Here is a 125,650-nt window from a genome sequence, read left to right as displayed (position 1 = left end):
TAACCCAGATTTTCTTTTTTATATAGATATACTGTTCAAAGGATTTTTTAAAACAGGAATTCAGCCACATTTAAATTTACTATTTAGAGAAGGCGAAAGCAGTGACTGTAGGTTGAAGTATCAAACTGGGACACCTCATGTTCTAGTCTGTTAGGGAATTATGTCAACAGAGTAACACGATGTGAATAATGAACCCATGCTTTTCAGGGCTGACATAATTCCTCAGCCTAAGGAATTTCAAGAACTGTGATTTGTAGAAATCCTACTCTTCTAGAAAAGATAACCCACAGAATTCTTCATCTTCACCACAAATAAAGGTTAAATAGTATACAGCTTTCTTTAGAAAAATAATGTGAGAAGTGAAGAAGTATAGACTTTCAGGCTTTAATCTTCCCTTTAAAGTCAACACACTGTTATTCACCATAGTGTGTCTCTTTTCCATGCTATAAATGGCAATAAACAAGAGACTGAGTACTGAAGTATATTTGGGGGCTCTGCAAGGGGAGCACGAGGATATTTTGACTTCCGAGATAATGAAATGTGTTGGGTATTTTTTAGCAAGTCACTTGATGCACTTCTGAAAATACACTGAATTCTCCTAAAAATATTAAGCTGCCTCTAGAGAAGAAAAGCCTCCAGTGCTGCTAGGAAAGGTATTTTTCTTGTTGTGCTATAGCTGGTTTGCATGATTCAGTATATTGTGCCCTTTCCTGTCAGTCAGTAGTAAATGAATACCCCAGCAGGTCTGAGATGACTTTTAGTGCTGTTCTTGTTTGGAGCAGATCTAAAGCTGATGTTTTGACCAGTTCTTAGTATTAAAGGTCCGACGGCACTTTACAGGAGGGTTAGGGTGTAAGTTTTAGTGTCCTGGCCAAATTCCAACATGGGTAATTAAATTCTGTCCATCTAAACTTCCCCCTGTGGCTTTAGTTGGCTCAGGTATTCTTAATTTCCTGTCTTAAAATGTTCCGTAGTGTTGCAGCAGTGCTGTTAAATAGTTGCCAGGTTTCACCTCGGCAATGTGTGAGATGATTCATGCCTTACAGATTTGCAGATAGCTGCACGTCAGCACAGCCTATGAGAGCTGGAAGAAAGGCAGAGTAGAAATGACAACATGTCAGAATGACTGTTTCCTTCATTCATTTTCTAATTTTGCGACATTTCAGGAAAAAAAAATTAAAATCTCTCCATTTGTTAATGAAATAAATTCCTCTCCCCCTCAACCCTTCCATTTCTTGCATGCCCAGGAGAGAAGAGAGCAGCTGAGCAGATGTGTGCGGGGCTAAATGAAAACCCAGATCTCTCACTATGCCAGAACGTGAAGAAAACTGAGGTCTACGTTTGAACTGCTCTCCTTCCTCACCTCCACAACAGGCAGGAGCACGTTGTTCACTTTACATACTCCAAAGCTTTGAGAAATGTCACTTCCGAATCTAAACTTTAGGCTCTGAAATCATTCTTATGGCAGTTTCTTTTCTTAAAATGTAGCAACAAAGCACCAAAGCAGTGCTGAAAGTGAGATGAGCCCAAGTGAATGTGTACTTTAAGTTGCTCCCTGTTTCGTCCTTTCACTGGCGGTTTAAAAGCTAAACAAAGTCTAAATTAAACACACACACCATAAAAATAAAATACAGCCTCCACACAGTCCTTGTTAGTATGGTATATGCAAGTCTCTGTTATCTGACACTCCATCGTTATCTGCCCTGTTTCCTCCCTCAGCTTGCTTCAGCATTGCAAAACTGTGGAACCCAGCCTGGATGTGGGGGGAGAGCTTAAAGTATGCAGCCTTTCACCAAAAAGAAGTCAGGAGGAGAAGCTGTCTTAGGTAAAGAGAGAGAGGCTTTTCTGTTAGCTGATTCAGCCCACCCAAAAATCCAAGGAGCCCCTCAGAGATGCCTATCTGAATCCATTCATCAGGTAAGAAGAAGTGGAAAAGGAGGCTATTAATTTAAGCACCTCGGTTTGTTGCCCAAGGTGGGAGGAATATCCCTGCCATTTTAACAGAAGCAGCACGTAATGTGTCTGCCTTGTGGTACATTTATCATGAGATGGCAAAATCAGGATAGTAATAAATCGGTGAGATTTCATTCTCATACAAATTTCGGAAAACTCTCAATGGCTGTAAAAGTCACTGGGAGCCCAGCAAAAGCCCATTACTGTCTTCTGCAGTGTCCAGTACAAGAACAATCTCTTTTGCAAGAGTAGGGGAAGAAGCTGAAATGTGTAACAGCTCGATACTCCTGGTTTTACGGCTTTCTCCTGCAAGCCTTGCCTCAGAAATGGATACCAGCGTAGCTCACAGTGAGAGCTTTGTCTGACTTGCGTGCTCAGGAGCTTGGTGAGTTACTGGCTGGATTAGAAGTGCTTCGCTGCCCAGTCTGCAATTCTGTGTTAGTGAGGGGTAATGGGCAGACTTAAACTTTTTTAAGTAAGGAAAAAAGCTCTTTTCTGAAAGAGAAAGCAAATATGTGCCAGGTTTTGTTAACGACAAACGCAGAGCAGTAAAAAGGGGGGAACCATTAATGCTGCTTTGGGAAAACAGTGTCTTGAAGAGGCACATCTTTAACTGATCAGGAAGCTCTGGAGGGTCGGTCTAATCTTTTTGGTCTAAGCAACAAAATCTACGTGTCTCATTTCCTGGCAGAAAGCCAGTTTTTCTGTTCTCAAGATTTCCTGAAATGAGATCGATTAGGGCCTGATCCTGGAAACCTGGAAGGGGTAGAGTTCCCAGGAACCACTCTGCAGTATGCTGGGGGGGAGGAGGGAAAGAAAAAAAAAAGAGTGTTTTTCTGCCACCCGGAATGAAAGCAAAGTCAAGCACTTTCTTAATTAGGACAATCATTGGCTGTATAATGATAAAAAGTGATGCAAAACGTGGTGTAGGAAGTGAAGCTCTGTTTGAAAGTCAAGAGTTTTCACTTTGCCCTCCACAAATGCAGGCAGGGATCTTTTTCTTGAACTGCTGTGATCCTGCTGCCCTTCAACATACAAAATTCCCACTTCAATCAATGGGAGATGTGCATACTTAAGAGCTACCAGGTCAGGCTCATAAATGTCTGTCATTGATTGTACGAGACATCGGCACTCTTATGGCTGATTAAAGGAACATACGTGTCAACAGCAGAGGAGACCTTTGCACAAATAGGATAACGACACCATGTCAATATTTTCCTAATGTGTGAATAAGTGCTGTGAGGGACAGGGCACACAATATTCATGAAACTGAAGTGTGGGAGATGATTGAGAAAGCTTGCTGAACTCTTATCTAAACACAAAAGGGAAATATTAAATATTAAATCAAATTATTAATATTAGAATATAATATGTTAACATGACACTTCACCTTCTCTAAAGCAGCCTGTTACCACTTGCCCTTGATACATAATCATGCACTAAACAAATGATTTTCTGTTACTGCTTTCCAATATGGACTAAAAGGGGTGGAAAAACCTTCTTTTTGTCAGAGAGAGAGAAATTTCAGGACAAGATTGCACGATGTGGTTTGTGGAGGCAGGAGTAGCAGGGGTACAAATGGAGGGCTTGGCCTTGGCAGCGTGTAGGGATAGAGGTATGAAATGGTGTTGAGCCACCCTATAGCTCTCCAGTCCTCAGGGTCTCTAGCTCCAGGACAAGCCCTGTGCAAGCAGCAAAGCACTGCTATTTTTCTTCCATCTTATGACTTGTTAAATATGGCTCAGAGCAGCTAATCATGTAAGGATAATTCTGAATTTTTAAGATCACAAATTGATGTAAGTCTGATTGACTTAGTAGACTTATTTACTCACTTTAAGCTTAAACAGAAACTTCATCATTTAGGTGTATGGATGCTTCTGAAGAGGCTTGTCTGGTGTCTGGGACCACCTGGGGATCCTCGAGACATTTTATCCTTGTCCCTCCAGTACCAAAGTCAGTATTAAGAGTTTATAGGAGCAATTCAGAGGGGACAGAAGAAGAGAGACTCTGGTCAAACATGTACACAGGTAAGGGCTTGCCTTCTCAGGAGAAGCTTCTCCTTGCCAGTTGTCTTGACTTAAGGCTGCTTTGTAGCAGCTCACAGGGCAGGAGAACTTAGAATCATAGAATGGTTTGGGTTGGAAGGGACCTTAAAGATCATCTAGTTCCAACCCCCCTGCCACAGGCCCCCTTCAGGTACCGGAAGGCTGCTATAAGGTCTCCCCGGAGCCTTCTCTTCTCCAGGCTGAACAGCCCCAACTCTCTCAGCCTGTCTTCATAGGAGAGGTGCTCCAGACCTCTCATCATCTTCGTGGCCCTCCTCTGGACTTGCTCCAACAGCTCCATGTCCTTCTTATGTTGGGGGCCCCAGAGCTGAACTCAGTACTGCAGGTGGGGTCTCACAAGAGCAGAAGAGAAGGGCAGAATCACCTCCCTCGACCTGCTGGCCACACTGCTTTTGATTCAGCCCAGGATATGGTTGGCCTTCTGGGCTGCAAGCACGCTCTGCCAGCTCATGTTGACCTTCTCGTCAAGCACCACCCCCCAAGTCCTTCTCCTCAGGGCTGCTCTCAATCCATTCTCTGCCCAGCCTGTATTTGTGCTTGGGATTGGATCTTGCCTGTTTTCTCACTAACAAAAATGTTACATGTTAATTAACTTTTTTCTTTGTATTGCCATTTTATTGAGGGGTAGGTTTCCATTTTTCTCCAGTCTCATACAGGGACAGTGGCCCTTGCTTACATCATTGCTCCCCTTTGCTTGAGATGTATACATGATGCAAGAATATGAATTCGTCACCAACTCAGTGTTGCCATTTGTCTTCCCTCCCCACCAGCCCTGTGTCCTCACAGTCTTTTTTCTGACACCTCTTGTGTAAGCCAGTGTCACAGTATATAGGTGGTCTAAACACATCAGTGGGTAGCAGTGCCAGTTACCTGAGTTACCTGCTGTCTTGGTTAAGACCATGGCAGATGCTAGTCCATTTTCTGTCCACAAGAAGTCATTAGGGAGTTTTTTTATAAACAATGTATTAGCAACCAGAAAATTAATGTAGACAAAGTGGACAAAGCTAGTATTTAAGCCAGACTCCCAGGGGAAATAGAAGGGAAGACTTACGGTTGGACCCACTCTGAGCAGAGCCTGGATCAGAGGACCTTCAGAGGTCCCATCCAACCTGCCAGAGTCTGTGAGTGTGGAAGGAGGGATGGAGTGAAAACGCATAAACGTGCTTTTGCAATGGACAGGCCCAGCTTGGATCTTGGCTAGTCAGAAGGAAAAGGATGGAGAAGCTTCATGATTCAAAAAAGGACCCCAGACCTCACTGATGTCTTAAACTCAGGGCCAGGAAGCTCTGGGGGACTTGGAAGTCCCCAGCAATCATGCAGGGGGAGTTCAGTCATTCCCATGCCAAATTAGTGATGATTTCTGACAATTTCTGGGTCCTACTAGAAAACTGATCACGTGTCAGCAGTTCCTATAACAATGGGACTTTCACATCTGTGTTTTTACAGTAGAATTTGTAATTCTGTAAAGTACTTCAGTGCTTGTGAAACCCATTGCATGAATTAATAAATAATAGCGTGGAAACTGAAAGACATTCTGCTTCAAATCTAAGAGGACTCTAATCCTTTCATGCTATGAGGACCTTTTTCTATATTCCCTTTCTCGGGATGTCAAAGATATATTTTTCCAAAGCAATTTGAACAATTTGACTGGGACCCAAGGGGAAATTCTGGATGCTTTGTGGTGGAGTAATGAGTCAGAAAGTTTTCTTGCCAGGGATTGAGAAATGCCTGACCTCATTTCTGAGAACACTGCATGCAAGGGGAAGATTTTGCCCTTAGTGGAATTCTAAATGTTTAGAGTAGACCTTTGAGCATAAGGCAATGGCATCCCTGTTCAAAAAAAAAAAAAAGAATTTGTGATTATCTTTGTATTTACTTATAGGGAAATACATGTTTTAGGTCAAATTAAAACCTGAGCAGTACATTAAAATCTTTGTTTTGGACCAATTTTAGGTGTCAAAAGAATATAATAGTGAAGACTTTCTGATTATTGTTTATTGAATGCGTAGCTTTGACCTAAGCTATAGCTTTGTATACGTACCTTTGTCTTCTAAATCATAAGTCTGGGAAAGCTGCTGGGGGTCCAGCCGTTTGCACCAAGGCAGGATTAGCCACATCTATTGCATTTCTGACAAATATTTATCTGATTCCTCTTACAGACCTCCAGCATTGCAGATACCCCAGGCAATCTATTCCCAATGTCTAATCTGAGTCGTCCTTGCTCCAAATCTAAACCCAGTGTCTCTCAGCTGCTGTGCTATAGCTGTAATAAACAACAAGCACATCTATATGGAACAAGTTTTACTGAACTGCTGGCAATTAAAATTTGGGGCATTTTGGTTTTGTTTAGTCCCTGGGTCTGTAATCAAAACACATGTTCCATAAGAAGAATTACTACTGGACCTAAGTAAAATTATATATATAATTGCCAATTTTGTATCATTTTCTTCTGCAAAGGATGCCTAATTCTTGAGGCACATGGCAAAGTCCCTGCGGCTGGCAGCTATTCTTTGGGTGGCAGAGCAGATGAAATCCCCAGTGGATGCGTGCAGCTCTCTGCTTTGCTTTTTTGTGTTGCTCTGCTTTGCTTTAAGGTTTACCTCAGCAAGTCCATAAACAATATTATTCACTCAATTCCATTTATTTTCCACAAACCTGTTTGAACCGAGCACAACAGGGTTTGACACCACCGTATCTTGGTACCTGATCATCGGACAAACACACACAAGTGTGTATAAAAAATCTATGGAAAAGCTACCAAAGCTGACGGCTTACAAAAGTTTTCTTTATGGTAATTGTACCAACTTACGATATTCTACAAAGGAAGCTCCTAAATCCACAAAACTTTTTTTTTTTTAAGGCAGTGGGTACCACTGTCTTTAATGAAAATCAGTCTTTTTATCCTGGAGACTGATATAACTTCTGGCCCTGGAGTTTGAACCCTATCTCCCTAGACTGCCAGAGCATTCTCATTTTTCATCCCCACCAAGAACACAGCTACAGCACATTTCCTAATTTCTATCATATGTTAGTGTGTTTCATAAAATGCAATTCCCTTTTTCTAAAATAAAAATAATTAAATAAACCACATTGCAATGAAGAGATGTTCTCCACTTTTTTATCTTACTTGATCAACTCATTTGAGAAGCCAGTAGTTATTTTCACTAGCGCTAGAATTTGTAAGACTTCAGTCAAAAACGTGACTTTTTTATATCTTATTAAATTTCATGTGGGTTATGCAGAAAATAAATTACATGCAACTGTACTACATAAGTACCATTCCTGTATTTTTTTTTCACTGAGCAATTTCTGAAAGCAGCATAAATCATAGGCTAAATTCTGCTGCCCTTCCTCCAACCTCACTGAGCCAAAATCCCATTAAAGTCAACTTTGAGATTTGGCCCCATGACTGGATGAGTATGGGAAAGCCTGTAATTTATAAGGCCATATCCAGTCTATTATACTTCTGGAAAATGTGCAGAAATATATTTTTAAGAGGCTTTTCTCTCCAAGTTCCTAAAAAAGCCTGAGTAATTTCAGGAAGGCAATCTGATAGACAGATTTGTATGAATATTTATATAACTAATAACAGAGCCAATACTTCTAAATATTTTCTGAGAATATTCAGTCAAGTAAAACAGTGAATGTATCTTGGCTGTTTGTCTTCTTTCTATTTACTTTCTTTGAATATTCCCACAGATGAGTTCACAGGCAGGAGTGTTGAAGAATAATGACGCTATTCACAAAGTGAATTTAAACTGGTAGCTCGGAGCAGTTTCATCAGAAATCTCTCCTAATTTGTGAATAGAAATAATGATACATGGCAAGTGATGTTCGGAAAGATCTTACATTTTTAATTTTGAATAGTGAGTATTTAAAATGTAAACAATCTACAGGTGATCTTCAAAAAACCTACCGAAAGAGTAATTTCCACTAATCCAAGAAAATTATAAAGTATCTTCAGAAAATACGCAAACAGAGAAAGGTTAAATCAATTAAGTAGGTTATTTACTACAAAATACTCATTCAGCCATGGAAACTAACCCCGAACAGATGTACACTGCTCTGATGTACACTTGTGGTCTATTTGAAGATGAATTAAAATGTTTCTCTTAATATCAAATAAATACTCTTCAAAATGCTTCTTCAGATCTTCAGTCATTACCATGAACATGTGCGGCGCAGAATCAAACACTGCAAATATATGCATCTGAAAGGTCAGGACCTGAATAGAGATGTCTGTATTTCCACCATAGGAATTAATAAATTCCCACGTATCCTATACACCTGAGCTCAAGTTCATTAAATAGCTTGAATTTTTATGACTGGGATGAAAACAGCCCAATACAAATTTGAGAACTGCCCTAGAAGCTATTTCAATTGTAGCCAGGGTCCCTGCTCCAAAGTCGTGCCAGGCTTTTTTCCAGCAGGACATCTTACATCTGGTTGAGTCCCCACTGGTGGGCTGATGTTAAACAGGTGAGGGTCCTCCATTTACCTCCTCCTTACTGTTTTGAGTAAGTAATGAAAGAAAATCTGGGAAAATGTATGAGTTAGGTCCATTTTTCTCCCTACTTACTGCCCGCCAGCAAGGGGGAAAAGATTAAAGGTTTTCTGTCTGAATGGGCAGTGTGGACACATTTATAGCACATGGAGAAAGGCTGGCATTGATTATGAAAGTCTCTTGGATCCATTAACAATAAAGCACATTATAGATTTTAGAAACCATAGACTGTTCAAGCAATGGACATTTACTACTAACTACTTTATTCATGAAGTTTTACATTCTTATATGTTTAAACTGCTTGCACGTGTATGTGTAAACCATATACTTAAATGTGAACATGGTCTGCAATTGCTTTAATACTCATAACTTGTTAGATGTAGCTGGTTATTATAGTTTATAAGTACTAATATGTTTAATTGATGTTGATATGTTCTGATTAAATTTACTGCTGATTAGTTGATCATCACTTTGAACAACAAGAAATTATAATTCACTGTTTTTATTACACTGATTGGCATTCAGTTTATCAACCATGGCACCAATGGGAATTATCAGAGCTAATTGATTTCTAATGAGGATTTATTAATTACATCGATGTAAGGAAATTCAAGCATTTTTAGTTTGTTTTACTTTCAGACAAGCAAACATAAGACTATGAAAAGGAAACATCCAGATACTACAGTAATCCTTAAATTCAACACAAGTGCATTGACCTTATACTTTAGATTGATCTGCTTGTACAACGGATCTTTACTTCTGAGGGCTTCTCTTCTGATTCTGACTGAAGATTTGAAGAACTGTATCTTTTTCTTTTAAGTTTAACATACTGCTTTTTTCATCAAAAAATAATTCCTAATGGGAGAAATAATTGTTTTGGTTTTATGTTGTACAGCGTCATATCTTCCAGCATAAGAAAAAATGATTTTAAATAATACTGTTATTAGTTTTAAATACATGAGTAAAAAGGAATCAAGAACATAAAATATGAAAGTAAAAAAAAATTAAAGCAATTAAAAACCTCTTCAGAGTCCTTACTTAAAATCTCATATATTTGCCTTTCCCTGTCTGTGGGTGCCAAGATGAAACGTTCAACTAATTTTGCAGTTTTTAATACCAGCTTTCTGGGGTTTGGTTCATGAGTCTATTACACCCCTACTATCTGGTTCTCACATACTGATATCATCAATGCCATTGGCCCTAATTCAACAAAGCACTTACATGTGTGTGTAAATCCCACTGACATCCATAGCGGGTTGCACTTTGTTGAATTGGGGGCTGCTGTCATCACAAAATTAAACACGGAGAAAAACCCCACTATAGTCAAGACTTTCATCTGTAACCTGAAAACTAGCAGCTGTACATGTAGACTTCTGCTTGCATTCGCCACGACACTCTCCCAGATAGCCTGCGGGTCTCTGCCGCACGCTCGAGCTGATCTGAAATATGGGGATGCAGCATCCTTGCACCAATGAACTTTCCTGCCTTTGCTACACACATTCATTCTCCCTCTCTCTTTCCCTCTGTCAGATGAATTTGGTGTTTTGCAAGCCACAGGCTCAATCCTGCTTTAATGTTTTCTGAAAGCTGCTTTTTGCAGGCTCAGGATCATATCTAACTTGTGCTCCAGTATTTTCTTTAATGCTTTTGCTCACTTTTAGGCCTACTAATGAAGGCTGAAGTGTTTCTACTTATTATACTCAGAAGGATCTTTTTGAATGCACTCTAGTTGGAGAATATGTTGAGGGTTTCTTATGAGCACATGCTCCAAGAAGAAAGCACATACACTCCATCTTTAGGGAACTGTTGGCTGTCTTAACACCTCTCCAACATGATTCATGCTAAAGCATTTAGGAATATCAGTCTGTCCATGTGTTGTTCACCCACTTCCCCAGTCTGTGCAGGAGCAGCAGGAGTGGCCTATTGGTATGAATAATTTATGGATGGGGGTAAAGCATTTTTACGTCTTCGTATGTTCACCCATTGAGTGCAATTCAAAACCCACAGGAATGCACAGAATGTGGGGACTTCACTGGGCTCCGAGAGCCTTAAAGGAAAAGAAACTTATCTTCATGTGCCAACGCTGCAAGTAAAAATAACTTAGGAAAACTCTGTTTCTAATGCAGCATTTCAAATGGAGGATCTTAAGACACTTAATATTTCTTAATTATTTTAGTGCCGTAGTGCTGACCATAAGATAGATGCCAAACTGACAGCACAGTTATTACCTGAATGCTAAAGTTCAGCTTTACAGATGGATGTGCTTGCAGCATGCACTCATTAAAGCATACATTTCCAAACATATTTTATTTCAGACTCTCCTCTTTATAGTATTACAAGACTCATTATGAATAAAATTAGTTTATTATACATCGATAAGAAGCTTATAAAGCACAGGGTAATGTTTATTTTTATGAATCCTTACCTCAACTCATAAAGGTTTGTTTATCTTTACAGTAAAATAGGAACCCGACAGTCCTATTTTCAAATGTGTGCAGTTTATTAAAACACTTAAATTCCATATTTAAATATGCTCCTCCTTTTTTATGGTTGAAATTCAAGTAATGGTATTTAGCCATCAGCAGATACTACATAAGTGATGGGAAAAGGTAAAAATACTCTCCCAGTACACTGAAGGGGCCTGTGACACGTTTCCAGATGGATTGTGCTGTTCCACAGTATGGGGAAGGGTAGGTACTTACATGCATAGCTTGGATGATCAGAGGACTGGAGCATCTCTCTTATGAGGAGAGGCTGAGAGAGCTGGGTCTGTTCAGCTTGGAGAAGAGAAGACTGAGAGGGGATCTTATTGACACTTACAAATACCTTAGGGGTGGGTGTCAAGAGGAGGGGACCAGACTCTTCTCAGTGGTGCCCAGTGACAGGACAAGGGGCAATGGGCACAAGCTGAAACATGGGAAATTCCATCTGAATATGAGGAGGAACTTCTTTACTTTGAGGGTGACAGAGCACTGGAACAGGCTGCCCAGGGAGGTTGTGGAGTCTCCTTCTCTGGAGATACTCAAAACCCACCTGGACGCAACCCTGTGCAACACGCTCTGGGTGAACCTGCTTTGGCAGGGGGTTGGACTAGATGATCTCCAGAGGTCCCTTCCAACCCTAAACCATTCTGTGATTCTGTGATTCTATGATATTTTAAAAGTGACTAACCAGAGCTTAAGCATCAAGTAAACAAACTCCAAACTAACCATAAGTTCAAGAGGAAGGTTCATAGTTGACAGTCCTCATCAAACTACTCGAAGACGCACAATTGCTGTGGACCAAGAAGTCATTCAGCAGTGGCATGTTGCTGGTATCGAAAGTGCCGGCATTCTTGCTGGGCCAATGCCTTCAGCAGAGCCGCAGCGTTGCTGGAAAGTCTGAACAGCCCATGGCTAATGTATTTTGGTTGTCACGCTGGGAGACGGCTCAGGCACAAACGGTCTAACTTGCAGACAGGAGGTGTAAGAAGATGGAGCCTGCTCAGTTTAGATGAAATCTTCTGACAATTAGCCACAAAACTCTGTGTCTCAACAGAGCAAGAAGAAAACACAGATGAATTTTCATGAGCTTGGAAAAAGGAATGTCGTTCATTGATACCAAACCAACCCTCTTGGCCAAATTTCAAATTCTACTATAAATATGAGCACAATAGAGACTTCTTTTTTAAGCAGCGTTTTAACTCTAGAAAAAATAATTTCTTTCTGAATCTTAACTCTGGAAAAGCCAGAAATCTGTCTTAACTCTGGGACAGCCATCTGAAATGCTGATTCCCAAGCTCTCCAAAAAGTATCACCCTGGAGCAGAAACATGGCACAGAAAATTTCAGCCTAGCTGCTTTATATTTGTCAAAGCCATAAGATCTCATAACGGGAGTGGCCGAACAAATCACTAAAGATGATGGAGACAGGCCTGAAGAACTCACGGTTGCGAAGCCAAGCACTGAGCAGTCAGAAAACTCTGGAATTAATGTTAGATGATGAACTTTAATTTGCCATACATGGTCTTTAAACACATGATGACATGCTTCTCTTGCTCCCTCCTGTTGAACGACCGCCTTGTCCAGTGCCCAGAATGAACAGGGTTCAATTAATGAGAAGATCTGCTCAGGGAAAATGTGAGTCCAATGTGAGAAACAGAAGTTTTCCCCTTGCATTATCTTTCGAAATGGTGTACTTGTGTTCACTGACACAAAAGTTTTTAAAACATTCTACTTAGCCAGACATCAATGATATCAAACTGGTGAGGTACAGAAATCCTAAAGGCATTCAAGAAGCAGGTATTAAACAGGAAAATCTGAGGAACTATAACAGCAGTGAAATTAGTATTAAAAAAAAAAGCTTTTAAAAATCATCTGAAAAACAGAAGCCTACTTATTAAGAAGTACACATGCACTTTCTGACTTGCAGGTTTGTTGATGGTAGAGAAAGTTTTCTTACTGTTTTAATAGTCACATCAAATATGTTTATAGCTAAAAATAACATTTTGTGAACTCTTTCTACTTAAAAAAGTGAAAAAAACATTTTTCATAAAACAAAACATGCTTGACAATGTCAGCAAGTTTTCAGAAAATATTTTGGTTTTAAAAAGAAAGAAAATTAGTTGAGAGTTTTTCAACAGTTTCTTGAAACCCATTAGCGTCAGCTGCCATTCTTAAAGGAAGCGTACAAGAAAGCTCGTGTATTTAGAGACGTATAGATCAGTAGTTAAATCTGGTACTTTGCAAGGTTAATGACCATACACAGTATGTCAATAGAATGGATGCTACCAGGTTACTTTCTGACTTTATTGAAAGAAATACACTGGAGAATGCATTTGAAGGTAGGTAGCCCTTCCTACTGAAAGTGGAGTATATATTGTGGAAGATTCGCTTTGCATCAAAACAGCTTTATGAACAAAAGCTGTTTCCCTGCAGAGGTATTTCTGATTCTTGGTCTTTTATTGCGAAGGTCTTTGTTCCTCTGTCGTGACACTGAAATGGTTAACAGCAAACTTTTGAAATCAGATTTGAAAAGCTTGATGAAAGAGCCTGATGTTTTGCCTGATTTTTCTTTTCTTTTCCTCTGCGGACAAAGGCCTTGAAAGCTGAAGGCTGAAACACCTATTATCACCAGAAAGAAATGTAAGTAAACAAGGCATTACGATAATGAATTCTACAGTACACGACACGAAGGCAAGAACCGGCTCTGTGCAGCAAACAGCGAAAGATTTGTCTGTATCTTGGCAATTTTTCAAAAATGATAACAATAAGAGGTTTTGTCGCTTCAGACATGTAAATCAAAAGGATATTTCAGCAGTAAAAATGATACTGAGAGTTTCTAACTATTGACCCCAAACCAGCATTCAAAAATAGACATTAAAACTAAGAAGCTATAATCCTACAAGCCATGCACAATCAAACCTAAAGAGCTAAAAAGATTGAATTTTTAAAGTCCATTTGAAATTAGGTTGGCTATAACTACCCTTATCCACAGGAGAAGTATTTCTGATATTCAAAGTTAAGATGCGATAAAAAGGAATAATCCAAAAATTATACAAAGAGTATATTTCAAAACCAGCATTTGAAATGGTCTGAAATTCCCCAATCTCGTTCCTAAATAAAGAGCAAATACAGAGGCCAGGCACACGGATATAACGACGCTGAGAATTTTATTTGTAGGATGTGAAAGTGTGTGTAAGTGAAACGTGAAGATGGTGAAATTTGATATTTAGGCTTTTTATAGTGCATTAACTAACTGTGCAAATGTGCCTAAAAGCAAATAAAACCAACAGCTTGGCCAAACTGGTGCAGCAGAGATCAGGCAGAGCAGAAGGGATCTGTTCAAAACCTCATCTACTGATAAAACTTAAAGCTGCATGTTAGAACTCCCAAAGCGGGAGAGAGTGCCCGTATGTGTGAGCAATACCCTACAAACCCTAAATGAACACAGAAATGAAGGCACAGTAAAGTAACCTGTTAATGGTGAATTGTGTCTTTTGCACATCTGTGAGGGAGTAAAAGGGCCCTTGTTGTGCCAGCGAGGTGTAGCTCTTAATGCCACTGACAGCAGAGTATTGCTGACTTACCTGGGGCATCCTATTGGAACGAGCTGTGTCACTTCAAGAGACGTATCCAAATAGCAGGCGGGATTGGACTGGGCACTTGTTCCTTTCTTTACCTAAGCCCTAACTACACAGTCGTACAAAAAAAAAAAAAAGGCAAACAAAGGAGCAAAAGAGGGTTGTAAACAAGACACATACTCAGGTGAAGTGAAATTCCACCGCAGATGGGGTGCAGGTTGAATTCACATGTTGTGACCAACCTAACTGAGGTCAGCCCCATGCCTGGCAGTCCCCAGTGCTGCGACACTGCGGCCCCTTTTCTCCCACATTAAACTGAACAAGTGTGACAGATTCTCGGCCACTGAACAACCTTACCTTTGGGATTTGCCCCTTGAGAAGTTTGACAGAGCCGGGCTCGCAGAGCGGGAGCACAAGAAGTTCAAGCAGGAAAAGCACCACAAATCTCAGTTCCTGACTTTGTGTTCTTCTGCATCAAACTTCCCCACAAAGACAAACCCAAAAGACTCTTCTTGACAAGCCCGATGCCTGAAAGGGCAGTACAGACAAGACAGAACTGCCTCTGAGGTTGTTTTAGGGTATGCGCTGTACTGGGAAGAGTAGCTAAGATGATTTGACTTGGGTGAAGATGACCTTCAGGGTAGAGAGCAATACACAGTATGAGAAGGGTCAGCAATGCTGTTCTAATGAGGAGAGGAAAGCAGTACCACTCCATGAGGAGGCAAGAAAATACATCTTTCTTGTATAGATTGTCACCAAAGGGTCAGCATCCACGCTGTGATGTGAAGTAGACAACGTTACAGAAAGGATTTGGGGCATGGAAAAAACTTTCCCTCTGGGCAGGATCAGATCAGGCTTTGATCCAGGCTTGGATCAATCCCTGGCTACATGCATCTCTGCGCAGCTTAGACGAGTCCAGTGCAAATAAACCCCAAAGCAGTGACAGTCCAAGCCTGCTCCAGGACCAGAAGTGGTGATGACACATTACAAACACTATAATAAGTCCCACCACAGGTTCAGAAATTTCTGTATGGTGTTGCATGACATAACATGGTATGCTTTTGTACAGCTATGGGTAGTTTTGAGTAGAGCAAAACAGTCCGGACATGTTCTGGATTAGTGTTTACTGTTATTCCCTAAAGAGCAAAAACCATTCAGTAACAGGAGCACCTACAAAGGAAAAAAAAAAAAAGAAAAAAACCCCTCAAACTTCCCTTCACCTCTTTAAGATCTACAGTAATGACATAAATTTATAGGAATCATGATGTTACTAAACTGTGAGACCTTTGTTAAGGCTCCTACAAATGGGCCAGAGTGGAGCTGAAACCTGGACTCTCCAGGGAAATCTCCACTTCCCTAAAGGTCTGCCCCAGCTTCAATGTGTGGAGCTGAGCAACTGAAAAAGCAGCTCTCAGTTTCAGCTAGCACCAAAATTGGAATCAAGATCAAAGATTTGGTTCATGATCTGTCCCTGCTAGCCCAGCTCCACTGTAGGCAACAAAAACTAGTTTCAGTTAAAGCTCTGGCTCAGGGTCTATAAATGAACTAAATAAAGTGTCAGAAACTATGATCTTCTTCAATGATAAACAGTCCACTCTGGGTTTTTTTAGTGATTCCATTTTATAAATCATTTTAATGTGCATGTGAGGTAATACTTTCATGCCAATTTGAGTTGCTTGGTGCTGACTATTCTAACGTATATGTGTACAGAAATGAGGAAGAACTACGAAGCCAAATGAAATGGTATAAATATTTGCACTGTGAAACAAAACTTAATTATTTAATAAAACATGTAATTAGGTATTAATACTTCATAACACATAAACATTTATGTGAAAATCAGCAAATAATAGCTCTCCTATTATTATTATAGAGGCCTAATCATATAGCCCTTTCACAGTCAAAAATTACTGCCATGAATGTGAATACTCTTGTTTAAATAATGTGCAGGGGGAAAAAAGCATAATTTTCCACGTGGACTTGTTTATTCAGAAGTACTCAGTACCCAGTACACTTACTGGAAGCAGTGGCGATCATGCAACTTTCAGCAGTGTAAGTTACTAAATATTCTGCTTTATCAGCATATCTCACGCATGTAGTAAATTTACTGCTGTTGTATTACAAAAGTTCTTGCATTAGCCATTGGGCTGGTATATTTTTTGTCAACATTAAATAGTTCCTCTAGAGTTTGCCACTTTACACATACATAATTAATTCCCAATGGATTTAAGTGATTTTAGTAACACATTGAAGGAGAAGTTGAACCCAATATTTTTATTAAATTACTGCATTTGAATTAAAATATGGGTAGTGAACTACAGCTCCCAGACACATTCCACAATGTTCATGCTTAGTAGGTCACAAAACCATTGAAGTGTTATTGTAAAACTCAGAAAGGCTGGAGGGTGAGGAGGGTGATGGGGAATGGGACAAACCGGAGTGAGAACAACCAGACCAACCTAGACAAATTGCACTAAATTCCATAAGCCATACAGACTTACTATGTGTTATTTATCCAGAGGAGACAAGGTTATGCAGGAATGAAGAATAATAGAGTACGATATGAAGAGGAATTGTGTGATCAATTTATTTGTTTTTTGTGAAAGGGAAGGAAGCTGTAAAAAGTTGTCATTGGACAATTTAGTCCTAATAGGTTTTAGGCTCAGTATTACATGTGCCAGGTTGCTTACCTGTGGAAGCTATTGAGTGGGTTGCAGACAGGAAAGCAAGAAATACCTGTAACTTTTGTGTTCTGGTGGCTACAGTTGTACCCTTAAATTTCCAGCCTGTCAACACACACATGAAACATGGGAGCATTATGCCCAAATTAACAAATTATAATGATTTTTTTTTTTCACTATAAACCTGTTCCTAGAAATGTTTTGTCATTGTGGGAAGCCCATTTGGCTCACAGTGAACACTCCCCTTGCAATAGAGGCTTCATCTGGAGCCTGTTTAGGTACCACCCAGGGCTCTAAGCTTCTTGGCACTGTCAGGATCTATTTCATGCCTAATATTAATACATCTGATGGGTATGCTCCCTGTTGACCACACGTCCAGTGCCTGGTCTAACAGCTAATTCTGTCCACCTCAGATGGTAGTGGTGTTTTTTCTACTTTTGCTCAGCTGCTTTTTTAATTTCTTGTTGGCCAGGGCCTTAAATTACACCTGTCTACTTGATATATCCTACTGGGTTACTGCTCCATGCAGCTGCACCTGAGAGATCAAAGCCTATCAGACTAGGTACTGTATAAACATCAGTTTAAAAAAAAAAAAAAAAAGATTGACGCTGACGTAAAGAATAAGGCAGAAATACAGAAAGAGTATGCCTGAGGAGATTTAGTAATGCTAATAGGCATTTGTACATTTTATAAGACATCTTCATAGAGTGTTTTAGAAAGTGAGTCTCTTTGCCAAAGTTAGGTCAGAAGAGATGACAAGAAAAGAAAAATCAAGATGAAAAAAAGGGATGAACCAGTGCAGACAGGACTGAGCACAGTACAAGATCAGGTTGGTTCAACTCATCCCAGAATACACCCTAATGCACTTAGATCTAGTCTATCCGGGAATACATCCACTTGCCTTATTTGTAACAATGCAGCCTGTATTAATGTTTAGATAATAAGACATTAATGATGAGATAATAAAGATCTACATGCCTTACAGCAGCAATCCCCTGCAGCTGAACATCTGTGATTGTCGAGGTCCTCACCTGCAGGGCAGAAAGGTCCTCACTTTCTCATACCTTAACAGCAAAAGCTTGGACAAGATTTAGCGCCAATTGGCCAGCCATCTATTAATGGTTTTTATGTCCTTTAAGAAGAATTTTGGTGTTAGGCTTCTTTCTCTTACATTTATAAATTATGCTGCTCTTTTCTCTCTTTTATTCAGTATTTTTATTACACAAATTCATTTACAGCAGTCTCTTATTAATATTTTCAGTTAACTTACTCTAAAATCAGTGCTTTGCAATACTTTATCTCTTCAAGCACTGGTTCCTCAAAATCCACCTGTGATTCCCAGCTCAGGTCTTCTGTCCCTTCTGGGAACATATTTTTAGCGTCTGATGCTTCCAGTTCATAATCCTGTGCCTCGGGACTCTGAAATGGCATGGTGTCAAGGTTAGGTGCTGCAACCTTCAGCACTACAGTACTGAAGGTCTCGCCATGTAAACACCGTCTAATCACAGCAAAGGTCCTTGAACAAATCCAATGACCCAGACAAGCTGGGATAGCTGAGCTTCTCCCTAAAGACTGGATGCTGCCAGCTTTCTGGATGTCAGATAACTCAGGGGACCTTCAGTTCTATATCCCAACAGTGCAACAAATACTGTTTTTTTCCCCCTCTTATTGCTTAGGGTTACTCAAAAATTCTCTGCAGACATTTTTACTTATATAATCAATTTATGGGTCAAACTCATCAAAGAACAGGTATCGTATCAATAATTCACTATTGCAGTAAATTACATTTGTTAAAATTAGAAACTTGTTGAATAAAGCCTTGATGATAATTGCTGAAGTTGAGTATTTACGGTAAAGTGACACAGACTTAGTCATTAGAAAAACAAAATTCAGCATTTTCAAAGCACTGGTTTTCACTGACTATTGAAATTCAGTATGCTATCACTGGAATTATTTATTGATCTGTTTAACAGTTTTACAGACCATTGCCGTATACTTGCTAACATTTGAAAAGCAAAACCAAAACAGCTATCTTTTATGTTCAGTCCATCTTGTACTATGACACGTTTCCTGGATGAACTATGAGCAATAAAATGCTACGTGTTTTAGGAAAACTATAAAATCTATGGAGGCATCAGAAATAAAATTTAATAACACAGATGATGCCCAGACATTTCTTTCCCATTGAAACTCCTAAGGCCTGACTTTCAGAGGAATCTAGATGTGCATTTCCCACGGATTTCAGTAAAAGCTATGAATAAATCCTCAAAGTAACTTAGTCACTGAAATATTTTGTTCACAGATGATTGCCATCTAATACCATCTCCATTCCTGATTTAGGGGCTTGTGGCAGCAGAGCGCACTTCTGGAAGACAAGAGAGCTGCTTTACCAGATACAATTGCAGTTCAGAGGAGAGGACAAGCCCCAGGAGCCAAAGCAGCCGACCTGCCTGGATTTGGGCACTTAACTCCGACCAGGCATGCACCTCCAGCAGGATCCTGAGAAACGAGACACATCCTGCAACCATGCTCTGCTCTTGTTCACAGCAAGAACTTTAACCAACATTTTCCATCCTCTTGGTCAGTTTAGGATGGAACTTTCCATCTGTCCCACTGGTGCCGTTCCACTTCTAATAGTTACCACAGGAACGAAAAGAGGCAGAACATATAGAATACTGGTTAATGAAGATGAACAGAAAGAACTTTTTTATCCCTGCTCCAAGGGATATCTTTTATTTATCCATAATAGAATATCTCTAAGAAGAGACATTTGAAAAGGACAGAGTAATCAAATAACTTGGCCATTGGGGATCTGGTAGAGCTGAGTTTAAGCAAGTTTCTCAGATCATACAGAAGAGTATCAGCCTTGTCCTTCATCTCCCTAACAAATGCTCTAACTACTTAAGTCCTCTGGACATATGCACACAGTCTCTCCCCTACTCATTCCCTCTCTCTCCATTTCCCAAATTGTTTCTGTTTCATGCTTCGAGCCCACCCACTGCCTGTCTTCCTGATTTTTTGCACAGATTGAGATGTTGGCTTTGGCTCTGGGCAGCAGTAATAGCAAACCTTCTGTACGTTGCTATATGCTGAAGAATGGAAATATTTTCATGTTAGTGTACCTGGTTCAAGAAGGATTGAGATCAGAATGCATTGAATATAGCTCTACGATACAATTTGCACCCTAAAACTGCTAATATTTGAGTTTAGTCCTAAAAACTGTAGAAATTTCATCAAAACCAATTCTGTTATTTCTAAAAGGATTGCCAGTGTTTCCTCATAATATTTTTGGCAAATCTTAATAGAAACACTAAAAAAAAAAGTTGAAATATGTAGATGCAACTGAAAATGCCTAGAGAAGAAAAATGAAGTTTTACAGTCCAGTACCTAAATGCAGCTAAGACATACTTGGAATGGGCCAATTAAATTGCCATGCTTTGTCTGACTTCATAAAAGTTGTTCTTCAGGACAAAAGCTAGGATAACTGAAAAAGGAAATCTACGTGTTTAGAACTGTAAATTTTGGAACAAAAGAACAGAGATGCATTTGCTTAGTTTTTCATACTTACTCAGCCAGATATTTTATCAAAGGTGTGTTACCATTAGAAAATAACTGTTCATGTACAACATCTAGATTTATATCTCCACTGTAACATTACATGACCAAATTAGAAAAAAAAAGGTTGTATGTAAAAAATGTCCTATTATTACCCATGTTAGCTAATGATGGATAGCACAGTATCAGTATTAGACCTGCTTGGAATTGAAGAACAAGATCTTCGGACGTGTATAAAAGAGAGGTTAAGTATTTCACCTTTAAATCTGGTACTAAAAGCTAAGGAGAAAATCTTGCAGAAGAAAATGAGAGATGAGTCACTGTTATCCATGCAGCTGGGTTTTCAGCATCATCTGCTTTTCCTCAGTCCTGCTGCTCAGTGAGGACTAGGAAAGCAAAAGTGGCAGCACTTACATTCACTCTTGGGGCTTTATGTTGGGACTGTGCTTAGTATTTGTGCTGGGTAAAACAGTCAGCTAGGCTATGGCCAAAGTAGCTTACCCTGAAATCTGAAGCAGGAACAGCCAGGTACACACCGAGCTGTCCTCTAAACCTGAAAACACATGACCATTTGTCCCAGCCCTCAAGGAAGTAAGGATATACGCAGCTATATGATCTTTTACTTGCACACTGGGCAATCTTTTGGTAACCTGACAAGTGTGCAGACTCCTCGCTGGTTTTCTGTCAGTATGCCTAGCTACAAACTGACCAGAATTTAGTCCTCAGTATTTTAAGGCATCGCAGTTAACAGCAAATCTTTTCCAATAACAAGAAAAAATATTCTCACCCTTCAGTCAATAAACATTTTCAAGCGCTGCAAAAGCTAAACAAGAGAGCTCTAAAGGTTTGGGAATACTAAGCCCTGATTGATTAGAGTTAATCATTTATAATGAAGGAAGCAATTGCTTAATTCATGCTTCAGAGTCTTGCAGGGTTTCATGAGGTATTTGAGGGATGCAGGTTTTAAATGAAAATATGACATTTTAAAATGTAAAATTCAACATAGTAGTTGCAGCTAAGAAGTCTGAATTAGCCAAGTAGGCATTCTCACTTTCTGTCATTTCATTAGTAAAGCTATATTCCCTTTGGTGGGTCAGGTTTTGTGTTAGTGTATTTGAATATTGTGGCACATCACAAATATTGTAAGACTGGGCTTAACTGCTAGAATGGGAGAGTGCTGATTTTATGCCATGCCTTGTGATAGATGTGCCTTTGTGTAAAGCAGTAAAAATTGGTGGAGATGGGATACAAGTAGCAGTAAAAAAGGAAAATGTTGAGACTCTTTCTTTTAAAATACATCCTGCAGTTTAGCTATAAAGCTCCTTATTTTTAGAAAACCAGTAGAATTGTTCAGGCTCTGCCCCTGCAGTTTCAATAGCAGTCTAGTGCTTTAAAACCTTGACCTTGAAAAGAAAGCGTTTACATTGTAAATGTACTGGCAGTATGTAGACTATTCTCTGACTGAGTATCCAACTGCGGCAAAAAGTTCAGAAGCAGGTTTGCTTTATTCTGAAAGGCCTAATCCGTGGGGCTTTTTTAGTGGTAAAAGCACTTGGCACTAATTGTGACTTAGTTCTGGCAGTGAACCTGTATAATTCTGAAATTTCACACAGCCAATTAATTCCCATGAATACCAGGATGCACAGACTCTGATAGCTGTTGAGATGCGGCATTTTTTGACACTCAGATTTTCTACGAACATAGGGGACCTCTCAAAGCTGGTTCTTGTGCCTAAAATGCAGTATGGTTTCATAGCTTGGGATTGTACATGAGTTTACAAGGACCAGAGTACTTAAAGGCTAAGCAGAAAACAATCTGTGCAGGTAACACAGGGATGAAGTGTGGCACTAGAGGGATGTGTAGCTGCTCCTGTTCTTGGGGCTGCCTGTTGGAGGAAGTATGATGGAGAAGAGGCAAAGCACAACTGCAGGGACACGTTGCATTGGATCCAATTCACAGCAAATCTTTCGTAAAATGTCTCACCTTAGATAATCTCTTTGAAAAAGTCTCACTTCTCACACCTCACCACAAAGTCAATGAGTTGGTATGGAGGCCCTGGTCACAACCCTACAGTATATGGAGACTTCTCTCTTGCTTCTAAAGCAGAGATTCACGATTTTTGTTATGTATGAGAAATAAACACACCTTCCTCAAACTTACAGTTCTCATCCTTTAAAAACAGGATGAGTGTTTTGAGCATTAATAAACAAATCTGTTAATTTGTGCTAAAATTAAACTGGTCATTTAAAGAAATTTAGCATCTGTTCTTTGCCCTGAATAAACTTAAAACAACAGATTCTTTCAACTCTCCATGTAGTTAAAATTAATTGAAATCTTGTGCACAAGCTGCACTTGATAAAAATAGGCTGTAATTAAGATAAGTTACTAATTATTGTTTTATCTAATTTTTGTAATTATACAGGATCCAAAGAGGGCTGGTCACTAGTCCAGTTAACTCTGAAGTGGAGCTAAATCAGAGATGTAACCAGTCACCATCATCCTCTACAACTGGTCTTCACCAAACAAGTCTGCAAGATATGACAGTGATTAAGTGCCAAGAGGTAGACTGGTCACATCAAGAGTCCCTACTATATTTTTTGGCACAAGTATCACTGGTTCAATCTCACATAAATGACTGAAACGTCTCCTCATGTCATTGTTGCCTTGACTCAGCCACATATTGAAAACACCCTATCAGGGAAACTGAGGCACCAGAAGTAGGAGATCCTTTCAGTCACACTGGCACTAAGACTGTGCTAAAGAAGTGTAAGCAAGGCCATTGGTGTGCAAGCTCTAGAAAATTCATTACCTGATTATACCCTGACACATTAAGTAACTGATGAAAATAATAAGAACAAAAACCCTCCAGTTGTGGGCATGTTCCATTAATTTGCACTAATGCTGATATAAACATGACCTTTTAGACCATGTGAAAATTTGAGATTGGGATACCTTCAGAAAGGCTACTGAGGCAGCAGTTACAGCTATACATCCTTGGCACTGTGTGTTACGCTTCTTAAGTAAGTAATTGCTGCAGCCTCCACATCACAGCTAGACAGTTTAATACAGAGCTGGTTACACACCAGTGTCCATGGCAGCTTGATAGTTATGTCCAGGGACTCCTTTTGACAAGATAAATAATCAGGTCACTGTACACTGCTTGTTACACATTCAATTGAATCCCACCTGCAAGAATTCGTCAAATGGAGCCAACAAGACAATGTCTTTCTAGCATTTGATATCTTGAAGTAAAACAGTGTCCTGGTTCTTCTTCAGCATATCCATCAAACAATCAATGAAGACCTCAAAGAAATGATCGTAGAAGGTCACAGCCTTCCAAATATAATCATCTTTTCAATAGGGAAAGCATAAAATTGCTATACGTTTTTTGAGTTTTATAAATAAACCAGGGTAGTCAGTTTGGGAATTAATTTTAATGAAAAAGGGTGTCTTGAATAAAAGTAGCACTCTGTTCCTCTGATTATGTGATCTTAGTAAAATAGGTGGTTCTTTACACCCTTCAAGTACTTAAAACTATGGAAGTCTGTGTCCTACACTTTAAGACAGTGCAGTAGGATTAACAACCATTCCCCCCCTTATAAAAAGTTCTTCTGCAGAAAATCTCATGAAGAGTGTAGGAAACTTGTCTTTCAAAATGGTTGCTTTCTCCTAAGTGGAAGTGAGGTCCCAATACGATGCTGCATCTATACTCTACTTGAATAAGTGGTCATATGAGCACAATATAACCCACCATATTTGTCCTGGTTTGGCCCAAACCAGGCCAATTAGTCTTAGAGAAACCAAGGTCACTGCTAAATTCCTCACTGCTTACGAGTGAAGAGCCGAAGGGGGGTCGCACCTGCAGGGAGGAGCAGACAGGGCAGGTGGCCCAGAATTGACCAACGAGATATTCCATCCCATACATGTCATTCTCACTTTCCTATTTATCACTAACCCACTGCCTCCTGGAGGTGGGGCCCAGGAGGGAGGGGCCCTCCTGTCTCCCACTGATTGGTACCAGCTTTGCCAATTCTCCAGTTAAAAGCCTGCAGGTGTGATGGCAGGGGGAGCTACTGCCTTTTCCCCTCTGCCTGTGCTAGGGGGAGGTACTGCCTTTTCCCCTCTGCCTGTACTGGGGGGAGCAACTCTGCCTGAGGAGGATTTCCAAGCTCTTGATCTTGGTTTTGTACATATTTGTATATATTTGGTTATTTCTATTATTATTGTTATTATATTCTTTTTCATTATTATAGTTTATTAAAACTGTTTTAACTTTCCAACCCATAAGTCTCTCTCCCTTTTCCCTTTCCCTTTCCCTTGGCGGGGGGGAGAGGGTTAACAGAGAGCATCTGCCACATGGTTAATAGCTGGCCCAGCTTTAAACCGTGACAGATTTATTGGTGCCCAACGTGGGGCTCGAAAGAAGCTCCAACAGGTTGCTCTGATAAGTTGAATCCTGGCTCTGGTGGGAGGAGACCGGGAGAGCTCAGCTGAGAGAATATCAGATTTCTTCCTTTGAGATTTACGAGGGGTTGGAAAGTTAAAACAGATAGTGAAGATGGTGATGTCATTTTTGAATGCTGTGTTATCTCATCTTTTTATGGAGTTTCTTTCACAATTGAGTATTGCAATGATGCCTTACCTGCCGTGGGCACTGTGTTATTGCTTGCTTCTTATGAATGTTTACATGCAGTTTAGCAGTGGGCGCTGGTCGAAATGTATTGTTTTGGTATGGGGTTTGATACTGATTTATGCTGTGATAAACTGGGCAGTTAATATTCCGATCTCTTATCTCTATGACACAATGATGGGCGGCTTTAATCGCGAATCAGTAGCAGCGACTTCATCTGCACGCTCCAGGCGTCCTTTAGCTGATTCTGTTAATGATTACACTTCCAGTTTTACGTCGGGAAATAGTACCTTCTCCTTTTCTGCCAAGCTGATTCCACTAGATTTTGCGAAATTAGGATGGTGCTGTCTAGGTGGCATGTTTTTATTTTTGGTTGTCCTGAATGTGTTTCTGATGTGGGATAAGATTAAATATCGGTGCAGGGACAGTTGTAGGTGTTATGCAGCCACCTCAGATCCTACAGTGTGTACTGCTGCTACAGCCACTCAACCCACTGAAACCTTGGCAGCCTGTACCACAGCTGCTACACCCCCCAAGATGGCCACTGCAGCTACTCTGACTCTCAGCACTCCCACGACAGCCACTGCATCTACTCAGACCCCAGCATCTATTGAATCTGTACCAATTGCTCCTGTAACCAGGAAGAAATACCAAAAGAAATCAGCTCATGAAGTGAAGGATGATGACTCAGAGCCTTCTAAGACAGAGCCATCATATGACCCAGGTGAGGGCCCTTCTCAGGCAGAGGTAGGGCCTGACACAGATGGGGGTTCCCTTGATTGTCCTTTTAAAGCAGACCCATCACAGAAGAAAGGTCCTTCTAAAGCAGAACTATCACAAGAGGACTCGGACATAGAGATAACCTACCACTCCTTATCCCTGAAGGACCTGAGAAATATAAGGAAAGACTTCAGCCATTATGACAGTGAACCTATTATTACCTGGCTGCTCCGATGCTGGGATAATGGGGCAGACAGCATGCAATTAGATGGCAGAGAAGCCAGACAGTTGGGATCCCTGTCCAGAGATGGTGGTATTGATAAGGCGCTCGCAAGAAAGTCAAACACTGTCAGTCTCTGGAGGCGACTCTTGTCAGCTGTAAAGAGCAGGTATCCCTATAAAGATGATGTTATGAGCCACCTAAGCAAATGGACCACTATAGAAAAAGGTATTAACTACCTTAGAGAACTGGCTGTGCAAGAGATCATTTATAGACACCCACGGGACATTGTAGATCCTGTAAATCCTGATGAAGTGGAATGCAACCGATCCATGTTCCGGAAGGTTGTGAAGAATGCTCCACCGACATATACCCATACATTGTCAATATTAGTATGGGGAGAAGATGATATGGCACATTCTACTGTGGGCGAAATGGCTAACTATATGCGACAGTATGAAGATAGTCGCTTCCCCACTGCAGACACGCATCTCGGCTGTGGAAAAACTGACTAAGGAGAACAAGGACTCATTTAAACAACTGTCAGACAAACTGTCCAAGATCGAGAATAAACTTGACTCTCTACCTACACAGGCGCGCGTTGCAGCCGTTAGGAGAAAACGCTCTCCTACAGGACCAGCTCAAAGGAAACGGAACACATCACGAGGTATCCTGTGGTTTGCCCTGCGTGGTTATGGGGAGGACATGAGCAGATGGCATGGACAACCTACCAGTACCCTACAGGCACGAGTATGTGAGTTGCAAGCTAAAAGAAATACCAGAGAGAATTTTTCTAGGAGGATGGCTGCTCCAGTTACCAGTGAGCAGGACCCCAGTCAGGGGAGATGGGCCTCAAATCACTTTTTCCCAAGTGTGAATAGGAGAAATGAAGGTCCAGTCCCTGTGAGCAGCACGAATCCATTTCTTAATTAGGGGGGCCCTGCCTCCAGCCAGGTGGAGGAGAGGGACAACCGAGTTTATTGGACTGTGTGGATTCGATGGCCTGGCACATCAAAACCACAAAGGTATCGAGCCTTGGTAGACACTGGTGCACAGTGCACCCTAATGCCATCGGATCATAAAGGGGCAGAATCTATCAGTATTTCAGGAGTAACAGGAGGATCTCAAGTGTTATCTGTATTGGAGGCCGAAGTGAGCCTAACTAAAAATGAATGGAAAAAGCACCCCATTGTGACTGGCCCAGATGCTCCATGCATCCTTGGCATAGACTACCTCAAGAGAGGGTATTTTAAGGACCCAAAAGGGTATAGATGGGCCTTTGGTATAGCAGCTGTAGAGACTGAGGACATTAAACAGCTGTCTACCTTGCCTGGCCTCTCAGAAGATCCTTCTGTTGTGGGGTTACTGAAGGTTGAAGAACAACAGGTGCCAATTGCTACTGCCACGGTGCACCGACGACAATATCGCACCAATCGAGACTCCCTGATCCCCATTCATAAACTGATTAGACAATTAGAAAATCAAGGAGTGATTAGCAAGACTCGCTCACCCTTTAATAGTCCTATATGGCCAGTGCGAAAGTCTGATGGAGAATGGAGATTAACTGTGGACTATCGTGGCCTAAATGAAGTTACGCCACCGCTGAGTGCTGCTGTGCCAGACATGCTAGAACTTCAATACGAACTGGAGTCAAAGGCAGCCAAGTGGTATGCCACCATGGACATTGCTAATGCATTTTTCTCTATTCCCTTGGCACCAAAGTGCAGGCCGCAGTTTGCTTTTACCTGGAGAGGTATCCAGTATACCTGGAATCGACTGCCCCAGGGGTGGAAACACAGTCCTACTATTTGCCATGGACTGATCCAGACTGCACTAGAAAAGGGTGGAGCTCCAGAACATTTGCAATACATTGATGACATCATTGTGTGGGGTGATACAGCAGCAGAAGTTTTTGACAAAGGAGAGAAAATAATCCAAATTCTTCTGCAAGCTGGTTTTGCCATAAAAAGAGGCAAGGTCAAGGGACCTGCCCGGGAGATCCAGTTTTTAGGGATTAAATGGCAAGATGGGCGTCGCCAGATCCCGATAGAGGTGATCAACAAAATAACAGCTATGTCCCCACCAACTAACAAAAAGGAAACACAAGCCTTCTTAGGCGTTGTGGGTTTCTGGAGAATGCATATTCCAGATTACAGCCAGATTGTACGCCCTCTTTATCAAGTGACCAGAAAGAAGAATGATTTCAGTGGGGCCCTGAACAACGACAGGCTTTTGAACAGATTAAACAAGAGATTGTGCATGCAGTAGCCCTTGGACCAGTCCGTACGGGACAAGATGTTAAAAATGTGCTCTACACCTCAGCTGGGGACAATGGTCCTACCTGGAGCCTCTGGCAGAAAGTACCAGGGGAGACTCGAGGTCGACCCCTAGGATTTTGGAGTCGAGGATACAAGGGCTCCGAGGCCAATTACACCCCAACTGAAAAAGAGATACTGGCAGCATATGAAGGAGTTAGAGCTGCTTCAGAGGTAATTGGTACTGAAGCACAACTTCTCCTGGCACCTCGATTACCAGTACTAGGCTGGATGTTCAAGGGTAAGGTTCCCACTACCCATCATGCAACTGATGCGACGTGGAGTAAATGGATTGCATTAATTACGCAGAGGGCTCGAATAGGAAACCCTAATCGCCCAGGAATCTTAGAAGTGATCATGGACTGGCCAGAAGGCAAAGACTTCGGAATGCCACCAGAAAAGGAGGTGACACGTGCTGAAGAAGCCCCACCATATAATGAATTACCAGAGGATGAGAAGCAGTATGTCCTGTTCACCGATGGATCCTGCCGTCTTGTAGGAAAGAATCGGAAGTGGAAAGCTGCTGTATGGAGTCCCATACGACGAGTCACAGAAGCCACAGAAGGACAAGGTGAATCAAGTCAATTTGCAGAGGTAAAAGCCATCCAGCTGGCTCTAGACATTGCTGAAAGAGAAAAGTGGCCAAGGCTGTATCTTTATACTGACTCATGGATGGTAGCAAATGCCTTGTGGGGGTGGTTAAAGCAGTGGAAGCGAAGCAACTGGCAGCGCAAAGGTAAACCTATTTGGGCTGCTGAACTGTGGCAAGATATTGCTGCTCAGCTAGAGAAACTAGTTGTGAAGGTACGTCACGTAGATGCTCACGTACCTAAAAGTCGGGCAACTGAGGAACATCGAAACAACCAACAAGCGGATCAAGCTGCTAAAGTGTTCCAAATAGTTTGGACTGGGAACATAAAGGTGATCTATTTTTAGCTCGGTGGGCTCATGACACTTCAGGTCATCAAGGGAGAGATGCAACATACAGATGGGCTCGTGACCGAGGGGTGGACTTAACCATGGACTCTATTGCACAGGTTATCCATGATTGTGAAACATGCGCCGCAATTAAGCAAGCCAAACGGTTAAAACCTTTGTGGTATGGGGGGCGGTGGTTGAAATATAAATATGGGGAGGCCTGGCAAATTGACTATATCACACTCCCTCAAACCCGCCAGGGTAAACGCTATGTGCTTACCATGGTGGAGGCGACCACCGGATGGTTGGAAACATACTCTGTGCCCCATGCCACTGCCCGGAACACTATCCTGGGCCTCGAAAAGCAAATCTTGTGGCGACACGGCACACCAGAGAGAATTGAGTTGGACAACGGGACTCATTTCAAAAACAGTCTCATAGACAACTGGGCCAAAGAGCATGGCATCGAATGGGTATATCGCATCCCCTATCATGCACCAGCCTCTGGGAAAATTGAACGGTATAATGGGCTGTTAAAAACTACCCTGAAAGCAATGGGGGGCGGAACCTTTAAAAACTGGGATAAACATCTGGCACAAGCTACCTGGTTAGTTAACACCAGGGGATCTATCAATTGAGCTGGCCCTGCTCAGTCAGACCTTCTACATACAGTAGAAGGAAATAAAGTCCCGGTGGTGCATGAAAGGAATCTATTGGGAAAAACTGTCTGGATTCTTCCTGTAACGGGCAAAGGTAAACCCATTCGTGGGATTGCTTTTGCTCAGGGACCTGGATGTACTTGGTGGGTGATGTTGCAAGATGGTGAAGTCCGATGTGTCCCTGAAGGTGATCTGATTCTGGGTGAGACTACTTAAGTCAGAACTGTATGTCGTTGCTGCATAAGTGTCTTTCAGGTTAAGACAGGGGTGATGAGACCAGAACTAGCTTCATCAAGAGGCGTCCAGTAACCTCCTCGAGTCTGACATCTTTAACCTGCAACCCGTGGGCACGAACCATGACGAAAGAGAGACTGCTAGCCAGAGAGACTGCTGAGAGACTGCTAGCCAGATGGAAACCCACAATCCTGAACCAAATGAACTTAATGAACTTTTTGTATAGAGAAGAATCATAAACTAGTGATATGTATATATATATTTGAAAATGAAAAGGTAGTGGTGATCTGAGTATGACGTGAATGGTATGGAATAAGGGGTGGAATGTCCTGGTTTGGCCCAAACCAGGCCAATTAGTCTTAGAGAAACCAAGGTCACTGCTAAATTCCTCACTGCTTACGAGTGAAGAGCCGAAGGGGGGTCGCACCTGCAGGGAGGAGCAGACAGGGCAGGTGGCCCAGAATTGACCAACGAGATATTCCATCCCATACATGTCATTCTCACTTTCCTATTTATCACTAACCCACTGCCTCCTGGAGGTGGGGCCCAGGAGGGAGGGGCCCTCCTGTCTCCCACTGATTGGTACCAGCTTTGCCAATTCTCCAGTTAAAAGCCTGCAGGTGTGATGGCAGGGGGAGCTACTGCCTTTTCCCCTCTGCCTGTGCTGGGGGGAGGTACTGCCTTTTCCCCTCTGCCTGTACTGGGGGGAGCAACTCTGCCTGAGGAGGATTTCCAAGCTCTTGATCTTGGTTTTGTACATATTTGTATATATTTGGTTATTTCTATTATTATTGTTATTATATTCTTTTTCATTATTATAGTTTATTAAAACTGTTTTAACTTTCCAACCCATAAGTCTCTCTCCCTTTTCCCTTTCCCTTTCCCTTGGCGGGGGGGAGAGGGTTAACAGAGAGCATCTGCCACATGGTTAATAGCTGGCCCAGCTTTAAACCGTGACAATATTCCTTTACCTGGCTCTCTGAGGATATATTTATGGAGACAGGATGATTACAGCTAAGCTCCCAGTGTCCACAGACTGCAAAACGCAGGCTTCCCATCAGTCCCAGCTACCTTTGTAGCATATGGCATGAGATACAGGATGAGTCCCCTTCTAGGAAAGATGCCAAGAAAGCTGGTCTACAGGCTGTTGGCCAGACCATGGCACCAGCCTAGTCATCCTGCAGCTCAACCTGCCAACACCACGAGCGCATACCCAGCCTGCGCCAGGTGATGGAGGTACCCAGAAATCCAGTCTGACCCTGCTCTTCCCTGGCTGCTCTGAGGCTTGTGGCACTGGTGTGAAGAGAGTTTATGATGAAAAAGCAGAGCAGAAGAAGCCTATATCCACAGGGGCATTTTGAGAAGAACAGCGTGTTTCCATTGTTCTTCCCACAGCTGAGATCACAGGCTTCTCTTAATGAAAGTAGCTGCTGGCTATATTCTTAATGGGAACACTAGGATGGCACAAAGAGGAAAAAAAAAAAAAAGATCATTTCTATTTTTAGGGAAACATTTGAATCTGGAACTAGAAGCACAAAAATGCCCCTCACTGAAATAATTTTATTTGATAATGTTGTTATACAGCAGAGCTGAGGTTCCTTGGATGATGTTTCTGAGCATTTCTCATGCTATCTTCTATGTATTTTCTTAAAATTTCACCTTCCTTTGGAATTTTAGATATTATTTGTGTTTGATTTTGGATAATTACATGATTCCTACAAATTTCTTGCTTAGCTTCAGGTTAAGTTGAACTTTGTTTCAACACAGTTGGTCATTTCTTTATTTTGACACAGAATATTTTCTGCATTTAAGCACCTATAGCTAGTGTCACACAAGTCCTAGAAAACAGAGTAAATAGGTCATCTCATCTATTCCTCTGCTTCAAGGTAGAATCAATTATACCCATGTCATCCCTGACAGACATTTGTCCAACTTGTTCTAAACAGCTCTAACGATCAAATTCACACATTCTCCTTATCTATTCCAATGCTTAAATATTTTCTCAAAATTTAAATCATTATGGGATTATTAAAAATGAAACTATGCCACCACATTTTGCAGTGGTTTCCTTTAAATTAATGCAAAATGACATCTTAATGTAAAAATGAACAATCATGTCTAGTGGTTTGTTCAAGATGGGTGCCCTCCCACTCACACAATAAGAGATAAAGAATGATCACTAACCTTCCAGCTCTACAAGCAATTGCAAATCCCTTCTCTTTGTTTCAGTTTCCCCAATTCTAGGAGCAGACATTGCATAATCTGAACTACCCACATGTCTTTCAAGGTACTTCAGAAGGTCTTTACTAGAGAGATGCTAGGTGTTTATGCAGGAGACAATGTGGTGCTATAATTATACTGTAAGCACTTAGATAGCGTGTCATGAACACACATCTTCCAATTTTATGTCCTTGCTGCTTCAAGTTCAGTTCTCTAACTGAGCTATATTTGAGATTTGAGACCTTGGCAGTAATCTGTTGTATCTGGGGTGTACTCCACTATTGCTTGCAGTATATAGCTTGTAAGAGAGGCACAGCCTTACATAGACTGACTTTGCTTTTGCCATCTCCCAGTTGCTCCTGCTTTCCTGTATGGCCATACTCTGGCTGTGAGCTCCTAGAGAAAAACCTGTCTTCTCACCACGCAGTGGTACGCCTTGTAGAGCAACGCCTTGATCCTTTCACGGTGCAGTAATAAATACTAACAAAGCATAACTAAATTAAAAATAATGACAGTATATCATCAAAAGCTGTTCCAGTAATAATAGAAACAAACAGTGGTGGGTATTTCATGTAAATAGGCAATCTCTTAAATTAAACTGCTCTTCAGAAAACATATTGCATTTCTTTAGAGATTCACAAAACAGTGTTTCCATTTAAGAAATCTCTGGTCCATAATATACAGATTTCTGGGGAAATTTCAATGTAGGCACATCAAAGTTTCACTGTTGTTTTTTTTCCACAATAGGGGCAACAGCTGGCACGGCCCCTTGATTCATCCTCCCGCCAGCTGCTTTATTAGCCATTTTAACTGTCACGCCACAGGACAAACAAGCCACCAGAGAGACTGGCTGAAAGGTAGGTTAAGCAGCTGAATGAAACGGGGCTGGAGGAACAGGGGAGCATAAAGCAAGTACCTAAAAAAGTTATTTAAAAAATCTTGCTCTGCTTTTCTTTAAAGTAAAAAACACTGTGGGAATTAGTGGGGCACTCGTTCTTTTACCTGAAGTGCAGAACTCTGATTTTCTGAAAGGCTGGAGAGCAATGAAATCACCTGCACTTGTGGCCTGAGCAAAGACTGCACCTGTCCTAGAAATATTTTTCTCTGCAAGTTTTAACAACCAAAGCTTGTATAGACTTGTTATTATTGTGCAGGCACAAAGTAACTGAAGGAGGAGGAAAAAAGAGATCTTTTCCCTGCGTCCATCACTGCTGGTGCTGGGTCACCCTCTCCAGCCCTCTGCAACAGAGTGGTGGGATTGCAGCGCTTCCCCCACTCCAGCCAGGGCTGCCTGGGGTCCTGCATCAGGTTTCCCTTGGGCACCCCTGGAACTGCTGCAACTCCGCACTGCTAAAATCCCCACAGTCTTTACTTGCAGAGCACAGTCAGAATCACAGAATCACAGAATCACAGAATCACAGAATGGTTAAGGGTTGGAAGGGACCTCTGGAGATCATCTAGTCCAACCCCTGCCAAAGCAGGTTCCCCTAGAGCACATTGCACAGGGTCATGTCCAGGCAGATTTTGAATATCTCCAGAGAAGGAGACTCCACAACCTCCCTGGGCAGCCTGTTCCAGTGCTCCGTCACCCTCAAAGTAAAGAAGTCCAAAGGGACTTCTGCTGCAGCAGAAAAGGGGCCCAATCCTTTGTAGGGGCACATTAATCCCAAGTCTCTTAAGTGGTAGTGAAACCCACTTTATAAAGAGAGGCTTTAGAAAAGTAGACTCAGCTTTCCAAAGGACTAGTCCTGTTAGAGTTCTCCTAAATCTCCGAGGCAGTAAGGCACCTCCTTGTCCCGGCAGAGCAGCTCAAAGGCAGCTTACCCTGCTGCTGCACTCGCACAGACGAGCACGACTCCAACATATGTTCTTTGCTTTTTTGGCTGAAGCTACAGTTGTCTTTCCTTTCCTCTCTTTCTCTCCTCCTGCCCCCACCTCGCTCTGACTCTCACAGGAGCAATAAATGCCAACAGTAAATATTCTCAGCCTTACAAGGATTTCAGTAAATTAAGGTTCACATCAAGCTTTGGGCAACTTCCTGTATTCTAAATGGGATCCAAATGAAGGTTTTCCAAAGTCTATACAGTATAATAATAATAAAAAACATATCTAAATCATTAAAATGAGTGACAGCATTCCCTATACCAGTTCTAGGCTCCATAAATAATGTATAAAACCTATCTGCATTATATTAGCAAAAGATAAAAATTAGAAAAGGGTGAGAGTAAAAATGTTTCATTTTTCGGTAACACAAAGAAGACCCTCCCTGCTCCGAGCTGAGAGCCTCCATCTTCTGGTTGACGGGGATGTGGAGCCGCTTTCTGCTTATCACAATATTACTGTTTTTTAAACTTTCACTCATTTAAGAAAACCATTATGAGAATACAAGCTCTTTGTTGAAAAATAACAGCAAACTCAAAGAGGTAAAGCAAACGAGCGGCACCACCCTCCGCAGCCCCAGCACCTGACTTTGCTCTGCTTCATCTCACGTTTTCTCCCAAACTGTCATTAGAAATGGGACGGTAATTTGTTCTCACCACTTACAGTGGTTATAGCCTAAATAATTAATGTACACTGGCATCCACGATCTGCTCTGTGTCTCCACTCGTGAGCTGAGCGGTGCCCACGGTGCACACCAGGCTCAGCGCTGGGTGCCTCCCCAGCCCTCCCTGCCTCGGCGTGATGCCCGTGGAAGCAGCGACAGGCTCCCACGGAGCCATATGGGCTCTGGGCCAGGTGCTTCACAGAGACATCTGGGCCATACCCTGTTCCTGGTCCTATCCCCTATTTTTTTTTTTTGCCAGTGTGAGGTGGAGCCTTGTAATAGCTCTTCGGTTCGGCTCAGCTTTACCGGGGTCAGAGCTTCCAGCAGGTCCCCTGGGGAGCGGACCCACCATTGGGCACACAGCATGACCCGCTCTGGGGTGGCAGAGGGCTGTGGGAGAGCCAGCGCTGTGCCAGCCGGGGCGAGGGTTGCCGCTCAGCCTCCCTCCCTCTTTCTCTCCCCGCCTAGCCAGCACACGCCTGGCACATCTTGCTGGTAGGAATCCTCTGCAAAAAACATTTGCAATTGCTATTGCATATATGAACATTTGCAAACGTACTTCAGGATGAAAGACTACTATCTGGTTAGCTTTATTGCCTAATTCCTTCCCATTATGCCTCGTTATACACCCTTTGATGCCAGGAGTTCCTGTAGGGCAGCACTATCTCTTCAAGCCACCCTTCAAATATTTGTGAATACATCCCTCATTCTCTTACCAAGAGACGTGAGATAAAGCATTAAAAAACTGAGCTTTTCTAGCGTTTGGCTTCTTCTTTTTTTTTTCTTAACGCACTCTTCAGAATTTGAGGTGCTTTAAATTTAACCATTATTTTTCTAGACACCATTAGCCAGCAAAGAGTGCTTTGTTACAGGCAATGGTGAACAGCGTGGTACAGTTACAAAGCAATATCCTCCTAAATGCTACCGAATGCAGCAATCTGCTGCACTGTCATAGGCTTGCGATTAATAGAAATTTGGACATAACCTTGGCTTTTAAAAGTTGCAGACTTGAGGAATGAGACAACATTGAGAAAGGGAGGACACAGATATTTCATCAAAAAAGGGCAGAATTCCCCCAGAAAGCAGACCGCAACAGGAAACCCACACAGAGCGAGCGCATGCATGAAGCGCGCAGGTTTCCATAGCCACCGTGTCACCGCAGGTACGTACTGGTCAGGAGCCACTTCCCACCACACACTGGTGAGACTGGAGCCTGATGCTTTTGGACTCAAGACTCATGCCTTGATTGTAAGGGGTGGGGGGCTGAGGAGGGGCCTCTCTTTGACCCCCAGGTGTTTCTAAATGGTAGCTCAAGCTGAGTATCCCACCTCTTAGGCATCTGCAAAAGAACAAAATGCAAACCTAGTCCCCTTGCTTTTCCTTCCAAAGCAACTATGTGAAGTAGAGTTTGGCCACACTGGGGACTCATGCCCAAAAGGATCTGCATCAGATCTCGAAACTCCAAATCCCACGTGAAACTCATGGGACAGGAGGAAACCTACTGAGAGAAGAAGGAAAATAGGCTTGAGGACTGTGCCGTTTCTTGCTCAGCTGGGACAGGAGCTCACCTTGATAGAGCTGGAAGGTAGAAGTGTGCTGGTCCTGCTCTTGAGCACAGCAAAGCCCAGACTTTTAGGCAAGGTGGAGAGCTGGAGGTCTGAGATCAGCAACACATTTTGTGATGGAGGAGGAAAGAGCAAGGCATGAAAACCAGACCAAAGAGAGGTGAAAATGAAGGAGCTTACAAAATTAACCCTGTATATATTAGATGGAATATAATGTCGGTGTTCTGTAACATTTATACTCAAAGCAGAAGGAAGTACAAAATACTGTTTGGTGGATTGCTGCAGTTCAATGGCCATCAGCAGTTCATAAATCAAGTACACAGACTGCAAACTGCCTTGCTGCCATGACAAAGACATACTGATTAATGCTTCCGTTATGGATTAGGGAGGCACTGAGGTAATATTATATGTAATTCTAAGATGCTACCTTTTTTTACTTCTCAGCTGAAGGCCAAGCAAAGTTTTAGTCAATATTACTCAGAAATTAAACTGCTAAGAGAGTGCTGTATGTTTTATTTTGTAACATACACATGTGTGTCTTTGCAAGTGGCTTTTTAAATTTTTTTGTAAATTCAATAACTATTATGGAGTAACTTCGTCAGTATTTTCTTACACTTATTTCCCCTACTTTGTGCTATGTAAGTTTTTGTACAGGCTGTATTTTAGCATGTATGTATATATAAATCTCTTTCCTTTGCTGAGGCAGTTCTTCAGTCTCTGCAGTGTGGCATCAATCCAGTATCTACAAATCATCTAGTCTCTTCAGCCTGCAGAAGAAAGGAATTGCTAGAAATTCCCCACATTCTTCAGGGAGAACAAGAAAAAGATAGTCCAAGGACTCTCAGCAGGAAGAATTGCGGTGCCCCTGTCTGCACAGAGTCAGATCTTCCACTGCCGGGAGGACCAGGAGGGGCTGGGACACAGCACGTATTGCACACACGGCTCTCCTGCACCGTCCGTCCCCTCCAGACCATTAGGTTATGTCCTCTCATATTCCTCTCGTACACAAACTCTTGCTAGTAAATTCAGATTAGCTCAGCTCTTGGACAGGGAATACATGGGTGTAGCTGGACGGTTTTTCCACAATAGATATGTTCTGAAAAACTTCAAGGGACTGTAATGTCTGTAAGCACCCTTCCTCTCCAGTGCCACTCTATGCTCCCTGCTACTTTCTGTGCCTGTGTGCAAAGACCCAGAGGATTCATTAATGGGATTTCCTAATCTCATTAATTGACAAAATGTGTGTGGGGGGGAAAAAAGTCACAGACACTGATAAAGCTAATAAGTGACTCTGGACTCCCACATTTGAAATCAGACCTATGTTTTTGGTTTTCTTATACAGCTCATCTGGCAGCACTGGCTATTTTGTTGTTACACACAGAATCACAGAATGGTTAAGGGTTGGAAGGGACCTCTGGAGATCATCTAGTCCAACCCCCTGCCAAAGCAGGTTCACCTAGAGCATGTTGCACAGCGTTGCGTCCAGGCAGATTTTGAATATCTCCAGAGAAGAAGACTCCACAACCTCCCTGGGCAGCCTGTTCCAGTGCTCTGTCACCCTCAAAGTAAAGAAGTTCCTCCTCATATTCAGATAGCATCTGTCTACACCCATGCTTGTGTGATCCAGTGTTTTAGTTGAATGCACTGCCTGATGGATGGCAGTATTCTAACCTAAACGGAAATATATTTGTTGAAATCATTGTTAGGAAAAAATTCTAATGCTAAATTAAAAAATATACTATGCTATGATTTCATTTGCCGTTTAAAAAAAACAAGTGAAATGAAATGAGCTACATTCATAGAAAAAGTCATTTGCTGCTATTTTAGCAAAATGCTAATGAACAGAACTCATACAACACATTTCCTCAATTTCTTGTTATTACACGGCAATTGTTCCATGTTTATCAAAAGACTTAGAGAAACATAATGTTCTTGTCTCAGAAAAGTGTAATGTTAGTGGATGTACTGTTCAGTCAATTTTATTTGGCTTCACAAAAAAGGTAGCTGTTGTATTTTGATTCCATGTTTCCAATATATTGCTGTATGCACCTCTCACTATCTGCTTGCTTCGTTCTGTCAGTAGATACTTTATGAAGGGTGCAAACTGGTGCAAAGGACACATTACCAAATACTCGGAAATTCACCTCATTCTTTTCCTCATTATTCATCAAGTATGCACGGACACTTGTCTTCTAAATCTTTTACTAGGCTTTCATAACTCAGATTTTCTGAAGCACCTAAGGTTCCGTGAGAAAGGCTCATCAAAGTCATTCATATCCTATATTTATTTGCATTGATCAGTCATAAATTAGCCTTTTAAATGTACGGAATTCTTCTTCATGTTCCTCTATTACCCATTTCTCCCTTATACAACTGACTAGTCTTTTTGTTTAACCTTCCAAGGCAAAACCAAGATTGTTCATAATCTTAAAGAGGTTTAAAATTAAAAACAATATTAATGATTCTGGTTTTGTCCCTGGTAAAATATTAAAAGAGATATTTTATTCACATTAATCTCCCTTTGCATGCATTTTCTGGTTCAGTAGGTTTCAGGTGTTTTCTTTTTGATTCTAAACAGAGCTTTTCAGTACAAATATTTCTTTCAGACTATTCAAATCTTTTAGCATGATAAACAGGCATTGCAATTTGACTGAATCACTACATAGGTAAACAGTTCTTTACTCCACAAAAATTACAGAAAGTGTTGTGACAAGTATTTTGATTGATTCTTCATATACAGTCCTAGCTCTTTCAGACACTCAGAAAAAGTAATTACACTAAACACCTTGCAGTTAGGTTATAGTAAAGACTTTTTACTAGGCGTGAGCCTCATTTCAGAGTGTCTGTCATTTGGGAGTAACTCTGTCATCTTACATTAGTTAATCAGATAGGTCTGATTTTAAGTAACTTCAAAGCCTGAGAAGACAAAACATTCAGGTTTTACGCTGACTGTGGATGTGTGAAAATCTGCCTCAAACTTCTCACACGACCTTGAAGTACCTGCTCATGGCCTGCAGCAGTGGATGGAGGTGCTAGATTCAGAAGCATACCTTAAATCCTGCTTTGCAGGTCTTAACATTGTGCTTGGGATCCTTAAGCTCTAATTCCTACCTTAGAGATCGTGGTAATCAATGGTTCTGTCCTGGTTTTGATATGCAGGAAGTGTCAGTATACATTTGCAGTGTGGATGCGGCCAGCTGTTACCCACCGGCTCATTGCCACCGAGCTCGGAGTTCTGGCTGCATGGCATGGCTCTAAATGGACGCTCAGCTTTCCGAGGGTATGGGATTCCCTGTTTACACAGTAACAGCCGCTCCGTTCATCAGACTAGGCATAGCAAACACTAAATAGGGGTAGGAAAGATGTTGAGTGTATTTTTGTTGTTCTTCTCACTAACTATTTTAATAGTGGTTTATTGCAAGGAGAATATACAGTGAATAAAAGTGGTTCCTAAAAAAAGTGATAGATATGAAGCAGCAAGTGCAAAAAAAAATGAATAATAAGATTTCTCAGCTGGCTTTTTCCAGGAGAAGAGGAGCTTCCCCTTGGAAGTTTCTTTTCCTGAATTAAAGATGGTGCTCTGCTGGTTGGGTGCTCTGCTGGCTGGGGTCTCATTGGCCTTTGCCTTTTTTAATTTTCCTTTGGCAAAATGTGCCTTTGACTCTGTGGATATTAATGTGAGGGATGCGGACTATGGGTCTTCTTCCTTCTTCAAGAGCAGGGACTTCTGATGTGGTTTAAAACTGCAAATGTGAAATCTGATGAGTAAATTTTAGCAGATACACATTGCGATTATTGTGACTCAAAGTCAGGTGACGTCTTACATGAAAGAATAAAGACATTCACAAAGCCCCAAGTCTTTACGGTAATGATCAATGAATGATCAATAAATACAGAAAACAGTTCCCCGTGATGTAAAACAATGGCCCAGAAGAGACCGATAGTTTAGTGACATTAAACTGCAGTTTTCCTCATTAGAGCTCTTGGTAAGGTGTGCCCTGTGATTAATGACAGATCATTTATACAGCATTACTAGCAGGCAAATAATTCTAATTACCAATAACATTAAATCATAATCACTATGCAAATAATTTACATAATGTAATGAAATATTTGGTCATTGCAGGGCAAACAATTCACAATGTTAGCTGAGGTTAGTCAGATATTGCAGAGTAAATAACATTAGAAATTAAACAAAGCCAAGCTAATATCAGGCTTTATCCAGTTAATAACCAGTGAGCGTATCCCTAGCAAAACACATCAGACCATGTAAAGATGTTAAGTACTAACTGTGGTGTCTAATACAATACAAATTGGAGATAACACATAAAAGCATCTTATCAAGCAGGATGTTACTGGCTATCTGGAGGTGTGTGAATAGTGGTTGGGGGGATTCATGGTGAAGTTTACTGATTTTTATTGCTTCATAGATGAAATTTTCCTGTCTTTGAAGGGCTAAGGGTTCAGACGCTGGCCACAGGATTCTGCTTACAATGTGAAAGATAAAGCACTGTGGCAGTCGAAACCAGCCCAGATGAGGCCAGTCTCTGTTCACACTCTTGAAAGAGAGCAGTAGAAGTAGCATTACACTAAATCTGGCATTAATCTAAACCTATTAACAGAATTATTTACAACCATGGAATCAGATAATGTCCTCATTCAGCACATGGGGCATGCAATGTGCCAGAAATATGGGGGAAAGGAAGAGAGCTTAATATACAGGAGGTAATAATATATCTTGGAAAAAAGTAAAAGGCAGCCCAGAGAATGCTGGATTACCACAACTGTGAAAACATGGATGCGAGGACTGAGTCACATACTTGACTAAGGAGGTGAAAATATTAGATGTTTGGGAGAGGTAAAAGGACCAGTTGTTTTTCAGCTTTTTGTTTTCCTACTGAGAGGAACGGATAAGAGGCAGACATTGTTGCTGCGAATAATGCCTGAAACCTAACAGATATATTTGTGAGCTTTAATACAGACAATCTTTATTGAAGAGAGATTACATTTTATTTGCTTGTTCTCATTTTCTTTTGTCTTCTGAAATCATAAAGCAGAAGAGGGTATTTGGGTTACAAAGCTGGACACTCAGGCATCGTCGGTAATCTCAGGGGCATTAAAGACTTTTTCATGAGGGACTAGTCTCCTTGTGATGCTGAAGGACATTTGGACATCAGCAGTGAGTTCTAGTTGAAATCTCCATCCATGGTAAATAAATCAGAGACAAACCCTTGATTTGGACTCTATCCTTACTCGGTGTTGTTCTTGTGACTCATTTTTGTTTTCCCAGTGTCTCAGATAACTCCATGTTAGGCCATGGACAAACGTCCTCCTCAAGATCCCAAGTGCTTGTTCAACCATTCTACCCTCAGCTGTTTGCACAGCCAGCAGCTGGAAGCTGTCCCCACAGCTTTGCTCCTGGAAGGGATCTTGGGTGGATTTGCTAAAATGCTTCAGGCAAACTTAGCCCAGCTAGCGCAAACCACTTTCATCAGCTGTTTAAATTAATCCAATTGTGGTTGTCTGAAGCAGATTAGCAAATGCTGACAAGATTCCTCCTGAGGACAGTAATCTCTAGCATGAGAACAGTAATCTCTAGCATAAGCAAGTAGCATACAGCTGGAGGAGAGAGAGTATTTCCAACGGGCATAGCTGTGTGAATGTCCATCCCTGATCTTAGGTGGCTGTGATGAACAGCTGTACAGTAACCAAGTGTATTGAAAGCAGGTCAGCCAAACTGAGGTCAGCCAAAGGGATGGGAAGTGTGGGGCACAGTCTTGGGTTTTGGCATGTTCAAGTACCTACATAACGAGCTTAGTTTTCGTACGTGCTGCCTGGTTTCTGCTCTTATGGAAGTTAATGTTAGTGGCAGATGCTCAGCACCTGTGGGACCACCAATTTATTCAGGCACCTCACTCTTTAGCCAACTTTAATCTTAGCTGTGCAAATTTTTCTCCTGTACATAGACCTTCTCAGGTTTTAATAAATTCTCTTTAAAGGATTCCTAATTTCAGCTCCTTCAGTTCTTCTATTACCAGGAACAACAGAGTATGAAGGAGGCTGGGAGAGAGATTGGCCTGTCCTGTAGCAGGTAACCAAAGCGGTTTTGCTGTAGTTCTCTAGTAAAGCATCAAACTCACCTCATGCATTGTGACTGTGCAGTACAGATGTGTGTTTGCCAGTCAACTGTTTTGCCCGTATATGCACAAAAAGAAATTCTGTAAGTGACACAAGGAATTGCTCAAGCCTTTGTAAATCCAGATATAATAACAAAAGTGAGTAAGGTGGTACTGAATGAACTATTTTGATAATAAGACTGTAGAACATTACAGTGTGATAGAGCTTGAATTGAGAGAAGGGCAATAAATTAGTTTTATCCTCTATGAAATGCTAAAATTCGATACAGTAGTAGATAATACAGAGGTTTAAAACGTAGTTGTGCAGTGATGAATTCTGCCCATGTTTAGTATATCAAGAGTTAGATATAACGTATTGCTGAAGAGTGGGTTTTGAGAGTCACCTTCAACTTCTTAGCCCTAATCAGGCTATGGAAGTAAGCTTTATGGAAAGGCAAACAGAAGCAGAAATGAAAGCTCTTAACAAGCTTTTAACTTGGTAGAGGTATAAAAAGCAGACCAGCCTCTTCTGTTAAATGAGCAAATGGTCAGTATTGCAAGCATTGCAAACTTTCAGAAAACCTGAGAGAAAAGATAATTTTAACAAATAACACTTACTTTGCAAAGTCAAGAGAATGGCAACCAAGAGAAACAAGAGAATGTCGGCCTCTTTTCCCAAATAACAAGCGATAGGACAAGAGGAAATGGCCTCAAGTTGCACCAGGGGAGGTTTAGATTGGATATTAAGAAAAATCTCTTCACCAAAAGAGTTGTCAAACATTGTAACAGGCTGCCCAGGGAAGTGGTAGAGTCACCATCCCTGGAGTTATTTAAAAGATGTGTAGACGTGGTGCTTAGGGACATGGTTTAGTGGTGGACTTGGTAGTGTTAGGCTTACAGTTGGACTCGATGATCTTAAAGTTCTTTTCCAATGTAAATGATTCCATGATTCTATGAAACAGCGGGACAGAAAAGACTGTATGACACAATCAAATAATTCTGATTGATTAAATTCTCAGATCTTTTACCAGAATATTACCAGAGGAGTTAGAAATCCGTGTTCGGTCGGGGGGCTATGATCTAGTGGCAATTACAGAGACTTGGTGGGACACCTCGCATGACTGGAATGTGGTCATGGATGGCTATGTCCTCTTCAGGAAAGACAGGCCACTAAGGAGAGGTGGTGGAGTTGCTCTTTATGTGAGTGAGCAGCTAGAATGTATTGAGTTCTGTCCAGGGGCGGATCAGGAGCGAGTTGAGAGTTTGTGGGTGCGAATTAAGGGGCAGGCTGGCAGGGGTGATACTGTTGTGGGTGTCTATTACAGGCCACCGGATCAGGATGAGGACGGTGATGAGGCCTTCTACAGGCAGCTGAGAGCAGTCTCGCAATTACAGGGCCTGGTTGTCATGGGGGATTTCAACTACCCTGATATTTGCTGGGAGGCCTACTCAGCCAGCCATCCTCAGTCCAGGAGGTTCCTCCAGTGCATTGATGATAACTTCCTGATGCAAATGGTGGATGAGCCAACTAGGAGAGGAGCGCTGCTGGATCTTGTTCTCGCTAACAAGGAGGGTCTGGTTGAAGCAGTGAAGGTTGAGGGCAGCCTTGGTTGTAGTGACCATGAGATGGTAGAGTTCAGGATCTCATGTGGCAGGAATAGAATAGCTAGCAGAATCACAACCCTGGACTTCAGGAGGGCCAACTTTGGCCTTTTCAAGCAATTGCTAGGGGAAATCCCATGGGACAGGGTACTAGAAGGTAAGGGGGCCCAAGATAGTTGGTTAGCATTCAAGGACTGCTTCTTCCGAGCTCAAGATCAGAGCATCCCAGCAGGTAGGAAGTCAAGAAAGGGTACCAGGAAACCTGCATGGTTAAACAGGGAACTGTTGGGCAAACTCAAGTGGAAGAAGAGGGTGTACAGATCATGGAAGGAGGGGCTGGCCACTTGGGAGGAATATAAGTCTGTTGTCAGAGGATGTAGGGAGGCAACTAGGAAAGCTAAGGCCTCCTTGGAATTAAACCTTGCAAGAGAGGTCAAGGACAACAGAAAGGGCTTCTTCAAATACATTGCAGGTAAAGCCAACACTAGAGGCAATGTAGGCCCACTGATGAATGAGGTGGGGGCCCTGGAGACAGAGGATAAAAAGAAGGCGGAGTTACTGAATGCCTTCTTTGCCTCTGTCTATACTGCTGGAGGCTGTCCTGAGGAGCCCCGGACCCCTGAGGCCCCAGAAGAAGTCAGGATAGAGGAGGAATCTGTCTTGGTAGATGAGGGCTGGGTCAGGGACCAATTAAGCAATCTGGATATCCATAAATCCATGGGCCCTGATGGGATGCACCCGCGGGTGCTGAGGGAGCTGGTGGAGGTCATTGCTAGGCCACTCTCCATCATCTTTGCTAAGTCGTGGGCAACGGGAGAGGTGCCTGAGGACTGGAGGAAAGCAAATGTCACTCCAGTCTTCAAAAGGGCAAGAAGGAGGACCCGGGTAACTATAGACCAGTCAGCCTCACCTCCATCCCCAGAAAGGTAATGGAACAACTTGTCCTTGGTGCTGTCTCCAGGCACATCAAGGATAGGGGGATCATTAGGGGCACTCAACATGGCTTCACCAAGGGGAAGTCATGCTTAACCAACTTGATAGCCTTTTATGAGGACATAACCCGGTGGATAGATGATGGTAAAGCTGTGGATGTGGTCTATCTTGATTTCAGTAAAGCATTTAACACGGTCTCCCACAGCATCCTCGCAGCTAAACTGAGGAAGTGTGGTCTGGATGATCGGGTAGCGAGGTGGATTGTGAACTGGCTGAAGGAACGAAGCCAGAGAGTGGTGGTCAATGGGACAGAGTCCAGTTGGAGGCCTGTGTCTAGCAGAGTCCCTCAAGGGTCGGTACTGGGACCAGTACTATTCAATATATTCATTAATGACTTGGATGAGGGATTAGAGTGCACTGTCAGCAAGTTCGCTGATAACACCAAACTGGGAGGAGTGGCTGACACACCGGAAGGCTGCGCAGCCATTCAGAGAGACCTGGACAGGCTGGAGAGTTGGGCGGGGAGAAATTTAATGAAATATAACAAGGGCAAGTGTAGAGTCCTGCATCTGGGCAAGAACAACCCCATGTACCAGTACAAGTTGGGGGCAGAGCTGTTGGAGAGCAGCGTAGGGGAAAGGGACCTGGGGGTCCTAGTGGACAACAGGATGACCATGAGCCAGCAGTGTGCCCTTGTGGCCAAGAAGGCCAATGGCATCCTGGGGTGTATTAGAAGGGGTGTGGTTAGTAGGTCGAGAGAGGTTCTCCTCCCCCTCTGCTCTGCCCTGGTGAGGCCCCATCTGGAATATTGTGTCCAGTTCTGGGCCCCTCAGTTCAAGAAGGACAGGGAACTGCTAGAGAGAGTCCAGCACAGAGCCACGAAGATGATTAAGGGGGTGGAACATCTCCCTTATGAGGAGAGGCTGAGGGAGCTGGGTCTCTTTAGCTTGGAGAAGAGGAGACTGAGGGGTGACCTCATTAATGTTTATAAATATGTAAAGGGCAAGTGTCAAGAGGATGGAGCCAGGCTCTTCTCAGTGACATCCCTTGACAGGACAAGGGGCAACGGGTGCAAGCTGGAACACAGGAGGTTCCACATAAATATGAGGAAAAACTTCTTTACGGTGAGGGTGACTGAACACTGGAACAGGCTGCCCAGAGAGGTTGTGGAGTCTCCTTCTCTGCAGACATTCAAAACCCGCCTGGATGCATTCCTGTGTGATATGGTCTAGGTAATCCTGCTCCGGCAGGGGAATTGGACTAGATGATCTTTCGAGGTCCCTTCCAGTCCCTAACATTCTGTGATTCTGTGATTATCTACCTTAACTGCGAGTATTTAACTAGCTACTAAGTGATATCATCAATGTCTGTGGTCTTTAAAAACCAGAATAAGCTTAACCACTCCACATTGACAATAGATTGTAATACATTAGAGAACCCTCAATTTATTTGCAACCTTATGGCAGATAAAGGGTATAATACTTTGCCAACAGTGCCCTGTTTTGGTTACTGAATTAGTCACAAAGTCCCACAGCCAAAAATCAGCCCTATATGATTTTATTTATTGCTGTAAAGCCAGCAGTTGCACTAAGTCAAACACAGGACAGCTTCCCTACTGCGAGTTCAAGCTCTTATGGAAGCAGCAGAGGTAGAAGCTTCCCAGTTCTTCCAAGGTGTAGCACATCCAGCAGCAGCACAGCCTTGTTTTGCCAAAGGTGCAGGGAACTCCAGGGGCAGATGTAGAGAAGCTGGGATTCTCGAGATGGCTCCAGCTTGCATGTCACCTTTCAGTGTGACTGGACTCTTGAGGTATCCATAAGGTGCAGAACAAAGGAGGCATGCAGAGCTCCCTGGGGAATGGTACGGGGTGAAGGAGAGGTTTTTAGGGCCATGAGGCCTTACTAAATGGCACCCAACCCAGGTTTCTTACCACATGGTTTTGCCTTCTAACTATAAAGTAAGTTTAGAAAAGGATGTAGATGTAGATGGTGTATGGGCCATGTATTTCACCACTAGCTCGCTGCTGTTCAGACAAAGCAGGTTATGCTGGCAGCATTTGTTCAGCAAACCTTGAGAAAGCAGGAGCATCATGGCATATACAGGTTCAAGAGATTAATTTCCGGTCTCTGACACCCCTCTTCAAACTCCACCCTGTTGTTTTCTTTCTGAGCACCTGTAAATGGCACTGTATTCAGTTTTACTTTGCTACATCCAGTGGAATATTCAAAAGATCTGCTAAATGCCACACCTCTCCTACACTAATCTTATATATTCCTGTGCTACAACTCAATAATTTCAAAATACCTGGCTCCTTTTAAGACTTTATTCACCATTTATATCTCCATCTCTGCCACTCACTTGTCACCACTGCCTTCTTCAAGCTGTCTGAAAACACCTTCTAACATAAAAAGAACTGCCACTAGGCAAGCGTACACTATGTGCACAGTATATCAGCTCTCAGATCCATCATGAAATGTATCATTGCATCCATTGAAATTTAGCAAATGTATGCATCATAAAATATGGGTGATGATACATGCACCATCTGTGTGCATAAAATATGCACTTTATTCTGCACACAGAGTGCAACATTAACAAACCCACTGTGTGTGCTAAACAAATAGCTCCACCTAGTTTCTAAATAATGTTATTTCTTAATTCACAATCATCTTGTACTATTTGAACAAAACTCAAGGTGAATGACAAATGAAAACAGAAAATACTTAAAGCATTTCAGTAATATGGGGTTGTCTCAACTGGACTTCTCACCCTTCCCTATGTAAACTTCCAAACTGGAGCTACACACCACAAATTCTTTGGACCATCAGTACCTTCTCCTCACTACAGGTGCACTTCCCTGGGAAAGAGTGAATCTGTCAGGCTTCATCAGTGTTAGAGATAAATTTAGGCACATTTAGGTCCAATGGCCTTTCCTGATAGGAAGCAGATTCCTCTCTGTGTACGTAGCTCTATGTCCTTCAAGCTCTTCCCTTTCCCAGTTCAAGCTACACCTAAATCTCTCAAGTTGCTGTGTTTTTTTTATATTATTTTGTTAAGATACAGCACTTTTCATTTGTTCATGTAATTGTAATTCCTACCTGAGCTTTCAAAATTTGGTGTCTCATTAACTGCAGCAACCACTGGACTGGACTGCAGGCAATCTACTGAACTCTGGCCAGCAAGTGTTCAACAACTTTAACAAGATTCATCCTATTACTGGCCAGGTTTCCTTTGCTCTCCCAGATGGCCATTTCAGAATCTCACTGATTTAGTGGTTGAAATTTTTATTCTGTAAATTCTAGGCTAAATTAATTCTTGGACAATTTATGCCTGGTAATGGGATGATATTTGCATAACAAATTAGTTCTTCCACCCTCAAATCTTTTTGAGTTATTGTTATTCAATATGTCCTCCAGCTTTGAAAGTTCATTTCTACAGTATGGTGCATGGGAAGTGTTAGATGTAAGTATCTCCTCTGCCATCTACCCATTACTGCAAAGCTAGTCTGCCTTCATGTGCAAAACTTCATCCTGAGTCACATCACCAAAACCAGAGGCTTTCCAGGCTGGCTTTGCTTTGTGCAAGTAACACGGGGCATGGTATTGCCTATCCTACTGCATGTTTAGCAGCTAAGAGTCACCTTCTCTACTGGTTCTCATTCACTCATCTTCAATAGGCTCCTCAAAACCAAGCTGTGGGAACAGCAGGACAAAACGCTCTATAACATCTTCTCATTCAACCTTGAATTTCATCCTAAGTGTATTTAAAGGGCTTGGTATTCTCGCTATTATATGCCAGCAGGTCACATTGACAGTCACAAGATGGCAGCATAGAATAAAAGATCACTAAGCGTTGTATTTGCTGCTTGTGTGTATTGAATTTCAGTTTGATTCTATACTATAAATGTTGAGTTTAGCAGTGCCAGAAACATTCACCTTTGGTGATAAATTCATGAAATATTTTCCAGAAGCATAGTCACCTTTTTATTTCACATTTTCCTACATATAATTCCAAGCCTTTCTTTAAAAATCTGATTATCTTTGGATTTTATTCAAAGAGAAATTGAACTTATAAGCAGACAAGTGCAAACGATTTATATCCACGTCAGAATTATAGCACAGAGTGTGGTAATTCAGCTGCTGGCAAGAACTCTTCATTGGCAGATATGTAGATCTGATAGAAGTCCACATTAAAAATAAAAATTACAGTGCAGTGAAAGATGCATTTTTAAAAATCAAGGGATTACTCACAAATACAAGCCTGGACACATCAGTAAGACAGAGTAGTGAACAGAGTTCTGAACTGAAGGTCCCTGAGATCAACAGAGAGCTAAAAAATGCCATAATTAAAAAGGATTTTTAATTAATAATAATAATAATTTTTTTATAAATCCTACCATAGGTGTGTGCAGCCCCTGGCCTACACTGACCTTATCTAAATGTCTCCCATAACTTGTCCTGTCTGCTCATTGACCCCCCAGAACTTGCAGGAGCTGAGCCATAGGCAGGATGATGGACTACCCAGAGCATATTTTTCTCCTACTCCAAATATTCACGCAAGAATGCTTTGACACATCTTGCGGTGACCTCTGAAAGCAGTGGGCAGACTTAGTCTGTCAATATGACTAGCTGCACCCAGGTACTTTGGAGAGCCTTTTGGTTTTGCCTTGTAGTCGTTCTTTGCTAACCTAGCTCTTCAAGTCTCTAGAATACAAAATATATTTAATTACTGATTGTTTCCACAGTTCACAATGCTTTGTATTATTACTAAAGATGTTAATCACTTAATGTCAACATAGATTTCTGGCTTGTTATCATTATTACAAGTATGAAGATTATTAGGCTACATCACCCATGTTTCCAAAATACATGAATGTATGTATACATGTATATATACAGAGAATGTATCCTCAAACTTAATGAAATTTCTTCATCAAAGGAGTGATCAGTCTCTGCACTTTTTTCTCCTTCAAAATGGCATAAATTCAGAATTAGGAAGAAGTGAGTGGCTGGGTGAGAGGCCCAGAAGCAACCTTCCCTTTCTGACTGCTGGTGCAAAGAAAGCCACCATGACCCCATGGTGGTAGAAGCCCATGTGAAGACAGATGCCTTGGTACTGCCTCCAGTTTGATCCGGGTTACGACGGCAGCATAAGGTAGAGACCAGTGTCTGCCGGCGCTAATTTTGTCGAAGCCGCAAATGGGGCAAAAGTAGACTATAGCAGGAGGGCTTGAGGTGCGCCAGGGCTAGTCCTCTACTTGACGTAGCTCATTCATAGGAGTGCAAACACAGAAAGGCAGCACACAGGCACTTTTTGTGTTTAAGTGCAGAATTATTCTCCTATCTCCTCAATTACTGGTAACTGCTCATTGTGGGGTCCTTAAAAGACCCATCATTCTGGAATTCATAACATCTGTTCATGTTTTGGATAAACAGATAAGCATTGCAACAGCTGATGAGACCTCTACTTACTATGAGGCAGTATTCTGTCTCCAGCATCTTACCTTCAATCCCAAGTGATTTCTTAGGAGGAAAGAGCAAGAAATCTTGAAGCATACCGGGCTGGAATAAAAAGTGTTCCTATAGGCAGATTTTTTTAACTCACATCACTCAAATTTTGGTTCATGTCCAAAATAAGGAAGATTAATCCTTACCACAGAACTGAATCTTTACCAATGCAATTCTGAATATTATGTCTTCATTTTCTATTTGAAGCTGTTGTGTAGAATAGCTTTTCTTTACCCCTATATTGACTGAATTTCAGTGGTGGAGACAGTCCCCATGCTTTCTAGCAGGTTTTTTATTTTTATATAGTTATTTCTGGTAGGCATGATTATACAATCCCTAGAGGACAAAGTGAACCCTTACTAGCTTATTTCTAAGTGTTTATCCAACACTGATACGAATGATCTTAGATACTACCATTGTCTTTAATTAGACTAGGAATTAATGGTTCTTGTCAAGTTATTGTAGCTATTTATATGATTCTAAGAAAAATACAAAAATAAAATTTTCATGTGGAGCCTATATATTTTAAATCCAAACTTGTGTTGATAAAAAAGTTAAAAACCTCTATAATTTTCAAGAATAATTGAAAGTCACTGTGCTTTGGACAATTTAAATAATCCTACCTTTACCTATTACATCAGCAACACTCACATCCGTCTTATACTGAGAAAGAAAACCTCCTTGCTTGTAAAAAGCACTCTGTCCTTTCCCTTTACTTGGATGCACTAATAAAATACATATATAATAGTAACTGTTTTGTTACCTCTCACAGCTACATCTTTTTTTCCCTTGTAGCTCACTCATTTTTCATTGTTATCACTTGATATCACAGGAGGTTCCACATAAATATGAGGAAAAACTTCTTTACAGTGAGGGTAACTGAACACTGGAACAGGCTGCCCAGAGAGGTTGTGGAGTCTCCTTCTCTGCAGACATTCAAAACCTGCCTGGACGCGTTCCTGTGTGATATGATCTAGGTAATCCTGCTCCGGCAGGAGGATTGGACTAGATGATCTTTCGAGGTCCCTTCCAATCCCTAACATTCTGTGATTCTGTGATTTGTTATTATTATAATCTCCAGTTTAGACAAGAAAATTCTTGGAACAAAATCTTGTTGTGCTTTATTTGTAGCGGAGATGCTATGAATTTATATAACAGTACATAAACAACTGCAACAATCAAGCAAAGGAAATCCAGATGTAAATCAAAGTTATGGTACTCGCCTTCCTGCTGTATTTCCTGTTTGAGGATTTCAGAGATTAAGAGATATTGCTGAATCAAGCATCACAGTACTGTAAAAATGTGGCATATGTCATAGTATTCTCATTTTATATATCGGAAAAAACTTCTATAGAAATAATGATTCTACTTCTGAAATAACAAAAGAAATATGTAGATTTCCCATGCTTTAATCATAAACTGTTCTATTCCTCTCGTGTTTTAAACGGTCATTTTTAAGTCTTCTACTGCAGAGAAATCCCTTACTTAGCCCCTCTGGCTGAGAAGCAGTCATGCTGTTCATTTGTTCCAAATCGATGAGATGGCTTTTTATTAAAATAGTCTACTTTTTGTTCTGTGCATTTCATTTCTAGTTGGATTCAAATGCCAACAAATTGATCCTTGGCAAACCAAGCATTCCACTATGTAATATCATTTCCTTATTGAACTAATTACTTCACTGTATCAGTTGAAATATTGCTTTTAAAGTAATTGGGGACTTACATATCCATGTTCTTTATGCAAATTAAAATGAATAGCTATACTTAGTAAATGGGAAAACTGCCTAAGTGTTAGAGCTGTTCCCAACCTGGAAATCCATTTCTCACAAGAGAAATTCAGTTGTTAACCCACTCTTGAATTTAAGTCACAATTTTTAAGCCCATGCATCTCAAATGACACTCCTCAACCCAGATCTAAAATTCTAAACACAAGTGGCTCCCTTGCAAAACTGCTTGTCACCTCCAGCTGCCTCTAACCCAATAAGACACAGTGCTCTCACTTTCTCAGTGCTGAATTATCTGCTCAACTACTTCCTTGAAATCCCACAGAAATCAGGCTTTGTTGCACAGAAAGATCTGGCTCAGTATCAGTCTACTCCTTAACTTCCTAAAACAGGCAACTTCTAGCACCACAGTGTTTAAGCAGCCATTGCAAACAAATGGGAGGGTGTTCCTCTCTTCCAGGACACCAGTTATTTTCTAGAGTGAAACACTCAGCTCCTGGCTGTGCCTTCAGGACCCTACGATGCTGATCATGCGGCTGATTCAGCCAGGCGTTACACCCGCTCACTCAAGTTGGACTAGAGGTCTAAAAGACCAACAAAAATGTTCAGGCAAAGTTTTAAAAATTTTGATGCTGAGGATATGAGCCAAACACAGCTAAGGAGACAAGAACAAGATCTGTCATGGAGACACGCTGTAGAAAAAAAGGGCGAATTGGCACCATAAGCAATCTTAACTCACAGCATTAGAAGCCAGGAACATGCTGTCTGTAGGAAAGAGTAAATCAGAAGACATAGTTCTGTGAACATCATTCTCTTTTCTGATAATTCTCAGATATTCCTTTATTAGTCTTCCTTGTCCATATCATGGACTCCAGTTCAAATGTATGCTTGTGCTCTGCAGACACATTAGGATGTATACTTTAACCATCTTACTCAAGTGTGAGATATTTCTATTAAACAAGGTGTGCTTTGTATATTACCATAAAGTATGCTGCTTGCAATTAAGACAATAGTTCTGCACTCATCCAAGGGGCAACACTCAGACATTCAACTGTTCATATTTTAATTGATGATACTCCTGATTTCATTTCAAACAATTTCACTTAAGGAAAGAGGAGAATGATTGTTATGGATTGTGAAATACAGGAGTACTGTGAGGGAACTGACCGTGCCAGCTGGGAATGTACAAAGGAGGGAATGAGTCATCTAACTTCCAGTCATTTGGAAAGGGGTCCTGACTGGGCAGGACTGCAATTATTAAAAGTTATGTATCAAGCATTTATTCCTGGATTGAATGAATAAATGATCTGTTAGTAGATCATAATGATCATAAATGATCTGCTAGCAATGCTGTGCTAAAGGTTCTGTCAGCAATTATATTCTAGGGATTTATAATACAGAACTAAAATAGTGCATCCTGGTCACTAAAATAACTCCAGAGTCAGACTTTGTATCAAGTTATCATAACCAAGCAGCTGACTAATGCCCACAAAAATATCTGTATGCATAGGAGTCATCTTTGTGCAAGCTGGTTGGGTAATTTCTTGACTAGGGTTCTTTTTACTTATAAACATCTCTATAGAATATATAGGTACTTGGTTATGTGAACATACATTTCTACGTGCAGGTGCTCTAAACAAACACATGAACATCAGTGCATACCTGTGCAAGATTTTAGGCCAAACCAAGCCATTAGATTGTAAAGAAGCATATATTTTTAAGGCTGAGTTAGAAGCTAATCTAGTACTCCACTCTAAATCCCAGTAACAGAAATGCTGACAGTACTTTAAACGTAATTGTGTTAAGAGACATCATTTACAGGACTTTTTCTTAGTCAGCTGCCTGTGTTTGAGAATGTGCTTTCGTAAGATTTTCCAAAAAGGAATCTATTTCATATTGTTTCAATTAAATTGCTGGATTCTTTAACCACTTGATGGTTTCTGCAACACCTATGCTCTGATGTTCCAAATGTGACCTCAGTGGCTGACAGATGGAATCTCAGCTTCTACTCTTGATGTCCCTCCATGAGTTCTGTCAACTCTTAATGTGGCTTCGGTGCGTACAACTTGTTGTAAATTACAGGATCTCACAACAATAATAATTTGAAAATGGAAAGGAAAAACATGTTTATTTAATGCTCTGCTAGTTGATTCAAATGTAGGGCAGGTAGGGTTACTTTGCAGGAATATCAAGCATTTTCAGTGTAAGTGCCTTTCTTTATGATCTGCCAGGGCTCAAAGAGCAATCTCAAACACATTCCGGTGCATCTTGTTACTCATCAAGGTAAAGCAATCCTCTGGGAGTTCCAAACAGTAATTGGATTTGTACAGAGCCTGCCAAATTAAAATTGTCTGCTTCAAAATATAAAACTTGAGCAAAAAAAGGATGGGAAATTTTGAGTTCCAGTTGACAATGTATTCTTATCTCATCATGCTACTATGGAGGGTCTTCGGTGCGTGGCATAAGAAATTACACCCTTGATGCTGTAACTGTGCTATCGATAGACACAATTTGATATATTGATAGTCACAGTTTGTGAATACGTTGAAAATCTATGTCTGCACACTAACATATAAAAGATCATGCAGACTACGTTGGCGTTACTGGAATTAAACTCAGAGCTGAATTTGATCCAAATGCTGTTGTCAGGTTTGACAATTGGATTGGAAGAGTTAATAACAAAACAATAACTAAAGCAAAAACTAATCTCAAGGGATGACAGTTATTAAAAAATGTAGCACTGAACCCTTGCCTGAAAGAGACTGGGTGATTTTAGAACATTTCTGATGTTAAAACAATACTTAGCTCCTAAAGTTGATGTTGATTTCAGTATTCTGTTGTCATGTATATGTAAATAAACATTTGCGTGTGTTTATATATATAAAAACAACATCTGTGTTCATGAAGAGCAGTTCTGCATAAGGTTTTTAACCTTCATTATAATGTGCACAATGGATTAGGTGATTTGTATCTATTATAGCGTCGTTTAGATAGCAAATAACAATTAAATTAAACAATAAAACATTTCTTCTTTCAAACTTCAAATAATTCAAAACCAGTCCCAACCTCATGAAAACTGCAAGAGTCCACTGAAGGTCATGAATTTATTTTGACTTACAATGACTGAAGGTTTGGTCTCAGAGCCATTAGTTATACATTTATAAGCAACAAATTTCCTTGTCTATGCATGCTATGGTTCATGTTTCTCATCTGCAACTATAATTACAAAATGAGACATAATTTTCAGAAATAAGAATCTAAACTAGCAGTCCCCGAACCTCTTAACTGATTCAGTTGGTCCTACAGGAGGCTCAACATTTTTGAAGAGCACATTTTTGCTGCCTAAAATCAGGAAAGCACTTACCCTTATGTTTAAATGTGACACATTTGAATTCTCTCCTGAGTAGAGATGCTTTCCAGAAGTGAGAGACTTAAGACCTTATCTAGAGATCTCACAAGCTAATTTTAGGCACAAAGCTTGTATGTATGTATATATCTGCATACGTTATGATAATAGAAATGCTCTTGCTGAACTGAGATTTTCAACTTACTAAAATCAGTAGGACTGTTTACAGCAACTCTGATTGCTAATGATTCTTGTAACAGAGATTTCCATCTCCACTCAGATTTGGCAAGACTGAAAATTCATATTGCAAATGCAGGCACAAAACCCAGTCCACTCCAAATTTGGAATTTCAATTCTGTTCCCTGGATCTGAAAAATATGAAGAAATGGTAGACTGAAACTTATACACTAGGTAACCAATTTTTAGAGGTAACATTTTCTGACACCTAAACAAAACACCAATCACTTTCTGTCTGATACTGGGAATTTCATTCTTAGGTACAGGAAACTCACATTTAGGTGCTGAGACCCTCTTCCCCAGCTGCTCTTCGCTTCCCAGTTCATGACTTTTGGAGCCCTCATAACTGTTTTTCCATCTGCATTTTGTCCACCGATTTCCTCCCACCTATTCCCCTCACTCCTCATGGCTAGCTTAGCTCTGCTGAGGAAGTAGCTGAAGATGGAGTCAAAGGCAGCTGCACTCTGATTTTAGAACACTTAAAACCATCTTGTGTATAGAATTATCTTTAAATCTTACGTAGTATAGCTACAGATATGTTACAAGAAAAATAGAGGAAAAAAGAGATTACAAAACCTTTCTTCCAGCACTGCAGGATGAAGATTGTGATAAAGTAACTTGGAACCAAAGAGATTTAGGAATCTCCCTGCTACTTTACTTCCAAATGTGTGAACCTTATGGAGAAATGCCCCATATATCACTGAGTTCAGTTATGTTGATGTTGAAAAGACCATTTGCTGCTTTTCTTATATAATAGGTGTCAGAGGTTCAGGTATCTGCACTCCAATAGAGGCAGCAGTTTAAGTATTAGTTGCAACATTTTGCTCAAGATATAAATCCTGAACAAATCTTGACACTGAGAAATGGAGATCAGACCATGGGCCGGAAAAGACCGTTGCTGACAGTCACAGAAAAAGTATTGCCTTGATAAAAACATTCAAGATATCTGACAGGGAAAGAGCTATAAAAATATTACACTAGGGAACTCCTAGAAGTCTTAACAAAAATCAAAGAATATTATGAAATTTATTTTTAAGATGATGTGAGCATGTTTTTAAAAACCTCTAATACTGAACTACCTTTCTGTATCTCTGCCTTTCAGTCTTCCTTCAACTATGGTCCCAGGATAAGATGACACATAAAAGTATTTCAAAAGAATTATTCCTTTCAAAAATTTCAAAGATGGCAGGTGTGGAAAATCATGCTGTCACTGGAAAGCACCATTGATTTTAACTGTGCAGCAGCTCCTGTGCTATATAATATAGTATCCAAAGCAAACAAATAATGGAAATGTACCAGTGAGAAGTCAAACCCGAATTTCAGGTACTGTAGTATTGCATAACATGATTTGTACTTGCATTATTCGAGGACATGCTGATGTTGAGTAATGCCCTTAGCCTACCTAAGAGTCAACCTAATCTTTAGTGAGCATACAACTTGGGAAAAAATATGGTAAACTCTAGCACTGTAAACTTTATATTGAGATAAGAAAAAAAAAATTAGTAAGTGAAACACATAGGGTGCCAATTCATGTGCTGCTTAGATGTTGAACGTAACATGGAGGAAAGAATCTTTACATTATTCTTCTCCTGTGGGCGTAAACAGATATTTTTAACTTCAGCTACCAAACAGAACTGACTGAGACAGAATTAGATTATGCTTCCAACCAATACTTTAGTACCTTGCAAATATATGACAGCTGCGATTCTGAAAGATTCAGAACTAAGTTTGTTAGTATCAGTTGTTGCCAAGAGATTCATTGCCTTTAGTGGAAGAATGAATATGCACCCACAGACTAAGTGGATCGATGAACTAAAAGTCACAAATCCAATACAAAATAACTTGTTTATATTACAAAAGGGCCTGAAAATATTTTATTGTGGGAAAAAATCAGCATTATTGCACTTTGAGTTCATCATGATTTTGTTGACTTGCCTCCTCACAGAAGGTGTACTCAGTGATGACATTTTTAAAAATGAAGAATGATTGAAAATCACATTGAAGAGTAAAACTCAATATAATTCTCACAGGACACTCAAGAAATTAAACCATTAAACCATACATGTTTAGTATCTAGTCTTTTTTGAATGATATTGCAAAGTCTAAGAAGTTTGAGCCTCACTGACAAAAAGCTTACAAAGGAAGATAGATATCAGGTGTTTCTATATAGTTATGAGTATTGCAGTTACTCATAACTGTTTCATACCACTATGAGTATTACATTGTTATTTATAATAATTTTAACACCTGCCTCTTCTTTATTGCTAGTTAATGTATTCTCCAGTTTCACTTACCTCTGCTTGGTACAGTACACTGAGTTTCCATACTTCTCTCTAGACTTCTTTTGTATTTCCTAACCTATGTCCATAATTTATTTCTCATGTGACATAAAATTTTGTTGACAGATTTCTCTTCCATGTTTGTATTGCTCTCTAAAAAGATCTCACTTGACCTCTTTTTTCCATACGTCACTGATAGACCATCTACGTTAAGAGGGGATATCTGTGTTGGTGGGGGTAAATGACATAGATGGCAAGGTCTGAAAAGACAACAAAGTTCTGCCAGCAAAAAGCACTACAAAAAAATTACTATCCATTTTTTGAGTCTTCTTCTTGATTACCTTTTGTTGGGTCTTGTGGGGAAAAAAAATCCATTACAAAAAAGGAGGAGTTTTAGACCATGTAAAAATATTCTTTAGAAAAAGACCATCCTCACTAGGAGACAGAGTAGTTGCAGCAATGAGTACTCAGGAACTAAAGCACAACTGAGCTGGACAAACTGTAGAAGTTTTATTACTTGACAGTGCTAGAAGAAACTTTCCTGATACGAAATTAGCAAAAATCCCTCCGTGATGATTTTGTATAAGATACATTATAGGTAGATACTCATCGCTCTAGTATATGTATGGAAAATTTAAGGCACAAAATGAAGCAGCTTCGCAAAGCCCCGAAGATCAGCATTGCTGACATTTCTAATAAAATCCAAGTAACTCTTCACTCCCAGTCTGTATTCACTCTGTGACTACCCTAATGGTTTTTGCTGTTGTATGAATGAAACTGCTGCTTCTCCTTGGAGACAGTCATTATTTTGAAACAATCCTCCTTTTCCCCACCATCTGCTAATTATCTCTTGGGGAAAAAAGTGAAACTCCAGCTGTGAGGACATAGACAGGACTGTGTCTTGTTCTAAGAAAATTGCTTCAGGAAAAAAGATTGGTGAATGGTTATGAAATTGCAAAGTGGATTCTGACCCGCTGCAGAGTCATTCCGTAGCATGTCTCATAGCAGATAAGCTATGGAAAGCAACAAAATACAGCTTCTCGTGCCCAAACAGCAGATGGTCCCAGATAACTTCCAACAGCAGATATCTTAATGAACCACTACTTCCTATATCAACACTGCTAACATTTTTCACTAAACAACTTTTCCCTCTGACTTGCCTAGTTCGAGAATTTAAATATCTAAAGACTGGATTTTGCTGCAGTTGGGTTGACCTTCTGGAAGTGGCCACCGTGCCAAAATATCACACATAATAGTTGAAATACATGTGGAAAAGAATTCATTAAAATTCTGGCCAATTACAGGTTACAAACTGGATGTCAAGTACAGAAAAGACATACAGAAAGACTCTGTGGGTAGAAACTTGAGGGTAGCTGCTCAATATGCTTTTAAAGCGTCAAAAATGTAAACAAATTCTTAGCTGAACTGTATTGCAGTCTTACTATTATCGTGCCTTCAGCTGAACTACTTCAAGTGGAAAACTGGAAGATCTTGTAAACTAAGCAAGGTTATCTTGGGTCAACCCCTGAATAGAAAATATATGTGCTGTCACAACTGGTGCCGGCAATTCATTAAATAACTTCTCGGTGGGCCTGAAGGAAGAAGAACGTAGGTGGTTGTTAGATGAGGCTTGATGCTGCAAATGCCTTCATTTGGGTAAGACTGATAACAAGGTTGTGACAATTTGTTGTCCTTAAATATCATGCAATGCATCTTACGGATGGATACAGCTTTTATACATAGTTGGAAGGAGAGAAGCAGAGTATCTCCCATGGTGTTATGTAACTTTGCATGCACTGCAATGGCACTCCTGCTGAGGGAATTTTTCAGCTCTTTTTGGAGCTCTTTGTTCTGCATCCTATTTTTCCAACTGCTTTTTACAACTGCAGAGAAAAGATGGGGAAGAAAGCCCAAACTGATAATGTATAGTAGCTATCACTGTTAGCTCCCTGTATGATACTCTTATCATACATTATGAGTGCCTGTAAAACGTGCTCCACTGCCTGAAAATATCAAGACACAGATTAATCCTACCGTATTTTAGGCATTTAGAACCACTACTGGCAATGGAAATGGGCACCTCTAGTCTATCCAAAGCCTGAAATGCTCTTTGAGACAACTGTACAATTAACTTAGAGGTAGAGTTATGGAGGAAGACTACTATTGCCTTCCAAAGAAAGAATAAAGCACTCTTTGTTTTCCCAGGACGAGTGGCTAAACATTAAACTGACTGAATCTGGCCTCTGAATGCATGATAAGAACATGAGAACTGAATGTGAAGGAGATCTTGTACTTGAAATTCAGGCCAGGTATTTTGTCCTCATGCCCATGTGCATTCCCTTGGCAAACAAGTGCTTCGCTGTTACCTTGAGCTCCCTGCTTCTTATATTCATGTTTACTCTTGTATTAATTATAACCATTTTGAGACATGAACAATTATTTTTCATTAATATGGCCTCTGACAAGCCTTATCACTGCCGGTATCATGCTGCCAGTAACTAACAGCATTGCCAGCCTCAGCATTTCACAAACGACAAGATTTCAGACCCTGGTTCTCAGGCTGGTGGGGCTTGTCGATCTTTGTGGGCTCCTTGAGCACTGGCGCTGCCCTCCTGTGCCCAGATGGGCATTGGGAGCTCCGTGCAAGCCAGGTGGCTACAACAGCACCTGTCCTTCACACAGATGGGCTCAGCAGCAGTGACTCCTTCCAGAGGCCTCTTGCAGGAAGAGCTGCCCAAACACGGGGAGCGCAAGTCCGTGACCTCAGATGCCCAGTCTAGTCCAACGGGTGTTTGCAGTTCATTGAAAACCTGTTGGCTTTAGAGTTAGTAATTCACCTCTTGCTTTCCATTTTCGAACAAGGTCTTTATTTGCATGGTGCGGGGTAGATTAATCATATTATTTGCAACTGTTTTGAACTACTGTCCCCCAGCCTGTGTGGCAGGTGAAACCGTGGCCATTACACACTTGTTCCTTACGACATGGGCAGAGGGCCCGCCAGATCTCTTCCCTAACACAAGTATCTTTATTGGCGCCCAGCAGTACCTACAAAACCAGAGTAAGCTCCGCGGTGGGGCAGAGGAAGGTGCTGAGGGCCGGCGAGCCTTGACCGCGCGGGTGCCGGCACCTCACCAGTTAACGGCGCGGCGCCGCGACAAGATGGCGCCGCGCCGGCTTTGCCCCCGCCCCCCGCGCGGAGCACTCGCGCGGCGGCCGGGCCGGGCCGCGCCGCGCCGCTGTCGCGCGGTGATGAGTCACCGGCAGGGGCGCGGCGTGGCGCGCGGCTCGGGGGCGGTGGGCGCGGAGCGGGCTGCGAACATGGCCGGCGTTGCCGACGCCGCTGCCTCGGATGCCGCGCCGGGCAGCGGCGGGGAGGGACGGCGCGGCGGCGGCCCGGAGCAGCAGGACAGCGTCCGAGGGGAGCCGAAAACTCTCTGGGGGAGCAGCGAGCCTCGGCCGCCTCCCGCCGGCCCGGGGCAGCCGTCTCCGCAGCAGCGAACGGAGACGCTGGGCTTCTACGAGAGCGACCGGGGCAGGAAGAAGAAGCGGAGCTTCTCGGGTGAGGGGCGGCGGCGGGGCGGGAGGCCTCCTCCCGCAGGCCGGGGCGTGTGGAGGGCAGCGAGAGCCCCCGGGCTGGGTTGCCCTCCCACGGGGGGACCGGGCTGGCCGTGGCGGTGCTGTCCGGGGCCGGCGGCGCCTCCGGGGCGCGTCGCTGGTTCTGGCTCCTCACAGCGCCGCCTGGCCTGGCTCGCCGGAGGGGCCGGGGCCGGGGTGGGTACCTGAGGCGGGGCTGAGGGCGCCGCGGCCGCCCGCCCGTGCAAACTTCGGCGAGCGACTTCAAAAAGTGCGCCGGGACCTCGCGGGCCTGGGGAGCGGCGTTCAGCGCTCCGGTAGCGCGGCCGGGCGGGCGGGGAGCTTCCCCGGCGGCTGCGCTGCCTCTGCTCTCCCCGTCCTTCAGTTTAGTCAGCGAACTCGCCCCTGTCAGTGAACTAAAGCCCCTCGGCGTGGCTGGCTGTGTCCCTGCTTTCCACGCGAGCGTGTTCGGGAAGGGGAACACGGGCAGTGAAGCCCTTGTGCCCTGTCACGCAGCGTGTTAGCTGGTGAGTGTCGGGAGGCTTTTAAACAACACGGGCATCCTCCACCGAAGTGTTACACGCTGAAGTTAAACTCACGTTGTTGGCGTGGTACCTGCCGCGGAGTGAGCGCGGGCAGCGCGTCGCACGGCGGTCTGTGGCAGGAGCGGGGCGGTTCGGCCCTGGGCCCGGCGTGTCCTGAGCCCCGCGGGCCGGGGGGGCTGCGGCCTCCCTGGACTTCGTTGCTGAAGTACGAGAAATGTTTCATCGTCTTAAGGGTTCTTGTTACGTACGCATAGCTGCGCGTATAATAGTCTTTGCCTCTACTGCTCAAAGTAACGGTGCTGTTAAGAGCCTTGAACTTGTATACAGATTGTTAGACGTCTTTCAGACTAAGTGTGGTTTACTGACCGAGGATTTTATAGGGAAAAACAAGGCAAAGTGTCACGGCCTTTGCTATCAGTCTGCAGCTATGTTTACATTTACACTTGAACTGGTTATTTCAGGTACCTACAGAGTAATTTTTGAAAGTAGCCCTGCCCTTTTTTAATAAAAATTGTCGCTCAGTGTGGCAGGGTTGATTTAGTGTTGGTAAGGTTATAAATAACTTTATTAGCACCATATTCTTAATTGAGTGGCTTGCTGAAAATCTGGAAAGTGCTCAAAGTGGTGTGCAAATTTCTAGGCTTTCTGCCTCACTGTTGGCTTGAATGTGATACTGCAGGTCTTATCAAATACAAAAAAGAAAAAATAGGAGTTAGGATTTAACTTAAATAATCTACCAACAATTCAGTGCTTTCCTTCTAAGCTTGACAGGTGCTATGTCCATTTCTGACGTGTGTTATGTCACAGGACATGCAACATCATTGACTGCACTTCTGTGGTATTGATGAAACTGATGTAATTTCCATAGTTGTAAGGAGTTGGCTTGATTGATTGTAGTATTATTAATTGCTTTGTGGTGAAAAAAAGAATGGTCAAGGTATATACTGGTGTGCCTGAAAGACGGCTGAAGAAATAACTTCATAAAAAGTAAGGAAATTGTTAGGGAGGGGGGAGAATTCCTAACTATCTTCCAGCAGTTGATTTTAAATTAAAAAATAGTTTAAAATCATTGGCGCTGTCTCACTCTTCGGGACAAGAAAACATTAGAAGAACAGGATTCTTGACAGAGCAACTAAAAATTCTAACTCATCTAATGGTAGTAATATGTTAAATAGTAGATAGAAGTAGGGTTTTTTCAGGATGGTAAAGCAGGACCAGGACTGTACAGAGAAGTTGTTTAGAGGAGAAGGAAATACTGTAAAAAAAAAAATAAATATTGTGCTGTTTTCGTCTTGATTGATTTGTTTGAGTGTTTACGGAAGAAATGTGTATTTAGGATTGATGGGAGTGAAGTGAGTGCCTGGAATTGTTGCATTTAGGATTGAAGTCGTGATTATATAACAATAGAAACTTATTGAGCCACAGTGCCTTTCACATTTGCACAAATTTTCCTCTCCATTTCTGATTAATGGTTATCCTCTCTGTAGCTAAGCATTGAAGAATAACTTAGGTAAATTCTTATCTTTTTACCGTGAAGGAATTAGTGGCCTTTTATTTTTCAAAGATGCTTGTGCTTTTCTGTCCTGAGGTGAGGAGGTAAATGAGAATACTTTATGTATTGAGAGTATGCTGTCTGAACAGTTTAAACTTAGGCCACAGTCTAAAATTTTGCCACTGCAAAGGAGGGAAATTTGAAGTAGGAATTAGAGTGGTTACTTATTTTTAAAAGACAGTGATGCTTTGATAGCAGAATTAAGCAGCTTTTCGGGTGATTTATTACTCTGTCCTGTCTTGGTGTCTCATCCTGTTCCTTTGCTTACTGTGTTTTTCCTACAGGGTCAGCCACTGATCCATTTCACAGCTGGTACAGAACTAGGGCTGATGCTGGGTGGCAGTAAGTGCTTAGAAAGGAGTGGGCTCAGCGACTGTGTGCTTCAGTGCATCTCCTGTCACTGGAGAGATTGTTTTGCAGTCACAGTCTGAACCTCAGTCATGAGGAGTGATTATTTCTTAATATCCAGGGCATGAAAGTCTAGCCAGGCAGAGGAAACTTAAAATCATTTGGTTTTCAACAATAGGCCTGTGAAACGGTTTGTGTGAGGTAAGAAAGAGTGGGAATAAATAGCTCATCAGTTAAAATCATAGAATATCTCAAGTTGGAAGGGACCCATACAGGACCCGTAAGTTACTCTGTGATGGTTGTCCATATGCCTATATTTACTTCAGAGGAAACTTCACTTGTTTGAGGTGCGTTATCTTTAAGTTAGAGAAGGTTGGTTATCTGAGGTGGAAGAAAATACACCTGGGCAGTTAACAGAATAGCTGATTTGTGTGTTTATACCTAAGGTTATCTCTTCTTACTTTTAACTTTTTAAACAAGAAAGAATTGGGAAAACCAAAAAAGTTACAAGTGATAGTGTTACAAACAAAGGCACCGGAAAACAAGTTTGCAAGAGAGCTGAACAATGATTTAGTGTATGAACTTCTGCCTTATTTCACTGGAATGAACTTTGGTTGAAACTTTACATGTAAATATTAGTTTTTTACTACTTATTAAACTACATGTTGTTTGTATTTGTTTTAAAATAAATACTTTTAAGGCTTACAGTGGCTTTGGCCTACTTACTAGAAGTGGATCAGTAATCTATAAACCAGCAAAATCACTATCCGAACAAGCTCATACAGGGAAAAACTGTTCAATTCACATAGTTTGAAGCAAATCACGATGCAAACGATTTATTAACAATACATAGCTGGCAGTCAGTGAATTATATAGCTGTGATCAGTATCAGCAACATGATAAATTACAATGCTGGACATATACAGAATGTTAATACACCACTGCAAATTTCAAAATGCCCATTTGTAATTGCCACAAGTTCTAATCACACTTAATACATGTGACTACCCTTCCAGCTAGTGATCATCATCATCTTCACTTTTAATATTTAATTAATTTAATATTTAATTAATTATTATTTCTAAATTATAAATAAATGTGATAAAATTCATATTTTATTTCCTTTTGCAAGACTACTCTGCACAAAGTCTTTTTTTAGAAGCCATATGAGTTGATTAAACGTAGGTCAGTCAGCCTTTTGGCTTATTTACCTACAGCCATTAAAATGCAGAAGACCTGTACGTGCTTGATGGCTTTTTGGTCTTGAAAGACTTTGGTCTGATCATCAAATGATCAGCATGCTTGTACTGTTTGTGCACTGAATCACTTGGGATCATGAACGTTTTGATCTTAGGGAAAGTCGTTCTTTAAAATAAGGAACAAGTTGCTAGTGTTACTGAGAGAGAAAATCGCTTTTAAAAAGTCTAAAATAGAGCTTAGTAAATTTAGGAGGACTGTCAGTATATTAAGGATTAGATCCACTCAGCATCTTGCATTCTATGTAGCTGCTTTGAGTAATGTTTTGGAGAAGTGGGATGTCTGATGAAAATGATTGGCTGGGAAAAGTAGCTTGGTTGGTTTGTTGGGAGGCAACAGGGGAATGGGAGAGCATAGGACTAGCTTCTCGTATATCTCCTTCCACACCAAGTTGTTCGACGTTCTGATTACGATCACCAGAAGCCTTCTGGGTTAGATGTAGTGTAAATGAAGCATGTAGCAAGTAACAAAAGCATAGCAGTCTTCTCACTGTTTGGAGGTCATACCTGAAGTGCCTTCTGCTTATGTGTGTTCCTGAATGTAGATCTTTCATTGCTGAGATTCATCAGTGCTGAGCTAACAAGAGGTTACTTCCTTGAACACAATGAAGCAAAATACACAGAGCGGAGAGAGAGAGTATACACGTGCATGCGGATACCAAAAGAACTGGAAAAGGTGAAGTATACATTAAGATTTGTTTTAATTTAGAGATTAAATCTGTTGCATTAAATTATTTAAAGAAATATTTATTTGTCAAAATCTTTTGCTACTAAAAAAGATTTAAACATCTATAATGAATAATTTTCAGTGTTAGTAACAGACATTTGTGTTTAATTTTTTTTGCCTATGTTTGCTTGTTGCTGACAACTCATGTTATTAGCAGAGATGGACATGACTAGCTTTCAAGTTCAGATGATGACAAGTTAATTCAAATATCAAGATGTCACTGAACCTTAAAGGAATAGTCAAGCAAAAGAAAACTTTTTATAGCAAAATGTAATTTTACATTTAAAAAAAAAAATTAAAATATTTTTCCGATCCAAAATGTTTTGTGTGGGAAGATTTCAGTCCTTTAAAAATACACTGATAGATGGGGTTTGGTCTAAGGTTTTTGACTTAATTTTCATAGCCTTCGGTTTTGCATCTTGCCACTGTTTACTGCATCTTCCCTCTCTATCCCAGTGCTATGGCCCTTCCTGAGGCATTCTTGCCACCTCCTTTATGTCAGCTTAGATATAATTCTGGCCCTGCAGTGAGCCAATTCCAGTACTGTAATGTAGAAAAGAGTTTTATTTTGACTTAACTGTTTTGATTTGGGAGGCTGCAGGAATATGCTCAAGGATGATGAGTAAGGCATTGATAATAAGGTTTGGCTAGGCTGCACTGTAACTATAACAGTAAAAGTCATATTACTAAAATTGTCAAAACCTCTAGGGATGAAGTTACGTGGTAGGGCTAAATCAATTTAACTCTAATTTATATTGAAGGAAGAGTCTTGTTTCACTGTTCCTCCCACTTCAGTCTCTTGAGTTACGCATGCTGCCTGTTTTGCATGAGCTCTGGTGCTTGTTGAACTGTTCAAAGAGCTAAATGAGCTCATAATTCGGCAGTGAATACTTCACTTTTCTTGCTCTGTTCTTTGCTAGGATAGTGAGCTGAATTGCTCAGCCAATATTCTTGAGAATCCAGAGCCTACACAAGGGCAGAAGGGGTGCTGTATAGCTTGGGGTAGGGGTAGGAAGATGAAAGAGCAGTGGAGGAGGGAGGGAGAGTAGGATTCCCTTTGTCAGCAGCACTCAGGTTCTCCATTCAGTATCATTAAATTCATCCTTGGACTGTGATGAGAACTGGTTTTACAAAACTAAATTCCCAGGGGGTTACTGCAGAAAATCACAGCATGAATGAGATTGAGATGGACCTCAGGAGATGATGTAGTCCAAGCCTTTGCTTAAAGCTACATCTCCTACAACAGGTTGCTCAGGACCAGATCCAGTTGGGCTTTGAACATCTCCAGGGATTGTGTCTTCACATCCTCACTGTTTGCCCATTCCAGTTTATGGTAGAATATTCCAGTTATGGTGGATTCTCAGCTGAGTAATGCAGCAGTTCTACATTATCTCCAGTGTAATTGTGTAGACTATTACGTGCCGTCTCCACGTCACAGAAATTATGCTGAAGGATCATCACCATAGATTTCCAATAAAACTTTCAGTGTGTAAGAACAAGGGAAGGCCGGCAGTCTCTTATAAATAAGGTTGTTGCTGTATGTGATGAAATTATGAAATAAATTTGTTAGTTCTTTGCATGGGCTTAGTCCAGGTTGGTATACATACTAGCTATATCATATTGAATCATATTCGTTGAAAAAATTGAGCAAGTATGATGATAAGCACCTAGAAAGCAAACTAAGTAGTGTACAGATCATCACCTTTTGCAGGAATCACTTGACTGTGTGATTCAAAAGTCTGCTTAATTGAAATAAAGCATGTGAGACACTAGGAAAGGAAGAGAAGAATTTTCTTAATGGCTTGTATTTTTTACTACCTGATAGTATAATTACAGACTAGGAGTGAAACTCATAATCAGGTAGAGTGAGACTAAACTGGAGTAAATTTATCAAAGCTCATCTCGGGAGATATTCTTTAACATGCACTTATTACGTGTACATAATTTTAGAGTGGGGTGTGATGTTAAAAGGGTAGTATTTTGTTATTGTTGTTGTTCTGAATGCCCCTTTTTTATTTAGATAAGCTAGATAATTTGTAATATAAATGCTCCTTCCAGTCAAGCTTTTTGTGCAGTTTCAGTGGAAGCCCATCATTGTAATAGGTTATTTATACTAAATGAAAAGGTGGTCCCTATTCCTGCCATCTTAAGGGGACACTTGTCAATTGATCTCAAACTTAAACTTTGTGCTCCTTTGCTAAAATATAGCTATGATGGTGGAAAAGCTCTGTAAGCTTTTGTACTAGCACCTCAGTATCTGGAATGTAGCAGCAGAAATAATATTTACAGAAATGAGTGGAAGGTTCAGTGCTGATCATATTTCAAGGGATGCATATAAGTGTGCAAGAGCAATGTAGTAAAAACTTAAGAAAATGAGAACATTAATAATGGCACATATTAATGTGAGCTTATAGAATGTGAAAAATGTACTACATCCAGGCAGAGAAAGTCTGTCTAAATCAAAAAGAAAATGCAGAGTTATTTTCTAGGTTATGAAGATGCCCTCGAAGAATATAGGGGCTAAATGACAGGCTATCTTTCTATTTTACTTGGGTTAAGGAGTTTAAAAAAAAAAAAATACATGTTCAGCTCCAGTCATCCCCAGTGCTTGGATATTCAGCACCTGGTTTAGAAGTTAGCAAAGAAATAGGTAACAGTGGCATATTAAGATGTGATGCATAAATTCATCCATTATTTCTAATCACCGCTCCTGATAATTTTGAAGGATAACTCTGCTGAAATTTTAGAAAATGGTACTAGAGGTGAATGAGTAAGGGAGGAGACCTTAATGTTGTGATGGTGGCGATAGGGCAGTTGGAACTAGATGATCTTTAAGGTCCCTTCCAACCCAAACTATTCTATGAATTCTATGATTCTGTGGTATTGAAGTACAGACTGCAGAACTGGTAAAAATAGTATTAATAGTATTATAAGGGAAGGCAGCAGCTCAGAGATGATAGGAGCAGTGCTCTTAGGCCCGAGTCAATCATCTTATGTGGCTTGCAGATAGATGAACTGGATGATTGCTTTCAAATCAAAATCCTCTGTAGGATTGCTTTCAAAGTTACAAGGATGCATGAGGAGTAAGAGAGAGAGAAAGGTACATATCTGTGATATTAGCTCATTGGTCATTGAGCTGACTGTTTCGAAAGCTGACAAAGAAGATACTTCGAAAGACAAAGAGATTGTGGGAGATAAAAGTAATTTACTTGTGCTTTGGTTTACTTCCCTGCGCCCAGCCCCCTGCTCCAAACCAGTGTCTTCCTTTCCCATCAGCAGTACATACAACTTTCACTTGTAAATTCATATCTGTTATGGATATCTAGGCCTGCTTAGGTGTTGCTACTATTAATTGTGTAGCTAGTTAAGCTTGCCTTTTTGCATGATTTTTCCTTGCAGGAAAAAACACTAGCTTCTGGTCTGACAGAAGCATAAAAGCATATGCCTTGAGTCCTGTTCAGGTAAATCTTAGATAGATACATTCAAAGAGCAGACGAAGAAGGAGTGTCACGTGAGGAGAGTCTGGTACATAAGAGTTTCTAATTGCAGAGTTTAGGTCTAGTTTAATTATCATAGAGTTGCTTGGCTTGTGGCTGTAATGGAATGGCTTTAACTGTTACTGTAAATTAAGGATAAAGCATTTAAACTGAGGGCAACTGGAAGTTTACCTCTTCATATTTTATATTCTTCTTTGTATGAAAAAGGTGGATATTCTCTGAAGGAGAAATACAACAGCTGTAATTAGCTATGCAATAAAAAGTTAACAGGGTAAAAAAAATTTTTGGGGGGCGGGGAACGTATTATAAAGGAGGTAGGCAAGAAAATGGCTGTGCACATGTACACATAGCTCTAATTTTTTTTTTCTAAAGTTAAAAACGTTAACTTTTGTAACCTCAGAGGACTGGAGAATGAGCTACAGTTATATCCAAGTGCAATTCATCTATTCAGTAAAGACTGAGTTCGGTGAGCCGTGGAAGTCTGCAAAAGTCTTTTCTGCTTGGACCTTGTGGTGCATAATTTTTGCTGAATGGTCTTCCAAGTGCATAGCATGTTATTTTTCTTACAGTTCAGCTGATCGAGCAAGTGAGAGTATTGTGATTATTTGGTTAATTAGTCTTATGTAAATGTATTTTTCATAAAATAATATAATTCTTTATAAACTTTTTGTAACTCTCTATAAACTACTAACATACTTCTGTTTTATTTTTGTAATTTAGTTGATGTTTTTTGGAATCTTTTTGTGCCTGGATGCTTTTCTGTATGTATTCACCCTGCTTCCTTTGAGAGTTTTTCTGGCAATGTTCCGGTTCATCACTTTGCCTTGCTATGGCTTACGGTAAGTTAATTCAAGAGAAACGTGTTGATACCCTTAAATAATGTTTCTTTCTTTATGCGTGTGCTTGATTTTATGGCCTTTCAGTGCCATTTGAACTACTAATGACTTCGTCCACTATAAATAGAAGTTTTGGTCTAAACTAGCCAAAGCAAAGGTGTGCTCAGGACTTTTAAGCTTTGCCACCAGTCAGTAACTGTCAAAACAGTTTGATAACAGCACCACTTAGGCATTCAGATTAGCAAAGGACAGAGATGTAAACTTACACCATAGTTTTGTTCTTTTAACTAACATCTACTTGTGTTTTATGAACAGTGTTTTAAGGTTTCTTAGACTTGAATTAATGACTTGACTCATGTCTTTTAATAGACTCTTTGATATTGGAACAAAAGTTTGATTTTTTTACAACAGAAGTTTTACTTATTTCCACCTTAAACTTTGCCCAAAGGATTCCGGTGTAAAATGTGTTATTTTTTTTCCTTCAAAGAATCTTACAGAATAATTGGATGAGAATAACTAATCAGAATAATATTAAGAAATTTTAGATCTTAACTGCTTGCTTTTTGTTCAGATCAATACTAAGAAGAAGTTTCTAATACATAGGATTTTTGGTTTGCCTTTCTGATATAGGCATAAAAAATTGGGTAGAATTAATTATGTATTGGGCTGATTATGTAAACCTTAAGTGTCGCCTAAAAGAAAAGGAGCATTTGTATTGATGTTGTAATTTTTCCTTGAATAAATAACAACGTCAGGGTTTTCATTCTGGATTTCGCCAAACTTGAAGTTGATTTATGGTAGCTGATTTTTTTTTTTTAATTGAGTTGCTTGCATTTGCATTATTAATAGTCTTTGATACATTAAGTGCTTCTGGATGTATAGTTTAGAATGTGTGTTCTGATTAGAGCAAATGCTAGTCTAGTTGTGTAAGAAATAATATTTTAAACTATAGTCTTAAGTTGAAATGTTTGTACTTTGGTGATGCTTAACATAGGCACTAGGTGGCAGTCTCTAACATTTTATTGTGCTGTTAATTTTGAGCTGAAGCTTAGACTTTCATTATGTTAAGAGAGTTTTCCTAGCTGTGTAAAAAATATGACAGCTATTTAGTTTTAGCCTGATGACAAGTCAAATTGTGTGCCTATTTGTAATATCTGTACGGATGCTATTGCTAAAATATTAAAATTCAGGTAACTGTAATGGATTTTAACTTATGGATCTTACTACCTCTTTCTGTTTAAAAAGTGTTCTTCCTTATTTATAAGCTTGGCTTTACTTTTGACAAACAAGTTTTCTGCTCTTCTGAAATTATGATTAAAACTTAATTAAAAGTGGCATTGAAAATACCGTATACACTCACCCGTGTGTGTATATATATATATACATGCACCTGCCATGTTAAAACTTAGTCTGCTTGCTTGACAGTATTTTTAGAGTGTGAGGCAGGGTAGAATCCAGTTCAATCTGTTCAACTTGACTATGTTAACTTTAAAGTGTTATCAGGTAAGATGCAGTGAAACTGAGATTATCTTGACTGAAGAAGGCTTTGTTTTTGTAACAACTCCTGAAGCAGTTTCTTTTGTCACAGTCTCTTCAAATGTTTATGGAATTTATTTCCCTAGAATCTCCTTACTTGTTCACTACTTGAGGCTTTGTCTAACTCATTAATGTTCTAAAGTTGGTGGCTTTTTACTGAAAGTTCACAATTCATGTTTATAGTGTGTAATGGAACTTTTTCAGATGTAATGATTCTTATTTCCAAATACTCAGAGCCTGCACCTTGATTTTGTGTTTTTTTTTGTTGTTGTTGTTTTTCTAGTTATGCTTATTTGATTTGTTATGCAAAAAAAGATTTGGGATTTTCTTCTAGCTCAGGAAATATATTTTTGTGTTTGCAACAAAATAGAATTCAATAGGTAAAACACATCTGTAATTATAAAAGGTACTTAAAAAGCAGGTGGCTGTTTATCTTTTAGCTTGCTCTTCTTCACAAATGTCAAGTAAGCGTTGAGAGACATGACTAGTTGTTATTTGAACCTGACACATCATATTCCATTCTGTGTAGTAAATAAAAGTGCTCCTCCCTTCATCTTGACTTTTTTCTCAACATCTCAGTGAAATGATTGAGCAGTAAATGTTCTGTTTCCCTTCTAGTTTACACTTCAGTTCATTTATTTCCTCCTAACTCCTTCTGCTCTTTCCAGTGTAGAAAAATATCATATTACCCATTATTTCTTTAAAACAATAAACCCAAATTCTACGTAACATGGGCAAATTCCTGTCTATGGTGTTGTGTGCAATGCTTAAATTAGAGGGAGCACCTTACAGCCTCTTCTACGTGTTTTAATATTCCGTTTTACAGAGCTCTGAAAGGGAACAGGAAAGAAATTTGTTTCCTTTTTCTGCCTAGACAGTGTAAGTGCTTTAGTTTGACTGCTAAGTCATCATTCCTCATCACTTTATCTTTCGTTTTCAGTAAATATAGTTCTGTGTATTTGTCAGAGCTATGTTGGTGTTAACATAGCTATTTTAGAGAGACTAAAACTTTGAAAACTTCAGGCAGAAGAATCCAAGTTTCTGTCGTTAAGTAAACTAAACTGCTGGTTAAATTGCTGCAGTTGAACTGGCAGAGGCTGAATCATCAGATTGTAGTGGTTTTGGCAGGTGCAACTTCATTACTGCTGTGCTCTGTGAAGAGTAGGGTGCTCTTAAAAAAATTAACAAACACTTCACAAAATTAAATTGCATCTTCTGAAATTACAAAAAAAAAAAAACCAAAACCCTACCCAGCTCTGCTGTATTTTCTTCCAAACCATGGAAAGAAGTTTCCTGAATTATTCTCTTCAAATCTTATAAGCTACTCTCATTTTATTAAAATATTCTTTGACGACATAAAAGTACGTTCTTTGGTGGAGCAACAAATCTAAGGTAGAGAGAGAAGTGGACCTGGTGCAGTTCTCTTCAGGTTTACAGTCCTTGATGATAGGTTCCTAAAACTAACTCTACCTGTGGTTGAAAGGCATGGTTTCCTTTTACAATTCAGACACATTTTTTGTTAATACCTCAGACCCAGAGATTCTGGGCAGATTAATATCTCTGCTTGTTTTAACGCTTTTGTAGAGCTAACTTTTTGGTTTTCTTGAACATATGTTGCACGCCGATAAAAGCTCTTGTGGGAATGTGGAAAAGCTCTTCTCTATTATTTGAAAAACACCATTATATGAAAGCTAAAATTGCATGTTAGTGAAACTCTAATGGGACTCCCAATTTAATGATGCTTAAAGGCATTTTACATCTTGCCCGCAAAGCAAGTAAGGACTTGTTATGGAAAATGAGACTTTTTTTTTCCTCTCTGAATTCTAGCTTTTAGTAGATTATGAATTTTCTTACATGTGAAGATTGATTGAAAAGATTTTTACATTTCTCCATGTGGAAATAGATAGAGATTGTAAATGTGTTCTGCGTTTTTCTTTTACTCTGCTCTCTTCTCCATGAAATAAGTGAGTTTAGGTCCTGTCAGCAATAAAATCATTAACTTAAGTTGTATTATATGTACCTCTCAAAATTCCCATTGCCCTCCAGTGAAATCATAGATTTACACTTTTCAGTAGGAAATAAATAGAACAGCATTACTTCAAGAAAGAAACTGTGGACAGAAAGCATCTCAGGAAAAAAAAAACCCAAACAAATATACTGGCATTCCTATTATGGACATTATTTCTTTGTTCATATTATCAGATTATTAAATAAATTTGAACCTCTGTTGCACACTTATTCCCAAGCCTGATTTTTTTTTTTTGCTGAGGGCTATAGCTGTTAAATACATAAACTTTCTATTGTCTGGTTAAGTTCATTGAGAAAGTAGTGCACCTGTCCACCAAAATGTGTGGCCTTCTGCCAACCAAAAAAAGGCAGCTGCATTCAGTATTTTCTGTAGTAAACTCTCAGATCAAGTACTTCTTTCTCCTTTCCATAACAGTGCATAGTGTAGCAACATTACAACCTTCTCTTTCTTTCTTTCTTGTAAATCAGACCGAAGGGAAGAGCACTTTCACTTCCTTTATAGGATGGAATGTGGTGTCACAGGGATTCCTCCTTGGTGAGTAAATCCTGATTTTCTTTTTCCTTCTATGCTGTCAGCGAAATTCACACATCTGCATGTAATCGGTAAAAAGACCGATTACAAATGAATAGTATAGCTAAATTAACCAACATACTTCAAAGGAGAAACCAACACTTAGTTTTAGTAACCAGCACATGAAATTGATTCATTGCTGTTTATGGTAGGTATATTTCTATATGTAACTTTGCATCACTGTGGAAACAGGTTGTGATCTTAATAGACTGAAAACATTTTTTACATAGAGTGCCCATGGACCAGTTCAGCACAATTTAAAATAGGATATCTTAGAAAAAACTATAGCCCCTGCTGTGCTTAGTTTATAGTGCCTTAAGCTTTTTTACGTTTATTCTAAGTAATGCTTCAGTCAGGTTCATAGCTATATTTTTGTGTGTACTTCAAGCAGGTGTTTTTGTAATGCTTAACATAAATTTTGGTGAGTTCTGAAAGTTCATTGCCAGCTAACTTAGACTTGAAGTTGATTTCTCTGCATAATAAAATACAGCACTTTAGCATATATTCATTTACTGACTTCAGTTATAGTTGATTCTGTTATTAAAAAAATAAAAGCTTAATGAAAGCTAATTCTAGTTGTCAGTTATTTGAAACCTCATTTTTTTTTATTTATTTTGAGGCAGCTCTCATCGGGGCCTATCAGCAAGGTTGGTTTCGTTTCATTCTTAGCATGATCTCGTGCTGTGTTGTGTGCATGTAGAGGCTTTTTATTGTTTGAGAAATGAAATGCCATCTAATCTTGGCAAAGTCATCTCTCCATATCTTAGAATTCTTCATTTGGGACATATTTTTGTCAGCACTTAGTCTGTATATCTCACAATTGTACAACAGTGAAGTCCTCCATACTGTAAACTGTATCTGTTTTTAAGGTCTCAAACTGGATAATAGATTTGATCAAAATAGCTTTTCTTCCTGAAGCCAAACTTGAATTCCAAACTTGAGCATAATTGTAGGAAAATATTTCCAATAGATCCCTTTGTGCATTTTGAAAATTCTTAGTGTGTAGCTATATGGGCAAGTGTGCCCTTTAGACAAACTTGCTTTGGGTTTTCTTTTCCCTGACATCTTTACTTAGTATGCTAATGTGTTAATCTGATCATTGTTGTTAATGCTTCATGTAAGATTAGAAATTTATGATACAACAGTTCATTAATGAAGGATACATTGAAGGATTAAGACTTTGATCAAGATTAAATATCTACATGTAAAACAAAATCCCATGGTTCAGTTTCCATACAACTATCTGTGATGTAAAAATGGAGAAAGAAATGATATCTAAACAAAACTTTTAACTAGACCACCATTTCAATAATGGAAATATATTATAAATTAAACCTCAGTGGTTGTCTATTTCAAAGCGTTAATATTGAATAAATAATACAGTTAGAAAAGGTTTGCTGTAAAATACATGCTCAAACTTGTAACCTCAGTGCTAAAACTTATAAATACTTAGAAATACCATATCAACACTTACAAATACCTTGGGGGTGGGTGTCAAGAGGATGGGGCCAGACTCTTCTCAGTGGAGCCCAGCGACAGGACAAGGGACAATGGGCACAAACTGAAACATGGGAAGTTCCATCTGAATATGAGGAGGAACTTCTTTACTTTGAGGGTGACAGAGCACTGGAACAGGCTGCCCAGGGAGGTTGTGGAGTCTCCTTCTCTGGAGATATTCAAGCCCGCCTGGGCGCGACCTTGTGCAACATGCTCTAGGTGAACCTGCTTTGGCAGGGGGTTGGACTAGATGATCTCCAGAGGTCCCTTCCAAACCTAACCATTCTGTGATTCTGTGAAAACACTTCTTCAGTACTTTATTAGATGAACAATAAACCTACATGAATGAAAAGGTTTTTTTAACAGTGTGAGGTACAATAACATTTATAGAAATAATACCGTTATCTTAAGAGTTTATAAATGTATATGCGTGCAGGTGGTTAAGTTAATTATTTTACTGAGATTAAAATATCCATCTAAAGCATTATTGCAGTGATAGTGTATTCATATCTTCAGATTACTGTATTTGTGACATCAGTATTGGAAACTTTGTGCTAACAATGAAGGAGTAATAGTTTAGAGTAATCTGAATTATTTGGACGAAACTATGCTAAAGGAACCAATTAAAAATGCAGTAAACTGTAAAATTAAACAAGAAAAATGTATTGAATTCCTGTTGGTTGGAAAAAAACAAACCAACCAACAATCAAAAACCAAACAACTCTACAAGGTGACTGGAAAATCATAGGTAATCAGACTAGTGAAGAATTGAGGAGCACCAGAAAGCCTGAAACATGAAAGTAATGAAGTTGTATGATAGCATGTGACAATCTGTGCAGAGTTAAGTTTAAAATGATATATGCAGAGTGCTTATGCATTGGATGCTAAAGTAATTAAGTACTCAGACAAGTATACTTGTCTACAGATTACTTTGTATACAATATAGTGAAAACATTGTTCATTTTGCAATGACAGTTACTGAAAAATATACCATAATCAACTGTAGCGAGATTTTTTAGACTTTTTAAATACAGTAAGAACAAATTCCTCTTTGTCCTAGCATTTTATGTTTCAAATGGTTTAACCACTTTAACTTCAATAAGCAAGGCTTATTAAAACACTTAACACCCAATCTTGGTTTTTTTGGAAGTCAGTCACTTAAGCAAACTTGTGCATTAGCTACTTGTGATTTGTAACGTATTAAAGCCAAGTATCAGTAAATTGTGATTTATTTTTAGTAATGCTCAATGCTAAGTAACTTTAATTGTACAACTGTTGGAACAAAAAAGGGATTCGTGAGGTAGATGCCAATACACTGAAAGCCTTGAGCTGTTTTACTTCTTTAATAACTTAAAGGAAAAATACTGTGAAATCCGACATGCTGTTCAGTTGAAACAGTCACAAACATTTCATATCAGTAGCATGACCATTTGTATGGTCATAGCCCTTATGAATGATTGAACCTAATGTTTTTCAGCCAGTAGATGGAGGCAGAAGTCTTATTGCTTTATGAAATACGGATCATGGCCTTTCGAGTATGGTATCAAATAGACATAACTTGAAAATGACAGTCAGGTAGCTGGTTCCTTAAACTTTCACTTGTCTAAGGAGATTGCTTAGGACAAATACTGTTTTTCACACCAAATTTTTCTTCACCAGGTAGCTGTTTTTTGTGTATTTGAAATGTTCGACTCTTAATTTTGTAACACTTAGAGTGGATTTTCTTAGAAATGTCACAAGTAATCATGAAAAAAATTCAGATTTTTTTTTTTTTTACTGTTGTTCCTAAAGGTACAGAACAAATCTGTGGGTAGCCAGAATATTTAGTAGTATTCCAATATGGTAGTATTTTAATTTAACTGTATAGAAATGCAAAGTAATTCTTCCTAGCTGACTATAAGTGTCATGGTTTTAAGCTGGCAGGCAGCTAAATACCATGCAGCAGCTTGCACACTCTCCCCAGCCCCCCCGAGGAGTGGGAGAGAGAATGGGAAAAGTAAAGGTAAAGAGACTCGTTGGTTGAGATAAAAACAATAATTGAAATAAAATAATAATAGAATATACAAACAAGTGATGCATGGTACAGCTGCTCACCAGCTGCTGACCAATGTCCAGCCCATTCCTGGCTAGCAATCCCAGAGGAGAGAAATCCCGAAACAGCAATCCTGGAAGAGCAAGAGTGAGCCTCCCAGCTAACTCTCATCTGGATACTGAGCATGACGTTGCATGATAGGGAATATTCCACTGGCCAATTTGGATCCATTGCTCTGGCTGTGCTCCCTCCCAGCTTCTTGTGCACCTGCACAATAGCAAAACATGGGAAGTTGAAGAGTCCTCAATTTCTTAGCAAAAACTAAAAACATCAGTATATTATCAACATTCTTCTCATACTAGATCCCATGCTAAACCCCAAACATAGCACTGTTCTAGCTACTGAGAAGAAAGTTAGCTCTGTCCCAGCCGAAATCGGGACAATAAGGGAAGTAGCTTTTTTTTATTTTTTTTTTATTTTTTTTTTAGCTTTCTATAGGAGGAGGACATACACAGATCCAGTGGTTTTCTAAACAGAGGAAAGACTTGGATTCACACTTTGTAAATGTGTTTCAAGGTGGAGAAACCATTAACTGGATTGTTTGAAGCATGAGTATTAAACCTTGAGCTTATGAATTGTGTTGAAAAAAGTAATTTTTTTTCTGTAACAGGCCGGTTTTCTGAATTCCTAGTTCTTGGCTGATGTTAGTGAGTGCACTGTATAAATTTTGCTGTAGTTTCATTAACTGCCTCAAAGACTGTGTGATAAGCATTGAGCTTGGCATGCTTCTTTTGTTAATTGACTGGGCTGAAACAGAAGTGTGCTGTGGTGGAATAGGGAGGTTTAGTAGTAAGGCTTGCACATCACTTTCTTATATTAAAATGAATAATAAACTCGTATATCCCCTAAAGCATGCATTTGTTTAATTGTACTGTTTGGAGACATAAGGATTTGTTTCAGTGGAAATTTTCTGTCAATTAGTAGATGAGACGTACCCAAAGGCTGAGGAGTTTGAACATCTTGCTGAGTACATGCTGTAGAATATTGAAGTCCTTACGTGTGTTTTATCTGTGTTGTCTTTATTTGCTAGTTAGTGTTATGGTGTGAGAGAGTTTTATCTGTAGAGGAATGCTTGGATTTTCACTCTGAATTCATGCAGATTGAAGGATCATCTCATGTTTAAACAGCTCGGTGTATTCAGTGGTAGTAATAGTAAAGGAATACAAGATTTTATGTAGCGGATAATAGAATGGATAAGCCTTACTCTTTACTATTAAGGTACTTTGATGTTTGAAGAAGTTTAATTTAAAAATTTGATTCCTTGGTAGTCTGTTCTGTACAGCTAAATGTAGGAACTTGAGGCTTAGCATAATGAAACCACTTGTAAAATTCTGTAAATAGCATCTTGGAGAGCATGACATATAGCAAAAATGCTAGAAGTAATAATGGAATAACGTCAGAAAATAATTAGGTGAAAAGACAGAAATCGTGTATCTTAATAAGGTGCATTTGAAGGACAGTCCAAATGCCCTGAATCTGTGTATTTACTGGTTTATGAGATGTGAAAGTTGTAATTTAGATTATATTCAGCTGTGTAATCAGCCAAATTGTGAAACAATTCACGTAACATTATTTCTGGAATCTGGTAGGACATTAGAGGAACTGCATCTTGGACAAAGGCTCTCATAATACTGTCTTTTAAGAGCGGAGTTCACTAAAGCTAGGAAAGTGTTAATATTTAATTAACTTCTGCAGCATCACTGTACGCCTGGGATAGCTTTGAAGGAAAAGACCAACTGATTTCTATAGAAAGATTCTACTGCTTGCTGTTCTGTAACCAGAATGATTAAATATAAAATATTTGTTATGCTCACTCTTTAGTTATTGTTCTCCTTTTCTCGCTGAGAAAAAACACCCATAACTAATTTTCACGTGAAATCTTTCCATCTGTATTCTGTCATACTTCATGCACAACTGTAAAAATACAAAGTCTTTTGAAATGAGCTAAGCTGTTTCAACTTCTCCTGTCTCTGTTCAGTGGTTTCTAGAGTTGTACGGTAGCTCAGTATTGTCTGGTTCTTACCTCTTGGCTCACTACTTTCAAATGAGATATTGAAACTATTGTCAGCACTATGCTATGTATTTCTTGTTTGTTTCTTGACCTTTGCATAGTTGTCATAGCTTGGCTGATATCGGCTTTTTTCTTTAGTGGGGTTTTTTTTTGACATTGTGTAGTACTCACGGTGTGGATGAATGCAGCATTATGAATTGGTGTGTGATACTAATCACGAGGTCTGATTACTTAGTGCTCAAGATTGTTCTGAAAGTACTTTCCAATAACTGAGTAGTTACTGAAGTCAATAAGTAGAAACATATATTGAGAAAAATTAATGCAGAAAACGTAATGTGTGTAATGAGTGGGCTAAGACTTTTTATGACAGGCAAAAAATCACATCAGCCTGTGTGTGTTCATGTGTATCAAACAGTTTAATGTGAAGGATAGGAATGATTTGTGACAAATATATATTGAACTGGTGTGAGCCTGATCATGTACTAAAACTGCAGCGTTCAGTTCTCACTGAACTCTGACTACGTCATTTCACAGCTACAGGCTTCGCAGTTAGTTCTGTGTATTTGCCAAAAGGTGACAAATCATTAGACTTAATCCATTTACTTGATTTCCTTGTCTCTGGAGGAAATAATTATCCCTATCCCATATTATATTCAGAGCCACACCTCAAAATCCTTTTGTAAATGTTATTAGCCAGAGCAGAAAAGGATTCTGCTGCAATAGAAGTGCTTTTTCTGGATTTATGCAGTAGTTGTGGTTAATCTCTCTCAATTGGAAACATGTTAGTTGTAGACCATACGTTACTTGCGTAGGCAATATGAAGGGGTCTTTCTTAGTGTACAAGGAAAGAACATTGGAATATATTCTAAATGCCAGGATCTTCTTACTCTTTTCACTTTCTAGAAAGCAGTTTTCTGTAGTCAGCCTTTGCAATAATCTCTTGTGCTGACTAGGGGTTAAAGATGCTGAGACCTCTTCTGTTACCAAACTGAGTAAATTGAAACTGTGAGGATATTTTTGCGACTTCTTTTAAAGATGTGTTTTGAAGAAGTTGTCACAGCATTACGGTTGGTTCTGCTTCTCATGTGGATAAGAAGCACAAGAAGTTATTGCACAACTTTGAATAGAACAGTAATAGGGTGTATTTTTAGTTAAAACTTCAGGAAAAAAATGGAGTGTTTACTGCAGTTTTTTCAAGATCTAGACTACTGAGGAACTAAATCCAAGTCACTTTGAGAGATAAAATTATCTAAAAACATTATTTGAAGGTACTCTATTTTACAAAAACTTAATTCCTTGAAGGCACAGAAATCAAGTGTAGTTGATCTGACCCTTTGGGGCAGCCTTTGAATTGAATTGTAGTGATATTCAGTTTGTTCTGTACACAGTACATTCTCAAAATGCTTCATCTTTCCAGTGTATAGGATGCTGTGTGCGAATTTGGATTCACCTTTGTATGGCATTATTCTTCTGAGTTATTTTTTCAGAGTTGAGACCACCTTTAGAAGAGTAGTTGCGCTCTTGATTGCGTGTAGTCTGTTCTTAAAGTTTGTATTCCCCCGTGATGGTTGCTATCTGCTTTTACGTTGACTTCTCCTGAGTTGGTTTTACTTGAGTGTAGTCATACTGATGAAAATCAACACAAGCAGAAGAGTGATGGGCTTAACAGTACAGAATAACCATGACTTGTGACTGTTTTGGTGGTTGAGCATCTTTGATGTTATTTGTAAGCCAGAAAACCTTTAACATGATAATTTTCGGTCTGTACTGATTTGTGGATATCAAAGCATTTTCCTGTGAGAATCTTTCTGAAGGACTGGCTCAGAAACTTTAGAACAGGTTCTGCTTACGAGTGCATTTCAACAAGAGACCATTCCATTGTAAAATTTGGTACCTTGCCATACTTTTAAAACATAGACTTTTGAAGTGAGTGTCTCTTTTGCTAGTCAGGTTTTCTCTACCGGGTACACACTGCTTCTCTTATGATAAGGTAGGTGTTGACTGTAAGAATGAAGATGCTAATTTTCTGAATTAACAAATTCTGATTCTTTCTTTCAAATACGAAGACCTGGCATTACTGTTGTGAAGTAATAATACCTTTACCACTTTATCCTGATCTAGTGTTGTGGAGTATGAGTGTTGGCTGGGAGACTCATACTGAAATGACTCTGAGTATACTTTCAAAACTGAAGTAGGTTGGAGAAAAAGGAACATGCTGTGTTACTCAGTGTATGAGTGGTAATCATAATCATGGGCTTGCTTAAATCCTATAAATGTTTCAATGTATGCTAATATATTTAAGTATAATCATTTAAGTCAAATGTAGTTAAATAGGGCAATAAACTTTCAACATGTAATTTTGCAGGTTGGAGAGGGTGCATTTTTTTGTGTGTGTCATGCAAGGTCATAGTCACAGGTTCTTTAAGCAGCAGACAACTACTGGATGTGCTGGAAAATGGACGCTTCCAGTTTTCTTTAAGTTTTTAAGGTGGTGTTTTCAGTTAAAACTCAGTTCGGAGCGGAGAGGGGGAAAGAAGAAAATTCACTGAGGCTTTTTGTCAAGGACTTAGTCTGAAATAAAATGTCGCATGGTTACTGTTACTGGATGACTTCTGAGAGCAAGAAAATGTCTCTTAGAGTGAGAAAGCCACTCTATGCAATTCTGGTGTGCTGGATCACATTGAATTCTATTATTCAGCATATAATTTAATACAGATTATGCAGTAAAAAGTATATAATAAAAGGAGCAATTGTTCTCTGTTCAAAGTGTAATACTGTAAATCTGGGAGTTCTGGAAACTTTCTTGTTCATACTCCTAGAATGAGCGTGATCTATTTGACCATTGTAGAATGACGCTGTGTGATTCCGTGAGTGTTATAATGCATGAATGCTGTCTTCAGGGCTTTTTTCTTTTGAATGGAAGACAACAAAGAAACCTGAAATATAACACTCCAGCTCTGATGTTGTATTTAAAGAGAATGAGTCAGCTAGCTGGGATTTTCAACTTGTCTGTAGGATGTCTTGACTCCCAGAGGTCATAAGTAACTGTTCAGATGCTTTTTAAAAATAGCATGAATTTTTATCAACTTAGTCTATTTTTTTTTTCTAAATGTGTTATCAGTTTATGGGAGCATTATCTAATCTCTGGATAACCTAATGATTTAAGAATATAGAAAATGAAAATTCATAACTTGCGTTCTGCTAAATGGTTCTGACTTTTGTGAAACGTTAACTTCTGCAAAAGCCTTTCAGTGTATATTAAAATAAATACATGTAATAGAAATTATATCTGTATTTTTTGTTATTCTCAAATAACCTTTTGATTTAATTTGAAGGCTTTTTAAATGCTTTTCATCCTATAAATACTAAACTAAGCAAATAGACAAGTAAATACTGCCTTGCAACTTCATTATGCTTATGGCGGCTATTGTGGCAATTGAGGTGAAGCTATTTTGTTCCTGTAGTTTTAGTTTATAGGATGAAATTGTCTAATGATTCATTTAGTCTTCCGGGTAACTTGCGGGACTATAGATAGAAAACTTCTGCATTGGTTCAAGATGAACCTCAAGCTCTGATGTCGCATTGTTTGCATTTACTACTGCAGAGCGTAGAGCTAAAAGAAGATAATGAAATTGCATTTAGAACCTGTTCCTCAGCATCTGGTTCATTATACTGAAATTGAAGATGACTGCTTTGTTTCTTTTGGTTATAGCAAATACAATTTCTGTAACTGAGGAAGTCAAAATGATAAGTAGTATTGACTGGAAGAGGGAAGGTAAATTAAAAACCAAAGGGCATGCATGCAGAAGGTTCTTAGTGAGTGGGAGCCATTACCCAACAAATACAATATTTTAACTAAATGGATGTGGCAGATAAGCAAATGTAATCCTGTTCAGGAGTGTAATCTATAAATATGTATCACGGTCATGGTGTTCCTTATGTGTTGGAGTGAGGGGCAGGGGAAGGGGCAGTGATAAACTACATTAAAAAATACCGTTGATTAACAGCTTCTGTAAATTCCTATTGTCTTGGTAATATTTGTATTTTGTGGGTATATGACATTTAGTGGAACTTTTTGCCCTTTGTATTTCAGTGATAGACGTTTGCTACAACCTGCTCAGGTATGTGACATTCTCAAAGGAGTTATATTGGTCATCTGCTACTTCATGATGCACTATGTTGACTACTCTATGATGTATCATCTGATAAGGGGACAGTCTGTCATAAAGCTCTACATCATCTATAACATGCTTGAGGTAAGAATGTTGGCATCAGAATATCAAGCAATGCTTTATTCAGGCTATCTAAAATATTGTTGTATTACAGTCTTTGTACTTTGAATATGGCACATCTTGTATTCTCACAAATGTTGCACACACCCATGATAATAAGCCTAGATGCAGTGAAACAGACAAGTTTGAAAAATAAGTTTTGTAGATACAGTTTCATATTGCTTAGTTCCTGGAGCTTATTAATGTAGTTGAATGAAAATTGAGAACTGGAAATAGAAGAAGAAAAGTCTTAAACTGAAATGCAAGAAGTAGAACGAATGAAGTTTTGAACTCATTGGGAAAAGTAGACTATTGATTTGAAATAGTGGTAAGATCCTGAGAAAGACCAGAGAAGGAAGATGGTAGAAAACATGGAATTTGATTTTTAATTCTTCATTATGGAAGCGTGGCTTTCATTGTATGCAAGGACACGTTACTGCTTAACCTGTCTCAGTCCTGACTAGCAGAAAAAAGCCTGAGTACATAAACAATGAGTTGAATGAATATAGTGAAACAAGAAAAGGAAATTCTGGTTTGGGAGGTAAGATAAAGAGAAGTTCTGGGGAAAAAATTGTTTCTGTTTTGTTATTAATGTGATTTTTAATTGCATTTCTGTGATCAATGATTCACAAAGTAAATAATGTTTTCATAGCTACTATCTTATCTCCATCCTGCAAATATAGGACATAGGAGTACAACCTTCTAAAAGGACTTAATCAGAGTTTTGTATACAAGAGTTACTCTACTAGGATTCTGGGATCTCTGAATAACATATTAATCCTTGTTTGAACATCTGCTGTACCTTTGTTTGAAGACTACTAAAATGGGGCTACACTTTATACAAAATCTGAATTTTTTGTCTAAAGACATTTGTTCTTTCCTCATAAAATATAAAAATATTGCATAAGGAACACACTTCATTATCCTAAGTGAAATAAATATACAAACCACCGCAGTTGTTTATTCATAGGGTTTTGTTTCCTTTGATTTTAGATTTGCTTAAAAACATGTACAAATATTAAATTGGCACTGAGTTACTATGTGGCTTTTAGTTGTGTTGGGAAATACTCATCCATATCTAGTTCCATAATCTTTCAGAAATTATCACTTACTAAATAAATCCATGTGCTTAAAATAGTAATTTCTCTTTATTTCAAGACTGCTTTGAGTCACTTCTCTTAAAGCTTGAGAAAGTACAGCACTGTGTGCTTACCATGTAATTTGAGAGGGACTGTAGTGTTTGCTGTGAATTGGAAGCCATGTGCCATTCCATTTTGAATGAAGAGTTGAGTTTCTTTGCTACATTTGGCAGAACCAAAAGTGTGTGTCTCAACTAAGAAGTGCTGCATGAGTTTCTTTTTTTTTCTTTTTTTTTTTTCTTTTTTTTTTTAGGAAAGGGAGAAGTCTGTTACCACTCTTTAGTTATTCGAAGCAGAGGGCATGTTTTCTTAAGGGGCTTTTTTACTGTGGTAGGTTGCAGCCACAGTGTTGGCAGAAAATGTCATGGGATCCCACTGAAAGAGCTGGTTGATGTTTTAACTTTCCACAGTTTGAATATTGGCTTGCTTAGACTACTTCAAGTGAATTTTGTTGTAAGTCTTTGCTACTAATGCCAAGCAATGCTTTTTAAGGAACCGATAAATACACTTTTTTTAAAGTAATAAGCTTCACATTTTCACACGTTTTCAAAACAGGAAGATCTTTTTAATTTAGTTAAATTAGTGAGCAACAGAGATGTTTACAATGTCCTAATGTTTTCGGCTGTTGGCAAGTCCAGGGAATATTGTCCTGGACAGATATGAGGAATGCAAAATCTTCAAATTATGTGCTGAATGCTCCAGATAGACAGCCTAAGGGGAGCATTCAGCACATTTGGCTTAAATGACACTTTTCTTTTTTAGATTCAGACCCACCGGCTCCTGCTCCTTGTGAAGCCCCAGTGTGCATTACGCTGGTGACAGCACTCACCATGGAATTCTGCTGGAGCCTGGAGCCGGCATGTAGGGTTTAGGTAAGTCGTATTTGGAAAAGCAAGCAACAATATTGTGTGGTGGGTTTTAATATTTTCTATCCTGTCAGCTAAGAAACAAGGACTGCTTAAATAAAAAGGAAAGCAAAGCCACCATTTTATCTATTAAAACCCTCACAATATTGTGAATAAAAACTTACCAAACTCTAAGCATTCTGTAGTTGGTGTTACTACACCAGATGTAATTACTCAATGGGTCATCACAATGAGCAGGAACCACATAATGCAGACCACCTTAATTTACAAAATTAAAAAGCCGAAAACAATACTACTGTAAATATCTCTCAAACTGATGGGTTTTTGAACTTCAGTTTTCTGGTAATTCATTAACTCGTGGTTTTGTTCACTTTATTTCATAGGTGGTGCTTTAAGAATAGCATATAGTACAGTTTACTTGAGACATCCAGTAAAAATTTGTTTTAATTCAGCCTTCCTATTTTAGGAAACTTCAATAAACGTTGGCTTGAATAAATTGAAGTATATGACTTCTCTCCCTTCAGTATCTTTACCTTTAGAACTCTTAATTAACGAAGTCAGGAAGTAATCCCAAGTCTAAGTTTACTTATGTTGTCCCAAGAACTTATTTTCGAGTTAATAGGTATGGTTCAATATTTGCAGGTACATCGTGCACCCAGTTCTGTATTGCTACATGTTGTTTTAACATGTCCAAAACTGTTTTCTTACAAAAAGACATTAAGAGGAAATATCAGTTGTCTTTATTAAGTAGAGATAATCAGTTTTTCATATTTAACTATTTCCGTTTGGTTGAGTTAGTAAGCAATGAAAGATATCTCTCTCTTTTTAGCCAGACATGTGCGTCGTGATACTGAATTTAATTTTTGAAGTGCCATTTTTGTTGTCCCGTGCAGCTTAGTTTTAAAATCACTGAACTGACTGATAACAATCTTGCCTTGTAATGATCTTCAGTTTTACATGCTTGTGGATTCTGAAGTGTTGAGAACTGGTGGAACTCCATGTGACCTTTCTTGCTGTGGTTTTGAATTACAAGCTCACATGTGCTATCCATGTTTTTCTGATCTTTAGAATTACTGCTAGGTTTTTTCATACTTGTGCATATATTCTTTGGCTTACATTTCAGATGTTGTAGTTTTTTTCAAACTAATTTTCCCGTTTTTTGCCGAATTTCTTGTCCCTCTTGATCACTTGCTGTGTGTTATAGTACTTTTAATTTTGAATTCTGCTTTATGCAGAGATTTTATTGAGTATATACTTTATTTCAAGATGTAAGGAAACAGTACCAGCCAAATCTAATTTCAGTCCTTTTTGTACGTGTTGGCTGATGTATCCCTATTGCACATTTGAAATTAACAATTTTTTTTTCCCCTATTAAACCCAGGGGGATGGGAAAAAAACATTTAGGATAGTTGATGCACATACATGTTGCTTAATCAAAGGCTGAAGTTTGAACTGCGCTTGATGTCTTCCAAGGAAGCTTCTAAGATAACATTATGTGGTTATATATTGTGAATACTGTTGAAAAGGCGATAGTAAATTTGAGGGGAGAAGTAAGCTGCTGAGTATACAAAAGGAACAATATCATTGTGAAATCCGGAGTGGAAATGAAATGAACAAGAGATGGAAGGTGATAAATAATGTGAAACTTTTTTTTAGGTTGAGCTGTACTTATGGTGGCATATTCAACTGTCAGAGAAAAATATTGTTTTAAGGCAGTAAAAAGTCATTCTTGTTTAGGTGGCTGATCGTCTGTTTTCTTCATTTGGACAAGATATTTTGGATGCTCTTTACTGGACAGCTACAGAACCTAAGGAAAGAAAAAGAGCTCACATAGGTGTGATTCCTCACTTCTTCATGGCAGTGCTGTATGTCTGTATCCTTTTTCTTCAGTAAATTGCAAAATTTTCTAAATTAAAATTACACAGTAATAATTGCTCTCCATTATTTTATTTCAATGTATTTGAAAAAATGATAGTATTCCTAAATCAGTGTTCCTTTACTTTAAAAATAAGATTGCCAGTACTGCAGGTTTTTAAAATGAATGAAAAAAAAAGTTTTAACCTGCTTCAAAAAAAACCCCTTCGTAATAGTATACCACTGCAGTAGTAGACAGCTTTTTTAGTACCTAATGTGTAGTAAAATGAAAAAGAATAATTGGATAGTTCATGGAAACTTTGCTTTCTGATTTGTATTTGAGTATTTTGGGTCACAGGGTCTTGAAGACAGTGGGGTTTTGTTATTTAGTAGAATGTTACAAGCACCTAGCTTGAAAACATTTTCTTGAAATGAAGGGATAAAGTCATGCATATTCAGGATGCAAACAAGTTTAGTGTGAATTAACCCTACAGTGAACTGATGAATATTATCTGTAAAGAGAGACATAGTCCGATAGATGTGGTGATGAATTTAGAATTCTTGTACTTTCACCTGTTTTCCCTTAAATCTTTAGGCTAATTCTGAATCTTTCTTTAGTCTCACATTTTTTTCCTTCAGGTTGTATTGCTGTTTCTTCTGACTAATGTCATAGGGCTCTTTTAGAACAAGAAAAATTAACATAATTATTAGGTGCTACAAAGCACTGTGGGTTCATTACGTAGATTTAAGTTCTGTCTTACTGTAAATCTAGTTGACAGGGAGATAGAAACTTTTTTGTTAAACTTTGGGAATGAAATAGGAAATTTGAGTTTTGGTGCTATTCAGTACTGTTGTATAGAAAAATTATTTCCAAATATTTCCTTAACCCTGCTACCTAGTCCTGCATGCTATTCTTATAATGGTTCAAGCAACAACCCTTAATGTGGCCTTCAACTCCCACAATAAATCACTGCTTACCATCATGATGTCCAATAATGTAAGTATGTAGCTTTGTTATATAGCTACCCTAATTTTTTTTCAGCATCCTTCATTTTTGTGTATCATATGTCTGTTTGCATATTACTTTATTGTCTGATTTGTTTATATCAGTTTTTTATCAATAAAAATTAACTAACTGTTTTTAAAAATTGCAGTTTGTTGAAATAAAAGGAAGTGTTTTCAAGAAGTTTGAGAAGAACAATCTTTTTCAAATGTCAAATAGCGGTACGTATATCTGTGCTAATCAGGAGAAAATGTGAAGTGAGAGACTGATTTTTTTAATTTATCAATTTATTTAATATTATTGTTAGAACAGCTTTACCTTAGTGAATTTGAGCGTTCTGACTTGAATTCCTCATCTCCTATATTACTGTTTGGTTCAGTAGGACGAAACTGCGATTCTGCTTCCAGGAACACTGTTTTTCCTTAAATGGCTCATTTGTATTTGAGGTACTAAAACAACCTGTTGGATTTATGCTAAAGTTATTATTAAATCCAAATCTCAGATTTAAGTTAGGGTATTAGAAATATCCGTGCTTCAAAGCGTCTGAAGTCTTCTATGTTTTCAAGAAGTTGACTTTGTAGTGTTCTGTGTTGACAGTGATCTCAGAATGCACGTTGTTTGGTGGTTGTGAGGATGGATGTTGAAATACTTCTGCCCCCAAAGAATGTAACGATGAAGTAGCTGGCTTATGAAGGAAATACCAGAGATGACTGTAACTTTTGACGTACTATCAAGATAATAGTAGATGGTACTTAGGAAGCATGTTATGCTTCTGGCACTTCTTAACTGTGTTGCTGCTTAATATGAAATTTGGGAACTCTTATTCAGTGTGTCTCACGAGGACAAGCTGTTACAAGTATCCTCTGATGTAGGTTCTTTCTAGTACTGATATCAGCCATCTGAAATATTTGTTGAATTCTTGGTTTCAAAGCTAATAGGAGAGATTGCACTTTAAGGTTACACTAGAGCTTCTTTGCTTGTAACATTTTCTGATCTTTGAACATGATTGTTATTTTGTGCATATGACTTCTTTGGTCAAAGCTGTTTATACAGATAAGCAAACAGAATATATTTTTTCATTCCAACTCCTATTTTTTTTAAACCAGAGGACTCAAATGTTCAATTGGTTAAAAAAAAATAATGTAGCTGCTTATTTAAAAACATGATTTGGATTTTTTTATCAGGAGTTAAAGTTTCAGCAGCTTGTTTTCAGGTTTTGAATTCCGACTACTGATGTGATTTTGTCTAATTCATCTGCAAACTGCACTGTGTTACATGCAAATGTTAAATGGCAATTGTTTTGAGATGCTTTGGATGAAAGACTATTTACATAAAATTTTAAATATATCATGTAACAGAAAAATTAGCACTAAATTTTAATCTTTGTCATAGAAGTTCTTAAAAACCCAGAAAAATAATCTTCCCAGCTGTGTTGATAAGATGTTTATTCTCTGCTAATAGTATGTTTGGTTCCAAGATTTAAATACTTACATTTTTTAAATTAAATGTATTTACCTTTACAGTGAGAACATCTAAAACTGATGTTTACTAAAATATTGGTAGAAAACATAAATGAGTTTTTTTAAATTTTCTCTCATTAATCACAATACTTGCAGAAGATAGTTACAAGTATGGCACCTAGCTCCCTACTGAAAGGCAAGGCCTCTTTCTTGATTTAAATGTTGAAATAAATGTGGGACTGCTATTAGAAATGGCTAGTAATTTCCTCCATAAAAAGCACCTGCAATAGTATGCCAGAAGAAATTTATATCAATATTTTATTGCTAGACATTATTATTGAAGACCCATAAGAGCAATATCGGGTCTCCCTTTATCACTTGGTGGAAAAAGTGATGCCATTCATTAGATGATATGGGGATGGGAGCAGATGAGTACGTACATAGAAGAGTGCACAAAACAAGCTAATTTATTCCCTTCAAACAGATAACTTTTCCTGGAACACTTCTCAGTATGGTTATAAATAGCAGTGTTTTTCTTCTCATAGATAAATAACGTAGACAGGTTTTTAGGAGAGATTTTCACCTCTTTTGAACTTGGAGCAGATTTACTGCATCACAGCTTCAGTAAGGATGGATCAGTATTGCTTCAGTTCATGTATTCTGATATCTTTGTTATCCTTTAAATGTTTTATTTCCTGCAACTGAAACGGTAGCGCATCTTGCGTTGGCATACTATGCCAATGCTATATGCTACACCTGGAACTAAGGCTGGTCTGGCCCTGTGGACTGAGATTCCAGTTAGACTTTGGAGTGCCTTGTGCATCCTAGAACACAAGATGCTTAATCTGCACGCCTGGACTGAACTAAACTGCTAAAACAAAGCACTAAATGTAGGTTTCCCCCATACATTTCCCACCTTTCTCTCAGTTTCTTCCAGCAGTTTTCTCAGGTCTCCAGTCTCTGCTGTAGGCCAACAATGGTAACAGTAGCTTAGACAGATTGAATGGATGCCCCATTGCCCCACCTTTTCTGGGGCTCTGCTCAAAATACTACCCTTGTCTCAAAAGTGGTTTAAATTCAGTGAAAAGGTGCTGATCAGTACACAGAAGCTAAATATACTAATTCTTGGTGGGGGTGCGGAAGTAAGGTCGGTCTTACAGAGACATCTGAGGAACTTGTCATGAGTAGGTGAAACTCCCTTCTTATTTAACATGTTAATCCAAACAAGAATATGAACTAGCAGAGAAGTAAGATATCAGTGACCTCAAGATAGACACTGTGATCAAGAGAAGTTTCTACAAATAGAATTCAGAAGCAAGTAATGTTGTGAATAGAAGCATGAAAACAGAAATTAACTGTACTTTCTAAGACACGTCCTATATTGTGCATTGAAGAACCTTGCCGAGCTCTTCATGGTATTGAAGACACCATGTAGTAAGACACCAGGATATGAAGTGCGACCAAGTTACCAGTTTAGATCTGGAAGTTGTGAAATCATTTTCATTTGACATTGTGCTCAGCCCTGGCTTGTGGATGGCAAGCTGATGTGTGGCGGTACTCTTTTTAGCAGTATTTCCAGTTCTGGACTTAGTGTCAGTGGAGTCAGTGATCCTTCTCACTTTTGTATAGCTATTTAAAATTCTGCTAGAAAAGCTGATTCATTAAAGCTTCAGGACTAAAAGAACTGTGAATCATCTACGTAAAAACTAATTGAACAGATCATGAGATATATGTTGGTTACACAGTTATCTAATAAAACCAAACCTGTTATCTTTTAGGTGCAGGAGGTCAACAAAGATCTTGGGGTTTGTATAGCTGCTTGAGATTGCAGCTACAAAATCTGTGATTTCAACCATATCAGCTCCTGCAGCTTTGATTTGTCAGCTGCAGCAAAACTACTTTCGTATTGTCCACCCTGACTTTTACTAGGAAATTTAATGTACACCCAGGCAATCTAAACACTGTGTCTGTTGGAAGAAGCTTCTATGCAGAAGACATAAAACCTTAGATTTGTTGTAGCAGGAAGAAATATTTTCCTAAATTTAAATAGTATATTCTCTCTTCTAGATAGATATCTGTAAGCTAATTTTGTAGGGTTCAGGATGAATGAATGAGGAAACGAAAGATACAAAGAGAAGCTCTTTCATCATTGTTGAAAGCCCCAGCATGCTGCCTTCCTTTATGCTTTTAAATGTCTTATTTTAATTTCAAGCTGTGTCTAAACTAAATTTTTCACAAAACACAATTGTACCTCATATGAAGTACATTAGGTGCAGTGGATTATGTTATTTACTTCATTTGTCTGTTTGGCCAGATTATTCCTTGTTTTTTAAATCTCTCTAAAAAATTTTAACGTATTTATTCTGAAGCTTTCGGAACTTCAGGTTTTTTCTTTATACTTTCTTACTTTTTTTCGTAATTCTGTTCTTTCTGCTTTATTCCCAATTTAATAGTCTCTTTGGCTTCGATCAAAATATTGAAGAGCCGTTATTTTTACCTTTGGTGTCTGGAATTCAAACTACTTTCTCCTGTGACTTTATTTTTTTTTAATACCATTATTCTAATCCAGTTGTTCATTCTAAGGATGAGGGGTTTGGGGGCAGGAGTTCATTTAAGACAGATCGGTGCCTTCTTCATGATTCTTTGTTGAGTCTTTGATCCTTTCTTGTGTTCTGGTCACTTTTTAAGAGGTAGTCGTCATCAGAGCTCCTGAGGATTTGCTGAGTTGTAAATCAAAAGCTCTTGGTTCACTTCTTATACACTACGATTTATAACCAGCTTTTGATCTAAACATATAAACAGTGGGATTAACATGATCAAATTTTTTTCCTTCCTGATTAAGGATTTGTGTATGATGTGTCAGGGAATCTGGAAGGAAATAACTAGGTGTTCTATTTTCTACCCAGGTGAGTAGAAGTGCCACTTCTGGATCTCTGTTCCTGGGATGTCACTGCCCTTCATATTAGTTACCACTGCAAAGTATCTAAATTCTTCAGATACTCAGGTCCTTGCTGAATGAGTTCAGTAATCAAGATGTTGGCTAATTAATTACACTAGTCCATACTAGATGCAGTGCTGTCCTGGGAACATCCTTTATTTTCCAATCACATCCAATTTCTGTAGTCTTTTACATGCTTTTAAAAAGTGATGTTACCCTCTGACACATTGGCAATTAAACTTTGGGTCTGTTGCTATCAGTCCTTTAAACTGAATGTCTCCATTTTCCAGAAAGATTTATAGAAGGGCGGGATGTGTTATTAATATGGGCATAGAATTCCATTCGAATTGGAATGGCAGGGTTGATGTAAGTGGGGTGAAAGTATTTAAAATCTGATTTGACTATGTACAGTCTTTTTTTGGGGCTTTACTTCACAGAACCAATAGAAAAAAAAGTACATCTTGCTTTTTTCCCCTGTTGCATTTATGGCACTGTGTGCCTTACTGGCTTTGAAAGAAATGTTTACCACCATCTATTCACATGCCAACGGCTAATAGGCACACATGACTTATCTTCATGGAAAAAGGTTATATTGTGGTTAGATTTTGACACATGACCACTGAATTCTGATGTACTAAGTCCTGGAATGTCCAATTCTTCCTTTCCCTTTTCAATGTACTGAAATACACATTTTAAAGGACGCTGAAAAGATTTAATTATATGTAGTCATTTGCACCACCAGTGGATGCATGGAAGCACAAGCAAATTCGGTGTCATCTTTCAAAATAGTCTAAAGAGTGTGTATATGGGGAGTATATAGTATGATGTGTGGCCAGGCTTCAAGGCCAGCCCTATTAAGAGCAGAGTTTATGCAGGGTATTAGAATTCAGTATGTGCTGATGAGAGACCAGTCAGGGGGATAAGTATATCTGAATTAGTGGTAGATGTCAGTTCTTTGACACTTAGGAGCATAAGCAGTGAGAAAGTGAACTTCTTAATCATGTGCTTGTGAAGGGAGCTGAAGGCTGTTGTTTTGACTGTCATTTAACCCTGTCTTATAATGGAACGGGTTGTTAAAGCCATGCTGTATTTTAACTGAAAAACTGTGATATGCTTATCGCCAACACTTTGTGGGATATGTTTGAAACTGAAGTTGAAATGGCTTATATCGATGTTATTAAGGATTGTCATAATGGAGAATGAAGAACATGAGATCCCTTTTTCTTCCCAGTTTATACTTCATCGTGCTAAATCAGAATAGAGACATTTCCTTTTGCCAGTACCTGCAGCCTCTATAACTGAACACTAACACTGGTGGCTTGTCACTGTTTCCCCAGATTCACAAATATAGTAATTTACTTTCCTTTTGCTCTTCTTTGAGAGCATGATGTCTGTAAGTGTGATGTAGCCTCACTTGTTCTTTAGTTCACCACATCATCTAAGAAGTGGCAATACACAGTACAGCAAATTCCCCTCACCTTTTTTTAAAAAAAATATGTATATATACAGCATCAATGAATCATTATTGCTGCATATTTTGTATTCTGAAATTTTAATTGGGATTTAGGAGTGATTACCATTGGTTGTTTTGAATATCCTGAAGCCTTTTTTGCCCTTATCCATGAGGGTGAGAATGAAAACAAATTTCTGAATCATTTGGTTTACTGTTGAAGCTGCTGTAATATGCCCGTTCTTGCTTGCTTGCATCTCTGACAATTGGTTGATGAGAGAGGCGAGGATGAAGAGCAGGCCACACTCATTCCTGTCACTCCAAGCAAGCCTTGAACAGCTGTGGCAGCAGAGATAACAGATTAGAAGGGAGGCCAGTGAGAACAGGAAAAATAAGCAGAGGGGGAAAAATAGGTGTCTGCCTGTCATCCAGTCTCAGAAATCAGTGGGGGAGAAATGTTTATTATTACAGCATACGGGGAAGTTTAAGGCCAAAGATGTCCCTTCTCAATTAATCCTGTTGACTGGTGAGCTAACAGATACTGACCAGATAATAAATCTCTGAAGGACTGGCTTGAGACACGCTTTAATGTTTAGGGCTGAATTAAGGTCCGTACTTCCCACTTGAGAATTTCTATCTGTACAGGCCTCCCTGGGATCTGAAGCACTGAAGGTGGATCTGTGTGTTGTCTTATGTATTGCTGATTAATGATGTGTCATGGCAGTGTGGAAGTATGCAGTGTGGGAAATTAAGGATGAAACGTTTTGAGTTTTTGGGCAAAAGTCTGAAAACTCAGTGATTACTTTCAAGTCACTAATGGGTGTGATAGAGAATATAGATCAAGGAATGGTAGACTGCATATTAATCCATTGGTGACAGTGCCAAGTGATATCTCATTACTAGATTTATCAGAAAGTACTGTGTTCTGGTAATTTGAGCAGTATTTGGTGAATTCGGAAGCATAGAAGAACATACTTGTTGGAGTGTTATCGGCAAGAAACAGAGAAATTAGGGCTAGGACTTCACCTATGTCCTCTTTTTTCTGGTATTGAAATTTGTTTTACTGAAGGATTTCCTTGTTTCTTCCCCATACATATGCTGCTATTATTCTGTTCTGGAAACTTGTGCTTCCTCTGACCCTTCCCCAGCCCATACTGAGAGATAAGTTTATACACCCCAAAATGTGCCTTTTTACATGTATGCATGCAGTCTCATTCTTCTTGAATTCTGTGTGCTTTTCGTTCCCCTATCCTGGAGGAGTTGTTCTTTTTTACTCCCTTCCTTCAGGCTTGCCAGTATTTTGAAACTTCTTTTTTAAAATTAGGGATATTGTTATACTAGAATATAGTAACTTGCAGCCATGAACATTGTCGTTGGTCTGTAGTCAGTTAGAGATGATAGAAGCTGCTGGACACAAAGTCCAAGTCAAGTACGGTTTTTGGCCAGCTCGATCTTTGTGTGTTGTTCTGAACGCTTCTATTTCTCATGTCCTTATTTTCTTTCAATTTTGACTAAAATCAGTAGTTAGAACCCCACAGAATATTTGAGGTGCTTAAGGAAATGAAGCCTTCGGATTTGGAGATTACTTGCCCACAAAGAAATTACTGTCAAGGCTATTAATGGGTGTTACAAGCGATAATAGTATCTTCACAGAATTTCATAATAGTTCTGTCTTCTAAAAATACTTCTTCGGACTTGCTAATTTGTGGTGACATTACGTTTTATGTTTTACTCCATTTTTCAATAATACAATTTCAGAGAGGTTTTTTAATATCTTAAAAAATGTGGTGCTTCCTGAAGCAAGCTGTATGGGTCATTTCTGGAGACAGGGTACCAAAGTAGACAAAAAGACCCTGCCTAGCCTGGGAGGGCAAGTCGTAGGACTCCATCTCAAGTTGGACTGCTTTTGTGTTATAGTTCTTATGGTTTTGATAACGGAGCTGATGATGTATCCTGCTGTTCCCTTTTAAGGTGGCAATGTGAAGGACTAGTAGGAACCTTGTAAATAAGGAGGAACAGTTGTCTTGAAACACTTCTCCCTGCCCACCACCTGCGCCCCCCCCCTCCCCCACCCCCCCCCCCCCCCCCCCCGCCTCAACGGACCTAGTATATAGCAATTTGGATATCTCTGATCTGTAGAAAAATGAAATTTTCTAATATGAAATTGCTAAATGAAATTGCTAATAACTGGAAATGACAGACAGGTGTATTGCCTCCATTTTTACACCAGGAGGTGCTGGTTCTTTTTGTATTCCACAAGAAATGCACAAACTTTATCAAGATGACTATTTTATGAAAGTATTAGAAAAGGTGATAGCAAGTCACAACTTAAGTCCCTTCTGATGCTGGGAACCCTGAGTTGACACAGCGTCAGACAGACCTCCAGTGAGGCCCCAGCATACTGCAGAGGTCCATCTGTGGTGAGGTTCCCGATGTCCCCTCCCCTGAAATCTGATGAAATAATTTGTGGAAAAGGTTGTCTAATTCAAGACTTAATAAATGATAGAACCACATGACAGAATGAGGAGATACCTATGTATGCAAATAAATGTTTCTTTGGAGTTGACAGTGTATTTTTTTTTTAACTAGATATAAAAGAGAGGTTCACCAATTATGTGCTGCTGCTAATTGTATGTCTAAGAAATATGGAACAGTTCTCATGGAATCCAGGTGAGTAAACTGGTAGAAAAATACAAAATGTCAAATTCCTGTGCTATCAACAACTGTATCTTTTGTTTCTTTCCTCAGTCTGAAAGGTGAGGGTAACCAGGAAATTTAATTGAGGAACCTTAATTTGTCAGATACCCTAGATTCTCATTTTTCTATTTCTGGCTTTCTTGTAATAGTGACTCTGTCCTTTCTGCTAGAAGTCTATGCTGTTATGCTATAAACGTGCATAGTTATGTTTCAAGTAGCGTCTTGAATTGATTTCTTCCCAGCACTCCCTTTCCTTGGAATACATTGAGGATGAAGCATCCCCTAGAGAATTTTATTTTGTGAAGCTAGTGAGATTGATAGATATGTGAAAATTTCCATTCATAATTTAATATTGATTATACTTGGGATTTTAATACCATATTGAATAAATATTGGATAAAATTTGGATATTATTATATTAAAACTTTGTTTTGATAATTTTAAGCCCTGATCTGTGTGGTGTGTTTTGCTTGAATGTTTACTAGTCTACTTAAATTTTACCTTAAGCATCTAAAACTGCAGATGATCTTTCTATTCCTCGTACATACTGAACACCTACTATCTAGTACGTGCAAATATTGTCTTCATAGTAGAGCTAAAGCTTTATGGAGTAAAGGCTTTAAAACCTGATCCTAATTGTGGTGGGATTGTATAGTACTGATAAGTTTCTAGAACAACAATGGGGTAAGCGAGAACTTGCACACCATATGCTGAGTGGTGATGTAAAGTTACAGACTCTCCAGATTTTTGAGGATTTTTCATTGTTGAACAAAAGTGTTACCATTTTTGTTTTGTATACTGGCATCAAATTAAATGGCCTAACTTGTTTTTTCCCAACCTTCAGATCATCTTTGGGTGTTACTCCCAGATGTTTGCATGGTGGTCGCTTCAGAAATTGCAGTGGATATTGTGAAACATGCCTTTATAACAAAATTCAATGACATCACAGCAGATGTAGGTATCCTGTTTGGAATGCTAAGTGCTATTTTAAGTTGTTAATATTAAAATCGTAGTAAAATTAAAATTAAGTTGTTAAATATTAAAATTGATTCCAGTGCAGAAAATGTAAAAATTTTTATTTTCATATATAGGATATCATTTGGGAAAGCTTGGTAATTTCCTGATACAATATACTTAAGACACCTCTGCTTCTAAATTAGTAGTTCCAGATCCATAAATTATTGAAAGTGTTGTATAACAGTTCACATAATAACAACTCCAATTTCCATAACTGGCAGATCATTTTGTGAAGTGATCACTAGTTAAACTGACAGAAGGTTACTTGTTCTACAGTATAGACAGAGCTACAGAAAGGGTTGTAGGTTAAAATTCAAGCTATAGGAAAAACAGGTATTGTGAGGCTGCTGAATCTCTGCTCTTGCATGTGTGGTAAAGGTAGAATCTGAAATCAGAGGTAGATTTTTCCACTGTCCCTGGAGCACTAATATGAAGTAGGTTATCTGTTAGTTTCCCACTTCTGAAATTTCTTGGGCCATATTTATTATTCAGTCCTTCTTTTAAAGTAGTAGTTGAGGTTACTTTTTGTGTGGTGCGGCACAATACATTAGCCATTTGTCTTGCATGTTGTGTGAATTCAAATGCACTTGATAAATTTGTGAAGAGATGAGATAGCGTTTTTTCACTATTAAAACCACTTTTCAGGAAATGAGATCAGAACTTGGAAATGCTATCATTTTCAGCATCTCTAAAGTAACTACATTGTGCAGTGCAGAAACAAGTTTAATGGATGTACTTAATAAGCTCCCTTATGCCAGAGGCATTTATGCATGCCCTACTTTCCTATAGAGAGTGTGGAAAAGAGCAATAATGAAGTCATGATAGCCAAAAATGTAGCATGCTTCAGTGTGCTGAAACAGCTGGAGGATGGGAGTAGGGGCGACAATTTTGCAAGGTTTATTTAACAAATTTTGTATTTTTGGTATGAAGTTATAAAGATTTATGGTTGCTAGGTCAGACTTTTTCAAAAGTTTTTAACACCAGCAGTGCAAGTTGCCCTGCCACTTATTCTTAAAATAGATGCTTTTCACTGTTTTAAAGAGAAGGAAAAGCTTCATTCACCTTATGATACAATTTACTTTTTTCATGGGATCACTTGCTTAGTATATAAGTAAGCTCTCTCATTTATTTAATTTGATCCCAGTGCTACCTTTCATGTAGCTTAAAACAAATTATGACCTGTAGGGAAAAAGTAAACATGATTTCTCTTACTTTGTGTTTCTGATGATCCTCAAGTTCGGTAAATGCTTTATAAAGTCTCATTCAGTTCCTAAAACATAGCATAGTGTTGTTTGTTGTACATATGTGCAAGTTACTTGATTGCAGAAATATAGGCTCGTCTGTTGAAGGGTGCAATTAAACCTTAGAAAAACTGGCGTTGACTCCTTCAGCCTGTGCATAAGTGTTTATAATATTTTTACAGAAATATTTTATTAGTATCTCTCTTGCTTTTATAAAGTGTGGTATAACAAATTAATCACACATCCTATGTGCTGGATTTTTTCCAGGTCTACAGTGAATACAGAGCCAGTCTTGCATTTGACCTTGTTAGCAGTCGACAGAAAAATGTAAGCCTGAAAATAAAGGCATTTTCTTGTATTAACTAACATAATTGTTATGGGGGGGATATTGGAACAAATACTTAAAGTAATACATACAGAACTGTTACACTCCTACAGCACTGAAATTCTCTGCTTTTTTTAGGAAGACATAAAGGAATATTTTTCTTGTGATTTATATTCTTAGTTGTGCAGGTCAGTTTAGGCTTTATTTAGTATATTGTTGAGAAGTCTCCTCCAAATACACTTTATAGTCAGGGGATGGTTATAGCTACTTTGACATTTTTGAGATAGTAAGCAACCTTAACAAGATGTTTTTGAGATAAAATTAAATTACTGTTCTTTTTGCTTTATTTCAACTGTGTTGGATCAAAATGCAGTATTCATTAGGAATTTATATTATATCTTCACAGACATCATGCACAGATGTATAGGGATTTTTGTACGATTCCTGTTAGTGTTATGGCATGAGTATTTACAGAATGCACAGACCACTTGTGTTTTTCATTAGTACTGCACCTTTCCTGGATGAGTCTCTTAACTATTAATGAGTGCTCTCGATGAGTGCTCTAACTATTAAATGAACTTTATTATAATAATTTATGTAGTTTTCTTGGGTATGTTTAATAGCTATTGCTAGGAATGCAGTAGTTATACCTGTTAAAGAAGTTAGACACCTTCAATTACAAATAATTATTTATTAATAATTTATTAATTAAAAAAAATGGTTTATTAGTTGTGAAAACTCCATTACTTTTCATGTGATCCTCTGTGAAAAATGAGTGCCTATATGGTGCTATGTACCTTTGGCATGACGTTCAATACTGCATGAAAGCTGTCATGCAGAGTAGTTGTGTTTTCAGAGTGCAAATGTAAACATATTTTCAAAATTATTTTAACACAATTATCCTGAGGCAAATTTTAGATGTTTCTAGAATGATTTAAAATTGCTAGAGTAATGGATGATTGTACTTCTATCCCTGTTATGGGTTTTTCTGTATAGTATTTGAGGATCAAAGTCAAATTAATACAAAAAAGTCTCTAACCTGGTAATAATGTACAGATGAACTATCATAGTGCACTTGGATTCAGTGTCCTAATTGTTCTCGATTTAGAGATTTGTATTATACTCCAGTTGCTCTTGATTTAGAGCACTGAAGCTAATCTTACTGGTCATGGTAGCATTACATTTTTGTCTGAGAGCACATCTATCTGCATTTGAATTTCAAAATGTGAATAGGTACACTTTATACCAGTATACTGTTTGTTAGCAGAGATTGATTCTTATCTAGAGGGTGTGCCAAGCTAAAATAAGCTCATTCCTTTGTATAAATAGTTCATTATTCTTCCTCTTTTTTTCCTAGGCCTATACAGATTATAGTGATTCAGTTTCCAGAAGAATGGGTTTCATTCCTCTTCCACTGGCTGTTTTAGTAAGTTATATCTTTCCTATCAGTTTTCTGCCAATAAGATCTCATTTTGAGAATATATGCCCGTGAGATAGCTAGCTCATTTTGATGTTTTGAGGATGAAGTGATCATCTTAAGTAACGATGCTGCAAGGTTGAGTTAGCATTCAGTATAACCTATATCACATACTAATTGTGATTTCACAAATGTGTTACTGTTATCAGCCTTTCATAGAAAATCGAATATATATTAATTCTATAGAATTTATAAGCACTTGAATTGTAGCAGTGGAATTAAACTACATCTGTGCTTATTAAACATTTATTCCTTTTGGCAATGATCCTGTTCGTTCATTTGGAATAGTCAAAGCAGCTGGTTGCCAGAAGGTTAGCAGTAGTGTACTGTTTTTTTTTAGGTTTTTCATAGGAGTCTTTGTGGTTGTCCCTGTAATGATATGCTTAATGACTAAGTTTTCTTTTATGTGGGGCACTGAGCTTCTGAGCTGTTGTAGAATACATGATTCTGAAGTAGTTGACCCTGCTACATGGACATGTTGGTATAAAATGAATCACTTCATTATTGGAATTGTGTACACGTGTTCTCTGTTTTGAACTAACTATTGCAGAATGTTTTCCGTAAATAGCTGCTCTGACTTTCCTCATACACACATGTAGACAAGCAGTAGTTATCATAATACTGGGAATATGTCCTTACTTTGCCAGAAAAGATGCTAATTCATAATTTTCCTGAAAGAATATCAATATGAATTAACTTTTAAATGTAATGTTCTCCCATAGAGATGGGGAAAAATACTATTGACAGGCTTCGCCTAGTTTTTATCCAGGATTTAAAAAAAAAACAAACAAACAACAAAAAAACCCAAAAACAAAAAACTGAAAACCAAAACAACTATGGTAATCATGATTTCTTTTATGACTGAATAAAGTACATTCAGTGAGAATTTGATTAAAATGCTTTTTTTTCAAATTAATTGTGTTCTGATATGTTAATCCTGGGTACTAATAGGTTTAAAACAAACTGGAGTGCATTGGGAACTTGGAGCCCTAACTGTGAAATACTGAAGTAAAACTGAGATTTCAGGATCATCTGTTACTGAAACTTGGGATTCATATGCCTGGTCCTCAAAGCAATTTTGTGTTCAAAATGCTCCATAGTGCCAAACACTGATTCTGTTTTACTGCATCAGCATCTCTTGGCCCGACTTCCAGCCCTTGACTATTGGGGAGGTTTTTTTTTCTTGTTATTTTACTTGGAAGTCAGTGGTGAAGGAAACATTATCGGACTGTAGTTTTGGCAAAGTTGCAACTAGGTGCTAGTATAATACTTATTCAAACCAAAATCTTGAATAGTTAGCGCTACCAAGGGGAACATTAGAATAAATTACTGTTAATGTGTTTCTACTTCCGCCTTGAATTTACCAAATAAGAAATGTCTGTTAAAATATTCTATTAATAATTGTGTGCTGTATGTTTCAACTGTTTAACTTTTATCCTTAAAACAGCTCATCAGAGTCATAACAAGCTCAATAAAAGTACAAGGAGTCTTAGCTTATGTTTGTGTTGTGCTGTTCTACTGTGGGTAAGTAAATGCACACAATTGAAAAGTATTTACCATTATTTGGTCAGATATGTGAAAAAAGCTTTGGCTGATAATTCTAGGTATAAGTGTAAACACAGTTTATGTTCAGGAGAACGTAAATGTAAAACACTTACGCTCATAAACTGAAATTGAGAGTACAGATTGGTCCCTAAGTACTGTAACTGCATTGGGGGATTATAGCCCTCAATAAGTAACTTCAGTAATGAAAATAACTAATGGAAAAATGATTGAAAGAATTTATGACTGACAAGCACCATACCTCTGCATAAAGGGGGAAATTGAATTCCAAGGTATGAAGAGACCTAAAGATTCAATATGCCAACAAAAATAAGCAGTTTAAGTGCTCTGAGCAGATCATGAATTCTTGTCTCTGGTAGTTAAATGCAAGATTTCTTTGTGTTAGGAAACTGCTATATGAAAAAAAAAGTAAATGCAAGGCTCACCTTTCTGGGAAGGGTGGGGTCAGTAAGTAATATTAGTTAAGGAATCTTATGTCCTATGGCATTTTGTTTTCTAAAACCAATGATTTGCAAGTATCCCTTCCCTGCCAAGTCAGTTTATGCTTGTGTTATCCTTAACTTCTCCCCAGTCAATACATACTTCTGGGATGCATTTAGTTGTAATTTAAATCCAGTCTAGTTTGCCTGTCTTGAGACACTTACTGTAGACTATATGAGGATGACCAGTTTCTAGGAAAGCTGAATACTGAACTGCATCAGCATTTGTTGTCTCTCAGCACTAGTTGATACTGGAGTTGTCCTAAAATTGATCATAAAGAATTAAGTGATTCACATTGCTGCAGCACAGAGAACCTGCCTGCAGTATTATGGGAATATCTCTTCCAATGTCGTACTAAGTTGTGTTTGTAACTGAAGGCAGCAAGACTTGGGAAGTAAAAGACTTCTAGGTCTGGGGCAGTGGTCCAGCAGGTGCACTGGAAGAGAAGAGGAGGTTGCTGTTATACAGTATGTCATGAAAAGAATGGGATTACTCTACATTTTTCATGAATAGGTGGACTCTTATCTCTGCTCTGACCTTGACCTGCAAAAAGGGTGGATCTTAGTCAGATGTATGTAGTCTGCATCAGTGTAGAGACCCATCTCTCTAGTGTTGGATAACTAGAACTTTAAGATATTGCATGTAGGCCAAATGTTAAAATGTTAGCCATATTCCTCTGCACCATACTTTGATTTCTTTGCCAGCGTGCCACATGCTGTGCCCATCTTCCCCCTAAAGCCAGCTCTGTATAAGTGAAAGCACTAACCCCTGATCATCACATTCAAGCTGTGGTATACCAAGCTCAGCACCTTCTTTCTGCTCAGTGGTTTTTCCTTTTTCCCAATATATGTAATATTTCCCTACTTCTGCCATTCCACTGCTACAGCCCAGTCCTGCTTTTTTCCCTGTATCTGTGGCTTGGAGGATGGAGGGCAGGAAGAAGTAATGTGATTAACATGAAGGATTAAATGCTGCGCTTTGAAGGCATAGGACACAAGAGTAAATACATTTTGGTTTATTTTGTCCTTATTGAAAAATGAGAACGGATTTTTTACTTCTGGCATGATCTCAGATTTGAAGCTAACTCACCTCTTGCATCTTTCAAGTAATTTGTGTTCTGAACATAAATTTCAGCTTTTCATCAGATTAGGATAGCATAGATATGTGAGAAACAATGTGATAAAATCTGAAACGGTTAACTGGGCAAAGGAGTGAGACTATAATGCAGAGGACATTGTTTTATATTAGTATCTAACAACTGTACTACTGAAAGTTACACTATTAAAGAGTCTTGCCCAGCATATGAAACCTGAGTTTTCTTTTTCTAGGATTTTGAACAACTGCAAACTTACATTGCTGTTAGAAATTTGAGCCTGGGGTGGACTGGCAGAAAAGAATAAAGGAGAATCACTAGAAACTCTTGCATAATCTTCCATGAGAAGCTGGAACTGATACAGTAAAGTGTTGATTTATGGCCTTTTCAACTTCCGATCTCATTAAATCAGAGTCACATCATGCTGTAAACACCTACTCTCTCGGAACAAAAGCATGTTACATAAAAAGTGTAGGAAAAACTCCTCTAAAACTTACTAAAATGGAGGAGAGCTTCTCAACTCTCAGAAACAAAATCTGCCCTGATAACCTAATAAAATTGTAGAGAATCATGGCTTTCAACTTGTATAAAATGATATCTTCTTTGTGGTTGCTTGGATACTAAAATGTCGTTTTTTTCTGAGTACTGAAAGTGGTCTGCTCTGCTCATTCTTCTATTTCTCTTAAATTTCTTCTACAATTAAATGTATTGCATAAAATTCCCTTAAAAGTGCAGTGTACTTTGTTTTTCTGTTTGACAAGTTCTGATTACATTAATGCAGTGAGAGATAGTGAAGCTGCTGCTGAAGTGTGCTTGGGTCACTTTATGATTAAGCAGTTAGAGCTGCTCCATGGATCTGTGAATGTTCACTTCAAGTCTTCTTTTTAGTCTATTAGTGATGTACATAATAACCAGATTTTCAGAGAATGGAGAATGAATTTAGAGTCTGTGTTTGGTTCACTTTTGTTACACAGGTTGATTTGCATAGAGAATATTTATATTTGTCCTACAGAGAATAGATCACTATTTCGTTGTTCTGTAGTGAGCCTTCACCTGCTTCACCTCTGCTTTCACAGCTGCAGTGGACATTGGTCTGCGTGGCATGTAATACTAGTAATGGAATTTAGATTTTACAAAGCTGATTTGAGTTGTAAATCTGAAAGCACTTGATAGTACATGAGACCTTCCTGTTCTTTGAATGAGAAGACAGGTATAAAAGGGACTTCAATGATTTGCTGAAGTTTGTGCTGCAAGTTAGTGATAACAGAAAAGGAATCTGCCATCAACTGGCCCATTCTGTGATGGTAATGCAGTGCTGCCTCCCTGGATTTGTTGAGTTTTAGTGACTGTCTTTTGTGATGTGAAAAATGACTTTTTATGATGAGCCTGTAATTTCTGAAAGCTAGATATTTGTGTTCTTGTGGTTTGAAGTCCACTAGTGATCCTTGGCTGGGCACACTTAAGGCTACAGTTTTAACAGTAGTGCATTTAATTTGGACTTGCACTGTTGAGGGCCCTTCTTAGTTCTGTGTTTAAATATTTGATGTATTAAATGGCTGCTTAACTGTCCTTGTAGTCCTTTTGTTAAACAGTGATAAAACTTTGTGTTTTTCTCTAGATGCCTTGTGTAAAAAAAAAAAAAAAAAAAAAAAAGCATTGAATCTGAAACAAATTGTTAGGAAAAGAAAATTACCTTTTGATCTTGCTATTGAAGGGATTTAATTTGTTAGCTAATCCTTCCAAGACAGCAGTAACCATATGCAATTATTTTAATATGAATAATTGCAGTATTAATAATCAGTTATTTTAATATGCTAATGCAAAAATGTAAACAAATGCTTTTTTTTTTTTTCAGGTTAATATCTCTAAAAGTCCTTAACAGTATTGTATTGCTGGGGAAATCATGTCAATATGTAAAGGAGGCAAAAATGGAGGAGAAATTATTCAACCCTGTCCTGACTGCCACCCCAGGGAAGCCGGCTGGCAAACAGCAAAGTGTGTTTAAATCTACCCAAGGTAAGGCTGACTGCCTTGTTTTGTTTTCAGCTGTAATGAAAATTACTTTCACGCTATATTTAATATCCAAAAAATGTATGACATTGTTCGCAGCACAGTAACCCTGTTGCTGAACCTTAATCGTACCATATTACAGCTGTGAACAAAAGTCTGTAAATGTAATAGAATGTATTACTTTTAGCTCATGCATCCTCTTTTGGTTATAAATACTCATCTCTCTGATAAGATCCCACCCTGATGTGTGGAGGTGACAAAAACATCAGAACAGTAGCATGTTGTTGTTCGAAAATCGTGATCATAGAATGGTTTCGGTTGGAAGGGACCTTTTAAAGACCTTTTGGGTTGGAAGGGACCTTTTAAAGACCTTTTGGGTTGGAAGGGACCTTTTAAAGATCATCTAGTCCAGCCCCCTCTACCATGTCACTACACAAATAAGTAAATACTTACAAATCATCTCTGGCAGTGCTGAAGTCTAATAAGGAAGCAGTCTATGTGTTTCTTATAGAAATGAATGTAAAACATGGCACACAATAGGAATAATTACTTGTAGTTGTCATGAACACATTAATGAAAAGCTTTAGGAAATCCAAATAGGAATTTCAGCTGGTCTCCACTCGCTTCATTTCAAGTCTGTGCAGCGTGGTTTTCTCATATAGGTCCTCAGCATTAGTGGTTAATATATAATTGGAACAGGGCATTATTATATTCCTGTTACACATTATAGAAGGAAACAGAAACCTTCATTGTTCCAGTCAACTGATTTGGATTATATATCTTCCTCTGTGAAGAGCAAAATGAGAGCCCTAGAGAACTTAACAGTGAGGCTTTTATTGTGTTCACTCTATTGCTTGCCAAAGACTTGAACAGCTTGAAATGTAAGTCGTCACAGTGTCTTGCCAGCAATAGTAAAGTGTCTGTCAGTGTTTCAGTCATAAATCTCTGTATCTCACCTGTGTCAAATCACATCAGGCAGAAACTTGGTGCAGACGTTTATTTTTAAATACCTTAAATTCATAGAGTTGCTTTAGTTTCATGATGAAAGAATGTAATATGAATTGGTCTGAATGTCTTTTGCATTTCATTAAATGACTATCATAATGATAATGTTTTAATTAAACATTCTAGTACTACACTTGGATATCAGACTTGATAAGTCATACTTACTTAGATTGACCCTTAAACTTACTCACAGTAAATAAATCCTGAAGACTATTTTTAGCTGAAGCAGCAGCAATTTTACCAGGTCAGTCAGCAGAGATGCTTATTTCCTCAAATGGAAAGATTTTGATTGAAAAGTAGCAATCAAAAAGCCTTTGCTGATTTTACTTATAATATTCTTAATTTCCATTGGTGATGAAAAAGCTCAATTTTTAAGAGTTTTCCAGGGATTTTTATACCTCTTAACAGCTCTTCTTTACTGGAAACCTCAATTACGTGAAAGAATTGTTTTACCTTCCCCAGCTTCTGTGCGTCTGCATTATTACTGCTGGGCTCTGCAGTATTGGTTAATCCCTGTGCCCCACTTACCAGTTTTTTTCAGTAGTCTCTCAACCCATCTCTTACTAGAAGGAGGGTGAGGGAATTAATCTGGTCTACTTCCTATCAGCTTATAATATAAGTCAGTTTATTTTCCTAAGAGTTTCTACCTCGTCCACAGAAACAGTTTAAAATTTTGAAGGATAAAATTTTACGCTTGTTCTTGAAGAACGGAAGTTCTAATTTACTGGTAATCGTTTATAGGATGACCAGCTTTCTCTGGAAGCTGCTGGGTTGGAAAATACTTTGTAACGAGGTTCTACAATTAGCATTACTTGTCTCTTTTTTCTCAATGCAAGTTTAGTACCTTTGACTTGCATAAGACTGTAGAGAGTAGTCGATGTACCTTCAAGAGGTAGATGGTATACTGTGAAGAGATGCTATACAGAAAGAAGTCTGTAATTTGGATAGTGCTGCCACTCTGACAAATAATGTTCCCTTGGGCTGGTCTGCAGTACTCTCCACATTAGTCAGTTTTTTTCAGATTCCTTTAGAAAAAACTCAGTCTTTATGAGGAGATAGTAAAAAAGAAAAATCTATTTCCTTGTCATTTGCATGTGCATTTTAATTCCTTAAATGTTTTAACAGAATGTGGAAATAATACATGGATAGTACTTACTGGTTAATAGAGCCAGTGTTCAATTCCACTGAAGTAAGAGGCAGGAATAAAAATAGACATCTTTTAACAGAACTGCTTTAGGAGCCAGCATTATTAAAGTGTGTAGCAGTGCATGAGTCATTTATTAGCTATCCCTAGAGAAGCCAGGTTTAGTGTACATACATAGAGGATGAGGCACATCTAGCTCCTGCGAGACAGATTCCTTTTCTTCATTTCACTAGAAAATATTTGTGTGATTCACGCAATGACTGTCAAAAGTCTTTTTGCCTAAGCCAACAAAAATGAGTATGTGAACCAGAAGAAGGCAGTGTATGTCCTAACATCTGCTGCTTATGCTCTTGCTCCTTATCTGAACTTCTGTAGAATTCATTTTCTTTCCTTCTACCAAATTAGAAAAGGAAATCTCTTACGATAAAACTAAGAAGAGGTAGTGGCTTCCACAAAGCATTTTCTGTTGCTTCTGCTGATTTGATGCAGCGCTTTTTCAGGACAGCTTTGTACACATCTGGATGTTATAGATGCATCAGTATGTCTGTGTTAAATTAATGATTATCTTTGTAATTGTCTTCTGTTCCAACAGGAATTTCCACAGATGGAAATGGATCTACATCAGTTACCAATCAACCTGTGCATCAGAAGGAGAATATACCATCTTTACTTGTAACAAGCAATTCTGATCAATTTCTGACAACTCCTGACGGAGAAGAAAAAGATATAAGCCAAGACAGTTCAGAATTAAAACACAGGTCTTCAAAGAAAGACTTGTTGGAGATAGACAGGTTTACTATTTGTGGAAACAGAATTGACTAAGAATTTTTTTTTTTTTTTTAATCAATGTGCTAAGGATACTGAGCTGTTGGGACAGCAGATGCTACCAGAATGGACAGTTGCCAAAAAAGGCACATAAATATTTATTTAAAACTTAAATTATTAATGGCAAAAAATATTAATTTCTTTCTACGAGTAACTTGGCTTGGTATCTGGTCAGGTCAAGTAAGTGATCTTTAACTTGCCTCTTGGCAAATGTGGTGGACCGTGAGTCTCTAGCCTGGTGGCAGAGCTGCAGTATCGCTTTTCTGGAAAATAGACTGGAAAAAAAGCATAATCCTGTTCTGCATTACAAAACCACGCTTCCAGAATGTACTACCTTTCATGAAGGTTCCTCCAGTGTAAGGATATTCCTGGAAATGTATGAAAACTTGACTGGAAGCTTGCCTTTCCAGTTACTTTGTTTTATTAAATATCTGCAATCAGAATTCAAAACCCGTACTTATATCAACAAACGCATAAAGCATTGGTACATAAAACAGTAAGTCGAGATAGTTATTCTTGTCAACAAAAATCTTTCAAGATGTATCTTGAAAATCTTGTAATCAGAATAAAATTTTGCCTTTAAATGAGAGACTTACTGCATACTATTTATCTAATTGCTAAACACCAAGGAAAGATCACAGTAATGAAGGTTCTGCTTAACTGGGCAAATATGAAGCATATTCCTTTCTTGTGTTGTGTGTCCTGCAGGGCAAATTATTTATAAAATTATTTTTAAAAGCTGAGGATTTTTTGTTGCTGTAGGAAAAAATAATAAAGGGGCACTTCTGTATGTTGAGGAAAGGCAGTGTTAATTGCAGCAAGCAACTGTTGTGTGGGAACTGTATGTACGGCAATAATGCAGCAGCAAAGAATATTGCACTGCATTTTGGGTTTAACTTCGATAAGAATGACATCTGTGTATTAACTTGCCTGAGAGCATGCCTATAAAAGCTCATAAAAGCTCATACTGACAGTCAAATCAGAATTATCCATTTTAATTGATTGGTTTTAGCCAAACTTAAGTAGATGGACTAGATCTATAAAGAGCATTTAAAGCATTACAATGCCTCTTAATTTCTAGCATGAGATGCAGTTGTGGGAGAATTGATGAAAGATGATTTGGAATCCTCAGACCAAGAATGGAATAAATTTGAGCTCAAAACTTAGGCTGGAGACTTGTATAAGAAGAGACCCTTTAGTTAATGATAAATTCTTCATGTATTGTTGTTAAAAGACAGCATTAACTTCAAATGCCTTTCAGATATTTAAGTAAGCACCAGTTTCACTTTCCAAGGGAACGTATCATAAAAGTACTTCAGTGCTCAACAAATGAAGACAAAATTTGCTCTTTGGTAATTTCATAATTTGTTAGAGTGGGAAAGCCAATGTTTGTTTTTTCTATGAACATGTGAAAGTTTAATGTATATGCTAATCCCTGAAACTTGCAGGACTACAGTCATACAGCAAGTGGAGACAGCTGGACAGAGTTATCACATATGTGAGCAGACTTGGTAATGAGATAGCTTTGCCACACGGGTTAGCGTGGTCTGTTCTGGTGGGAGCTTCTTGCTGCAGTCTTTCAGCCTCTCCTCTCCCATCAAAAGTAGCTGCAGTAACGGCCAAAATCTGTGGTTACTGTTCAGGGATGAGAGTAAAAAGAAGAGGACTTGTGCTGGGGAAAAATCTGAAATTCTTTAAATTTTGATGTATTTTATACTAATTGGAGATGTTCACACATTGAAATTCAGATTATCTGTCAATTTGGTGTATCTTATTTTTGAATTATTTAGCAGTTGCTAAAGGAAGCTTTGAATTGCTTTTTTTTCTGTTGAATGACATTCTGTATCAATTTTATAAGTGCATCTTGTGTGAAACTCAATAAAATTCAATTTTGTAATATTTGTTTAAAAAAGAAGTACAGTGTCAGCATTTCTTTGCAAGTTCACCAACTCTGGATACTAAGAATGTATTTACTGTATTAAATTCCGATTTCCATAAAGTAAGATTCTTGCAAATGTGGGACACAAACGTGCATAAGAACTGGGTTATCAGTGGCTTCTGATTTATTTCTGTAGCAGTTGGTGGTTGCTGCTTGTAGGAAGAAGGTATTGATGCCAACCCCATGTAAATGAAAAAATATTATGGCTTAAGGGAGGTGTAATTTATGTAGTTAGTTACTACAATTGGACTAGTTACATTTGGCTTTGCTGTGTAGGTGTAAGTGCAAGATAAGCTTAGGCAGATCCCTCACTGAGCACATGACAGTAACAGTGAAAGGGTAATGGCTAACTGCTCTTAAGTCCAAGTCCTGGCCCAGGTCCTCGTCTTGAGACTGGGAGCCTTTGCTGCTTTGTTTTTACGCTTTGATTGTGATAACTAGATTAGATCTAAAGCAGTGTAGCTGGGCTTTGGGATGTGGTTGTTACGTCTCTGTTTGTTGTGTAGGCATAACTTTGTTTACTTATGGATCACAATAATTCAGAGGTGCGCTTGAGGCACTAGTTATAGAGGGCATTGCAAATGCAACGCTTCCCCTTAAACACTCCGAAAGCCTGGTAGGGGCCCAACTGGCCATGAAATTTCAATGTTTTCTCTTGTTCCAAGCTCTCCAGTTGTTCTCATGTTCTTCTTCATGTAATAGGGATTCCATGAATATCTAATGCTGCATCTTTAAAGAAAGGTCACAGCTTCTTCTCTGACCCTGTGTGGTCCTCTCAGAACTCTAGGGGTGGCTGAGGGGGAGCAAACCACAAAACGAAACAAAAAACCACAGCGACACCAAATTTCTCATCTATAGATGCAGTTCTTTATTTCTTTAGGTTTTCTTGAAAAGTTCCTGTTTTAACCGTGCAATAAATAAGGGCATCAGAGGTTAAGCAGTGAATAAATTGAGTTCTTCAATTCATAAATCCCTCCAAAAATAACATCTAGATAGTTCTGGTGCAAGCAGTGATATTTCAACTGAAGTCGCAGTTGCCAAATTAATTCCAAAAGCACACACTGAGTACAGTGTATATTCATAATTAGTATTATTCATTATGGGAGCATTAAGGAACAACCATGTTTTCCATAGGATTAATTAAATAGTCTTTTGAAGCCTTTCAGATGTTCATCAGCTGAGTAGAATTTCCCCTCAAGCAAAGTAGTTTTATAATCACAAGCAAGCTGTTAATTTACTTGCCTCTTAACTTAGAGTGAGTTTGTTGAAACTTTGCAACTTTGTTTTGTTTGATTTTGTAGTGCAAAATTTTCTATATTTGAAATATTCATTTAGAGGTCAGTTTTTGTAAGTCAGAAGAATTCTTAAGGTCACCATTGTTAAAGCCAGTGTTTGCACAGTTGTGGCTGTTACGCCAGCTCAGCTGTTGGGCTACAATTCTGAATTTATTTGGTGGTGGTAAGCAAGGATGAATGCAACTTGATTATAGCACAAATGTAATCAAACTCTGCGAAACTCCTAAAACATTGCAACATTTTGTCTTACAAACTGGACTGCTCCATTGTGAGTAAACTTGGAGTTGTACCAACTGTGTCAGTCTTGGGTAATCATGGCTTCAGAAATGCTGTTCACAGTTACTAAACAAAGTTTGCTCTTAAAAATTCTTCAGAGTAATTGCTCTTTCTTAGAAATTTGGACTATGTTAATTTTGCTGACTCCAAGGAAGGGAATAGTTTTGTGTAAGCACTGAGCAGCTAGCAAAGGGGGCTGTAACACACACTGTGAAAGCAGTGCAATGGGACGGTCTTTATCTCAAGGAAGTTTTTCTATATGTAGTAGTATGAGATGCTTAGATTATGAAGGTGGTCAAAAGCACCTAACACATCGTTTCGGTATGTCTCTTTCTCTAAGAGAACAGTATTTTTCATTGGCCATGCCAACTAAGCCTCAGCCTAGCTAAACTTCTCTTAGGACTTCAGTATGTGTTATACTCTGATTCAGAAAAAACACTGCCAACAGAGGAGTTGTAAGGTGGATCATTAGTATATAATATTACAGAACACTTTAGTGAGCTTGCAGCTCTAATAACAGAAAAATCCAAAATGATAATAGGTTTAAAAATATTTCTCTTTTGCCCAAAACACTGTTACCACATTTGCAATGAAGTTACCTCGGATTTTAAAATCTGCCCTTGTTGTAAATATGCTGCCCACCTGTACCTCACAGCTACCATTTTAGGCTGTGTAGACTGTCATTTCTTCCATTGATTTACTACTTTGCAGTAAATGCTGTCAAGCATTCACTTTTAATTGGAAGCAGTTCTGTCTTACAGATGAACTGTAGAAAGTGTTGAGCATCCAGGAGAGAGAGGAGTTGACAAAGTACAAAGATGTGATTTGCAGCAGCACTGCCTTGGGTGTGCTATCATTTTTTACAGTGACTTTGGTGCAGTTCTGTTGTAAATTTTGCTAAATAAATCCTGTATTGAATAGGCAAACACATTGCATGTATTATATGTTATATTGTTTTTTACTACTTTCATGTTTTTATATCAGAAATTACTTATTAATCTTAGTGATACGAGAGCGATGTTGCGAGATAAGTATATTTTTAATAGAGCAGTTTTTGGTGTTCAAGGAAGGCTCAGGTCTTACGTTGGTATTGCTTCTTCCCATCTATGTTTCTATGTATGTTGACGGCTTTGAATATCAGAAAGAGTGTGTCCCTGTGATGTCCAGTCCTGGCACACTTATATCTTCTGTTCCTGCTGAAAATAAAGTAAGTCTCAAGGTAGCTCAGGAATCACCTGTTTGCTGAGAGTTTAAAAGAGGTAATTCAGAGAAGTGGAATTGTGGAGTCTTGGGAAGTGATGCCTCTAATTGACCAAGAAGTGCGGCAATGAAACTTAAAACCCAGCACTGGACGGCACATTCTTAGGCTTGGTACAGAAAGGTTATTTGAGTTGATGCTAGCAAGTACAGTCCTGGTGACAGGACTGACTGACAGTCCAAAATTATCCTGCAGATTTGATTTGAACTTGACATTCTAGTTAAAGGCAGCAATATAGCCATCAGGCAACTTCTTTCTATAGCCAAGGCAGAGGAGCTGTGCTAAACTCGTCCCTTCTGGAAACAGTTCTTGAAGTATGATGTGTATATGTATCTAACCTCAAAACCATGGGACCTTGTTTTCAGGTCAGTTGACACTCCGTGCCCTTTGGACTCCTGCAAGGCATAGCTGTAATGACAATGAATCCTGCATTGAGGATTAGCCTAGCTGCTGATTTGAGACAATGTCCTTAATACGGTAGCAGAAAACCCACTTATTAGGCTGATCTAAAAATTTGAATTGTCTTTAATTACTTAAAATGACTGCAGCATTGAAGAGAGGGAGAGCAAATCCTGCTGCATCTGTGGGGCTTTGTCCCAAAGTGCCTGAGGCATGCTGAGCTCTTGATATGCTAACCAAACTGCAAACCCTAAGAAATAAAAATACAAACCTCGTAGTTTCACATAACCACTGTAAGAAGCACGATAACCTCTGTTTCATCTCTGGTGTGGTGGTAACCAAGCTGTGGTAACGAGCCCTGTGAGTAGGAGACAATACATGGTGTGCTCTGTTTGCAGGTCTTGCAGTTCCCCAGTTCCCCTGTAAATTCTCTTTACAGTTTTAACCACCAAGGAAATGAGCTGGGTCTCAAATCTGTTCTTGCTGTCATTTGGGGCATGTCAGATTTTCATTGGTTATTTCAGTGTTCATCCAGGCCATAATCCAGCTTCTTTTTTGAAAACAAAAGACTGAATAAATCTTGCATGTAGAGGAAAATATTCTCACTGGAATTTAACTGGAGAAGGGAAGGGCTCCTGGACTATTAAAAAATGTTGGTTATCTTATTTTTATGGTAGTTATCTTTTCTTCCTCGAAAGACAATTGCTGGCTTTGAGTTTGCCATAATATTCCAAGTAGCTGTCAGCAGCCTGTGGTGAATAGTGAGATGGGTATCAAATTATCAGTGTTATGATTTCACTACTGGGTAATATGAGTACGAGGACACCTGGTAACCTTCAAATACAATCCTGCAAAGGCCATAAACCAGAGCTCCCTAATTAATGAGAAGCTGTGGCATAAAAGCCATGTGAAACCTGTTAATTCTGGTTAGCATATTGTGGAGCATTTGAAAGTCTTTCCTAGTGTCTTGAAGATAAGTTGTTCCGGATAATGTTTTTCACTGAAAAAATAATCAGTGATTTTCTCCTTCTGCCCACCATGGGGTAATGCTCAGCAGACTGGGGGTTTGAAAGCCTCTGTCATTTATGTGGTTGCTAATGATCTACAAAGAATATATATACAATTTTACTTATTTAAAAAAAGAAGGGGAGGAGGGGGGTGATAAATAACTTTGGAAAAAATAATGAAATGATAATAACAGTGGGGAAAAAAATGAAATGTTTGAAAATAGCCTCTGCAAATGCAGAACTTCATACATGAAGTATAACTGTAGGAATGACATGCATTTGGTGCACGTTGCCAGAGATACATTTGTGTGTGTTTATGTGGTAGGGACAAAGTAGGGTAAAGTCTTTTTTCAATCATTCCACACTCTTAAGCCATGCCATTTTGTCACTTTGACTGTCAGCTTCACTCCTTCAAATCAACTTAATGGTCCCAGAATGAAATTCGGCTGTAATGCTAATTACTGAGTGCTTTTGTTCCCCTGGCTGGATACCAGGTCTTCAAAGCATGTAGTTGCCTCTGCAAAGGTACGTGCTCAGGACTTGGGGAAGGTCTTCCTTGGAGCAGCATTTTCTCTGATTACCAGATGAGAAGCCCTTGTAGAGCAAGATCTGAGTATGTAGATGAGAAGAAATACCCTTGTTGTGGACCGATGTCATCCTTGGCTCACTGACCTAGGTGGGGGTGGGGGGTGCTGGCTTTGGGCACTTTATGAGAGCAGATATTTCCTCTCCTTTGTTACGCTGCTCAGGAATTTGGCCAGGTATGGTTTCTCTTTGCGGGTGGGTGCCAAGATGAGTCTATGGCCTGATGTGAACTCTGACAGGCTCTCCTGGATGTAGATTACACACAGAGATCAGAGCAGAAAATGGAGGCCTTTGTCAAAGCCCTCTTTGTAACTGTAAATAATGCACCTTTGTATCACAGTACAGAAGTTTCCTACTTGACCGCATGTAATAAGTCAACAGTACACTCGCATCCAGAGAGAATCGGGAAGAAGGCGGACAGGCTCCATTCCACTTGCCTCATGTAAAATGGAGTGGGTTTGTGTGTGACAGGAGCAGCCTGGCATACACTCTCGGAGATGGGGATAAGAACATCTGAGCTCCAGCCAGTTCCTCATAGAAACCAAAGGAGGCGTTTCGAAGAGTTATCCTAAAAGTACAGCAGCTCCAGCCCATCCACTACTGGAGTTTCTTAAACTACTTGCCTTATGAGGCCACACATTGGCCCAATATGTCAGCCATGCATACACACAACAGTCACAGCTTTTAAGCTATCAGCAAAGAGAGTCTATGCTAGAGCAGCTGCCTGTACTTTGGGAAGCCGGTGTCATAATTTGGGTCTTTTTGGTTTTATTCTGCTGTCGTTTCCTCCTTGTTCCTCTCTGTTGGCACTCATCACGTAGTCCAGGACTGATGGCTGGGTTCCCTGCTACAAGAGCAGGGGAGAGCAGCTTGATGCCAGGGCCGAGGTTTGTCCTTAGAGCTGTTCAGCTGGTTTCTGCCTGTTTTGTTCCAGTACTCACCACTGCACTCGCTTGTTTTACTTGTCTACTTTTTTAAACATTGTTAATCAAGCCTGTTTCATCATATCGGAATCTGGATAGAGCTACTTATTCTAGCTCAGGTCCTGTCCAAGGCAGCATCCAATTCATGTACCTCCTGATAGATATTTGCTTAATATCTTCCTCAGTCTTACCTGACAGAGATTCCACAACCTTCTAGAACAGTAAATATGTACACTGCAAGTGTTGCTGTTACCTGTAGGAAGCTTCCTACTGTCTGATTTAAATCTTTATTAATCCCCTACTTTTTATCCATCCTGGGCATGGAGAATAAATTTCACTTCGTCGTCTCTCTCCCTCTTTTTCTCTTACATCCTTGGCAGCTGAGACTGCTTCAGGTTTCCCTTCAGGCCCCTTTGCTAAACAGCCCCAATGAGTTCAGCTTCTCTTTCTGTGGACAGCTTGTCCCATGCTTGTCCTGGTCACAGAACGCCAACTGATGCCTTCCTAGCCAGCTGAGTTGAGCCTGAGGGTTACAGCAGCCAGCTTTTAATTGCTGTATCATAGAATCATAGAATGGTTTTGGTTGGAAGGGACCTTAAAGATGATCTAGTTCCAACCCTCCTGCCACAGGCAGGGACACCTTCCACTAGACCAGGTTGCTCAAAGCCCTGTCCAACCTGACCTTGAACACTTCCAGGGCGGGGGCATCCACAGCCTCTCTGGGCAACCTGTTCCAGTGTCTCACCACCCTCACAGTAAAAAATTTCTTCCTAATATCTAATCTAAACCTACCCTCTCAGTTTAAAACTATTCCCCCTTGTCCTGTCACTACTTGCCCTTGTAAAAAGTCCCTCTCCAGCTTTCCTGTAGGCCCCCTTCAGGTACTGGAATATCCTGGGATGGGATTTACCCCTTAAAAAGTTGATGCCACTTCTGACCCAGGAGAGTCCGAAAGCACTGCAAGATGTGTGTACTTTCTGCCTAATTGTTCCCAAGCCTGCACTTGTGCTGGAGTGTAGTGCTGCCAAAATGTAAAATCCTGTATTAGAGCTGCTTCAGTTTAATTTTTTTACCATCTGTTTCTGTGGTTAGACAGGTTTGTTTTGAACTCCTGTTGTGTAGTGTACTCACAGCCCTTCCTTTACCTTTCTCTGGCACCAGCACAACACTACTGATTAAACACACTGAATGGCAACGGAGCATGAAGAGACCTCTGCAGAATCTTACTGCCGTGTGATGATGATCTAGTGATAAATGCTCCCCAAGCAGGATTTCCCAACAAGCTTTGTCAACTGCTCCGAGCAATTTTAATCTGTACTATGTTTCCTTAGTCTGCAAATATCATGTGAGAGAGTATGAAAAGCCTCATGAAAATCAACATATGTGATATCCGCTGCTTCTCACCTTATGGTGTATTGCACTGTTGAAGGGAAATGCACTGGTTTGAAATGATCTGACAAATTTATGTTAGCTTTCATTCATCATCATGCTGCTCTTCAAGCACTAAAAAGAACAAACCCCAAATCTGATTACTTGCCCAGAAAAATTCTGGAAGACTGCAGTTGGTTTGATCTATCGTTTCCTTTTTTTGCCTGTTCTAAAGATTGCGCTTTTAAATCACAATAAAACTGCTAACGACTCTGTTAGCCACTTTTGGAGTTGTTTTGTTTTGGTGCCCAGGATAAGACCTAAGCTGAGTGAAAACATCTCGCATAGCTCAGTACTGATCTGGCAGGATCCTGGTGAGTCCCCATGAAACTGCCAGTGGTAGATTTGGTAGGGAGAACAGTGAGTTTGTACCGCTGTGCTTTGTCTTCATGTGGTGTTCCCACACAGAAGGTTGAAATTAATCTCATAAGAAGCTCTCATAATGTGCCTTACTAATGTGCCTTCAAGTACCTATAGGGACCAAAGGAGGGAAGTGCTAACCTACCACCAGAATCAATGTTTATTGAATTACCTTAAGGAGGAATACGGAAGAAATGAGATAAACCTCTGAAGTGTCTTGTGATATCCTAATGTCCAGTGATGCGAAACAAGAAAGCAAAGTCCTGTCAAAGTCAGCCAGGCAAGGCAGTGTCCCACCATGACCCTCAAACACCAGGTGAGGGCTGCAGCTCTGCCCCTGTCCCTCTCCTTTGCCAGCTTGGGGAAAGGAAGCAGCGTGCACCTCAGGCAGTATTCAGGCATCTAAAATTCAGCATTCAGTGGAAGGATTTCCTGTCCTTCCCTTCGATTTACAATAGGGACCTGATTTTTTCTGGTTCTTGGACTTTAGTCCAGATCAAGCTGTTACTGCTTACCAATGGACTCCTGTTGCACTTTTCCTCCCAAATCTTACTTAAAGCCTCCCCATCCTGGCAAGCTGGCAGGCAAAGAGGCTTTCCTCATGAAGAAGATTCCAGCCTTCCTCAACAGCTCATGCAACGTCACCCCGTGGCCGAGGGTGACAAAGCCATCCTGGTAATATCTGTGCGCTTGTCGCCGGAATGCATTTGGCTTCACTGAATCCTTGAGCAGGATTAGGATTCACAAGTCTAAAGCAACATCACCACTACTTTGTCTCTTGTTCAAGCCTTTCCTGAAAATATCTTAATTGAACAGCTGGGGTCACTTGGTGAGTGACTCTTGGCTGAGTCTGTGCCTTGCCAGTGCCTTTGGGGCTTGGGTGCTGACAGAAACCCCATCTCCTGGGCAGGAGCCCTTCTATCACGTCCAGCTGGAAGTCACAGTCCCTGCTGCTTTTTCCTTGCAGTGATGACTGTGAAATGGTTTTTTGGTGAGGCATTTGTCATTTTCTGAAACAAGGAGTGAATCCTTACTTGCAGGCAGGATATTGGAGCAGCAATTTAAACCATCTGTAATCTGGTGGCTACCTGTTAAGAGCAGAAACAGAGGAAAGCTGCAATATGTTCATTTCCTTTCTCCTTACCCTAGCAGATAGATCGAGCAATGAATCACTTTCTTCATAACAATAGTTTTGAGTGGAAGACTGTTACCATACCTCTTCTTGATAGTCTTTTTTTCTAGACTAAAGTAGCTTAATGCTCTTTCCTCTGGACTCTCCATAATTCGTCTGCATCTTTGAAGTGTCGTCCCCAAGAGTGGAGGCAGTCCTGCTGTGGAGGCTTCACTGGGAACAAAAACAACACAATAATGATTTCCCTTCCATGTTATGCTCCTATTAATGTATCTTATAGTTCATAAAGCAAATCTTTAATTAAGTTGTCTCTGTCAGCATAAACTTTGGACATTTCCCATGTAGCAGCATGGCCAACTGCACGAAGTCTGCACTAGACTTTAAAAGGATTTAGTTGTCAATTAATTTTATTTAGGCACCTGAATACTTTCAGAAAACTGATCTCTTGCATGTTCTGTTGAGATTGTCGCTTCTCTTTATGAAGGTGTAACAGCCATAAATATGGCTTAATGGTTTTGCTTTGGGACCCTGATGCCTTGATTACAGATAATCAAAAGTCACTTTTTTTCCAAGACCTGAAGCAGGCAATTAAGGTGCAATATTGGCTCCACTTACAATGTCGCTATCTTGGTGTGAAATCCTAGATGTAGTGCTGTGAGGGAGAGATGAAAGGTGCCAGCTTTGCCTGATTTCCTTTGCACTTCAATGATCTTTACATTTACACTTCCAGTGAGGTGTCAAAGATTTGGATGTTATATTTTTGGATGAGTCTTGAAATAAAACACTTCAGGGAAGAAGTTAAGTCCCTGTGCCTGTGCTCTCAGTGGAATACCAGCAGACCACAAAGAATCAGAGACACGCTTCACCCTGACAGGTCTCCTGTGCGATGAATGTATTTTATATAGTGCTAATTTAGTGTAAAGACCCCACTTTAGTTTTTTTCATTAGATGTTATAGACAAAAGTCAAATACTTGTTTAAAAAACAAAGCAAAACCAAAAAGCCCCCCAAACTCCACAAAACCCACCTCACACTGTTTTTTAAGGCATATGATAGCGATTTCCAGGGCACTGCAATTTACAAAAATCTTCAAAATGATGTGGGGCAGCTCCTCGGTTCTAGCTGACTTTTCCTAATTAAAACAAATTCAATTAGTAATTCCTAGGTTGTAAGTTGAAAGCACCAATATAGCTTGCCCTTCAATGCAGTAACATTTAAAGATACCTTTAATCTGAAGTAATTAATTAGGAAATATGCTATAGTTCCCCCTAGGCAACTCCCCTAGCAAACAACTGGCACTACATAAAAGCTTGTGTCTGCTTGAAAGTGATATACATATTAAAATGTATACCCCAAATTCTATAATAGCTTTCACTTAAGCCACAATCCTTCCTGCTTTTTAAAACGTGCAATAAATCCCTGTGCAAATATAATACCACGCTTTCACATTTCAGCCAATAATCTCAAAAACAATAAATCTCCATTAAGCTTCACAGCAGCACTTTATCCCACAGAGGGACTAGAAGACTATTTCCACTTAAGAAATTCATGTAATGAAGTACAGGGAATCTAGCTCACTGACCCAAAATCTGTTTTATAGTAAGGAACAAGGCCAGAAGGACCTATAGTGCTGGTCCATCCTAAAGAACAGCACTTCCCTGAAGCAAAGGAAACTATTTGTCTTACTGTCATTGTGTTGGGTTTGATCAAGGGAATATGCAAAGGTGTTTCAAGCCTAGGCTTCAGGATTATCCATTCTCCATGGATAAAATTCTGAGCAGGTTCACCCCTCTCTGAAGCACCGTGATTGATATCACCATGAGATTTTAAAACCAAAAAGCTCTGGATACCACTTTCTTTTCTTGGACCTTCAGGACATCATCTTTTTTTTTTTTTTTTTGGAAGCTTTTGTCTGTACCACTAGGAGCTGGAGGCTTTTTGTCTAAAATAAATACATAAATTGCAGATTGTGATACAATCAAAAGGCCCCAGGAGTTCCAGCCTTAGGAAATACAGCAAGTGTGAGTATTGTGAGACTGGCAGGACTGCAATGCAAAAAAGGAGACTTGCTACCTTAACTAAACGTTTTCTCCCAGGCTGAAATGCTCCTCTACTGCAGAGAACCCACAGAAGCAGTTTTGCATGGTATTACCATATAATTATACAGGCTTATTAAGAGCAATCATAGTAAGAACTGAACAACTCCTAATTCCCGTCTCTGTCATGAGCACACTAGTGAGTATTGCCTCAGCTGCGTGTGCAGCTTCATTTCAAGGCAGCAATTAGAACAGACCCTTTTCTGAACAGGGTTAGCTAATATTTGCCTAATAAATTGTAGAACAATTTACTTTGACTGAAAAGTTGTCTCAAGTTGTTGAGTTTACAGTCACATACAGCTCTCCAGAGCTAATAATAATCAGATAATACAGTGAACACTTTTTCTCTTCTTTAACGTATATCTGAGAATTCTTAAATCTAAGTCTTTTCCATTAAAGAATATGTCTTCCTCTTTCCTGACCTCATGACCCCACTCTTCACTGGGTAAAAAACTGGCTGGCTGGCCGGGCCCAAAGAGTTGTGGTGAATTGAATTAAGCCCAGTTGGTGGCTGGTCACAAGTGGTGTTCCCCAGGGCTCAGTGTTGGGGCCAGTTCTCTTTATCTTTATCAATGACCTGGACAAGGGCCTTGAGTGCACCCTCAGTAAGTTTGCAGATGACACCAAGTTGTGCGGGAGTGTTGATCTGCTTGAGGGTAGGAAGGCTCTGCAGGGGGATCGATGGGCCAAGGCCAATTGTATGAGGTTTAACAAGGCCAAATGCTGGGTCCTACACCTGGGTCACAACAACCACGTGCACTGCTACAGGCTTGGGGAAGAGTGGCTGGAAAGCTGCCTGGTGGAAAATGACCTGGTAGTGCTGGTCAGCTGAATATGAGCCAGCAGTGTGCCCAGGTGGCCAAGAAGGCCAACAGCATCCTGGCTTGTATCAGAAATAATGTGGCCAGCAGGACTAGGGAAGTGATCGTCCTCCTGTACTTGGCACTGGTGAGGCCACACCTCAAATACTGTGTTCAGTTTTGGGCCCCTCACTACACGAAAGACATCGAGGTGCTGGAGTGAGTCCAAAAAAGGGCAACGAAGCTGATGAAAGGTCTAGAGCACAAGTGTTATGAGGAGCGGCTGAGGGAACTGGGCTTGTTTGGTCTGGAGAAAAGGAGGCTCAGGGGACATCTTATTGCTCCCTACAACTCCCTGAAAGGAGGTTGTAGCGAAGTGGGTGTCAGTCTCTCCTCCCAAGTACCGAGCGATAGGACAAGAGGAAACGGCCTCAAGTTGTGCCAGGGGAGGTTTACATTGGATATGAGGAAAAATTTCTTCACCAAAAGTTTTGTCAAGCATTGGAAGAGGCTGCCCAGGGAAGTGGTGGAGTCACCATCCCTGGAGGTATTTGAAAGACATGGAGATGTGGTGCTTAGGGACATGGTTTAGTGGTGGACTTGGCAGTGTTAGGTCAATGGTAGGACTTGATGATCTTAAAGGTCTTTTTCCAACCAAAACGATTCTATGATTCTATTTCTCAGTGTCCTTAGACGTGAGAAGGCAAGTCTGCTCCAGATGTACCATGGGACCAAATTTAGTATGGCAGTCTAAAAATGATTGTACCACTTCGGTGAGGTAAAGTATGCATTAATCATATCTAACAGTTAAGTTCTGGTTGTGTCAGCAGTACTGTGCTGGAGCTCCTCATTTCATCTGGCAGAAGTGTTCATTGGCTGTAGCAGAAAGCTAACAGTAGAATTCAGATTGGGCAAGTACTGAAAAAGCATGTTTTCTCTGTTTTCATTCCATTCAATCAACATACTACAAAACACATCAATCTGTATATCTGTTGCCCAGTCCTGGCCTAGAAATTTTTCTCAAAAATGTAATGAAATTCAGCACTGGTCACATGTTTGGAGGATGTGCTCTGAATGCATTTCCCTCACTAGCAGGTGTATTTGTTATTTGATAACTGTAACTGTACTGAGTCGAAGCCAACCACTGTCCTACAGTTCAGGTCACATTGTGTTAGGGGAGTTATAAACGTGTTGGGAATGACCATCACTGTGTAGACAGTTAAGGATAGTAACTGATGATCTGGAAACTCGACTTGAGTGAGTACTGTTTGTTTCTAGCAGTATTCACCTGCAGAAGTTGAATGGAAGCATGAAAATAAAACAACTAGGCAGTTTTCAGCTGTTCATTACTCTATTGAAAAATAAGTTGAAACTATCTAACTCAGCTTTAGGTTGGAGTTTTGATAAGCCAATTCTCTTCAATGAAGTTGTAGTTCAAATTTTTTTTTCAAGAAAAATCACAAAATGTAAATCATACACTTCTGTTTCAAAATCCAAACAATACGCCTGTATGGTTCTAGTGTATAAAACTGATCAAAGAGTTAGTAACACCGTTTGAAACAAATGCTGTTTCTCAAATATTCCTCAATGCAAACACACTAAATGTTCCATTAGTTTCTGAGGGCTTTATTAGGAGGC

General features: G+C 39.3%; 1 protein-coding gene across 4 annotated transcripts; it reads left to right on the top strand.

The window, feature by feature from the left end:
• Positions 1–61,867: 61,867 nt before the first annotated feature.
• Positions 61,868–112,360, top strand: TAPT1 (transmembrane anterior posterior transformation 1). 4 transcript variants are annotated; one of them, XM_068403984.1, is made up of 15 exons: positions 61,868–62,147; positions 66,408–66,538; positions 70,807–70,925; positions 75,681–75,704; positions 84,751–84,913; positions 88,671–88,806; positions 89,687–89,784; positions 89,942–90,011; positions 98,228–98,308; positions 99,180–99,289; positions 100,861–100,920; positions 102,276–102,344; positions 103,843–103,919; positions 107,387–107,547; positions 110,283–112,360. In XM_068403984.1, the coding sequence occupies exons 1-15, from the start codon at positions 61,907–61,909 to the stop codon at positions 110,510–110,512; spliced, it is 1,770 nt and encodes a 589-aa protein (XP_068260085.1). In that variant the 5' UTR covers positions 61,868–61,906; the 3' UTR covers positions 110,513–112,360. The 4 variants fall into 4 exon arrangements, with proteins under 4 accessions (XP_068260085.1, XP_068260086.1, XP_068260088.1 ...); XM_068403985.1 differs by lacking the exon at positions 75,681–75,704 and having other exon boundaries at positions 61,880–62,147; XM_068403987.1 differs by lacking the exons at positions 61,868–62,147; positions 66,408–66,538 and adding an exon at positions 74,955–75,021 and having other exon boundaries at positions 70,880–70,925; positions 110,283–112,359.
• Positions 112,361–125,650: the final 13,290 nt, after the last annotated feature.

Source organism: Nyctibius grandis, chromosome 6 (genome assembly GCF_013368605.1).
Source record: "Nyctibius grandis isolate bNycGra1 chromosome 6, bNycGra1.pri, whole genome shotgun sequence".
Lineage (NCBI taxonomy): Eukaryota > Metazoa > Chordata > Aves > Nyctibiiformes > Nyctibiidae > Nyctibius > Nyctibius grandis.
This window is presented reverse-complemented; position numbering and strand designations above follow the sequence as displayed.

Coding starts and splice junctions, on each gene's coding strand:
- TAPT1 (XM_068403984.1), top strand. CDS start 61,907: ATGGCCGGCGTTGCCGACGCCGCTGCCTCGGATGCCGCGCCGGGCAGC. Junction 90,012..98,227: donor TTTTCAAATGTCAAATAGCG/GTACGTATATCT, acceptor TTTTTTAACTAG/ATATAAAAGAGAGGTTCACC. Junction 102,345..103,842: donor CTCTTCCACTGGCTGTTTTA/GTAAGTTATATC, acceptor TCCTTAAAACAG/CTCATCAGAGTCATAACAAG.